The following is a 120,892-nucleotide window of genomic DNA, read 5'->3' as shown; positions in this document are numbered from 1 at the left end:
ACAGAACAAATTTTGAGGGGGGCAGGAATGCTGCCCATGCTTAAGAAGGGAACTGGAAGGGAAAAACCAGGGAGCACATGTTTCTCTGACAGTTAAGGAGCAGTTACAGTATAGTTAAGCATAAATTGAGTTTGCAATGTTTGTCCATTATTTTGTGCTAATCGGGAGTGTAAATTTAATATATATATATCTATCTCATTAAAACAAAAACATTGCCATAACCGTTTCTTATTTTAGCATAAGGAAATATAGTAGTTTCATTGTGCAATTATATTACTGGAAGCAATTTAAATGTCATCTCATTTCTCTATAGAACGTAATTAATATGTGTCTTATATACCAGGAATATTGTTGGATCTTATAATTTCATTTTCAAAACACAAGAACTTCAGACACAGAAGCCTTGAATCCCTAAGTAGTTGCTAGCTCTGTGTTAGCAGTTTTATAGAACTTTCCTTGTTTACATTGAAATGATCACTTCTCATCTCACTGCCTCTGCTATGACTGCAGTTCCCAGGAGCTCTGAACATCATATTCTAAAGCCTACGAGTGTCATTAGACAGGACTCTAAGCATTTCTTATTCCACTGTCTATGTTGATCCTGTGCCATTTCCTTCAGTTCAAACTCCTTTGTTCCATAAGAAGACACTCAGGTTCATGACTAATAGAAGTGCACAAGCCTTTGTGCATGGAGAAGGATCTACAGCAGCACAGGGCAACTTGGTATGAGTGCTTTGGTTGGGCAGCAGAGAATTAAAATGTACACAAAATGTATGCAGCTGGCATGCAACCTTGAACATAGCTGGTCAGAGGCTAAGAGATGAGGCAGCAAGGGATTCAGGTAGATGTAGACTTGTGATATTGTGATTGTGAGGAAAGGAATCTGGCTTTTTCTGTGGATTGCTTCTGTTTACTGCTTTGAGATGCCCAGGGGACTGAGCAATAGCTCTTTAGCTGCCAATGTCCCATAGCCACAGATTCCACTTCATACCTGTTGACTCCATTTCTGTGGCATACCTGCATCCCTGGCAGATGCTATTTGTAAAGCTGGACCTCCAGGGAACGATCAATAAGCAGGTCAGTAGAGCGATAGATTAGATGAGATGGTGTAGCAAGAGAGAGCTGCTCTTCCCCAGGCAGCAGCAGCAGCACTCTCCTGCCAGTCAGAGTTTTGCTGCCATGTGTGATTTGCTGCCATGTGTGACAAGTGGAGAATTGGATCCTCACTGAATACATTGAGACATTTTTCTTTCCTGTGTGTTGGGGCTGAACAAAATACCTAAAGGCTACCAGGAAAGCGTCGCATGTGTCAGCCAAATTAATTTTCTCTGTTTTCTATAGTATTTTCCAGCTGCAAAAAGAAATGAGAAAGAGTTGGCTACAAGTATTTTCAGCTACATCTATTTGATCTTCCAGATTGGAACAGTTTAGCTGGGTGCTAGAATATCAGAGCAAAATTATCCTCACCAGTCACTGCTCTGAGACCAGACGCACTGGGCTTCAGCTTGCACTAGGAGTTCCTGTAATATGTCACATGTTTTTCAAACCTGTGTTTAAATTCCTAGGGGAAAATGCACTTCTCTCACTCTTGGATGGTGCTGTGTGGCCCTGAGCCTTCTGCTCTGCATCTGTGATTCAAGAGTGCTTTTGTCAGCTGACAGCTGTAAGCAGAAGATATCTGATGCTGCGCTCCTATGCACAGGTGTACATTGGCCTTGGTTTTGCAGAGCCCCTGGTTTAAACAGCTTTAAACAATATCAGAATTAGGCCCTGAATCTTAACTAAGCATCCTTCAAAATGCATCACTTTTCTGTCTCATACACTTTATTTTCTCAAATAACCCTTAGCATATATTTAATTATTTGTGCTGTGGGTATGTGTCAAGGTCTAGGACAGAATGTCTGCTCTGCTCTGTGGGCCCACTCCCTTCTCCAGGACTTCCTGCATGCTACAAGAGTAGACAGAGGATTGTGGGGGTTTTATAAATCCAATGAGTTAGAATATCTTGAGGAGAGGGAAAAATGAGTTAGTCAGAGTACTTTTACATAAAGGAATGATATTTTTGTCACCACTGTTTGAAGTGTCTACCACTTCTAAAGTACTGAAGTTCCATAACTCACAGGAAATGTACAATTACAATAATAATATTTTCATTCAAAACCTCCTCTTTATGCAGGGACATCCTAAGTACCTACTTTAAAATATTCCAGCATCAGTCACTGAAGAACTGTGCTGCAAGATTCTCTCCATATGGCTAGACTCAAAGAAATTTTGATGGACAAAAAAAAAGGTTGATTGTTGAAGTAGTCAGGGTGAGATGGGATTTAATCCCTGGAATACTGTGGTGTTGTGCTTGATGGCAAAACTCCAGGACAACTTTCACAGCTGAAGCAAGCACCTTTTTGAAGAAAACCCAACTCTGGTTAGTAAAAAGGCAGCCCCATGTTGCAGTTGGTGGCAGAGCAGCATGTATAATATTTTCCAATAGTATTAGATGAATGTACGAGACAGCTGAAGCACAGGTAGGACTGAGTTAAGTACAGAGGGGTGCATTTTCAAAAACACACAAGTGCTACATGTGAGTACACGGAAGGAGGGGTCCACAGGGACATCTGCAGTACGTAGGTGTTCAACTGCAGTTGGCTTTGGTGCTGTTAGCAAATAGATGCCTTGAGACACACTTAGGTTCTTACCTGTGTTCTTACTGTCTCAAACACTTCTTCATAAAGCAGTCTGTGTGAGCGAGGGGATGGTGGGAAATCAGAGGGAGATAAATCTCCTGCAGTAGCTTGAAAAATGGGATGTGAATGCTTTTTTAAAAGGGCATTTGATTCTGTTTCTGCGCCCCAGTCTCCCCACTTGTAAGCAGGAGAGAGTGAGTGGTCCTGGGTGTGCTGTAGTGGTGATGTTTAGCAGTCAGGCATCGTCTGCTGCCAAGTGCTTTGCTCCTGAAGCCAGCTGTGGTTGCTAAGGGACAGCAACCTAATTGACTCCAACTTTGGCTAAGCCAAGCATTTAAAAGCAAGAGTGAAGTGCTAGGGACAATGCAGCTCCCCTGCTGTCCACATAGCAAACCAGATTTGGTACTAATGTGTTTTCTAGAGCAGACAGAGGTATTTGTTTGCTATTCTTCTCCGGTAAATTAGATGTTACTCAGTGTTCTAGAGAATTACACTAATTGCTATGGTAATCATAATAGGAAGCAATTACTTTCAGCATATAACTATTTCACCTTCACAAATTTGTTTGTGACCACATCTGGCCTCGCTCCCAGCTTTATAACAAATGTTTTGCTGGAAACCAGAAAAGAACAGTTATTGCTGTGTTCTTTGGTGGGGAGGGCTTGCGATTCTGCCTGCTGGGGTCTTCCCTCTTGCCAAACCTCCAGGACATAAACAATTATTTAAAAAAATCATGATTTTTGTATACACTCTGATCATATTGACGGGGCTGTTATAGGACTGCTTTTTATTTGTTACTGGTAGGTCCATGTAGGCAAAAATGCAAAATACCAGGACCTGGGAAAAGGCTTTAATCCACGTGAAAACATGACCAGCTTGGTTTCACTTGAGCTAATCTACTGTGGTGCTGTTACTTTCCTAAGGACTTCTGTGAAGCCACTGATGTGAATATAGATTTAAGAGAAAAAAAACACAGGACAAAACTGTTTGCAGTATTAACATACAATTGTTATTATGCAAACTGATCAAATTCTGTGGCATAAGGGTCCCAGAACAGAATGCCTCACAGATATTAAATGACACTTAAAGATGAAATTCTTTAGCACCCTGCATAATAACTTTCCTGTGTTTTGTTTTTGCAGCAAGTCCTTTTTTTTACCCAATACTGCTTGATAAACTGTTTTTTTTAACCCATCGTGTCTGACCTAGATTGAAAATTCTCTTTGATAAACAACTACAGCAGGTTATTCACAGCAGTATTCCTCAACATCGCTAATGTTCATTAGGCCTGGCAGAATGAAAAATCCCCATACTACTAATTACTAAGTTGCTGTGCTGCTCACATAAGAAAGGTGGAAAACGTCTCGTTTGGTGCTAGGAAAGATGGATGGTGTTTTCTGTTCTGTTTGCACTTTCCAGTGTGAGACCAGCACTGAAAAATACTGAGGGGTACTACTAGCATGGATACTTTCTTCTGAAGACGTAGCTAGAGGATCGATGAGAATCGAACTTGCAGGTTCCAAAAACTTCTTTAGGGACTTGAGAAGCACAATCTGTAGCTGAAGGCTTGTATCAGCACACCAGGTTAACAGAAAGTGACAGGGAGCTCCCACTAACTTTATTTAGTAAAGACTTCACTGAAGTCCTCAGCATGTAATTGGTGGCCCAGCTTCCGTTTGCCAAGACACCGTGCAAATCCAAAGCCCATAAAATGGGTTTAATCCCTCTAGCAACTGTATCGCCTCTGCAGAGCGAGCTGTACAATGCTAAATCATGCTGATGTTGTTCACTGTTAGTTATTTCTACTACAATGATTTATGGTCCTGGGCCTGATAGCCAGAACAAGTGGATTCCCAATGGGTTTGCTGGCTGAGAACATTTGCTGAGTCCTGAGTAGCACAATACATAAACAGTTTTAAGGCCAGATTTGCTATTAATTTCTGTTTTGCTCCATGTGCCAGCAATTTGCAGGAATAATTGAATTTACCTTGATATCTAGAGGTCTGCCTACACATTTTTATGAACAGACATGACCTCACTCTGTTCTTCCTAGGAAAGTACTATCTTCAAACAATAGGTTAGCAAAGCCCTGCCTCTATGCTGATATCTCCATTTGCTCAGCTTCAGGACTGTGCTATTGTGGCCGTGTGGCTTACAGCCAGCCTGAAATGCTGGCAAGAAAGCCGAGGGAAAGAGCTGGAAAAGAGAAACAAGATGGGCCAGTCTTAACAAAGCTGAAGTGAGGTTTATGAAACACACCATAGCATACTTCTTCTCCAACCCCTGCAAGTTAGGCACTGTACTGCACCTCCAGATACCTGGATGTAATTAAAAATCTCGCTTAATGTGACTTGATGCAGTTGGAGTGAGAATTCATCTTGCTAGGTGCTTTCTTTAAATGAAACCTAACCTACGTATACATACCAATTTTCAGAGAAAGTGCATTGTAACTCCCTCAGCACAATTCCAGAATATGATCCTAATGCTATAGCATTTTGGACAACAGCATACTGCACATCTGGGCGCCATGTGATTTTGAGTGATAAAAAAGTATGTGAACTGCCATTGTACACAAGTTGTCTTACAATAGCCATTTTTCAAATAGCAGTTCAGATTTCCGGTTCTGTTTATGTGGCACAGAAGGGCAGAGGACTGAAATAAAGCAGCTTTTCCAACAAAGTCATGTAATTAAAAACCGACACTCAACCACTAAAGTATTCTCCAGTGGCTGAATGAAAACTGAAGAGTGTTGAGGGATATTAGTGATGCGCTCAGTCATTTCTGACTCCCAAATTAGAAACAATTGGAGTTAGATGAGGAAAAAGATTACTTCATTCAAGTCAAATTTTAAAAGATACTGAATTATTAGAGTGAGGTAAATTCATAGGTAATGTGAAGGACATCTGGGAATGTGAATTAGCAATACAGATACGTAGATCACGAAATCCAATTTGTTCAACAAAATTCTAACTTTTTTTTTTCTTCCCAGACAATTAACGACTGAGATAATCTCTCAGAGAAAAAGCTGAGAAAATCCCATTTTGATGAGCCCAAGTACTGCAAAAAAAGGCTTCCATCCGTAAAGCCTGGGTACTGCCCTCGCCTCATGGACACCACTGACAACTGCTCTCTGGCTAACACCCCGAATACACCACACCACCGGCTCTCGGCACCTACATGCTCTAGGTTTTCTGTGATTTCCAGAAATCACAGAAATCAGCATTTCCATCATCAGATCAAAATAAACAACTTGAAGCACAAGTGATGGGTAAGATTCTGTATATACTATTACAGGAGTGGTGAGGCAGTGAGTTACTTTCTCTTTATGCCTGAATTTTTACAGTTAACTCTAATTCACAGGATTTTAATGTATCTGACAGATTATGTTACGGAGCATGTGCAGTCCTCATACAGGGCTGAAACAGAACCCTCCAAAGATAAAGACTGAGCTGTTCTAACGTTTGCTAGAAATGTGACCATTTGTAATGCTGGGCAAAAACGAAAATCTTATCTTCTGGGGGAAAGGCAAAAGAAAGCTTGTAATATTTAATGACTAGAGAATTACATCCACAGGAAATAATATCCGACTCTGATTCTTTCAGATTACCCAGAATTTTCCTGGAAGGAGCAGAAAGCTTATCATTTCAGTAGGCAAACAGTATAAATAACAATGAAGCAAATTTTCCTTTGAACAAGCTGCCGAACCTCAATGTGTATGAGAATGTTTTGGGACCATGGGAATTTAAACAATGTTTGCCGAGTGTATGTAAAGACTCCACAAGAGTGGTTTTGCCTTTATTTTATGCAATGCAAATGTAATTCACTTTTGCTATTCATATTCCCTATTCCAGTGAATAAAAAACAACTTAGACTTAAAAAAAATAATAATTGTAATAGCATGAAGAACAATAGACTTCTTTCTTTTGGCACCATGGGAAAGCTGCAATAACCATTTCTTTAAAGAAAAGACATAAATGTCATTAATTTAAATTACCAGGGAACAGAAGTGGGGGCTAGCTAACAAAGCATTTATTGTTATGAAACAAAAGCATTCTTTTATGCATGTGAGCATCAGTGATACTGAGATAGTTAAGAACTCATTAAGAGGCTTAAGAGACAGGTTTAATATTCCAGTTTCTTTAGCATGATCTCAGTGACCTTTCATTGTTTCATGATGTCATGTGGTAACTTCACTGCACAGTCCTGCTCCCAGGTTCTTCAGGGAGCCCTCCTCTTACCACCTTCCTACTTACGACACCAGGCAGGCACCAGTGACAGCACTCAGGCGGTGTGTCCTCCTTCCCTTCCAACATGGCCCATTGGTTTTTAGCACCACTTACCTGCTGTGCTCCTCCCTGATTTTAAAGCACATTTGACTATTTTTTCATACTCATAACAAGGTCGGGTAAGATGACTGCTGAATGTTTTGCCAGGGTTTGTCTCCTAGGAGCTTGCACAATAGGCTTGAGAGGAGGCTTCCCTCTACAAGAGCTACACCGACAGTCTCCAACTCAACCGTGGTTGTCCAGAGACCTGTTGATTCCAGTTTTGTAATCATTTCCACCTGTTTGCCTAGTGGAGCTTGCAGCCCCAGTATTCTTTTAATTCCCTGTAGTTCCTCTTGGAGTACTTCGAAAATCACAGTGTTTGCCATGGAGCCAGTAAAACACTTGAGCAGTTTTGATTGTCGCTGCTCTCCAGCAGAGAACAACCCTGGCATGCAAATGTGCCTGTCCCCTCCTTGTGTGCTCCCCAGCTTCCTTCAGCCAGAAAGATAAAAATACAAGTGAGAAAGTAAGATGAGATCATGCGATACTCTAGGTTAAAAGAAAAATTGCAATACTCTAGGCTAAAAGAAAAATAAGATTTTTAAAATATGAACTAGCCTAATTTTAAGTTTAAATTAGCAAAACAAAACAAAATAAAAACTCTCCCCAACCCAAACGCTGCTGTGCAAGCAAAATAGTTAAAATACAGCAAGTAAGTGTAAAGGGCGATGTTTCTCCAGCATCAGGTGTCGTCTGTAACATACGGCTTTCCATTCTGGGTTCCTCTGAGAGACCTGTAAATTAATTGCAGGTAACATCTACCGCTACAATTAGTCTCTAATTTTTAGGAGTCTATTTTTTTCTTCACTATGGTGTAATCAATAGTAATGTTGTCCGTTGATAGGGCCTCCTTCTTCTTAGTTCAGGATTGCTAAATAGAGCACTAGATAAGAATAGGATTTTGCATACGCTTCTCTTATTAAAAGCAAAAGCCAGTCAAGGGCAAAACAGCCCAACCCAAGTTGTACATTGGCTCCCTGCAGTGTGGACTGGTGGAACAGAAGATGTTTTTTCAAGATGGTAATTGAGGAAGGGCAATGAATAGACAAATATAAACTTTCCAGCAGCGTGTCTGTGCATGATTCACTATTAATTTCAAACATCATGATTGCTGAATTCAGAATTTCCACCCTTGCAAAAGTTCATTTCAATGCAGCCACTGCCTCAGAGTGCCCACAACCTGGTATTTTGCAGGAAGGAAGGGGAAAAAACAGTATTAGATGGCTAGGGAAGAAAACAATATGCCAGTGGGGGAGGAAGTTTATTTTTTAATCTTAACGACTTAGTCCTGAAAGCAAGAAACTTGCTCGTGTTTTGTAAAAACCAAGCAGATCTTTTGAAAGCAAAGCAAAACAGATACAGCAGTAAAGACTAGATTTGTCTCACCTTACTTTAGCTATCTAAAAATTAATTACCCAGTCAGCTATTCATCCATACTTCCCTAGCCCATGGAAAAAGACAGTACTCAGCACACAGCAATTCATCTTGGCCCAGGAGAGATATTTTACCCTGTAACAACATGTGTTCCTGTCATTTGCTGTTGGAAGGGACACAGATGGCTGTCTTGGAGCAGAGGCCTGCCTTTCAGATATTTATAGGTAGGTAAGATGAATCCCAAATTGCAGTACTGCAATGTGCTTACTGTTAACGATAGGGAAACACTGAAAAGCAAAGAGGTGGATTAAGATTTCGTCCATCTTTCACAGTTCCCACAAGTGTTTATGGAAGATATGTAATGCAGATCATCTCACACTTTGGCAAGCACACCATAGCGATCTTACATTACTGAAATCAGCAGAAAAAAAAAAATAAAACAAATCCCTTGGTATTGATAAGAGTAAGCAAAGATCCAGAACTACCCATCGTGAAAGCTGCTGCTACCTTTGCTATTTGACCCTCTCCTTGCTCATAATGCTTTCCAACAAAGCCATCAGACACTTGCACAGCGCCAGGAGGGAGATCTTTCTGGTACATAGCTGTACATCTAAACTGGGGCGGGGGGGCATTTGAACTGCAAGCAATGGGTTGAATGGGTGAAATGATTGCTGTCATTTAAAAAAAAAAAAAAAAAAAAAAAGCAGAACTAATACAGCAGAGAGCTTGCCATTATTCCTTCTCAGTAGAGACAGAGGATGCTCCAGAGGCCTGGCTCTGAAAGGTGGAATTAGCTCCATCAGACAGGACTACCACTGAGAAGATGGCCCTGAGACTCAGAGGAAGTCACCTCTCAGGAAATGACTAATGCCAGGAAGCACAAGTACCCAGGGCCACAGGATTAAGGTGTGTGCTAGAGGTCTTAGGTTTTACTACTGTAATAATGAAAATGCTTTTACTCAGTAAAACAGGGCCTCAGTTTGGACAATTGAAAGGCCAAATCCCTAAATTTCAGCAGGATTGCCATGTTGCAAGTCATCCACTGCAGATTCACTCTGGAAAGAAGCAGCTTTAGCTGGAGGTTGGAAAAGCAGGACAGGAGGCCCTTATGATATAGAGAGATGCAGGGAGGAGCTGCTCACACATTGGACTCAGCCATTCAGGCTAGCAGTTACTGGGGCTTAGTCCCTTAAATAAACCCTTTCTTAAATAGGTATGGGGTTTCCATGGAAGAGTGTTTCAATTCTCTGTCTGTGTAAGCAGGAGTAAAAGTCCTCTCTCCTCATCTGAAGGCCATGTCCAGAAGAATGCTATTATGAAGATGTTTCTGGAAAAGAAAAGCAAATCAGGTTTCATAGCCTGAAGTTAGTCCCATGTGTGTTTTATTACCCCAAAGGGATTTCAACTGCAAAAAAACTCTACACAAAATTTAGTGTTTCCCTTTGCACCCTCACTGCCCTACCCAGCTGGGTGCTGATGCCCAGTTGAGCAGACAGTGGCTGTGATTACTGCCCCGCAATTTTTCGATTTTCTGTCAGACTGTGATGCAATATGAAAACCCTTTTTCTGTTAGGCTATTTCAGCTTAAGTACTCGCACCATTCATGCCAGCCTTAGCTAGAAAATAACCGCATGCTACACCATGATCAATTTCTAAGTGATGGCAAGCTGTCCCAAAAGCAAACCCAAGATGTTCTGGAGAGGTGTAGAAACACAACCACCAGCTATGCTTTGGGATGGACCAAATGAGAAGACTTTCATGATATTGGGACTAAATCTAAATCCTATCAAAAAAGCTGTGGACATAATGCTTAGTCCCTCTAGAAATTGCAAGGATGGACAGGGTGGAGAGGTAAACAACCGCATGGGATTTTGAAGCAATGAAGGGTTATTTTTGATGATGACTGAGGGGAAAAAAAAAAAAAAAAAAAAGGAGAGTGTCAGCATTTAGATGAATTTGGGATAGAGGGAATATGGTGGCTGCCCCTGCACTGGGAAGGCACAGCCTGAAGGGCTCCTGGGCCTCTCCTTTTTTGAGTGGGGGGCAAAATCACACCGTGGGTCCTGCACACCTTGGCTTTGTGCTGGCACAGGTGGGAGAAGCAGAGAGCTTGCCCAACTGAGCAGAGCGTGCCACTGCTCACCTCTGCTCCTCCACCCACTGCATGATGCTATCCGCTGGGTTGTGTGTTCTGGTATTTGTTCTGGTTTTAATTTTTCTTTCTGATTTTCTTCTTCCAGTACGAGATGTTTCCCAGCACTGAGCTCCAGACCAGCTGTTGCTCTGCCTCTCTATGGCTGTCCCCTCCTACAGTGGCCACTTCTTAAACAGGAATCAAACTGAAGCAGCAGGTAGGTTTTGCACTCTAAAATATGGAAACCTCCTCAGTGATTCTTTGCAGATCTCATTTCTCGTGTGTTTTAGTGCATGTGTAGTTTGCAAACCACAGATCGTATGGAAACACACGGCGTGTTTAATTTAGAGATGTTCTCAGAGCTTCTTTGCCACAGACAGTACTTGCTCAAATGAGTAAAAAAATATATTTAATTCTGCAAAACTTAGTGGGCTGTTTTGTTAGACAGAAATCACCCACAGCAAACACTTAATTAGTGGCTATCTATCAGTAACATTTCTCACTTCCCTTACATTGAGGACAGTTAATTTCAGTGTTTATCTGATCTACTTGGGATGTACACGATGTGCTGAAGAGGAAGAGAGCAGTAATGATGTTTAGCACTGAAACAGCATTTATTCCAGTTTGCTGCATAAATATTAACTGATGAATCCTCACAAGAGCCCCAAGGAATAGATTAATATTTTTATCTTTCAATTTAGACAAATAAAAGCAGAGAGGTGAAAGTATGAAAAGGATGCAGAGGTGCACAGATGTACTTTTCTAAGCTCTTTATAGCATATGAAATAGGCCTGTAGATGTTTATAATTCTGCTTACATTTTACAGTTAGATGTAACAGGAATACAAAAACTTGTCTTCCCCTGCCTTTAGTAGGAATTTGACAAATGAGAAGTAGGAACATACTTAGAATTTAACTGGAAGGTGAGAAAGCTAAGCTATCAGGGAGGATTTTTGTTCTAACACTTGTATTTCAAAAAGCATTAAAGATAGCAGAAATTTGGAGGCAGAATGAATAAAAATCAGTTATCTCGGTTAGGCACTGCTAATAATGAGAAGAAATAATCATCCTTCTCCTCCATGCGCTGTCCTGTTGCAGTATTCTTTGGGTTGCTTCTGTGCCAGGTATGGCTCCCCACACCACAGCCCCTGAAGCTGTGTTTTAAATCCAAACTGGGCTGAGCTGGGTCCCAGCACAGTTTCCCAGCCGGGAGGCCAGTGTGGGCTGTCACACATTCAGCACAGGTTTATTCTCACAGCAGCTGCCCTACTGCTGTGCCCATTTCCCACCTGGTGTCAATGCAACATTTTGGGTTCTGCCCAGATCAGGGTGTCTGCGTGCCAGGGAATGGAAAGGGTGTTTCAGAGCTGCCAGCCCCCCTGGCTCCTACAGGTGTGCCCCCAGGCAGACAGCATGTTTCCCGTATGCTTCTGCACCCCAAGCACATTGGGTCACTGTCCTGGGGAATCAGCAGGTTGGGAGGGCTTCATTATTCCGCCAGGCTGACACTGATGTGCCAAAGTCAGCCCCAGTTACGAGCACAGCTTTAGTTTTCTGTCCAGGTTTGCCTTCAGCATAGATTTCCCCAGCTCATGCATGTTAAAAAGAACCAGTACCAGCAGCAAAGCATAAACTGAAGGCCATTTAGTCTACTTGAGGCTTATTCAAGGCTGCCAATTCACTGGTGCTTTTTGGGCATGCTAGGAGGAATAGAGAGACCTGTTTTTGGACTCCAGGTAGTCACTGGCAGTACTACCACTCTCCCTATAAAAAGCTCTCCGGTATTTCTTTAGTGACATTGAATATATTTAGTTCCAAAAAGCAGAAATGAATCCCTTCTACAATTAAGAGACCTCATTTTCTGATAGCATTACTATCCTGGAAGAAAAACTGAAATGGATTTTATAGCTCATATTCCTCAAAAGATGCATTTGTCCTTCTGACAGAGGGACATTTTGTTCTTAAAATCCATTTTAATGGAAAAGCCTCCTACTGCCTACCTCCAAGAGTGGATGTTTTCTGATTACTGCTAATCAAACTCCAGGGCTGATGTGTTCCTGTTCAAGGGAGAGCGGGATGAACTCATGTTATGGAAAGAGTGGAGGCAACGTTAGTCAGGTTTTGAAACAGATGGACTTAACTTGACTTCCATTGAGTTTGCAGTGTAAGAAAAAATTGATTTTAGATAGAGCATGTTCATCTGGGTGCAATATTTTTATAGGCCTGGTCAGAAGTACAAGTCCCCATTCCTGGGCGTGCTGTTTGCCATGGGTGTCCCCATACTAACACCACACGTGGTCCTGGGAACTTTCAGCAGGCACTGAGGGCAGCCTGTGCCCCTGCTGCTGGGGACTGCCCAGTGCATGCCAAGCGGGGGAAGCTTGGCCTTGCCCAACACACCTGCACACCCAAGGGAGCTGAGGATGCCTCCTGGCAGTTCTCTTGACTGAACACCAGTGTAAGGAGGAGTCTGGTGTGTACTGTCCAAGTTATGAGTTACAAATTTAATTGGCATATAGGAACTAAAGTTAAAGAGAGATTAAAGAAAATAGTACATCATCAGTAGTTAGTTAGTCGTGGTGTAACAGATTTTCCAGGATTTTCTTCCAAAGTTCTGCAGAATAACTTGGAGTTGAGGTGCAAATTCTAGTAACCATGCTAGGAGGACAACAATGAAATTGTTGTTTTCCCAAACAACATGTGATTGTTTTCCCAAACAACAAAGTGATGTCCCAATAAAGTTTAATTTCAGTAAAATAAATCACAAGAAATGACAAGACAAAGAGGCTGCTAATGATTCACGCTGTTTCTTTTGATTATTTATTTATTTATTTATTTATTTATTTTTACAAAGACACCTGCACAAAGCACTGGACTTCAATTGCTAGTCTGATTTCAACTGGTGTTATTCAATCTTCTGGCAATCAGAGGAACCACGAACCCCATCAATATAACTTGTTTTTCTTAAATCAACAAATGCAAGCATGTACTGGGGCAGTGTGATCAAGCTGACCTTCACTGCATCTTCAACTCACTCTGAACCATTTGCAGGGGAGAAAACAAACAAACAAACAAACAAAGCCTTAATCTTTCTCTTCCTTGCAACTCTGTGAGGTACTTTTGGAGAAGGTGCCTCCCCAGCAGGGTCTGGTAATTGCCTGTGGGTTTCCAGTAAGGGCAGATGGATGGGGCTGGTCTCTTGTATGAGCCCATCAGCTTGGAGGGAGAGGATTAAAGCAAAGACTAAAACATAAATCATGGAATCCTAGGAAGTATGAAGAACACAGTTGTCTCATCCCTCTGCTTTTTAATGAATATCACTCCCTTAAATATATACAGATGTGTTGATTTCTCTCTTGAATCAATGACAAAAAGTGTCTCTGCAGGGTCTCTTTTCATTAGGCAATGTTTGTTGCTTGAGAGCAGCTGGTGGTCGGAGATGCTCCCTAGCAGCACCGCTGCACCAGGGAGGTCCAAAGCAAGGGGTTTAGGAGTCAGGGATTCTGACAATCCTTCCTAGTGTTTGCTGGAGCTACCAAGCTAGTGCTTGGGATTTTAAACCGCAAACTCTGAGATGTGAGGGATGAAGTAATGTGCGAGTAAAGCTGTGCAAGAGGGCTTGGCTGGGGTGTAGACACAAGAGATAATAGCTAACCTAGCGAATGTGGAAAGTGGGCCAAAACTGTTGGGAGCAGGAGGGTTAGCCTTTGCTTTGAGTGTATGGGAGCTTAGGAAGAGGCAGTTTCTATTTTTCTCCACACGAATAACAGCTACTGAACAGTCTGTAAAATTATTTATTTTCATAAATGTGTTTTCTTTAGAATTTGCCGGTTCCCATGATCGTAGTGTTTAGTGCTTCAGTTCTGTTATTACATGGTCCTCACTGGGCTTCCTCCCATTCCCTTTGTCTGAAATGGGAGGTTATTAGGCTGAAAAATGATAGATTAAGCCATTTGTGCAGAGGACGATGTATTTTTCCTCTTCCATCATATCAAACAAACCCTTTTAGGCACATTTACCAGATTAGGGCTGGAAAAACAACTCAGGCTGCTTAGTCAGAGCAACAGCTTTGGCCTCTTGGCTGTGCTTCCCAGGGAGGTGACAGAGCAGGGATGTCGGTGCCAGCAATGGATGCTCTGCCATAGCCTCTCTTTTCTAGGGATCTGGACCACAGCCACTGGAGAGCATACAGTTTTTATGTAAAAGCGTTTGAAATAAAATCGGGATGTATTGCACTTTATAGCACCTTTTTCTAGAACAGAAATTGGGAGCAGTAGGTTTCCACTGTTTGCCTTTCCTCTAATCCCAGATTTTTGTCAGCTGGCTGGGATTGCTGATGAAATTTTTATTGGTAGGAAAACAACAGCATATCACATGGCAGGCAAATCTCTTTGCTTACTAATAAATAAGTAAAATAAAGCAGTTAATTCATAACATGTTATTGTAACAACAACACCAACAATAAAAATGAAGAACAGTTACTTTAATGCAGTGAGGAATAAAACTGGGCCAATCCTCATCACTAGCAAAAGTAGCTACTCCTTTATTCCACCTCTCTTTCATTGCCATGAGCTGCATTTTTACACTGACCCTTTGCTAGTTATCTCCTCTGATGCTGAGGAATCATATCTTGTCTGCACTTCCCATCATGCTGAATGAACTGTTGTTTTTCACCTGGTTGCAGACAATACCCCACTGTAATCAACTCTAAATAAATGCTTGAACTGAGTGGGACTTCCTTTAGACTCCTGCCAGAGCCCTGGCAGTGAGTGCTGCTGTTGGAACAGGGCGATTCTTGCTTGGTTGCATATTGTCCTTTTGCTGCATTCCTTCACTGTTCCATGGTGGTTGAGGAAATCATGAGTTTTCTGCTAGGAAGGCGAGTGAACACAAGAAAAGACTGCCTGCAGGGATTGTGAAGCCTCTAGTATAGGTTAGACAGGGCAGGTAGCTGTCATTTATGATAAACACAGATAATTCTGGCTTGGGACAAAGATACAGACTGCATAACCTCAAGGTGCACTCTAGCTCAATTTACCCAGGCTTCTACATAGCACACACTTTATTAATATGCATATTAGTGTCCCGGTGTGATGTGTTTTAATATCACTCATAATGCAATAAAATTTGATGTCCCCTGGAGAATATTCATGCAAAATTACCTCGTGTCATCAGCAAGAATGCGTATGACTTGTGCATCTTGTGCATACAATGATGTTTTCATGATGGAAAATGGTTCAGCAGTGGTCAAATTGCTGAAGAGCAGTGTCTAGTATGAGCGTGCACTGCTGTGCCTTGAACAAGCCTTACTTGAAAGCAAGAAACAAGACATGGTTGAAAGCATTGCCTCTTGCACAAGCTAGGAAGTGCAGAGCCTCAGGTCATGGGCTGACCAAAAAGGACCACTGGGAACTAGCACCCTTTGCAAAACCTCAGAACAGAGAGAGGCTTTGTAGAAATAAAATGGAGAGTTTATTTTGTTTAATAGGAGGATATGAGCTGTTGCAGTCTGGGCTGGTTGCTTAACTCGATAAACCTGGCTCACGAGAACCCCAGCACTTCCATGCTTTTGGATTCAAGGCAGTTCTTTAGTTGTGATTTCTAGTTGCCAAAGTGGAGGAAAACTATAGCACTTTTTGAACAGCAAGGCAATATGGCTTAATCCCTTTGGCCTCTGAAAAAGAGAGGTTTCAGACCTCACATCATCTAGCAGCTAATGCAAAGCTTAGCAAACCGTGCAGGCTTAGTAAACAAACCTGCTAATCAGCTTCTATTTTCTTGAACTATGCATGAATGGTGCAAATTCCTGGAGAACAGCTAAACCCTGAATGCAGTTCTCTTACAAATGTCTCCTGTGCTCCGCCTCACCTCTTCATGAGGGCTGTCCCAAGCTGCCTTCTCTGTCCTCTGAGACTTTCTTGCAGGCTTTCAAAGCCAGCAGCCTCGCTTGCAAAATCATTCAGCATGTGCACCAGGCACATCCCTGAATTATCAGCTTTGCTCCTATTTCCATCTGGTATAGTGACAGCAGGAAAACACAGTAAAAATACAAAAGCAGTATGGGCTTTGCATGTTGTGGCTCTCGCTTTCTCCCACTATAGGTTAGTGATGTCAATATTTGGTTGTGCTGTGCCACAGAGTTTAGTGACTGTGTATTAACCACAAGTCCTTACCAGGTTCCCAGCTATCTAATGTACAACTCTTTGCCAACTTCCCTTGTTTACTGCCTCGTCTTCTCAACTTTTGTCTGAGACCCAAAGCTTTCTGTTCATCTGCTGGACCTGTATTCTCGCTTCCTCATCTGCTCTTTCATTAGGCTGGTCTCCAGTTTCCATAGAGACTGCAAGCCTCACCTTGCCCTCTGAATTAGTGTCCCTTTGTTGCATTTCATGACTGTGGAAGGACATTAGTTTGCTCCAGGCACTTAACTAGAGAAAAAGATGTAATTGATTCCCTCAGTGTAACAGTAATTTAAATGAGAGCAGATTCAGACTATGGAGGGACTACAGAGAGCAGGTTATTGTGCAAAGGTTACTGCGCAGAGGCTGTAATGAAACGGAGGTTCATGGAGCACTTGATGGCAAATGAACACAGAGCGTTGAGGTCTCAAGAGGAGACAGGACCATTCTCATTCCTCTAATGCAAAAGCAACAATGACCTTAATACAAAAAGCAAAGATTAAGAGACACTGACTGTAGCTCCTGGGCATTAGTTTTGCCTGCTCTGACCTGTCCCTCCTGTTCGCATGGCTGTGCGTGTTATTCCTCCTGATGTACTGCAGCTGGTGATGCATGTGGCTAAAATGAAATACATCTGGTTGGAGCTGACGGTAGCATGTGATCTCAAGTGTAGAAGGGCAGAGAAGCCCAAACCTCAGTTCTTCTCTGGCAAGCACAAAAAGAGGGACCTACTGGAGCAGTATGCAGAAGGGATGAGGTGTGGGGACGAAGGCAGGCATGGATCTAGCTGGCAGCAGGGCAAAAGAAGCTCAGTAGATGAAGCGGTATCCCCTGGAGCTGCTGCCTGCCAGAAACATTTCCAGTTGCGCCCCTCTGTTCCTGCAGAAATGAAAGAAAAACAGAGAAATGTTTTCATCCTATTAGCTCTTGAGTGCCCAAATGCCAACTATTAGAGGCCAGCACTGGTAGCCAAGGGAACAGTCCTCCCACAGGAAAATAAGAAAAATACAGCTGAACAGCATGGAGAGAGGGCAGCACACAAAAGGCTTGCCAGATCATGAGAACATTTGGGTTTTGTTGTGGGGTTTAGTGTCCTTTTTTTTTTTTTTTTTAATATAGATGGATAGCTCTACTCTTTTTATCCATTCGGAGCACTTAGGCCACCTGTAAGCTAAAGTGCTGGGGCACTCTTCAGCCTTTAATGGGTTTGGGAGAGCTTCAAACTGCAATCCCATCAAATAAATGCACAGCTATGCCTGAATGAAAAAATTTGCTTTGTTTCCCACATCCAACTTGTCTGTACCCATCTATGCACCGACTCAGCCATGGCTACAGGCAGAAGGTGAAGATGTCCATGATGAAAAGCCATGTTTCTGTCCCAGCCCTCACATCTGCCAGGCAGACGTCTGAACTCTGTGCAGGGCCCTGTTCAGTAAATGCAGTGGCACATTAGCAGCAGTATGGTGGTGCTATCGGGGAATATTCCTATTGGAAATTTCACCCCCTACAGATTATAGAGGAATGAACAGATGAGATATTGAAGTTGTGAGTGAATCCAGAAACTCTGCAGTTATTTGAGAAGGAGTTTGATCTGAAGGCTTATATTCCAGGAAAGACCTGAATATGTTGTGACTTGGATCCGATTCCTTTGCTAAACTGGCAAAATGGATTTTTGGATTGTGATGGTTTACTTTAGAAACATATCTACCTTGGAGCAAGCTCTGAAAACTATCACCTGTTTTGCTGCAAAGAAGGTAGTCTAGTATCTATACGGAGTCCTAAAAAGCTTTCTGTTGCACATAGGGTTACCGTAGCTCTTGCTGCATTCTAGAAACATTAGGGAAGAAAGTGGTTTGATCTGATGCTTCCCTGGGATCAGGAGATGCTTCAAGAGCCAAATTTACTTGTCCTTTTTTCTTTTACATATTGAGCAATGAGAAAAAATAGAATTCATTTTGAATTAATCACATGTTGTTTAAGGACAAGTACATGTTTCTTAAGGACATATAAGTTCTAACTAGAAAGAATTCCTAATTCCTTGGCTATGCAATTTATTCTGGTTCATTTTTGCTGTGAGATCCTCTTCTTTTCTGCCTTTAGTATATTTTTCTGCCTTTTTAGTAAATTGATACTGTTTTTCTTCAACAGCTCTAATATGAACCAGCTTCTGGGAGTGTTTAGGCCAAGACAAGTTTCACTCCAGCAAGTCCTTTTAGACCACCATATAGGTCCCAGCTGAGAGAAAATGATGCTTGATGTGCTGCAGAAAGTGCGCAGAGTCCCTTGGCTTTAACCGTATTCATAGGCTAGGCAGTATCACACAGGGCAATTTCCAACAAGAAACAGCATTTGTTTGTCACTTATTAGTTCAAGCCTCCAAGCACAGAAAGTATTTAATCAATTCCTCTCCAGACAGTCATCTGATCAATTTGCAGTGTCATGACAAAAGCAGAGCAGAAATGTCCTATATCCCAGATTGCACACGGACCGCTCGGAAAGAAATGTTTCCAGAGCTGTTAGTATTAAGGTTCAGTACAATTAGATTTCAAGGTTGTATCTGTTTCCCAGTTGCACAGTATCTGATTCAGCCTAGTGAACAAGAATTGAATAAAAAACCTTTGTTCTTTCATTCTTAAACATCAAAAGATGTTACTTTTTCTGTCCCTTTGTGTCCCCAGGCAATGTTAATGCCTTTCAAGTGCACTAAACGAAGCGTGAGGCACCTGAAATTTTCTGCTCTTCAGCAGTGCTAGCAGTAAGCTCCTGAGCACTGGCTGTCTTCACTTACTGCTATATGCCATTTTCCCAGCTCGTGTGTCTGATGCCGTCATTGTGCTCTAATAAAGGGCTTCACCTTTGGCTCTCCAGAGGGTGACATTTTCACTGGTGCTTCTAAAATGTAAAACTTTTCCACATAGGCTTAAAGTTCTCACACAGTGTTGCAATGTATCTGCCTGTGGGATGATAACAAGTATTCTGGGCTCAGTATTATAAAACGTTGAAGCAAAATATTCATTGAAATAAAGAGGAGATTATTTATTTATTCAAATCACAGATCAAAACCTTTGCTTGAAAATGTTCCCCAAAGAATGGCAAAAATAATATGGCAAAAAATATATATATAATGTTTCTAGAAATATGCTATATGGTAAGTACAGCCTCACGTGGCAGCTTGTAACTGCATGACATCTAAAGCAAAATCACCCTGTGTTTGAAAGGCTTGAATGCTTTGCGTTCTTAGGGAGAGATCTCCAGAGACACATACAGGTGTATGCAGGGAAACATAAGGAAAGACCTTCTGGCTACAGGTCCCTGTTACAACTAATTTCACTCTATCTCAGCTTACTTCTAAAGTAAGATACTATACATTTGCTTTGTACCAATTGCAGCACAAATAAGCAAAACAATGCTATAGAGAAAAGGCACACAACTTCCCTGAAGATAACACAGCCACAAAAGGCTGCTTGCAGTGTCACAGCTTATCTCTTTTGAGCCATTATTAATAACAAACACTTGTGGTGAGGTGGTTATTGCATCTTTCTGGAATAACATTCCACAAATATTATCAGAATAACACTCAAAGGCAAATTTCCCATCTTAGTGTTTCTTGGCTTGTAAAGAATTGACAGGTCCTTGCCATGCTAAACATTGTTTGGAGAATTATCAGTTTGGGCTGTCTCTGATACTGCATGACCTTAAGTAAGTCAATAACCATTCAGTGCTTGTTCTCCTCTCACATATTATAGACATAATACAGATTTCCTTCTTGGGAGTTTGCAAAACTGGTTGTCGTAGAACAATTAGCATTTCTTGGGCAGGAAGCTCTATAGGAACATGGAGTGCTTCCAGCCTCAGGACAGCTGGAAGGAAATCAGCTCACTCCTTTTCAGTGCTTTTCCTGAGACAACGAAATGTTCTTACCAAGCCATCAAGTGTCAAAAGAGGGCTGTCAGAGTAAGGATGTTTTTACAGAAGTCGGGGTAGCCTTATCTTCAAATTAGGAAATCACATCACAGCCAAACTAGCATTTTTCTTCTACGGCTTTCCCATCCCAGCCTGGTATGTAATGGCTCCGTGAGCTGAGCAGCAATTCTGCGTTTCTTGTGATTCGTGAAATGCACTAGAATGCTTTGGGTGACAACTGCTGTATAAACATGGGGGGGGCTCATCTTTTTTCTTTCTCCTGTTTTACTAGAAGCCTCTCAGTTGCTAAGAAAAACTCTCCAGGGTATATTTAAAGCACCGTATTTCAGTTTTGCATTGACAGAATGAGATCTTAGAGAGAACTCCCACCACACTCATGATTTGAGCGGATGTGTGCGTTGCCATTATGCTGTTCACAAATCCCCATCTGAAATCGCCACACTAAAGTGGCCTTAATTTTGTAATTCCACATCACATAAATTTCTTACTAGTTGATCTAGGGAAAAAATGGATTACAAATAAGACTATATTACAAAACCAATTACCAAATTACAAAGAAGGCTGTAAAACAAAATTTGTATGTAAGAAGTATAAAATATCATATTTGGAACTTATATACCACTGGTAATTGTAACTAGTGTTACAGTAGAAGGCAATAACAACAAACTAGGAATACACGATTTAGTCTGAAATTAGTATAATTAGTGGTTATTGTGTTTGCTTCAAGAGTGGATACTGAAAATGAAAGCACTGGGAGGCTACAGATATGGAATAAGAAATGAGATATAAAAAAATAGCACAGAATTAGATCATTAAAGTCTTAGGAGTCTTGCAGAAATCTGTTTTATGCAGATTCTGGGCCATACTGTTGATACAGTGTCTGGATAATCAGAGCATGATACTAGCGTTTGACATGGAGATACGTACCAGGGACTTCACACAATCCTGACTCTTGGACTGTGGGTCTCTGGATCAGGGGTGTAATTATGGATATGTACAAATGGCCTAACCCAGACTTGAAATGGATGTTAGTTCAGAACAAGTCATTGCAGTAGCAATACAACTGGTTTATTTTCTGTTCTGTTTCTTGCTATGCCCTGACCCTTTTTCCTCCCTCTGCCTTCTTTCTGCAACCTTAAAAAAGCCCAACCCTGAGCAAAACTGTTTCAGTCTGAGGTCTAATGAATGAAATTCTGAAAAGCACAAGGGAAGGAGGAATTTTTCCTCCTCCATCTACCAAAGGAGGAGAGAAGTTACCTGGGCAAGTTCCTCTCTCTCCCTCTCATTATAATAGAAAATTGCGAAAATTGCGAAGAGTCTCCCAGACCATCCACCTGGGTGGGCATGTACAGCTCTAAGGCCCTATGCTACCTTCACACATACGCTGCAGAAAGTTGTTACTTGCAGCTGAATAAAGGTTAGCAAGCTGCAAAACTGCTTTTATTACAATTTAACGCAGAAACACAACCACCAAAACAAGTTTTTTTTCTGTTTCCACGGGGTCATGCAGCTTCTTCACCTGGCACTCTTTTGTCCAGAATGAATCCAAATGACACACACAACATGATGTGGTGCCAATGGCTTTCACATCTCAGTACAAAACCAGTGCTCCATTAGCGATCTTTTCACAGCTGCAGGAGGCATCCTGCAGTGAATGCCTTCATGACTTAAAGCCATGTATTCATAAACGTATTTAATTAATTAGAGTTAGTCACCATTCCTTTTCAAGTATATTGCTGCTTTATTAAAGGATGTTGGCTGTATGCTTACATCAATACAAACAAATAAAAGAGAAAACAGACAGTAGTTTAGGAGCTGTGAAGCTGACTTAAACTGATCTACTTTGAAAATAATCCACCGATCCTGCAGAGATCAGCCGGCCTTCCATATTTCCAGGTATGTTATTATAATTATGTATCTATCACACTTTCTTTATGACAGCAGAGGCATCGGAGGAACAATTTTCTTCCCAAGAGGACATAAAATTTAGCCTTTGTAACGTCAGGAAGACGTTCCAAAAAAAGAAAAAAAAAAAAAAAAAGATACTGGCCTTTTGATAATTCCCTTGTAATATCAGAGCAAGGTGGTTATAAACCAAGATTTGCAGTACAATTTTCACCTCATAACAGATTTCGATTACGTCTCCTGAACGCCGTTAAGAATAGATTGCTGGGAACATGGGAACATCATTAAGTACATATAACATGCCAAATGCAACAGACTGATCAGTTTTGATGTTTCATCATTATGGAATCCTATGAGACTCTGGAGTCTAATAGGAGCAGACCTTACGTACCTAATGCATCTGTTAAAGCATCATCAGCATCTGTGTAAAATAGATATAGCTGTGTACCATGCAGGCAGCAAACTGTGTAAACAGAACCTGAAAACAATTTAAACTGTTTTTTGATGATGTTTTAGTATAACAGAAGAGTAATCCTTAATTTTGGCTTGCTTTTTAACTAGCAGTACAAAATTGAATTATACTTCATAAAGTTATCTGTGCTAACACATTTGATGCCTTTAACACAAATTTCATTTCATAATATTTAAAGTCTCTAAGTTTCTGTGAGTTTTCAAGTGCTATAAAAAAAAATCCCTTCAACATGCACTTGATATGTGGCTTTAATTATCTGCAATGTGTGTCACTTTTTTTCAGGACGTTCCCAGGTGCCTGCTCACTGTGCTGTCTGGAAGTTCCCAGGGGGATCACTGCCAGTTGTTAGTCCTCTTGGAAGAAAGCCTGTACCAGCGTGGCAGGTTCCTTTGGACGGAGGATATGAACAAGCCATTTGGAGGCAGTGAGTATTATGAACTCCAAGGAAAGATCAGGGCTTAAAATTTCATCCCATACCCCAATGCCTTGAGCCACCTGTAATTGCTTACTCCTGTACACCCAACTCCAAACTACTTTTTTACTAGACTGCCACACTCTTACTGCACAAGTAACATTTACTTACACTTACCTTTCCCAAGTGTTCCTCTAGAACAACTCTGCTTTCTTGAGATGCTATAAAATGTTAACTGTCTTAACAGAAAAATTAATCTCACTTTTTTCACCACTAATTTTTTTTGCAGGCTGCTGAAAACAGAACCACAGGCCTTAAACCTAAGGTATGCAAGAATGCTTGCCATATACTGCCATCTGTCGTTCCACTGTACCCCTGTGCCTCTGTAGATTTATTCAAGCAGTAAGCATATAGAGCATTCATGTTCTAAATCAGCAGTACCTTTACAGCAAAATGTACACATGTGTATCACAAGCTTTACATGTCTGCATACACACCAAAATTGTAAAAAATTGTGATTGCATGATTTGATTTACATATACTGCCCTACATATTTAGACTGCTGTGTCAGAAGGTGTAATTTTAATTATGGTTTGTATATACATAATCTATGTGATCATGTTTAATTGGAGTCCAGCACCTAACCAGTTGGCACCTTGTTTCCTGAATCTATCAGAAAAAAAAAGTAGAACATAATGTTTCAAAAGCTGGCTGGAAACTAAAACAATTATTGTGTAATTGAGCAAGGAGGTTATCGCTGTGGAATGGAGAGCAATCCTAAAGCAGCCAGGCACACGTGGAAGTCAGATATACACTGACTAACTGGTTCACAAGATGCTGAAAACAACATTCAGGTTTTTAAAACCCAGGTGCATGTCTTATCTGAAAGGGAATCTCCTGCCTTGGATACTTACCTGTAATTCAGTATATCTAGGTCAATTCCTAGCTCTTTTACTTTTTTCTTCCACAGTCTGAAGCAGCTCTCTTAAACTCAGCCCCTTCAGCTCATCTGCCCAACAAAGTTAATTAATTTCCTTTCACTCCTGCTTCTCTCTTTCCTGCCCATTTCATTTGCAAGAGCTAAAGGCAGAGATGTCTTTATGTACACACTGCCATATAGGCTCATTTCTGTATTGGGCTTGCCATCATCTGGACATGACCAAAACGTTTCTGCCTTCAAACTAATCAGGAAAAGCTTCACACTCTAAGGACCTAAAGCAAAATTTACTCCAAACCTGGAATCACTGCAGACAGCAACAGGCACTGTCCAGGATCAACAGGAGGCATGGATGAGCCTCTCACAAAGCAAAAGACAGTATTTCTGTGTCCAAAACCTGCAAAATTAGCATGCTTTTAAAGTGAAAGCAGTTCAAGATCTGTGCTTGTTCCAGCCAGTGGTTAGCTCAGAAAATCTGTGAATTCCACGAGAGCCTCTGAAGGGCGTGAACCTTTACACAGCAACAATCAATTCAGCCTGAGCTGAGCACAGTTTTTTCTGTGCTCAGATTTTTTCTTCCTTAAAGAGGAGAGGGATCAAAACAATACACGTAAAAACATACGTATTTAAAAAAGCAGAAAGGCACAGAGTTGGTCACATTTATTGCATTCAGAAAAATATAAACTTATTTGCATATGCAAATACTTACAGGATATTTATTGAGTGAAAACCATATGCTCATATGATTTAAATAACACATTCACTTGCCATTTAAAACTGCATTCTTGGTAATTGCAACTGACAGTTTTACTCCCCAAATGTTAAAGAACTTGAAGCTTCTTTCTGTTCTTTATGCAACTGTTTTGCCCTGTTTTTCAAATCCTCTGCCTTGGCATCATTCTTCTCAATGCCATCTCCCAGTTTGTACATTCGGCTGGCATTGGCACAGGCCCATATGTGACCCAGTTCACATCCTTTCAGTGAGTACTTCAAAGCACGGTTCATGTCCTTTGGGACTCCAGGTGCTCCTTGGAGATATATTACACTGAGGTTGAAGCAGCTAGGAGCAAAATTGCCATCACAGGCCTTTGTGTAATAGTCTCTAGCAGCAACTGGGTCAGGTTTATCATCATCATTTACTCTCCCATCATGGGCCAACAGCCCAACGTTATGACAGGCATTTACTGACTTCTTCCCACCTTTCTCACATGACTTCAAAAAGGATTTGTAGGCAGCTTTCAAATCGGGGTCAAGACCGCCTGTCAATGAAGAAACCAAGATTACTTACTGTAAGGATAACTTGAAACAGATGAGAGCTCTCTACTTTGCAGCAGTGCTCTCTGCGAAAGACAACAGCACTCCCTTGAGATACAACAGTCAAAATTTAGGACTTCAGAATCACTATTGTCTCAGTTCCAAAGACTTTGCTAATTTTCAAGTTAGGAAACCCTCATCCAATTCTCAGTAATCAGAATATTTTGTGCAGACAAAACGCTTTCCACCAGCACATATATGAAGATTCACAAATAACTTACACTAGGCAAAAGTATTATTTTGCCAGTATACCTGTACAAGTGCTGAGATTGTTACTAGCTTCAAATATAGTACAAATATCATATTTCTCACTGGTACTGTTATTTAAAAGACAACCCAGTAGTTTAACTGCATGCAAGGACAATGCAATGTCAGGTGGATATGGGGCCTACTTATGTGCCTGTAAGCAGAGCTACCAGTTTTAAGTCTATTTCTGTCTTACTTTCTGTAAGAAATTACAGCCAGACATGCATATATCAAAATTTTTGGAACAGCGACATTCAGTGGTGGATATACTTACCACTTATAGGCATAATCGTAAAGAAATAATATACGGGGCAGCCTAAAATTCAGTAGGAAGCAGCTTAAGGTTTTCCCCCTTCCCTAGCTTTTATGGTATGGCTATAAAAGGGGCAGGGCGTGCAGGTGTGCAGCAGTTTGAGATTAAAAGAGAAAAATAAAAAGGATTAAAGCCGCGATTCGGGGATCGGGAGGGTCCTGGCGCGCCGAGCCCGCGGCGCCTGAGGGCGCTGAGGGGAGGCACAGGGGGCCCCGGCCGGGCCCGGAGAAGGGAAGGCGGCGAGGCCAGCGGCCGGCCCCCGGCTGTGCCCACCTTTGCCGATGGCCTGGTAGGCCCCCAGCTTGTAGCAGCTCTCGCCGTGCCCGTGAGCCTCGCAGTTGTCGCGCAGCACCCGCGCCGCCGCCTGGAAGTCCTTCTTCACGGCGTCCAGGTAGTCGGCGAGCCGCTGGCAGCCTGCAAGGCACCGCCGGTCAGCGGGCAGCCGCCGGGCCCCGCGGACCCGGGGTCGCCCTGAAGCCGCTTACCCTCCGGGTCCTTCTCCTTGAAGCACTGGTAGCTGTACTCGACGTGCAGGTTCGCCAGGTAGTCCCTCACCTCCTCCTCGTCCTCGAAATTGATGAGGCCGGCCATGCCGCCGCGCTGAAGGGGCCGCCCCCGGCACCTCCTCTTCCTCCTTCTCCTCCTCCTCTTCCTCCTCCTCCTTCTCCCTCTCCTCCCAGCACCGGTTCGCGCTGAGCCCTGTGAATCCAGCCTCAGCACGGGAGCCTTCTGCGGAGTCCCAAAATATAATAATACATCTGCAGTATTTTACCTGCCAAGGTTTGGGCCATTAGGATACGTATTGCTGAGGTTTTACCCACAGTCATCACATCTGTAACTCGAGATATTAGTGTGTGCATTAATACACGGCACAGCCAAGGAGACAGGGCTTTACTACCAACTCCATAACTTGCTGCTTGCATGTTTTGGTCTTGGATTTACGGCTGAATAATTTTTCAACTCAGTTTTAGGGCAGACGTGGTGCTGCTTTACCAGCAACTGTTCCTTTTTGTGGTACAAAAACTGACCTTGCGGATGCCTTCTGAAGGGATGGGTATCCTGCATCCCAGTATGTGTGAGCAGCAAGTGCTGGGGTTGTTGAAGGCACTAAGACTGGTAAGCAGATAACGACACATGACATGACCTAGTTCTCTAGCTATGGATGAATTTACAGTGCTAGACAGTGTGATATTAGGGTACTTGTACGAAATACGGCACAGTATCCAATTCCAGCGGTTTCCAGCACAAACAATCTTCCGAGAGTATAGCAGCACGTTAGAAATTATATGACAAGTTGCTTAGTTAAAATCATTTTCAAAGAACAGTTGCTTTGTCGCAAATGATTTTGATAGCATCACGCAGGCTTGTCAAGCTTTTAGGATAAATAAAACTCAGTTAAATCTTGTGTATAGTCTCCCATGTGAGGAAACCAGATTGTCTATTAACTGCTAGAGCTAATTGCTGGAACCATTGTGGGTCGGACTGCTGGCACCACCTGCTGGGCGTGCTGTCAAAATTCCCCTTGTAACTTCTATTCACATTATTGCTGTAGTATTTCCTTAAAACTTGTCAGGCTTTTCAGTGTTTGGGGTTATTACACATGGTCCACACGAAGCTTAAATCTCGTCTCCAAAGTGCATCAAGAAAAAGCATTGACGCGTCTCTGAGAATGCAAGTGAGAAAATACACATTTTTAGTCCATGCTGACTGCTACCTGTCAGGTCCTCTTATGTTCTGGAGATTCTCTTGGAAGATTAGCTGCTTTCTCTGAAAATCAGGCTTTGAAAAAATTCATTTTGCACAGGCTCAGTAGAAACTCTTGAGTTCAACTGGTTTAAATCCCTGAAGAGTCTGATCTCGCTGGGATTTTGTCTTTCCTTTTGTTTTCCCTTTTCCTTTTGTCCTTTCTACAGTTCCTATAATAAATTCAGATGGAATGACAAAAAGAAGGTAAAGATATACAGTGATACACAGGTTGAAGTGATTGAGTGAATTTGTCAAAATCCCAGTCTAAAGAATTGTGCCTGTAACTGACCTTTGCTGCGTAGTCCTTTAGCGGGTAAAGTTGCTTGATGTTTGCAAAATATTTTGTCATTTTTTAATGACAAATGTAAATTATTTTAGTAATTTCTCCTTAACGTTGATGTGTGTGGTGTTTTTCTGGTTTGCATACAAAGATAATGTACTAAAAATCAGTAATTCCTTAAAAGATTTAACAGTAAACTCTTTGTAATTTCATTTTAACTGGACAGAGCAATTGTATCACTGTGTATTCTGAAACAAAAAATAACTGTGTTCACTGAGTGTAAATACAGTAGTTTGTTGGAAAAGAGGCCTTCATCGCTGTTACTGTATCTGAAAGCCAAAATTAGTTTGTATAAAAGCTGATGGCAAAGCTCCTCTCCAACTCCGAAGCAGGAAGCAAACCCTTTTGTGCTGGAGCAGCTCAGCCACAGTACCCAAAGACACGATTTGGGGCAGGAAACATTTAATTGCAAGAGGCTGATCTCTGTGCAAAAGCATGGAGGTGAGGCTGAGCTCCAGCCTTGCTTTGTCCTCCGAAAACGAGCCCAGGGGAGGGTCAGGCAGGCCGGGCCAGCGCTTTTTGGCGAGTACCAGCCCCGGCCGCTGGCCCTGCCGTTCGCAGAGCCGGGCTGGGTGTCCTCTGCCCGCCGCGGCTGCTTTAAGGGAGGCGGGCCCGGAGCTGCATTCACTTCCAGGTCGGGGGGGGGAGCAAGTACCGGGAGGGGGGTGGAAAGGGAAGGAAAAAAAAAAAAAAAAAAAAAAAAAGAAGCAGCCGCAAGCTGCGGGACCCGGCTGGCTGGGCGCTCGCCTCCGGCACCCAGCGCCGCGATGGTGAGTGAGGGGCACTGAGGGGAGGGCAGCGGGGCCGCCGTCTCTCTGTGGGGCAGGCGGGCTGCCCCGGGGTGCTGGCTGCCGGCGGCGGGGCGCTGAGGTGCCGGGATGGCCGGCGAGGGGCCGGGATGGCCGCCCGGCTCCCTCAGGCGGCCGCGGCCGTTGGCCGGAGCGGGGGCGAAGCCCCGGGCGCGAGCGGCTGCAGCCCCTGTCCCGCCCCGCCGCTGAGGGGCGCCGCCGGCAGCGGCCGTGACAGGGGGACCCGCGGCCGGCTCCAGGGGTCGGGCCCGGCTCGGCCCGGCCCGGCCCGGCTCGGCCCGGCTTGGCCCGGTCCGGCTCTGCTGCAGCTGGCTGAGGGAGAAGGCAGCCCCTGTGTTACAGACAGGCCGTGCGTGGTGCTGCTCTCTGCTCAGGAGATGAGTGTGCATATTTGCTTCTGAGCCACCACCGGGAACCTCCTGGGCTGTCTGCTCTCATAGACCAGTTAATAAAAACATAACTTAAGCCCCTAAGCAAGCTTTTGATGTGTATTTTAAAAGTAGGCACCCCCTGTGTCTGTTGTTGCGTTCAGAGGACTGCGAGCCTCGTTCTTTGGGAGCTGGGTGCCCACATTTAAACCTGTGGCAAAACTCTGATTCATGGCGACTCCACGCACCTTTGTCGTCGTGCTGGCATTGTGCATCACCTGCATACCTTTGTTCCTTCCCATACCAGGCAGCTTTCATATCTTCTCGCACCTTTTGATCTGTGAGGCTAATAGGCAGGTTTTGCCTCCTCCTCCCAATATGCTTTTTTCCCCCCCAGCGTATTCTGGTAGCTGTTAGGTTCAAACTGAGGTGGTGTAGATACCTCTTAACATAAATAGCCCCACGAGATCTGCTAGTGCCTTGAAAATGGCATAGCAGTTCCGTATTTTCGCTTGATGCTTCTCCTGATACCTTCTTTGGCTGCCTCGGGTTTCCTTGCGGTTAAGCGAACCCTTCAGGTTCTCTCCAGTCATTTCTAATTGATGAACTCATATCGGAAGTTCTTTATGTTAGTTTTCGAGTACATGTTCTTGTTATGTAGCTTTAATGTGGCACTATTTAATTTTAGATGCCTTGTGGCCTCTGCCAACTTTGTATCACTAGCAACTTTAATCAGTATGATCCCACTTGTGCCAGAGTAATTAATGAAAATAATAAATTTGAGTTTTGTGCATAATCATTCGGTGAGTCTGGCTAATAAACTGCCTAATTTTGTTTCATTCTGTTAATTTAAGTAGGATAGTCCTAGAGCATTTTTTGAAGCATAAATCACTGAACCATCTGTTTATTTTTCACTGCCCTTATTAGTGCTCAGGAGAGTTCTGAGGAATGCTATTGAGCTGCTAGTATTTCTTGGTCGTTTTAAGCATGTTCCTTTTAAGAAAGTAAATCTTTAGGGCTAAAAACCAAGGCTCTGCTACCATTTATTGTCCTGCTAACATCTCGAGAGAAGTAATTGCTGCTATTTGAAAAGTCCCTTATCCTGTATGCCCAGCTCCTTCCTCGAGCTTTCAGGGAAGAAAAGCAGATGGGCCTGGCAGAGCATACAGTGACCTCTTGCACTTGAGTCTTGTCATACTGAGTCAGTAATTGGGTGCAAAAATTGGAGACTTAGAAATAGTTCTCCTGGAGCTGAAATTGTTGTCTGTCTTCCAAGGCTTTATATGGGTTTATTGAGGGAAAACTGATCAAAAGCTACCTGGGGGGCTGGGGAGAAGATTTGATTTTTAATGACTGAGACACAAAGCTAGAAAGAACTGGATCTTTCAGGCTGGAGTTGGTAGGATCATCACAATGCCTATAGTGAAAAAGGCCCACACAGCAGTGGGATTTAGTTTTCCTGCAAAGTTAGATTGCAATTACTGATGGAAAACATCAGTTAAATCTGTCTCTTTTTTGTTATCTTTGTATAAGCAGGTGATTGCATGGTGATGCTCTTCTGAAGGAACAGGATTTTGTTTGTATACTCACACTCAGTTAACTAATCTAGGCATAAAGTTGGGTTTAAGATTCTGTAATTTGTCCTAGGTACTTTAATATGTCCCTTTAAGGTCTTATTTTCTTTCTTAACTACGTTTTGAAATACAGAGGTAGATATAGTCTGGCAATAGTTAGTGTCAACACAATGAGTTTTTAAAAGAAAATATGGAGGACTGTGTTATTTGTGAGAACCTTTCCTCCTGCATTAGTGACGTACACTATAAGCTGAACTAGGTAATGCCATATTAAGGGTGGGATTGCATTTCAGTCTGCTAGTGTATTGGATTACTGCTAGATGCCAATGGCCATGTGCTTTACTCTCCTTCCTTCACCTCTTTGTTTGTTTGGTTGTTTGCCTTGGTTTGATTAAGCACTTACAAAGTTAACTTTTTTTTTTTTTTTGTATTTTAAAAGAAATTATAAAGAAATGAGCATTAAAAATCTCATCCCAAATTATTCCATTACAGATACTGTTCCATAAGCTAGTTGACTTTAGATGTGTCGCATTAGCTAAAACATATATTAATAAAAGGAATGAAGGCACCCAGCCTTGTGTCATGTAACACATCATCCTGTCTTTTGGAGACTTGTCTGGTCACTGAAGTAGTTTGATGGAATGAAAGAAACTGTTATGTATATGGGAACATCAGATGGTGAAGATAGCCATGAAAACATCAAATCTACGTAGTAGAAGTTCTACTGAAATGGTTCTGACTGATCTTTACCAAGTACAGCAATCCTGAGCTGTGGTTGACACACATTTACAGTATTCAACTGAAGTATTTGAAATCGAAATAACCAGAAAGTGAAATGAACTGAAAAACAACTGCCAGGTTTGTTTTCAAGCTGACATTCAAAAGCATAACTAAAGAATGGAAACACTGAAATCCTACCCCTGTAGGTGTTCAAATACAACCGCAGGCTTTTATTATGAGCTCTTTAACTGGGCAATATTCTCTCAAAGTAAGAAGTTAAAAAAAGGAGTGCCACTTGCTCATGGGAAGGTTTGCAGGTTGCATTCAAGCTATTCTAGTTCAGTAGCAGACAGCCTAGGAAATCACTTTTATGGTGCATGTCAAAGGACTTAATTAGGTGTAGGTAAAAATGTTTCTCCTGACTGTCCAGGTTACCTCTGGAGCCTTTGCTAGATGTGTTTGGTCAGTCTTTGTGCAACAAATTGAAGAAGTGTTATAAACATCTCCTGCAGCTGGCGGGAGGTTGATAGAAGTGGTGCTCTGCTGTTCTAAGTGTGACTGATCCCTGCTTGTGGATTTTGGCCCTTTATAGCTAGAGGGAAGTCCTTCATGGACTTTTAAAGTGATTATTTTGTTACAAAAATAAAAAAAAAAAAAACCAACAACAAAAAAACAATATCTCCAGGTTAGATTGGCTAGCTAGAGGTACAGGCTGAAAAAATAGCTTTCTGAGTCATATGCTAGCAGCCTATCTGCATGGCTAAAAATTCTCATCGGAGTTTGCTCACTGATATATGGAAGTGTTTTAGCTTTTCTGGCAGAAATTATGCAACAGTGCCAGAAGGAAAGAACAGAGCCTGTATTCTGGTTTTTGTCATGTTTAAGCATCAAATTAGAAGCATAAGAGCTAATGAGAGACAAGGCTGTCTTTGCTTAAGTGAGAATAATTCTCATTTGCTTTTGAATAAGGATTCTGATTTTTTGTTTGAATCAGCAGCTGTCTTATAAGTTCTGGCCATGTGTAGTAATTTCAGCTTAGAAAAAATATTTTCTTTATTCCTTTAAAAAAATGTATTATTTTAAAATAACCATTTTTTTTCCTCTCTAGAAGCATTTCAGGCATTATTGCACATTGTAAAGAAACAAAAGATGTTAACAACTCCAAATTCTGTCCCTCCTCTTCATATCAGTTTGTGGTAATGAGGCAGCCAAAATTGCTGTTTTCTGGTAATGAGGCAGCCAAAATTGCTGTTTTCTGGTAATGAGAGCAAGTCACATCACAAAATAACTCCTGTTTCTTCAACAATAATATTCAATAATCAAGTTGAGCAGAAGTTAAGCACTTAGTGAAATCAAATCAAAGGGGTGGAAGTTGCATGTCAAAAGCTGCAGCAAGAGCTTGTATTTGAATAATTTGGAGTTTTTAGTTCCCAAACCTGCACTTAAGTCTTCAGGAGCTATTAAACTGCAGTCTCTCTCTGTTGGCAGTTCATGATTCATTAAAGATAAGCTCCATTCCATCTGCACCCTAAATAGGTGCACCTTATTTTAGAAGATGCATTTCTGTCATTTTCTTTATATTTCTTCTACATAACCTTTTATCTATTCCTCTACTTTTGCTATGAGAATATTAGGCAAATGAAGCAACAGAAGAGAAGTTAAATGAACTAGCAAAGAAAGGTGAAATTATCCAGAATATTCAGTATAAAAGGCAAGCTACAATTCTTCCTACAGATGAGATGTGGCAAGAGTTGATGCTGTTATTTTCAAAATTATCCGGGGGAGTATGTACCAGTCACTCAGCCTTCTTTTGTGTAGCGCTGTGGATGATTCACAGGGCTGCGACTCATTCTTTATGTTGATTAATCTGGGAGACTGAAAACAGTAAGCTATTATTAGGCGCTGAATAAATAACAATAAAAAACAACCAAAACCAACCAATAACAACAAAAAAAGTTGAGATTTTCATATATCAATATGCAATCTATCTCTGAAAGAAAATGTGAAGTTTATATTCTGCCTTGTCCCCATTGTACCCAATGTTCTCTATAGGTAATTTCTAGGTCCTTACCATTTTCCCCCTTTTTATGCTATCTTTTATCAGAAAGAATACCGCAATAATTGTTACTTCATTGCAGCACAAAATTTGGATCTTTTTGAGTTCTCTTTTTTTTTTTGATTCGAAGCTTTAGCTGCACTTTTCAGTATCAGAAATTGCTCCTAACCATGCATGAGATTTATCTACATTTCTAATGTAATGATGTGGTAGACTTCTGAGGTGGGTAGGTTTAAATGGAAGATTAAAAGCAATTATATCAAGAAGTAACATTTGATTAAAGCAGTAGTTCTTTCAGTCTGTCTTGATCGATTAATTACCAGCAAATGTCAGAAATTCAAATTCTGTCTTCAGAAATTGGGAAAATACTTTTATTGCCCTGTGAACACAAGCAGGGATTAAGTACACTGGCTGTGGCTCTCAGGGTGACCGTGGGAGGAGGCTCCCCCCCAGTTTGGTAAGCTTGTTATTGTGTGACCCAACTCACGAGTTTGCTGCGGCTCCAAGGGGAACATCTCGTGTATAATATTTGCCTGTTTAAATGTGAGTCAGACTAACAAAAAATAATGATTTGCCTAAAAATAACGTTGTAGAGGAACGGTGGAGACATAGACAGCAAAAACGATTTGACTAAATCGCCTTTGTTTCATTGTGTTTTGCGTACAACAGGAGGAAGCTTCTCCCTACTCTTTGCTTGACATCTGTTTGAATTTCCTTACTGCCAACCTAGAGAAGTTCTGTACAGAAAGGCAAGATGGAACGCTGTGCCTGCAGGAGCCAGGAATGTTTCCTCAAGAAGTGGCTGATCGATTGCTGCAGACAATGGCATTTCATGGTAAAACAATTATTTGTGGGTCATCGGTGGAAAATATTTTACTGGAATGTGGCACTGTAGCTAGGGTGTGTTTTCTAGTAGAGTCTGATGTTGGAACTATTTAAAATGTGTTTCTTAATCTCTGAATAGAGAACTTCTGGTATTTTGGTTTTGCCACAGGTTCAGCTGGATGTTGCATAGCCGTATAGACGGTTCTGAATCAAAAGTCCTTTGTCTTGTATTTATGATTTTAATTGAATATTCTTTTAAGTTAACATTGTTGAACAGATACTTTTAGCGCTTTTGTTGCAGTGGAATTATTTGCTAAAAGGCAGTCAGTTTCAGGACTAGCGTAAGAAGGTATGAAAAGCACTTTGTGGTGTTCTTAGGTGTTAGTACAGGCCTAGTATATTCTGTCATGCTTTTGAAGAGAGACCTGCCATCTTGTTTGCTTGCTTTTAAACACGACAAAGGAAAACGTTAAGCAATAAAAGCTGTTAACAAAAGCTTCTTGGCATGAAGACAGTGAACATATAGAATACCCTAGAGGAGAGGCAGGAGACCCATTTCTGCAGACTTTAGAGATGAGACGTGACACTGGAAAAATTGCTTTAAGCACACCAAGAGCCCTCTTCCGTAGGAGCAGATGTGGCTGGCTGCCTTTGTGCAGATACTGGTGTTGTAGTTTTCTCCAGTTGTTGCCAGCTGTGTGTAGCAGAAGAGACTGTCCTAAATAATAATAAATGGGGTGTGGTAAAGGTAGGTCAGCAGGAGAGACTGACTTGATCCTTAATTACAAAGATTAGCAAAAATTACTAAGTAATTTAGTTATACTTGAACCAAATTATATTTATTTATTGCACTTTATTTTTTTCCTGAGTACAAATTGTCTCATATTATATGTTTGCTTTCTTTGCAAAAGATGCACGCTACCTAGTCTGCAAATCTTAATATTAATTTAACTTCATCACAGAGACAATTACTAGCTTCTGACTTAAATCTAGACAAACTGCAGTGGCAGTTATGCTTTTATTCAAATATATTGTGTTTTCAATTTCTTTACTATCTTCATTGTGCTTGAAGATGCAAGCCAGGGACATTGGCATTTTTAACTCTCTGGAGAGAAATTAGATGGACGTGTACTTCCTAATTCTTCTGTGTGTATGCTTGTGTACCCATACCCTTCTCATAGGGCTTTTTATAAATTAGTAGTCGCTCTGTTGGTAAGACACAAATAAGATATTTTGGTGTTTTGGATGTATTTCAGATAATCCTGTGCATGGAACTAAATTTTTCAGTTAGTGTTTTGTCAGTATGCAGCAGGAAAAGACTACTTACGCAGTCATCTTGCTACAGAGCAGAAGATGATTATCTCAAACAAGGCTATTGTATTTCCTTTTTTCATTGCTGTCTTTCTCTCCTTCCTACTCTTGTCCTCCTGTTTCTCCTCTTTGAAACACTTTCTAGGTTTCTTTCTCACATTTAGCTTGTTTCTGAGCAACACTCCTACCTTCTTCATGAAGGACATAAAATAACTTAATTAGCTTAGTATAGTGTATTGATCCTACTTATGAATTCAGTCGAATGCTACAGTATTCAATTGAGTTAAAGCAAGATGGAAGTGGATCATTAATTGCTGGCACTATGTTGAGGTTAACAGAACTGTGACCAGGGAAGAAAAACTTCAAGAAGATTTGAAATTCAGTTTTTAGCACGTTTCTAACCAGTTACAGTGAGAAAATCCAGCAAAATGGAAGTTGTAGCCTGAATGTTTTCAAGATTATTTTATTTTGTATGTTCTGTCTTCTGACCGTCAGTCCGTCTGAATTTAGCTGTCCTATTCTTTAACCTGAGATTATCCAAAAGTATAATCATGAAATGAAAGCTCAAAAAAAAAAGATGAGCACCATAATGATCTGAGATATATCCTATTTTGCAATTTATCTCTGTTAACACTTCTTATTTGTTTCCCTTTGGGTTCTTAATAGTGGTGTACAGCACTAGAAGCAAACACTAATGCTGTTTTCCAACAGGGCTTCTGAATGATGGAACTGTGGGCATCTTCCGAGGCAACCAGATGCGTTTGAAACGAGCTTGTATACGCAAAGCCAAAATCTCTGCCGTGGCTTTCCGGAAAGCGTTCTGCCATCACAAGCTAGTAGAACTTGATGCTACTGGGGTAAACGCAGACATAACAATCACGGACATTATAAGCGGACTTGGCAGCAATAAATGGATCCAACAGAATCTTCAATGCCTTGTGCTGAACTCACTAACTCTTTCTTTGGAAGACCCCTACGAGAGGTGCTTCAGTCAGCTGTCTGGGCTTCGTGCATTAAGTATTACCAATGTTCTGTTCTACAATGAGGACTTGGCAGATGTTGCATCACTCCCTAGGTTAGAAAGTCTGGATATATCCAACACCTCTGTTACTGACATAACAGCACTCCTCACCTGCAAAGACCGACTGAAATCTTTGACCATGCACCACCTGAAATGCTTGAAAATGACCACAACGCAGATTCTGGATGTTATAAGAGAACTAAAATATCTGAATCACCTTGATATTTCAGATGACAAACAGTTCACATCAGACATAGCACTTCGCTTACTGGAACAGAAAGATATCTTGCCTAACCTCGTGTCTCTGGACATTTCTGGAAGGAAGCATGTTACAGATAAGGCAGTAGAAGCATTTATCCAGCAACGGCCAACAATGCAGTTTGTAGGACTGCTAGCTACTGATGCCGGCTACTCAGAATTCCTAACAGGAGAAGGAAATCTAAAGGTTAAGTGGGAGAATTAATTTTGCTGAAAAATTAGAATGTTCAGGGAAAATAGACCTAATCATTTGTAATAAATACATGTAGGTGTTTCAGAAGGAGGCTGTAAGTTAGTATTTTAACCGTGAATTGTAATTAGTGACTTCATGTCAAATTCCTACTTAATTCTGGAACAGAAACTGCTAGATTTAAATAATTTATTGAGGGAAAAAAAAAAAGGCATCTATTTTCTGTGCTGTTTTGGTGATTTAAACTACCAGACCTAAGAGCTGAACTAGGTCTAGTCTGAAGTCATTTACTGAAGTAATGTTCTCGGGTTTCCAGCCCGGTGTCTAGTATAAGGCAGCAATATGTAAGAGGGAGAGTTACAATTTGCATAAACTTTGAGCAGTTCATGATTAACACAGCAGATACAATAAAACTTAATAACTGAGCTGCTGTTGTGTTCCATCATCTCTTCTATTTCCTGATTACAGTATTTCTGCCTACCTTGAAAGGTCTTTTGAAGGTCTTTAGAGGTCTTTTGAAGGTCATGAAAGGAAACTGCAGAGGGAATGAGGAAGAGTTTGCATAATGTGGCCATATGTCTCCTATGCAAGTTGATTTTTGCAATTCGATTAAAACAAAATAGAATGCCCTTGTCATATGCAAATGAAATAATACAGCAATGACAATTTTTTAATGATAATTTTTACTTGGAGCTTCTGACAATTGTTAATGGCCACTTCTCCTGAGTACCTGGTTGTCACAGCTGACAGCAGCATGTATGAATGTTGAAAGATTTGTTGGAGAAAGCAAGTTCCAACATGATCAGTGTATAGCATCAGGAAATGAAACCTCACAGTTGGTAGTAAATAGTTCAATATAATCCTTAGAAATAGATAGTAACTGTATAGAATGCGTGCTTCAGGTGACTGTGCTATGAAAAGGTACAGTCTTTTTCTTCTTTTTTACTTTGTGACCTGGAATTCGTTAGTGACTGTACGGAACTATTCAGCTGTCTAATCTTGATACTACTAAAGAATAATCAGGACATGGCCCTTGCGGAGTCAGTCGAAGTAAAATATTGTTATCTTTACAGCAGTCCTATAACATTTAGTTATAAAAAGTTCTTGAAAGATTAAACACTAGACAGACGTTGTAGTTGAAACCGTGAAGCTGAGTGGAATTCTTCATGCAGTGTATAACTGGCTGCAAAATGTGTCAGTAAATATGACTGCCCTGCTCTAGTTGGTAGGGAGCATAAACCAAAGTCCGAGATGGTATCACTTCTCTCAAGGCTGTAATATCTTCCTGGTCTAGCAAGTTATCAAAAATTTGGTTCCATACGATACAAGATGCATGAAAAGTGACACTTTCATCTGTGAATGTTTGCTTTCCCATATGTGACAAATTAGGTAGAGCAAGTTCTGTGTGCTTTCCCAAAAATGAAAACCAAAAAACAGTGTTTGCAGCAGTGATTCTAAAAGTAGTAGGACTGAGGAACAAGCCTACAGTTAGTTACACAACATGCAGATACAAAGTAGGTTGAATACAGTAAAATGGAAGATGCAGTAGGTTGGGAAAAATTTGCAGCTAGTTGCTGATTTAGTACTCTAAACTTAATCTTGTATTAGTCAACAGTCAGCAGCTTCTAATGCACTATTATAACATAAATTACTTTAGTGTTAGCAGACTTTAAATCCATGTTAAAACTTTATAAGAATGTTTTCTTTTGCAGTGCATATGAGTTAGTTCTTTAATACAGTGCTGGAAAGGTATTGCTACAGATCTATCTTGTAGCAATCCTGGTGTAGAAAATAAGTGGAAATATTTATTGGCAGAGCTAGAACCCTGAGCAAAAAATATCAGCCAAAATATATTTGTCAATGTGTTTGACAAAGCACTCAGTTTCATATACTGCTTTTAGGCATTTGCTGTTTCATAAGCAATTTTTGTTAGTCACAAAGTGCAAGTTTTACTTAGTGGTTTTATATGGATGTGCTTATAATGGTGTCTGAAACCTAATTCTGTCTTATAAAGGGGATTCCTTACAAAGAATGTTTGAAGATCACGTAGTTCTGGATTAATTTGGGCAGATAATGTAATCATTTGCTTACTGAAGGCTTTGGCTGAAATATCAACACTTTTGAAACTGCGGCTTTGCAATTTTGTGAACAAAGTTCTTAAAGTAAATGATGGTATCTTGAACTAAAGATTATTCCTCTGTTCATAGGTGTCAGGAGAAGCAAATGAGACTCAGATTTCTGAAGCACTGAAGCGTTACAGTGAACGGGCCTTCTTTGTGAGAGAAGCACTCTTTCATTTATTCAGCTTGACACATGTGATGGAAAAAACAAAGCCTGAAATTTTAAAGGTAAAATAATGTAGTCTTGATGAGAAGGTCTTGCATCCTTCCTTAAACTGATTGTAAGGAGGCCATTCCCAAAACCTTGTTAAAAAATCGTTTTAAACTTTTACACTTTCATTGTGATTTTTAACGCTAAAATTTTAATGATGGATGAAAATTAATAATGATTTAATGATGGAGATGATGCCCTAGTAGCATTTTATGTTATCTAAGATTGATCTGCACTAATTTAGTGTCTAAATTTATTAGCATCCAAATTGTTTTTCTACAATTACCTGAAGGGAAGATGCGGTGAGGAGGGTGTCAGTCCCTTTTTTTTCAGGTGACAAGTGATAGGGCATGAGGAAACGCTCTCAAGTTGCATCAGGGGAGGTTTAGGCTGGGCATGAGGAAGACTTTCTTCACAGAGAGGGTGGTTAAACATTGGAACGGGCTGCCAAGGGAAGTGGTGGTAATACCCCCATCCCTGGATGTATTTAAGAGACATGTGGACGTGGCACTAGGGGACATGGTTTAGTGATTGGACTTGGTAGGTCAGATTGATGGTGATCTTGAAGGTCTTTTCCAACTTAGATGATTCTGCAACTCTATGATCTCCTCTGAGGGGCTGCTGCAGACAGTGCAAAAGGAGTTGGAGAAATAGAAGTTGTCAGCTTTCAGTCACTGAGCAGAAGGAAATGTTCTTTCTGAAAATTAAAATCATACCAGATGAGGTTTTTGACTTAGGTAAAGAGGAGGCAGAAGTTAGTCATTGTCGTGGCCTGAAGCAACAGTGGATTGCTCTTGAGGTATGTGCACAAACGTGTATGTAAGTAATGTGAGTAAAACTCTTGCATTTCAGCTTGTCGTTATTGGAATGAGAAATCACCCCCTGAATTTACCTGTGCAGTTAGCAGCAAGTGCATGTGTCTTTAACCTAACCAAGCAAGACTTAGCAGCAGGCATGCCTGTGCGACTTCTGGCTGATGTCACTCACTTGCTCCTGAAGGCCATGGAACATTTCCCAAATCATCAACAGGTAAAAGATGAATTTTCCTTATTTTCTGTAGCTTTCTCTGTGTTGTGGATCTTAAGAGAGATTTCTCCACATCTCATGACCTCAAGAGCAGCTGTAAGCAAGTACTCATACAGCTACATTTGTGCAGGATTTAAGTAAATATTATTTCCTTTTGTGCTTCCTGCCCTATGGGACTGGATTTAGCAGAATCAATGTTACCATAATGTGGCTTCTTAAAAAGACTTTAATGAAATTAAACTTGCAAATGAAGTAGAAAATACTGTTGGGTGAGTTGGTTGCCATTAGAGGTGATCTTGCTGAGAAGAGTGAATTTTTCAGTGCATGTGGCAAAATGGAAACCAAGAGGTGGTGTTGGGTATCTGACAAAACTACGATTCTTACCCTAATGAAACCATTATCAGGCAAGATTAAGCAGAAATGCACAGTGATTATATTGTCCTATCTTAAAAACAAACATCTCTTTGGGCATGTGGATACAAATTATTTCCTTACAATTATTTAAAGGTTTTTGATGGAATCCTTTGTCTCTAGTTAATAAGCAAGGTTCTGAGTGATGTACAGTGTGGCTGGAGTTGTCTGAGAGTTTTATCGTTGATCAAGCTACTGTTAACAATAACATAGCATGCTATATTGCTAGCTTTAGGAAAAGGCTCATCTGTTTGGGCAGTGTTGAATGACATAGTGACACTTGCCCAAAAACAAAGTATTGAAAACATTAATTTTTAAGGTTAAATAATAGGAGGTAAATGAGCCTTCATTTGGTATCTTGCATGAGGTTTCCCTATATATCTACAGTTATAGCTACAGTTATATATATGTCCTACCAAATGTTCTGATCAGTGTCTAAAAGTATAATGGTTTTTGTTGTTGTTGTTGTTGTTTTTGTAGTGTTTTATTTATTTATTTTTTCCTACTTTCACATTCAACTTTAATGGGGTTTGAATATTCAGCTGGCCCTCCTTCTTCTCTATTTGAGATATAGGTCTGAAGAAAAATACAGCGTTTTCAGAACTGCTTAATTCATTTTGCTTGTGCATAAACTTATATTTAAGAGGAAAGAGATTTATTTAGGTGCAAAGTTATCAGTCTGCTGTCTGTGTTGGTATATTTGCCTGCCTTTTGATTTGTTATTGACCTAACTTGAAGGAGACATCTTTAGCAAGCCTGTACATGAGATATTAATCAACAGTAAGAAGATGGCTGTAAAGCTTTAAATCAAACTTCTTCCTTATTATTTGGTTAAAGATTAGAATCAAAGCCCAAACAGAGTTCTTTGGTATCTTCTCAGTGAGGAGGGTGTTTGCCCCATCGTGAAGGAATAATTTAACCCTAAAGTTCCTTTTTTCCTTTCTCAAACTGACTCATTTTGCTTATGGAAATATGCTTAATGATTCATAGCAAGAAGGTATTCTCAAACATGTCTCTCTGAAATCATTCTTTTTCATTTCTTATAGCTGCAAAAGAATTGCCTTCTTTCACTGTGCAGTGACAGAATACTTCAGGATGTTCCATTTAACAGGCAAGTTTTATGTCAGTTAAAATGAGCTGTAGCATTGCAGAATATATATATATATTTTTTTTAATACTAAGGTATGTTTATGATTTTTTGGTCTTTGGAAAATTATGGCTGCTCTAGAGGCTTGATGATCACAGGGTTTGTTTCTGGTCTCAGTTTGCTCAGTTTAAATCTTTCTAACATGTTAATTCATGTGGCCTGTGGTATTTTGGGCTAGTAATCCATAATAGTTTTGATTGTAGGTCAGTAATAAAAAGTTCTGGTATGCAGGTATTTTTTGCTTCACCTGGATAGGTCTACCACTAATCATGTAAGAGAAGTCAGAATTTCTCTGGGGGACTATGGAATTGCTTTTTGCAGAGACTTTTCTACTTGGATGCTTTGCTAAAAGCTTTTGAAGTATGTTGGTCTGCTGTTTCAGAATATTGTGTCAAATTTTTCTTCCTTCTTTGGAAGCAATTCCCGTGCACTTCAATGTATAATTAGAAGTAAGATATCCTAAGCAAACAGCTTGAAGCTGACTGAGGTTCATGCAATACATGTAATTTCCTGATGTATTTCAACCTTTTTGATACAAGGCACACGTCTGGTTTCTTTGGTCTTGCATGCATTTATATCTGAAGTGTCTTCTGTGTACATCTTTCTTTTGGTAAGACTTACAAGACTTGGGAAAACAAAACTTATGTTTAACTTTCAGATTTGAAGCCGCCAAACTTGTTATGCAGTGGCTGTGTAATCATGAAGATCAAAACATGCAAAGGATGGCTGTAGCCATAATTTCCATTCTTGCTGCAAAGGTACAAAATTTAGAATTTGAAATGATCAGATAGTATTTCTAAAGTATATTTTAAAAAAAGTGTTGATGATGGTTTTATTCATTTATAGCTTTCAACAGAGCAAACAGCCCAACTTGGTGCAGAGCTCTTCATTGTTAGGGTAAGTCAAATACTTTCTTGACAGTCAAAAATACCATCCTCTTGAGCTATGCATGCTGACAGTATTCCTAAAGATATAAAACAAAAATAAGTAGATAGAATTCTAAGAACACATTAACCTGTATTCATCTGCAAGTTCTTTGGAACAGAAAAGGCTAGAGAATTTGCTGGAGATGGTATCATGCGCAATGGTTATGAGACGTAATAGCATAGATGAAAAGCCAAACTGGGAAAACTTGATACAGTTGATATGAAGTAAGATAGCAATAAATTCTTGGCTTCAAATTAATTCTATAAGCCTAAAGATCCTTGAAAAGAATATTTGAAGTAAGTTGTTAGTGCTATCAATGTCCATCAGTAATCGTACTATACATGCAATTATGGTGAAAACAGGAATTACTCAACCAGGCAATCATATTCAAAAGGGGGAAAAAAGGTTTAATAGCAATTCTATTTTCTATAGTTTGGGTCTTTTTTCTGCTTATAAACGCAGTTTGCATTACCCAAGTCTGCACAGAAACAAGCAGAGGAGCCCATATGTTTTTTGATATACAGTCATAACTAGGATTTCCTTTTGTTTGTTTTTCCAGCAACTTTTACAAATAGTTAAGCAGAAAACAAATCAGAATCTTGTAGATACTACCCTCAAGTTCACACTGAGTGCACTTTGGAACCTCACGGATGAATCTCCAACAACGTGTCGGCACTTCATTGAAAATCAAGGACTAGAACTATTCATGAGAGTCTTAGAGGTGAGTAGTACAGTTCCCTGTGGATTGTCAGCCAAGGTTTATAATTAAAATTGTTTCAGTAATAAGCATAAACAGTTACATATAGTTTCTTTCTTTTTTCCACAGTCTTTTCCATCGGAATCATCCATTCAACAGAAAGTTCTTGGACTTCTGGTAAGATAAACAAAAAGTCTGAAATCTGTATTGTTAAAATTTGATCCTTTTTTCCCTCCATGTTAACCTGAAAATTTGCCTAATGTTTTTACATTCATTTAATCTTGATATTGTTCATTACTCACAATTGACATTGTTTCAGACTTCTGTCAGTTCTTCAAAAACACTGATTGTATTGAAATTGATGGTTACAGTAATCAAAAAAGCTTTTATGAAAGGGCAGTGAGCAAGGCTTCAGATATGTCTAAATGCAAAAATTAATTGGAAATGAATGGAATTCAGCATTGTGCACCTGGTGAAGTTTACTGAAATTGGCTGTGTTTGAGAAATGTTAAAAAATAGCTTTTAAATTAGTGTAATCTGAATGTTATTAGCCCAAAATTACTTATGAGAAAACTTCTGTATTTTAAGGCAAATTTGTGCATTAAACTGGAAAAGTTTTAAAAACAGAAGTAGCATCTTGGTATCTGACTGTGCCCTGAACATATGAAGATATCATCCTGGTGTTTATGTGTTTACTTACACTATGTAGTTCAAATTCATATGTTCATCTCCCTGATAATACTTTCTTTTTTTTTTTCCTTCCCCTCTCTGTTTCCCTCCCCTCCAGAACAATATAGCAGAAGTTAAAGAACTCCATTCTGAATTAATGTGGAAGGACTTTATAGACCACATCAGTAAATTATTGCACAGCGTGGAGGTGGAAGTCAGCTATTTTGCAGCAGGGATTATTGCTCATTTAATATCTCGAGGAGAGCAAGCCTGGACATTAAGTCGCAGCCAGAGGACCTCTCTCCTTGAACAACTGGTACTAAAATCACAGTGCAGTTTATCATGCTCTTCTATTTTTGTATGTTTGTATTTAACATTGACAGTTCTTTGTTCTGTACTGTGCAGCATTCTGCCATTTTGAACTGGCCGACCCCAGAGTGTGAGATGGTGGCTTACAGGTAACAATTGTCTTGATTTAGACTTTGGTAAATACAGTAGAACTGAACTAAATTTAAAACTTGTTCCTGAAGCAGAGTGAGCTGCTAGCCAGATGTGGTTTTGTCCAGCAGAAAAATGCCTATCAGCTCAAACATGCAAACATTACACAGCATGCTGGTTTTCCCTTTGTGACCAAAGAAGGATAGGGACTCCTGTGAAAGATCAATGTAATATTGTTCTGTCTGAATTTCTATTAAAGATGTTTGCATCCATGTCTAAAAGACTTAAATGCAAAGATTAACCGGTAAGATTGTATTGGCATGCACTGGGTTAGCACTGTCTGCCCTAGATAAAGGGACTTGAGGCCAAAAATTGCAATTAGATAATTACTGTCCATTTAATCATTATTTCCGCTGTTTAATCATCATTTCTGCTATCTATATTTTTGCTGGTTATTGTGTTAAACATCAAAAAGTAGTCACCTTTTGCATCTAAAACTTCAGTTTATCGAATGTCTGTCCCAGTTATATTTGTCAATGAATGAGTAGACAACGTGAGATCTATGAAGAAGTAGTATCTGGTAGCAAAGTGAGATGTTGATTGAGATGCTGCAATCTCTTTCTCTCTTTTTTTTTTTTTTTTTTAATAGGTCTTTTAATCCATTTTTTCCATTACTTGGCTGTTTCATGACACCTGGTGTCCAGTTATGGGCGGTGTGGGCCATGCAGCACGTCTGCAGCAAAAATCGTACGTATTAAGATAAAATTACCCTTAAAATTGTTATTTCCTAGTATATTAATCGCTAGCATGAAGTGGAAATAATAGGAATTCCTATGATCTTAATTCCTGATACTTTGGAGAAACTACACTGAGGCTTTTACTAAATGGGGCAGGAAAATAAAATTATAAAAGCTCTATAAATCAATTCTATTTAACAGAATTTTACTGTCAAATGTACAGTATTAATTCCAGAATGTAGACATGTTAAGATTAACTAAATTTGCAGCTTGCACAGGTATTTTTATTCAGAAATGTCATTATTAGTAATGGGCAACAAACTACTTCAAAATTACAGAACAAGGATTACAGCAGGTAGCTATCTCTTACCATGAGAACAGAAGTTTTAGGTAATCCTAGTCCCTAATGGCCTTTTTGCAATAACTTGCTGTTACATGAAGGACTGTTTCTTAATCTGCTTTTTCCATCTGCAAAATGAGAACACCAGCATCTTCTTTTTAAAATGCTTTGGTAGTAGTACATAATGAAATGCACAAGCATTGGGGAAGGAAATAAGTCCCCTGAGCATACCTAAAGGGTGTAAGGCTGGACAAACCTTCCTGACTTTTTAATGACTTTAAAAAATATATAAATGTAGATTACACGAGTATGTATATTTTCATTAACTTCTACCATGTATAAAGCAGCTTTCCTATGCAGTATTAAAAATATTTTCTGTGCCAGTGTTTTAATCTTCCTGACAGCAGTATCTCTATGCTTGTTTATCCCTGTCCCATAAATCACTGTTTCTGCAGTGAAAATGCATCTATTCAGGACCAAGCAATAATAACATGGCATGATATATAACTGCACATAAAACATGGTTTTTTTCTGCTCTTCATAGAGCTCAAAACTGTAATGAGACATTGTTCTTAGGGTATTCTGTCCTGAGGCCCATAAGGACTTTTCCTGTGTTGAAGTAGGACTGTTCTGACAAAGCTGTTCTAGTCATCAGACTTTGAATAACAATTTTTCATTATGACACCTTAATCCTGTCTTAATGAAATTAAAGCAAGCTTTCTTCCCCCCTTTGTGCCTCAGCTCTGTTAGCTTGGTACAGTCTTATTTGTTCTATTTATTTTTAGTGTTTATTTTGTGCTGCCCTAACCTCTGAGCTTTCAACATGCCACAGAGGTCTGTACTGACAGTGAGTAACTGCACTGTAGAATGCAAAGGCTGTGAATAACTGGATGACATATGCCTGATTTGAGATCAAAAAAATATAGCCCTGATATATTTATATATGTATATCCTGAAGTTTAGTTCTGATGGCAATTGGTGCCAGAAGATTCTGGAGAAAGTTGCAGAGAAACCAAATGCTTGTTAACAAATGTAATAATCTAAACTGAGGGAAAAAATATTTCATTCTGAAATATGAAGATTTATATTAGGAAAATTCTTAAGCTTGGCACCACGATGACATTTTGTCCTGGAATGGAGATGCATTTTATTTTGCTCTCCTCTTTTATGTGGGAATGAAAAGTAGTCTGGAATTAATGGCATTTTTTTTCTCCTTTCGCTGTTTCACACCTCAATGAGCTAACTTACATAAAATATTAGTAGTGCTGCAGCAAATGTGATCCCCAGTGAAAAGTTTAGTATCAGCATTTAAACAGGTCAGGTGTTGCATCACTTAGATGAACAGTGAAGGTAAGCACATCTGCTCTCATGCCCTGTGGACTGCATTACAGTCACTGTGACCTTTTTGTGACAGCTTCTGAAGCTTGTGTGTTATGTTACAGCTGTGGCTCTTTTTATAGCTGATCTCTGCATGTGATAACACTGCAATTGATGTAGACTTTTTAAAAGCAGTAACAAAAAAGGAAATAAAAGTGTAATTTTATCTTGAAAAGGCTTTCATAGCAACTTATCCTAGTTAAACTATTTTCTATACTAGTCAATGTAAGTAGCATTTGGCAAAATGTTTTCAAAGGGCCTGTTTCTTATTCACTCTACAAGACTTCAGGAAGTGTCTGAAATGCTGCCTGTCTCATAAGAGATGAAAGTGGATTTGAATCAGTGTTTACAATATCTGCTACTTCTACCCTAGATACATTTTTTTGGATTACCTTTTTTTTTATCTTATTACAGCTACCAGGTACTGCAGCATGTTAATTGAAGAAGGTGGCTTACAGCACTTATACAACATCAAGGAAAACGTCCAGACTGATCCACATGTCCAGAGGATTGCTATTGCCATCCTAGATAGTTTGGAAAAGCACATTATGCGTCACGGGAGACCACCTCCATGTAGAAAACAGCAACAAAATAAACCCAATTGAAAGCTGCAGGTATAAGAGTGTAAAGTATTGTCTCTGTAATAATCCTTTCTGATGTGTGTGTAGTTGGAGTAACTTGTAATATAGTGGTCACCATTAAAGTGATTTGCCGATAATTGTGGTACCCAGAACCATGTATGGTAACCTTTGGTGAATGTCAACTTTAATGGCAACCGCATATGCAACTTGTAAAGGGTCACTGCTTGAGCTGGTCATACCTGTAGGATTACTGCTGGCTACAAAGAGATGGGACTCAAACAGATCAATAGATCAATGTGCACATCTGGAGGAATAAAAATAAAAAAAAAAAAAAAAAGGACTTATAGGAATATCTTGTATTGCGACTTCTGGGACAGAAAGCTACTTCATCCCTATGATTGCTGTTTATAAAACTGGTTACCAGTTCGGTGTTTGAATAGAGCTGTGTGTGGTTGTGATATTCAACACTTCTACAGATTACAAAAGTACCTGCATGCAAGTTACAAATGAGACTTGTAATTAAGGCGACCAAAATGTCCACCGTCTCATAATCCTTCTAAACACAAGTGGGGACTTCAGCTTCCTTTTCCTTTTGCCTGCAAGCTGTGTTCTTTTGTTTTCCTTGCTGCTAGAACAATGCCTTTTTTGCAGTTGAGCTCTCCTGAGTCCTTTGTGCTCTCAGTAAAGCTGAGATCAGAACTGCATCAGGGAAAGTGGAAACTCACTAAAATAAAGCAATAGAAACAAGTTTGATAGGAACCACAATTCTAAAAGAATGAGCTAAGCTTGAGATTTTAAACTTGATAACATGAAGGGGATTTTGCTGTTGTTTGACTACTTTTGGTTGTGTGTGGGTTCTTTCTTTTCTTTTTGGAAGACTGGTAGAGAGAGAGAAGGCTTGTAAGAGCAAAGTACTGGCCTGCCCTCATCACGACGGGAATCGCGTGTTGAAATAGGAGGCCCAGGATATTTGGTCACCTTATTTATAAGAGACTAATGATTGCTCTGTTGTTTTCTGTAAATATTCTGTCAGTATTGTGCAGTGAATAATATTTCCAAGTCATCACAGTGCAAAATATTGCCTAATGTTCTATGTAAACCCTGTGTCAATTGCATTGTTCTGTGAAGTGTGAAATTTTACATAAAGATGCTAATTGTAACAACTTACTTCTTCCTTGGTTACCTGTGGGTTTCAAATGATGTGTTGAATGAAATGTATTGCACAGCATATGGATGCCTGATAAAATACAAGTGATGGAAGCAAACTGCATGTTGGTTCAAATTCACTTTTATTTCAAGCATTGTTTCTATTTATCTGGTTACAGTCCACATTTCCATGAGAACTGACTGACATTCTTAGACTCTGCTGTAAATATATTGGTGATTCAGTTTAAAGAGAAAACTTATGTTTGGTAGCTTACTAGGAGGGATGGCTTCTTCAGGATGACCATATTTTACTATTTTTAACTCCTTCCCTTCCTCTCCCTCCCCAATTCTCATTCTGCAAATAAAAATATCACCTCTAATCTTCAGTAATCCAGTTATTGTGTTTTTCAGCAATTTCAAAATGGACTGATCCAGTAACTTTACCAGTATCATGTTGTGTAACTGCTGTTTGTGTGAAGGTATGATTTGGCTAGCATAATTTTCCTGTGTGTACCTGGTTATGTTAGTGTTTCCTTGATTCAGAAAGAAATGAAATTGATTGTAGCTTTGAATTGTGAAGGTGGTTTAAAACATGGAAAAAAATGGTCTGCAAGCTTTTATCCACCACCCTTCTGAGGTCTCTGCTATGGGGCTTCTGCCGTGACAATTCCATTGTATGAAATGGCCCAGGCAGCCTGTCAGCACTGGTGTTAATGGAATGCGTATAAATCAGTTGGTACCACGAGAATTTAAAAAGAACATAACAGTGTTGGGAAGAAGAGCTGTCGTTTCCTAATAACAGGAGAACTTGGTGAAGCATCTTAACTAAAACGCTACTGCAATGTGCTGCACAAAATGAATGGGATGCTGGTACCGGTCCAGATGGTGAAGATCTTGTTTCATGAAATTCTGCAACCAGAGAGATTGTAGATGATTTTCCATATCCTTGTTTTGTTCCCACATGCTTCAGGCAAACAGTGAACAGAGCTTTCTTAAGCAGAAAAATATGAATGGCTACAAGGTGTAAACCTACTTAACTAACAATTTACTTGTGTGTGCCACTAGAAGAAAGGTCTCTTCACATTGCTGGGCAGCTTCAGCAGTTCCTGCTAAGATACAATAATTCTGGAAGCAACTTCTAAACTCCTGTATTTCACCAGTGGCATTTGTCAACCTTTTTTTAAGGCTGAAGATAATGACTCTGCTTTACCTTTGCAGACCTTTACATAGGAAACCTGTACATGTGTGATCTGGTAAGGCTCCTTCATGTACAGTATTAAGGTTTTGGCACTAGTGAAGTTGTGATTTGATTCAAGACCATCGTGTTACAAAGTGGTGCCTGATCCTGATAGGGTAAGCTGCATTTTGCAAATATATGTTGATAACCTCTAATGTATTTGCTAAAAGCTTATTTCACTGTTAATTCACTCTTGCTTGAAGGCTGCAGTCCAGGAAAGTTGGAAGCTGTAGAGCTAAATTTTATGGCATCTCTGAGTGCTGGAGAGCCTCTAAGAACATGGAGAAGGAAGCTTCATCTTCCAGTTGGGCAACAGAGAGGAAAAAAGCGATGGGAGAGAGGTAACATGCCTGAGATGTTTGGCATACACTAGCTGGTGGCCATGTGTACGTGCACATTCAGACTTTGCATGCTGATGTTTTGTGTGTTCTCAAGCATTGATACCAAACGGGTTCAGCTGAGTGGAGTAATAGCAGTGTTTTGCACTGATCATGACAGACTGGGGTTAAACACCATGCTTCTGTGGTAAGACTGCTTGCTCTGTCTGATTACTTGGAAGAGCATTGCTATGTGGTGGTTTTTACATCATTCTGTTGATGTTTAGATGCAGCATGTTTATGGGCATCTGAAGCCAGTTTCTTTCCTGTACAGAAAGTACCAACAAAAAACTGCAGTATAATTTGAAAACGAGGCTTTTATCTGCATGGTGAGTCCATGGCTGCTTTATTGTCTCTTAGTTCACAGAAGACTGAACAGAAAGAGGTTTTTTTTTTGAACTCAGAGGAACAGGTCCTTCTATCTTTAAATCAGGCCCTGTAGATGAGACTTATACAGTGATAGGTGAATTAGAATGGCTACTGCATTAATTTTTGCTTTCTTGAGCTTTTGCTGCCACAGCAGACTTAAATTTATGTTTCAACAGAGATACTGAATGATGGAACTGAAGGAAGGAAGGAAATGTGCAGAGATAATAAAAACAGTTCAGAAAGGGCAATCAAAAGTGGCTGGGAATTCCTTAAAATAAACTTCTCCAATTTTTCACCTCAGCTGCTAGGTAAAGTAATATTTCCAGGAAAGGTGAATTGCAGCACTTACATAATATGAGGGAAAGGCCAGAGAGCTGCTGATGGGGAGAGAACCCCTGCTTATCTACTAAGTTAGATTCATATACTTCATGCTATGGAGACTTAAATGTTCCACAAAACAAACTAAATGGATAGCTGCAGGTATAAATACATGTATGGTTGTTAGAGCCATTCACAAACTGTTATGGAAATACTGGGCTGCTGTCAGGGTCTCATCTTAAAGGCCAGTGGTGCTAGCCCTGATGAAAGCACAGCTCATGAGTTCTCTACAAAGAGAAATTGAACCCTTATATTCAGAGAAGGAAGCTAGGTTCAAATGTTTAGACTTTAAATGCCTTTCTGTACTGTTAGGAACAAAGTTTAGAAATAGTTTCTATACCCTTTCAGTTGCAGTAAACACCAGACTACTGTTTGTAATTCAGCATTCCTCAGAGCTGGCTGGCTGAAAAGAATCCATCAAAAGTTACATTGATCAGGCTATGCTGCCTCTGAAAACAGCAGTTCTGCTCCCCATCCTAGCCCACACACATCATTCTGCAGTCATCAACTCAACCACAAAAGGGGAACTGAGCAGCATGCATGAGAATTGGGTTAAAAGCTAGATCCGTGAATTCAACCTATAAATCAGAGGCTCCTAGGGACAGTCTATCCTGATATTAATAATTAGTTAACAAGCTACGACCCTGTACTGCCTTATTGCCACCTTGTTTCAGAACAAAGAAAGGAAAGGTATATGTTCTTTAAGAAGATCAGATGTACAAATTTAAATCTTTATTTGAGAAGAGCAAATGATCCAGTGGACTTTTCAAAAATGCAGTCCAGGGCAAGGAGCCAAGTATACAGAGTGGAGTCATAAAAATAATCCCAAGAAATTAGCGTGTCCCTCTTCATGCCTACTTTTTTTTTTTTTTTTTTTTTAATTGGGGTTGGGGAGGTAGGAAGGGAGAAGCCAGGAAGCATTATTTGCCAATGAACCGAGGTGGTCGTTTCTCCTTGAAGGCAGCCATCCCTTCCTGACGGTCTCTTGTGGGAATATTCTGTGTTTAAAAAAAAAAAAAAAAAAGCATTTATTTGACAAATTTAGTATCATTTTTAAGTACCAATTAATTTGGAAGTAGTGGTCTCAGACCTTTTGCAGATTGCAAGATGTACCATTGAAGCAAAAGCCATTAGGCAAATAAAGAGACAGGGTTGTAGTAAAAATCACAGCGTCCAAGACAAAGACCAGAAATCAAGAAAATTACATAAAGTTTTCCATTCATTTAGTAGTCCTGAGAGGCACAGTAGTTAAATGGTTAATTAAGAAAGGTACCTGCTCTCAAAACCTGTCAGAAAGAATGACTATGGGAGGAATCTCAGTTTAAGATGAAAACTGTTAGTAAAACTCACACTGTAATTAATGTATTGCTGAAACTGCAGGATTATACAGTAACTTCCCACTGAAGGTTATTTATTTAAGGATGGACTTTGGTCTCAGGCAAGCTGAGAGAGGCAGCTATGCATGAACAGTTAACGCTATAATACAGACATCTGGAACTGCACTTGAATTATGTTTCGAAGCTTCAGATTTAGTTGTTCAGCTGTCTTCTGTTATAGAGGAGAAAGTACAGTAGGATGCTGGGAGTATCTGGCTTTAGAAAATGTGCAGTAATTACTCTTTTTGGGAACGTAGGCTGAAGGTAACCTACCTGGGCATAACACATGCCTTCAATGGCCATCCCTGATGCAATATCAACCTGCAGATGAGAGGAAAGAAAAGAGACACACCCTCAAAACAAACATTCATATTTAGTGACCGGCATAAAACTTCACTGCTGTATTAGAACTGGAGTGCTACAATCTGTAGAACAAAATCCTGTATTAATTTTGTCTTTAAAGCAAGTCTTTAAAAGAACCTGAAAAGTGTCTAAATGCCTTGTTTCAACAAGGATTACAGTTTATCTGTTATAAACGTTTTTATTGTAGTAATTTCAAAGAGCTGCTTATCTGCTTCCTTTACCTCAGTATTTTTTAAAAAATTACCTCAATTCCTCTGTTTATTGCCAGTTTTCCCATTTTCACAGCAATTGGAGCCTTTATTAAAAACAAAACAAAAAAAAAAAGCAACAAATTTTAAAATAATTGAAGCCACACTGGTTCACAATACAACAGTTATAGTAGTAGCACTACCCTACCTCCAATTGAGTTTTAATCTATAGAAATTTGCACTAAGTTAACTTATAGAATTTGGCATTATCTACAGTGAGTAAGAGATGTACACAGTGCAAGCTGTCAATGTGTCTTGCAGGTCTGGGAGGAAAACTGTCCTATGGGTTAAGCAACTGGATGCTAAGTTCCTACAGAAGCTGCATTCACAAGCAAGGTCAGAATTAGACTTTTTCAGATACCAAGACTTTAGTATTTCACAAAATGGAATTTCAGTTGTTTGTTCTTTCTTAAGGGAACCAGAAATTACTTCTTTGCATTGACAATACAAATAACATACTGACCTGAGGAAGGATTTCTTTGGCTAAAGTTAATGCTCTCTGGTAAGCTGCATCTCCCTCCTCATTTTGGGGTACTGCGTGATTTACTAATCCCATTGAGAAGGCTTCTTGTCCATCAATTTGTCTACCCGTGAAAATGAGTTCCTTTGCAAGACCTACTCCAACACATCTGGGCAGGCGCTGGGTTCCACCTTATGACAAGAGCAAGAACATTGTTTACCATTTCTAGAAGTGCTAAAGGAAGCAACAGAATTTTGTCTCTTTACGTAAAAGGAAGCCTGAAAAATGAAGGGATCGTGTATTTCTTTTAACAACTACTTGCTGAACATGTCAACATTTGCAAAGCATCTGAAAGTCTTCAGCATCCCTGTGAATATTTTGATAAAGTGGAAAAAGAGTAAAGGGACTTTCCTAGACTGACAGCAAGTCAGAGACAGTTCTCAATTCAGAGATCTCCTGGGTCACTAGAAGATGTTATTTAAACTCAAAACCAAAACAGAACACACTTCAGGTGCTCTAATAGTAAAATATTTGCTGTACAGCTGAGTAAGTAAGAGACTGAGTATATAATGAAGGTACCTGCTCCTGGAAGAAGCCCTCTTGTGGTCTCAATAAGGCCCATTTTAGCTGATGAGGCTATTTAATAACAACAGAAAAGAAAGTATGCAGTTTAGTTCAGTTTATATTTTTCTCCAGGTTACTAGAAATTGCTTAATCAATGTCCATCTCAAGTCAGATGAGGGATATATAATATGGCTGCTTACCCCTAATGGAGCATTTTTATATAGAAAAATGAACCTTGGGTACCACAGTAGATGAACTGTAATGGGTGGAAGAATGGAAATGAAAGAATCGAGGCTTTTGTTCCAAGCTAATTTAAGCAGGAAAAGTTAGATCTAACTAGAGTGCTGATGCAATACTTCATAAGAACTATTGAATCCCATTAATAGTTTTCTAGAGGAATTGTCTAATATTGTCTAAAAATAGGCTGTATTTTTTTAATGTAAGGAAATTACTTCCCCAATAGAAACCAAATGTCACAGTATCTGGACAAATGCCTACTCATTTCCTGAACTGTGTAAGTTCCTCTTCTAGCCTACTGGCTTCTAGTAAGTCAGCTATCACAAGGATACGCTCTCTTTAAAATATAGTCGCTGATTACAAGAAGAACCCTACATTAAGCAACACACAAACCTGCTACTCGAAGGTCACAAGCTAACGCCATTTCTAGTCCACCGCCCAATGCGTAGCCATCTATTGCAGCAATTGTGGGTACAGGCAGGGCAGCTGGAAAAGACAATACAGATTATAAACTTTTGTTCCCAGAATTCTGTTGCACTCACTTCTGGAAATTTTAAATGCCTACATTCTAAAGTATTTAGTAGTTCTTTGTTATGACTGTCCTGCTGTTCTGACTGGTATCTCAATCAGATTTGACTTTGGTATCTCTCTAGTGAGACCTAAAAAAAGAGGGGTGGGAAGTATCAGATATATAAAAAAAAAAAAAAAAAAAAAAAACACCACCACAACCCTGACACTCAGCAAATACATTCAGAGGTCTAAGTCCCTTGTTCTTGGGTCAGCACCATGTCAGGAACACTTTTGAGTATATATTAAAAGCAAGACAACCAACATCACTCATTTTTTCTAGCATTGTTTCCCAAGGATTACATGAAATTTTATATAGAATGCTTTGTTAAAAGCAGATACTTTTATGTATGTCTGTGCACTGCTCTTCATCTTAGAGAAGTCAGTACTGAAATGTAATCTTGTCCTTGGAATGGCAGCAGTATAGTTGGTATTTAGCTCTCATCAGATCTTTGTATCAGGCTTAAGCTGGAGCCACCTGAGGAGCCAGTCGGAGACAAATTTTCCAATTGAGATAATCATTTACCTATTTCATCCATGAGATTTCTCAGCCTTTTAACAAAATGTCCAACTTCTGCATCATCCATCTGTGCACGCTCCTTTAAGTCCGCACCTAAATTGCACGAGACAAAACAGTAAGAATTCAGGGAAAGAGACATCTCAACTGTATTCCCTTCTGCCACACCTCAGGACAGACCACTTCAGAAGTCTTGAAATGCAGTATTCTGGCTAAATAAGGTCATGGGAAGCTCTGGAATGTAGACATTTGGGTTGGAGCAGTGGCTAGAGTATACCCTGTGAACAGTTTTCAGAGGAGCACCAATCTATGATCCTAATCCATAAAACTGGAAACCAAGGACTCCAAAACCAGAGGCACCTGGGCTTGAAGGTGGTTATATACGGAAAACAAAGGATAGCACAGAGAAGAAAGTGTGTGAGCCACAGAGCCTGCGTGGCTCACTGTCACACGTCTTCATCACTACAGCAGAGAGACATACAAGCAAAAGAGAGAACATGTTATTTGCTACTCAAAAGCCAACCTGTTTCTCTTTTAGCACACATTTCCAACTGCTTTTCTACACAATCTGATCAGCACACAACCCTAGCAGCCAGTGATTTTTTTTTTAACAATAGTTTGCAGACCTTGTTACCTACCAGCACAAAATACGCCCTTCACTTCGCTCTTGAACACCACCACACGAACTTTCTCATCAAAGCGGAGCTGTTCCAGAGCGCTAAAAAGCTGTAAGAGTACACATAAAAGAAGAAAATCTTTAAGCATATAGATGTATATACCAAAGTTATAGCAAACTCCTAATCTATGCCTTTTTAATTCCGCCCCCCCTTTTTACTCCTGTGAAGGTGCCAGGAATTTCCTGGAAATCACATATGTGGACCTAGCAGGATTCTTGCATGACAGCCTCAGAACAACAGCTTTCCCCATCTATTTTTTACTGCCAGTCCAACATGAACCCTTGCTGTCCCTTAAACCCTCCTGCCTGACAAAGAATAAGCCAGACGCTTGCTGGAAAGTATCAACCTTGAGCAGAGCACCAAACCTCTGCTATGGTGTGACAACGAGTATGACTTTGTTGTAATTACTCAAGTGATGATATTAACTTGAATCTGAGTTAGCTGACTTAAATAATGGCAATGTGTCTGCTCCCCCTCTGAAGCTACTGCAATATTGACACACAACAATCTGCCTCTTCCAAACGCAGCCTCCGCTGACTTTCAGCAAGAGATTAAGACTTTGTTTCTGATTTCCCATTTATTCTCGTCACACTTAATTATCGATCTGGATCCCAAACACATTTACAGGTCAGGGCCATACTCACTTCATTTACAAATACTTTTCCCAATGAATTTCTTGCATGGGGTCGGTTCATTAGGATTTCAGCAATACCTTAGTAATAGGAGACAATTTCAGTTACACTTCATTAAATACACTGACACGGTAATTCAACTGGGAACAATATCTGCAAATGCAGCATCTTCTCTTCCCTGAAAACGCATGTAAGTACATTCTGAAGCCATCCATTATTTTAAAAGTGGAGGTGCCACGAAATCCAGGAAAATTAGTGCCAGGAAATTGCCTATGACATCCAGTGTTGCAGGACGGACAAGATTCGACAGCATTACAGATAAAACAAATAAGCAGGTGTTTAAAAACCAAGCATGACATCCAGGAATGTGTCTTAGAAACACTGCAGGAATGGGAAAAAATCTGTGTTAGGTTTCTGGTTTAAGTGCTACTTATCTCAGGTTTTAATGCACGGTGTTACTGTGTTCAACTATGTCCCATCATGAAAAAAAAACACCTTTAATTGCACGTGGGCAGCACGAACTCCCAGTTCACGCTCCAGAACTGCTTGGGAATTGCAGCCCCGATTCACTCACAGCTAAGGAGCCCCTCAGCGGGCAGGACTTCACCCAACACCGCCAGGTCCAGGCGGCAACACGCGACCACAGCCACCTCTGCCCCCTTTGTGCTCTGCAAACCGGGCTCTGGGCGCTCCGGGGCTGCTTTCCAGGGCTGCGACCATTTCGTGAAGGCGACCGCCTCCTTCCTCACCCGCTGCCGCCCGCCGGCTCCGCGGCTCACGGCCACCCAGGAGGGCACGGGGGGACCCCTGGGGGACCTCGCTGCCGGTCGCCCGGCCCAGCCCCGCTTCCCCCCGCACTCACCGCCGCCCTCCCCGCCGACCAGCACCTCCGCACCCCGCCGCGGGGCGGCCGCGGGGGCCCCTCCGCGGGCCCAGCGCAGCAGCAGCCGCCCCCCAGCCCGGCCCGGCCCCAGCAGTAACATGGCGCCGCGCGGCCCCAGCCGGAGGCGGGAGCAGGGCGCTGAGGGGACGAGGCCTCGGCGCTGCGCCGTGAGGAGGAAGGGGTGGGAAGGGGGCGGTGGCGGTGTCACGCCTCTTCGCTCGGTTCAGCTGCTGCCGCTATCAGGGGGTCTGTGAGGGAAGCCGGGGCCCGTGCTGCCGCCAGGATGAAGCGCCGGGTGTTCGTGGTCGGCGTTGGCATGACCAAGGTACGGCGCTGCCCGCCCGGCATCGGCCCCAGCACCGGCACCGCACCGCGGGGCCTGGCTCGGCGGCGGCTCCCCCCGGAGCGTGCCTGAGGGGAGCTCGGAGCCGGTGCCCCTGGCGCCCTTCAAAGCCGAGCAGCTGCTTCAGGGGCTTTCCTAAAACCCAGCTCGGCGGGTGGAGCTGGACCGCTGGTGCTTGCTGGGGTAGTCAGCAGAAAGGACAGCTTTCAGAGCTTTATTTTGTTGCTGTGTGGGTAGGAGTGATGGTGTGGAAGAGGAGGGTAAAACTTGTCAGACTGTTACACCTGAGGCATTTTATTATGAAGGGTTTTAGGATCGTATCCTTTCTCTAGTGTTAAACCTAAGAATGATGTGCTAAAAAACGAGCAAAACAATGTGGTGCTGCGTGTGCAGCTGTCAGGCACCCAGGCCATGCCCTTCGGTTTTGGAAATGGGTCACAGCAGCTGGGGGCATCTGAGAGGTTGCCAGTGCTCTGTTTTACCTCTTTATTAGCTCCAGTAACATCATTAAAACAGGTCTTGTTCAGACTTTGCAAGTCACTGACTGACGTTTCTCACGACCTTCGGCATGAAGGTTCTCAGCCAGAGTTCAGGAAAGGCAGCGCAGCAGAAGGTACGGCTAAGTGTTGCTGGGGAGGAAAGCGTAAGGAGACAGCATATTTCAATTTAATGACTGTGAACATCAAATAATTCGTAGAGCTGGAAGCAGAGAGATGATTTTTTTGAGCAGTGACGCTTTTGTAAATGACATAGAAAAGAAAACAAATGTGTTGGTGGACTCCAGCCGTGAGGGGCAAAGTCCGACGTTCCAATTCGTAGCAAAGTGGAGTAAGGCTTGGAAGGGAGGCTTGTGAGGAATTAAGTTCAGTGCAAAGAAAAAGTATTGTGAATAGGCGTAGAACAAAATAAAGTAGAATGGAAGTATTTATCAATGCATTTGAGAAGATAAAGTCATGGATTGTAATGCTTCAGTGAAGATGGCAGTTGTCCTCTGTCCCATCCACAGGCTTTGGCCAACATTACTGTCCATTGACGTACAAGTCTGAATCTTCTTTAAGACTGAGCAAAAATGGTCTTCTGCTTCCATAAACTTGGACTATGATTTTTTTTGAAGTCACGGCAGGGTCTTGGCAGTCACACCTGGGGATTGTGCAGGTTTTGTGTATGCACTTTTGGGTCAGTTAAATTGTTTGCATTTTTTTTAACCTGATTGTTCACAAACCTATTCCTGAGTCATCTATGTAGCTTTTAAGCATACCAGTTGGAGCAAAGGATGTATTGAATTTCACTGTGTTTTCTTTTTTTTTTTCTTGTCAGTTTGTAAAGCCTAATGAGAAGAGCCCTGATTACCCTGACCTGGCTAAGGAGGCAGGTAATTTAATAATAATAATTAAAACACAACACATTTAGTTTGACTGCTGGCACATATTTTAAGTCTTAAACTTAATCTTCTTATTATACGTATGAAGGAACATCTGTTTAGTAAGTAGATACATATAAAAAGCAAATCTAAAACTGGTAAGAAGGAAAACTTTCACAAAATCTGTAGCTGACCTCTTAAAATCACTGTCTTCCAGTACTAAAGTTAAAAGGATAGCTTAAGATTGAATTGGACACTTAGATCATTTCATATCTGTCTGTACTACGGAAACGTATTTTTGTTGGGACCAGGTAAATACAGAATGGATTAGATAGCATTTTCTGGTAAAGGAACTTGCTTGAAACTCAAAATACTGCAAGACTGTCCTAAAGAGAGTTAAGATGCAGGACTTTTTTAACCATTCACATGATACAGTAAGGCATTTTTACACTTTTGGTGTTTATGCAGATGCATAAATTGTGCATACTAGACATAACAAGCAAGCCTAATTTGTGATAGCTGCTTTTTTTCCAACTCTTTTTTTTTTTTTTTTCTTCCCTTCTAACTTTTTTTTCCTTCCCTTTCCAACTTCTAAACTTTTTTAGGCCAGAAGGCTTTAGCTGATGCTGGGATTCCCTATTCAGCAGTGAAGCAGGCATGTGTGGGTTATGTTTATGGTGAGTAACATCTTTTGGTTGTGATACGGCCTCTGTAAGACTTACAGACATATGGATAAATGTTATCTACATCTGTGTGGATAAAGTATGGGGGATCCCATCAATTTCAGATAATAATATTTAATCACATCAATTTGTAGAACTGTATGAAACGTGTTTTTTTGGTAATTATTGTTATTTTTAATAAGCGTGGATCTATGTCTGTTTATTTGCGGACTTTACAGTTCTAGTTGCTGGTCATAAGAACTCCAAAAAACTGTCTTGCAAATATATTTTATACAAGTAGCTCTTTCCGCAAGGTCAGGTGGTATATTTATTCAACTGATGAAAAAAATTGCTTATTTTACTGTTCATGGCAATAGACTTGAAAACTGTAATATAGTTTTAATTCTTCTTTGAGCATTGAGGCTGTACACTAGAGTGGGTATGTTTGTTTATCCAGTGCTCTTGAGTTTAAGAGTTATTTTGGGGATCAGCTGTGTCATTGTACTTTCAGCCCAAGAGCGTAGAAGATGATGAGGCTTAATTCTTAAGTGATATAGCTAAGTTCTGCTCTGTCAGATTCATAACTGTTTTAATCCCAGGGATACATTAAAAACATAACCATGAGTTAATGTATCATGTTAGCCTGTTGAGAGTATATACATTAGTATGGCTACAAATTAATGCTTCACAGCTGATGTAGACAAAACTGGGGTGTCCACATATCTATACAGGAGAGTTTTCCATTTAAGTACAGAACTATGAAATCCGATAATCTATGCAGAAGTACGGGTGAGAAATGTTAAATTAAACAACTAATTGAAATGAGTCAGAGTTAACCTTAACGTGCTTTATAGAAGTTCATCTAAGATCCGATTGAAAATGAAATACTAATTTTATGACACCTGCAACAGCTTCCAAGTTGTGCTTCTGCAACCCTTCTGTCCAGTCCCATTACTTCCAATTGATTCACAAGTGGTTTCTGCAGAAGCAGGACAAACTTCTGTTTTTAAGGTCTGATTTTCATCTTGTTCCTAAGGCTCTTGTACTGTGCATACTTGGGAGAGGCTCGAGATGATGGTTCAAAATTTCAAGTTTACAGTTTAACCAGTAGCATTGTATACATGTAGTGGGATTTCTTTTAGCTAATGAAGCTTGAGTATGTACCTTACTTTATGTTATGTCTCTGTGTAAAGGTGACTCAACCTGTGGACAACGCGCCATCTACCACGCTTTGGGTTTAACTGGCATTCCTATCATTAATGTTAACAACAACTGTGCCACTGGATCTACCGCCTTGTTCATGGCCAGACAACTGGTAGAGGGAGGTGAGTTATTCTGCTCTACAGCCCAGTAATTCATACTTTTTACTTGTACAAATACAAGTTGTTCCTTCTGTTTCTGTAGTTCCTTTGTTGATTTTGATACTTTCTTGCACTTAATTCCTTATGCTTCTATAACAAAAACTGCAGTAACATGTGGAGTGATTATTCTAGTATTTGTGACAGAGGCATAAGTGCTTGATCATGTAAGGTAAATGCTCTTAAACTGTGGAGAACTGTTCAAACATAATCCCAGACCCTCTAGTGATCTCTTAATCTTCAGTATCAATGTTTTTGTATCAATGCCATTCCTAATCCAACTTGACTTGGTTTTAAAAATTAAGAAAGGAGGAAGAACAGCTGGTAGATGTTTATGGATATTTATTGTAACAAGATAACTGATAGGACATATTGTCATTTATATCTAAGTTTTGTTTCAAATAGCCAAAAATTTTATTTTAAGGTTTGGCAGATTGTGTTCTGGCACTTGGCTTTGAGAAAATGGGAAAAGGATCCATTTCTACAGGTGTAAGTGTCTGAAAACTTTATACATTTCACTGCAGCAGTAGATGGAAAACACCTCTTAATTCTCTGTGACATCCTTATAAATACCAGCGACTTTAACGTGTTCCTGTAGGTAATTAGAAGAAACCTTTTTTCTTTTGAATCACAGAAACTTGTAATGAGTTTTATGACTCTGATTACAGCTCAGATATGCAAATGTTGTATGTTTTAGAACTGATTGTATGTAGTCTGTCAGGCTTTTAGTACTTCACAAAGATATTTTTCAGTTGGGGTTAATAGGAAGTAATGAAAATACCAGGTAGAATACTGAAGCGTTGAGCATTTGATTCATCTTTCTCAAAATGACAGAGCAAATTAAAGAAAGAATCTGGGACTTTTGGCTTGATGCTTACTCGATTGACTAGTTAACATGCTTCCTCCAAAACTTAGGGCTTCAGTAAACCTTTCTTTCTGTCCCTTTCTAGTTTTTATTGGAGAAGTATGGGGTTTGTGTTTTGCTGTATGGCAAGTCTGTATCTCATTTAAGTACAGAACTATGAAATCCGATAATCTATGCAGAAGTATGGGTGAGAAATGTTGAATTAAACAACTAATTGAAATGAGTCAGAGTTAACCTTAACGTGCTTTATAGAAGTTCATCTAAGATCCGATTGAAAATGAAGTACTAATTTTATAATTTAGGATTATATTAACTATAGAGTTTTAAGTTGAGGTGAAAAATACCCAAAGTCCTCTTCTGAAAGCAGTGATAGAAATCAGATAGTGGTGGTCCTTGCCACAAATCAGTGTCATGATGACAATGCTAATCGTTTTCTGCTTGTTCACGCTCACAGTTGGGATATCATGAAAGCTTCAAAACATGTTGCTGAAATGCAACAAACATACAGTCTAGTGGAATTGTTAAAATACCAAAAAAAAAAACACCTCTATTTTGCTTGAAATCCATGGCACTTTTGTGGGGATGTTGTAAACATGAGGAAATTATGACTTGCTTTTAAACTATTTTTCTTCTTTTTAGTTTATGGACAGAACTAATCCACTGGACAAACACTTGGAAATTATGATAGATAAATATGGCTTAGCAAGTGCTCCAGTAGCACCTCAGATGTTTGCAAGTGCTGGCAAAGAACATATGGAGAAATACGGTATTGTCAAAATATATTTTGCCATTATCATCTTTTAGTGAAGTGATTTAAAATATATACACTACAATTTCATTTAAAAAAAAAGTATTCAGTGTTGTGTCTTTTACATGAGTGCTACAACTGCATAGTTGTACTGGGTGTAGGGTTGTCTCCAGAAAAGTAGGTGAGGGGTAGGCAAACAATACTATTGGGAAATAAAATTAAGCCTGTGATAGAGAGTCTGCTAGTTACCTTAATGGTATTGCTTGTGCTTCTGGAAGGTCTGTGCAATATGATTGCATAACTTTCTGCATTCTGTCCTTTTGTCTTAGGATGGGTAGGTAGGCTTGTGACTGAATTTTGTTACAAAAATTTTTGAGTGTTTGATTAAATATATAGGATTAGGCTGTTGCCACTGTCGTCTCTCATACTTTCACGAGATAAGGGAATTGCCTCCCAGGTAGCATTCCCAGTCTGTTAAGCATGTTTTATTTACATGTATGTTTAGGCTAGTATATGGAAAAAAATAAGGAGTCCAATATTTCACCACAAATGTTTTGTTCTGCTATGAAAACGAGTGTTCAAGTTCCAGCAATATAGTAATACCTCAAATAAAACATGCTTATTTTCTCTATGTTATGTTACTGAGTGTTAAATGTCCAAGCATGATGTTCTGTTAGCTAAAACTTAATCAGTATGAGTAGTCTTTATCTAGTTTTTACACCTATGGTGAGTTCTAAAGAAAGTTTCAAAACAATGAGTCTCTTGTAGAAATGCTTGTGAAGGTCAACTTCTTATGACACTAATACAATATTTTAAAAGTTATGATAGCACTGTCTGTGTAAACCAGGTATTTTAACACAGCTTGCTTTCTCCTTCCAGGGACAAATCCAGAATACTTCGCAAAAATTGCATGGAAGAATCACAGTCATTCAACCAACAACCCGTGAGTAAAGCATTCCATCTCAGTATTAAACATCTGTTGCTGCTACAAAATTCATGCAAAATTGGATATTATTTTAGAAGTACCTAGCAGAATATATTCTTTATTATGAAATGGGAATTATACCCAGAATAAATTCTTTATCATATATCTTGTATTTAGTAAAAACAGCTATACAGTTCCCTGATGATATATTGATAAGGGTTATAACTGAAACTAAAAATAGCATCTTTTTTTTTTTTTTTTTTTTTTTTTTTAGGTATTCCCAGTTCCAAGAGGAGTATACGTTAGATGAAGTTCTGAATTCTCGCAAAGTTTTTGATTACTTGACTGTCTTACAGTGTTGGTAAGGAAGTGACTTAGCATCGTGAAATAAATCTTGATACTCTGACAAATGTGGTAGCAAACCTATTTAAATAAGCCTGTTTACTTCTAAATTAAAAGTTACAGATCATTTTAAATATTTTCTGCTTTTTAGATGTCACAGTGTTCAATTGTTGTATAAATATTACTGAAGCATTAAAAATTGAACGTTTCCTCCAAACACTCCTGAAATCCTTAGTTTCAGTGGTATCAGCCAAAACATTTTTTTTCTTTGTTTTCAAATGTACTTCTATGGAAGACTGACATTAATAATTTAGAATGATGACATTATTTTCCTTTCAATTAGTCCAACAACAAATGGTGCTGCAGCTGCAGTTCTGGCTAATGAGGAGTTTGTGAAAGAGCATCATTTACAGTCTCAAGCTGTGGAAATTCTAGCCCAGGTGATGGCTACTGATTATCCAAGCACATTTGAAGAGAAAAGTTGTTTGAAGATGGTAGGTATACCATCCTGTATTCTGTGATGTTTGGAATTTCCTTTATAATACTTGAGAGTCCTAATGATCCTGTAGACTTTTCTATGTCAGTAAGCAAACAAGTTATAATTAATGTAAAAAGACTCATTTGGACAGGTGGAGTGGACAAACAGTACAGTTATGCAATAACAGTAAGAAATCTATAAGTATTTAAAATCTAGTTTTCAACAAATTATTTAGAGGCTACCTATTAACAGTTTGAACAGAAAGAAACATAGTTTATCTCGTGTGAACCTATTTTACTTATGTCTGTGCTGTATTGGAACTGAAATACTATGTCATGTATAGTCATGATTACTTAAGCAGAATGAACAGAAAGACTTGAACTGCAAAATTTAAATCCCACTGCAAACTGACCAAAATAATTGGATTAAAGTTAAACCATTAGAATACCCACTAGAGACAAAGCCACGCAAAGGAGCAATTTGGCTAGTAAGCGAGGTTGAGAAAATAAAGGAAATGCTCCAGAAAAGTTTCTGCATGCTAAGAACTGGTTTAGAATGTATTATTTCTTTCTATATAATTCATACTATGCGGAAATTAAAGGCTATGATATAAGATGCATTGAAGTACATTAGAATGCCACCTGTGACAGGTTATTTTCACTTACAGGATAAAGAGAGGCACATTAAAAATTAAGCATAGAAATGAAATCAATTACTTCTTTAATGATATTTTAACTTGTGATTTGTTCTTCTTACAGGTTGGTTATGATATGACTAAAAGAGCTGCAGAAAAATGTTTTGAACAAGCAGGTCTACAACCTACTGATGTTGATGTGATTGAACTCCATGACTGTTTCTCAGTTAATGAGTTTATTACCTATGAAGCTCTTGGACTCTGTCCAGAAGGTAATAGCATCAGTGAAGATCATTGTTTTAATAAAATGGGCAGTGTTAAAAATATCTTTTTAGCCTCTTCCTATAATTAGAACGTTGAGTTGTACGTTAGACATCTTATATATTTGAATATCTTACTGCTAACCTCCTAAGAGGAAAAAGCAAGCTAGCAATGTAGTAACATAAAGAAGACCAATAAACTGTAGAGTTCATTTAACAAGTTACTGTGACTTCTAGAGAAGTACACGAGGCAGATTAAAGTGTTGGGCAGCTATACAAAATCATATGGCTAACTTGTGCAGGAGTAGCTCTTCTAAGCAAGCAGGACAAGGAGATTAAGAACTCTAATCTTTCTCAGAATTACAACCTTTTTCAGGGATATGTTCTTATTTACCCTGAGATTTCCACCCATCTTTGTATTTCCTTTTGAGGAAGATAAAAATAAACAAGAATTACCCATAGAGGGCCTAAACAAGTTATCTGACTTTGTGTCTTTTAAAAATCTTGAAACATCTTTGTCTTTAAAAATAGAGAGAATTTTTTGCAGAGGTTCTAAAATGAATTATATAACAATGCTCATCTGTCTAAATTAGTGTAATGGAAATTAATTTTATGCATATAAGTCAAACTAATGAAGTTTTCAGTATAAGAGGTTTTAGTTTGATTTCAAATAATTAATTGAACTGCTACTTCAGTATTTAATCTATTCAAATGCCAAATTATTCATCTGTTGCATAGATAATCATCTGATACAGTCTTTCTTCAATTTGTTTTTAAGCATTTTGAGAAAATATCATATACTGTCACTAGATGGTGTGTTGTATTAAGTCTGAGTATTCTCAGTGAAACAACTTAATAGGTCTTCAGGAAAGTTTCTTTTATGTGTTTGAAGGTCTTCTAATGCTTGCGGTTGAATGCTTACTCTTTACTGCCTTTGCTGTATTTTTATGATATCTTCAGTAATATGGAAAATTATTGACATTATTTAATATACTTTAAGCATTTTAGCTTAATTCCTTTAATAAAAAATGCAGTATAATTCTAATGGTTCTTGTCTATTTGACTAATGATTTTTGTATATGGTAAATTGGTAACTATTTAATTGTGCAGTTCTCTCCAACTTTTAGTCTGACCTCAAAGTATGTGAAACTTACCTTGGAAGCTTGGAAGGACAGACTAATTAAGACTTAGAGATTAATGGAATGGTGTACATTTGTAGATTTAGATGTGCAAGACTAACCTGACATTCTCATTTAAGGGCAGAAGTATGTTGTAAATACAGGAAATGCAGCAATTTGTTTCTTGTTTTTTTTTTTTTTTTTTTTTTTGGTTTTTATTTTTATACTGACATTAGTCAAATAGGTTGAAGAAGCTGGTACAAGAATAAGAGACCAAGGAACTAGTTAAGGGGAGAACTGTCTGCTGGAGGATTGGGAACTAATAGGCTGGATGCTAAGTAATCCTAAGCATTAGTCATATGAGTGATTATTTTATTTGGTATATTAATGTTTTAATGCAGCCCAAGATACAGTTAGCCTTCATTGTGGCAAGGGCATGTTGTTGGGTCATGTTCAGCGTTGTGCCCAGCAGGACACTTGTGTGACAGAGTTGTCAGTTCGCTCCCTGCTTCTGCAGGGATATGCTTTATTTATTTATTGATTGATTTATTGATTTATTGATTTTGCAAATTAAAATCTCGCACTTAATGTTTTGAGAAGTGTGATGGTACCCAGATGAAGCTTCGTAAGCATGAGCTCTTCAGTGTTGATAATCTTGCAAGTAATCTCTATTGGAGATAAATAAAAATATATTAACAGCAGTTGCAAATTACAATTAGCCTTTCTTTTACAAAAACATAATGTTCATTGTAGTTTCATTAATAAAGCAATGAATAGCTTCATTGTGTTGATTCTATCATACTACTGTATAACAGTAAAACAGTTGAACTGCTAATTAAAAAAAGCCATCAGATACTAGCCATTTTGCTTCTTTTTCACATTACTGTGGAATCCACATTCTTTCTCCAGAAGCATCAACAAGTCTCGTTAATGTTTAGCAAATTTCAGTCTACCCTTTGTAAAATGTGTGGTATCTGTATTTCTTATTGACTGCGAGGAAGTATTTGCAGCATCTTTGCTTAGTGCCAGTCGAAATGAAAAACAATTTTTATAAAATAACGAACACTTTTCTTTTATAAATACTGTTCTCTAGGAAAAGCATGTGAACTGATTGACAGAGGAGACAATACTTACGGAGGAAAATGGGTTGTGAATCCTAGTGGTGGCTTGATTTCAAAGGGACATCCACTTGGTGCTACAGGTAATGCAAAAATATTTTATTTAGTCATGCACTAAGATATGAGATACTGTTCTTGACCAGACAGAAGCTTCCCACTTGTATTTGTGTGAAAGAAATGAGGATTTCAGGAAATTAGGAGGAGCTCTGGAGTTGATTCTCATTTCTGACTAATGCAAGTATTAGGGCAAGTTGACCATGCAGAGTTGCTCAAACCAAAAGACTTGGAGTGTGAGTTAGATCATTAATACTTGTTTAATTTGATAGAGCTGTTTTTCTGTTGATATTAAAGCAACCTACGAAACAGCTTTTTTTTTTTTTCCCTCTTAATAATTGCTTAATGATACAACTTCTGATGATTATAGTTTCAATAACTATTTTCATATGTAGTCATACTTCAAAATTCAGATTTTGGAGATAGTTATCACATTTGAATAGCTTGTACCATTGTTAGCTGTAATAAAGCTATTTCTGTGAAGTCTTGGATGTCAAAATATTTATCTGATGTTATTACAACAGAAGTTCACTGTTAGTCGCTGTTTCCCAGCAACATAAGTTTTCCTATTTTTTTTCTTTTTTTTTTTTTTTTTTTCCCTATCTATGCTTTTTTAAGCTATCTGTGCTTGCTTCCATGAAATGCCTCTTGAATAACATGTTTGAATTTGTGAGGATAATTCACCTTCTTTGCTTGCAAAAGATTACATGGCAGAAAGCTGGAGACGAAACCTTGAAAAACAACAAACCTTGACCTAAATAGCTGTAATATCTAGATAATCCCCAGTTAATTTGGGGGGGGAGTATTAGAAAACGTTGGAAGAAGAACATTCTCATGTTCTCATTTAACTGGAATCTGTGACTAGATATAAGAATTCCATTCCTAGGTATGTGTTAATTTTTTGTCATTTCTACAGTGATAAATGTAGAGGCAATTACTGGTATTTGTGCTTCTCTCTATTTCAGTGGATTGAGGGGGAAAGCCATTAAAATGCAGAAAATTACATGTCTACAGGCAGTCAGGTTAATTTCACTATAAATCAGTCTTGAGGATAGCTATATGCTAATTAGAGGTCATATAAGTCATCTTAATTTTCCAAACCACTCCAGGACAGGTTGTCCCATGGTACATGTTCTCTCCTTGAAGCTAAGAGTGTGCGTATGGAACCTGCTAACTCTCATAAATGACTGGAATTATAAAACTTCTGACTCATCCCTTCCTTAATGTATAGCTTGGCAATGTGTAAAATTCAGTGCATAAAATGCAGGTTCTGCCTGTCTTGCCCAAAGGACTGTGTAGCTGCCTATGGCAAGGGACAGGGTTCTGTGGATAGTAAGGGGGAAGAAATGTGAACTGGACGAGAATTGCAGAAATGGCTGATGGAGTGGTAGGGGGAGGGAAAAGGTAAATGTAACCTTGAAATCAAGACTAGTGAAAAGGAATTCATGTTTGTTTTCAGCCTCCCAAAATAATCTTTCTGGTTAGCTGAGCTCTAAAGACTTCACATTCTCAAATCATACTGCATGCATTCATGTAATATCTTATTAGGGAAGGAAGTTCATGGAATATACCTGTTAGCGTTACTTCCTTACATTAATGACCTTGGTCCAGCAGTAGTTTTAAATCACAGTTGTGTATTCTAGGACTCTTCTACAGTATACTATGTTCTGATGTATCTAGTATATATACTATATACTAGATATAGTATAGTGTAGATATAGTATATATACTAGAGTATAGATATAGTATATATATACACTATATATATACTATAGTATATACTCTAGTATATATACTATATCTACACTATACTATATCTAGTATATAATATATATCTATAGATATCTATATATATCTATAGATATAGATATCTATATATATAGTATATAGTTATATATATCTATAGATATATATACTATATAGATACAGTATATATACTAGAGTATAGATATAGTGTATATATATACTATATATATACTATAGTATATACTCTAGTATATATACTATATCTACACTATACTATATCTAGTATATACTATACTATAGATATAGTATATATACTATGTACTAGATAGTATAGATATATATATAGTATATCTATATATAGTATAGATATAGTATACTACTATATCTAGTGTTGTAGTATAGTGCTAACTTGTTATGGGCATTTTGAATAGTAGGCATTTGTAGTGTGGAAGAAAAAAAAAAAGTTTTCAGAAGATTATCACAGTTTTCTGTTAGATTTAGCACGTGAATTCAAATTTCTACTCAGAGATGCATGCCACGATGGCGAGGTGAGCTTAATGCATGCTTCTGAGGTACTTGGGGTAGATGTTAGAGCATTGCTGTAAGGATGTGGTAGCAGATGTGTCTGCCTTGAAACAGGAATGGTTGTCATGAGTTTATGTCTTGGAGATTCAGAAGTCAGTGCTGAGTTGTGTTTGATAATTATTTTTAAGACAGCGCGCACTGACAGCCCAGAAGATACTCTCCTGTGAGGGATGGAGGTCTGGTAGCAAAGTGTGAGGTGCATAACCTGAGCGTTACACTGGAGCCCACCCAGCTGCATTGTTCGTGTGTGTGTGCGTGTAAACACCATAAACACCACTTTTCCCCACAGCCCCACCGGAGCCGCCCCGAGTCGGTCAGCGCTCCCCTCAGGGGCCGCTCCCCGGCGGGAAGATGGCGGCGGGGCGGCGACGCGCTCTGTGCTCCATCTTTCAGGCCTGGCGCAGTGCGCCGAACTCTGCTGGCAGCTGCGCGGCCTGGCCGGCGGGAGGCAGGTGCCGGGGGCGAAGGTGGCGCTGCAGCACAACCTGGGCCTGGGCGGCGCGGCGGTGGTGACGCTGTACGGCATGGGCTTCCCCCCGGCCCGCAGGTGAGACCCGGCCCCGGACCCCTGCGCCGCCCCCGGGGAGGGGGGGGACAAGCGAGGCCCGGCCGAGCTGAGGGGGTCGGGGCTGGCCTCGGAGCCGAGGCCTCCTTTGGGGTGAGAGGCGGCGTCGCCTTTCTGCCCCGAGGTCTCCAAATGTGCCTTTTTCTACCTCAAATTTAAGGGTTGTCGTTGCGCTCCCCGTTGGGAAGAGCTGTGGCGGAAAGCTGTGCCCTCACGGTGTTGGGGACCCGCAGCTGTAGGCGGAGGTTGTGAGTTAGAGCCGGGCAAACAATGCGCAGGGGGAGCTTCGTGGGCTAAAAAGAGCGAAATGGCCCGTTTCTGGCCCGCGTGATTCCCTCCGCCTTATATTGAGGACAAATCTAGTGTTTGGAGGAAAAAGTAAAAAGCAAAAATCAACCCTCAAACCACCTTTCCACGAACAAAACAGGATTTGAAGAAATTAATTGAATCTAGGGCCTTGTCAAAAAAAAAAAAAAAAAAGAAAAAAAAAAGAAAAGTGCAGTATCTGTCAGAATAGAGTGATCAATGCTTTCACTGCTAAAATTGTTACTGGTGTGACTTCATGACAAATTGGGTCTCCCCTGTATGTGTTACGTGGGGTAGTCTAAGTACCTGCTAAAATGCAGGCATGTTATTGATTTAGTTCTGGCAAAAATATTTTTATTTGGAATTATATCCTGATTCAGAGCAAGAAGAGAATGCTGCTATGAAGCGCTCTCAGTCTGCTCTAATTGTAAGCTAAGATGGACAGGAATTGAGAGAAAATACAAAATTTTTTAATTATATCAACATCTCAGAAGAGGCTTTTTTAATCTAGTTTCCTTTGCATTTTCACTTTGCACCTTGTTTAGAAAAATGGAGCTACTATTTGTGGATGTTTTGTTTGGGGGTTTTAAAGCTTAACACCGATATTTTACACTTTTTCTAAAAAACATTGAGTGCTAAAATGTGTCATGGTGGGATTCCAGAAAGAAATATTCCCCTCCCAACTCACATTTTTAAATGTCTGTTTTAGCTGGACAGTTCCTGGGGCATGACAATAATCTGTGGAGTGGGTAATGAGAGCAGCAATTGAATTTTGAGGGGCTTCAGCAAGTAGCTTTTTGTAGTGTAGTGTCAGAAGCTGTAATCCTGACACTTCCTTAGTCTGCAAGGAAGAAGGACAGGCCATGTGAGAAAATGTGTGTGATAGGGGAAAACTTGGGTCTTCTCACGGGATTTCTTCAAACGTGCTTACAAAATGTGAGTGGGTGTTGGTATACAGTTTTAAGTCAGAAGGGAGATTTGTAGTTAATACACTTTTTCCATTGCATTGAGGTTTATCTTTAAAAAAAAAAACAATTTTAAAAAAGCTTGTAACTTTACAGAACAGGGAATCTGTTGCTATATTTACATCATTAACCTTGAGATGCTGAAAGTAGTAGTGCCTTCCTGTCAGTCAGGAAAAGCTTTGCTTGTATAGATGATGCTTCTCTTGAAGAAATTGTCTTACTTACTACAGGTGATTTGACCTTCATCAGTATTGAGAATTTTCTTAACTCTTTCTTCAGTGCAGAGAAATCTTAGCAATAATAACGTCTCTTACATTATGAGGCTTAGAAACCTTCACTTCTCCCAAAGGCTTTGTATGTGGGAAATACCTGGCACAGGGAGTTGCACTAATGCACAAAAGACTTTGGAATGAAACAGTGCAGCTGATCTGTTCATACCCCACTTATGTAACTGAACGTTGGGCATTGCATAAGTAAGGCAAAGGTGGTGGCATTTTATGGTTATGAAGATATTTCATACAATTTTTTTCTACAACAGTGCTCGGGGACCTAATCATTAGATTGAGATCTAGCCTGTAATTAGTGGCTTTAGTAGGAGTTGCCAAGAATTTATATCACGGTAAATGATAGCAGAACTTGATTCATTTTGGGTCAGTTCTTAAAACAAATCTGCTTTTTTGTTGATACCTTACAGTTTTACATCCTGTTACTACAACCTTAGTTTATTAGCAAAATTGTGCATTGTCTTCAAATGACACAGTCCCTACTATTGTGGACATAGCAAACCCCTACAGGGATACTTCCCTCTTAGTACCACACAGATAAGTGCTAGCAACGTTTTATAAGTGATTCTGTCACTTGAACTTTTTTTAATAAGACTTTGAAATAATTTGACCAGAAGTAGTTACTAAGTAAGATGGCAGAAAGGAGGACCACTTCAGGAAATACGACAGCAAAACTTCTGGATTAATTTCCTAAAGGACTTTGTTTTATAAAAAAAAAAAAAAAAATAGTTCTTGAGATGATGCATACGCTGTTTGTGCCTTCACACACAGCGTGGCAATGGAGTTGGCTGATAGTTGAAGGGATTGTAATGCAGACTGTCTAGCCCATAAGAAAGTAAGCTTCGCTTAGATAAGAAGTAGTTGCTCTGTATTGCTTGAACTGTTGCAGTGTGGCTGTTCACAGTGGTTTTAGGCCTATTCACAATAATTTGAAGGTGTTGAAAATATGATTAAAGATATATTAATTATTTTTTTTTGCATTTCAGCACTGGTCGTGTTGCAGCTGTGCCTCTAAGTGCAGCTGTTGATGGATTTAAGTCACATTTGGTCTTCAAAGAGATTGAAAAGAAGCTCGAAGAGGTATTTGACTACTACTTTTGCCTGTAATGCCTTTTTAATTTATGACAGAACATGTGCAAAACCTGAAGGAAATAAAATAGCATAAGTCACTTTCTTAGCACTTCTTGTTGAAACAAATATTACAACTTTAATCTTCACTGTCCAAAATCTTTATCTTCTGTACCATCATTGTAAAGGATTTCTTTTTATATAAGAATATTTCAGTGAAGGCAAGTTTAGGTCATATGCGAGGAGGTTGCTAACTAACACAAGTTTGGTGTCTGTTGCATGCTTTGTAAATGTAATTAAAAGAAGAAAGAACATTTTGTGAGACCTACAGCAAGACAAGATTTAAGATAGTTGTTTGTTTGTTTGACAGATTTTAATAGAGATAATGTTTTTTTTTTCTTAAATGTTCAAATTAAGCTTAGTAGAGGGAAACAAATATGTTAGTAGAAAAAGATGTTTTTAAGAAGTATTCTCTGTTTCTATTTTAAAATTCCTTTAAAGAAAATGAATAATGTGCACATTACGTGGTCATTACAGGAAGGAGAGCAATTTGTCAAGAAAATTGGTGGTGTCTTTGCCTTCAAAATAAAAGATGGTCCTGGTGGGAAAGAAGCAACTTGGGTAGTAGACGTGAAAAATGGAAAAGGCTCTGTGGCGATTAATTCAGGTCAGTGTTACTATATCACTGCAGAAAATATATGAAACGAATGTAAAGATTATCAATTCATACTCTGCTAAAGCAGAGTAGTGACCTTGAACAAAACTGGGGTTAGAGCTACCTTAATTTTTAAGTTTTCTTATTTCCAATACTTTAATCCATGACCTTTAAGATAAAGATTTAAATCTGTTCTACTGTAAATTTTGTTTGATTAGTTGCATATTTTCTTAGAGGCTCCAGACAGATGTGTCACATGACTCCTGCAAGAACTAGAATACAAAACCAAAACTTTTTTTTCTAGTCCAGTTACTTCTCTTCTGCAGCTAGTTAAGCAATAAAATGACAGATTTCAATACTGCACTAGCTGACATAAACTTCAAGGTCCATCTTAAAAAAGGCAGATATATATATATAAGACCCAAGGACTGGTGGGTTTCAATTAAAAGTATTGGAAACAAATGATTTGAACACTTGCTATAAAAGTGTCTTGTTTAATACCTGCATCCTATTACTGTAAATACAAAGACAAAGACAACAGTCTGTCCTCAGAATCTTACATATCTATGAACATGCATCATAAAGCTTATAAAGCTTTTAATTAAAAATGTGAAAGGAGATTTTAGATTTCATTTGAATTCATTTATTTAAGATACTATAGAAAGAAAAGTACTGTTCCCTGTTGTTCATACAACATGTTGTCATAATGTGATGACTGTAGGAAAAAATGGGTGCAGATTTTAACCCATTGTTACATGTATTAATACTTACATCTGAGCTTCCAAAAGTATCTTTCAAAGCTCATTTCTGGGAAGAAGATGCCAGAAGCTTCTGAATTTGAATTAATTCAGATAAGAACTTCTAGAAGGCACATGTTCCCACTGAAGAACGGGGCAGGAAATGCATGAAATGTCAGTAATAAATATCTTCACTGTGTCACAGGGGAAGATGGGTTTATTCTGAGTTGGTCTTAATACTAGAAAATTTAAGCTTGATAAAACTTAAGATGACTGTGAATACCTGAAATTAACATTATCTGATTACAAGGTTTTTATTTTTTATTTGTAATGAATAAACTCGTTTAGCACCTTTCAGAAAGGCCCATCTTTCTTCAGTGCTGGGATGGTCTGTGCTACAAGGTGCCACAGGTTCCTGTTGGCTATTAGGTGATCTCTTGCTGATACTTTTTAATGGCCCTTACCTTGTAGGTACTTGAGGTACCTTAGTGCTGAACTGTAGTATCAACAGATTGTTCAGGGAGTTGTAGTTTGTGTTACTGTTCTGTTTCTCAGTTTAAATCTTCGTTGTCGACTCCGTCTTACAGATAAGAAGGCGGATTGTACAATTACAATGGCTGATGCTGATCTGTTAGCTCTGATGACTGGCAAAATGAATCCTCAGACAGTAAGTACAGTGAAGATAAAAGGATAATAGTACTGATATTTTGGGGGCTTTTTTGAGCATATTTAAGGTTTTTGATTGTTTGCTTGTTTGTTTTTTTAATAAATCCACTCTTCCAAAACTGCCATGGCTGATCTGAAAAAGGGAGAGTTCTTAACTCTCTGAATAAGTCAGTCTTTGCTTCTCTCAATAAACCTGACTTCAGCAGTTTCTACTCTTCTGAACAAGTATTGTCTCAGACATCCTTTGCATAATCCAGAAGCGGATATAATAATGTTTGGTCTGCAGAGAAAGGGGGAAGCTACTGTTTGCCATGTGACTTCAGATAGGAGGAATGTCAGCCCTCTGTTTGGACTGCTTTCTGATAATGCAAGAAAAATGCTATTATCAAATTTATTCTCTCTAGGTCTCACAAATATAAACTTTCTGAGGTTATTATTCGATCTTTCAGTGTCAGAAGATAGAATTATACAATAATGTGAGGTGTCTGCTAGAACTACTAGAATTATAATACTGCAGACCAAGACCTGCACATATATAATAGCCTATAACTTTGGGGAGGGGTATGTTTGGGGTAATGTGTTGTATTGCATTTCATACAGTTTTTTTCTTTTGTTTTTTTAGGCTTTCTTTCAAGGTAAATTGAAGGTTTCTGGGAACATGGGCATGGCAATGAAACTTCAGAACCTACAACTTCAGCCAGGCAAAGCTAAACTTTGAGCTTGCTAAAGTAAACAGTCAGTACTTGATACTCTTGACAACAGATTAGAATGAAACTAGACATTGACAATATGGCAAAGGCTGGGCTTGATTGGACCTCTCTCACCTAAATTCTTTGGTTAGAGACCTTAATTCTCTTAATCAATTCCGTCGGTTTGTATATGGCAAAGATTTTTAGGCTAAGCTTGAGGCACTAACTCTTGCAAATGGTATATGGTGGGTATCATGGAAACAACATTTTTGTTTTAATCTGTAAAAAAAATAAATTATAAAACTTAGAGTTGAATGAGGCTGCTTACTATTGTTCAGGTTAGTTGGGAAGAGAGTGAGGAAGGTTACAGATAGTTTGACAAATCAATTAAAGTTGCATTTTTAAAAGACTAATAGCAGGTCATGCAAATGCTTTCAGACTCACATTCTAACAAATTTGCTGCTGCTTAAATTAAAATGGTCTTATAAAGGGGATCTCCAACAACATTTTTTTTAGAATAGGCTTTATGAATTTGCTATAAAATACTTTTCTTATTATGACTTTGGAATTAAAACAAAACTACCCAAAATTAGGTAGCAACTAAAATGTTGCTTTAAGATTTGTAGCATTTGATTATACTTAGCCCTCAGTAAAGATATGGTTTGCTAGGAGAGCAGAGAGGGAATGTAACCAATATTTACCTGTTTTCTCATGAGAAAATCTGGTGTTGATCATTATGAATTTCTTATCAGTAATGTAAAAGCTTTAACTTCTGTTTTGGGAAAATGTATTCTGGTTGGAAGTTTAATAGAAAATTAAATATACTTTTCCTGTTCTCCTGTGTATCTCTTCCTTGGATTTATATGCAGATGTCATGTTCATGTATTGAGCATTTGGTGCGGATCATCACTAAGGGCTCCCAGTTACACCTTTGTTTTTTTTTTCTTCTTCAGCTACTCTCCATAGGTACTCCCTAAACTGTAAACTGTCCATTACGTGCACCTCACACCCACTACGTGGGACAGAACTGAGAAACTTTTACTTCCCTCATAATAAAAATGAGATGACTCAAGCCAGTCTTTCTGCTTATCTGGTGTGGATGGTTAACAGTCAGATTCCTGGACAGTAAGAATGGCTATACCAAATTAGACCAAAATCCATCTAGCCCGTTATATTTTCTGCCTGTTGATGCCTTGGAAAGAACATTAAGATGGCCAAAACATCTGTTTACCCAGAATACACTGCTCACTGCCATTAATTATTTTTCAGCTCACAGATCTGAGCCAGAAGTGGTGTGTCAGTACGTAAAGTCCTTGGTGGGTGGCTCTTTCATTGATTCATCCAGTCTCTTAAAATCCTTGACAGCTTCTTAGCATGTGTCAAGAATTTCAGTAGCTTGCCTACAGGTTATCCCAAGTCAAATTTATTCATTCATTCATTTATTTTACCTTTCACATTGTGGTTTTATTTTACAACTCTAAGTGGTTGTTTTTTTTTGTTGTTGTTTTCCTGGAAGAAACAGTGAATGACTTGGTGACACTCCTGGTTTTTAGCCTTTCCCTGCCCCTTTCAGGCTTCACAGCTTAAAGAAGATAACAGTCTATTTAACTGTGCCTTGTGGAGAGCCCCTTGTAAACTTCTGGCCACCCACGTATCCTTTCCCTACATCACATTCTAATTGTCTCATGTTAAAGTGCTTTCCAGATACAAGAGCAATGATGCTCTTTCTCCTTTTATGTTTCTTCCCTAATTCTTGTCATTTGCTTTTCTGACCACGACTAGTTTTTGAGCTGACTTTTTCATAGATCCTTTATAACTAAGGTCTCTCATTTTCTTCATTGCTTCTGCACTGTGAAGCTGGGACTTTTTTTTTTTTTTTTTTTTTTTTTCCATTCCATGTGCATTGCTTTATTTATCTTGAATTTCAACTTTTTTTTCCTGTCAGTGTTCAGACCTGTCTGGAGCTCTTGTACTTGTTCCTTGCCTTTAACATATGGATGAATCAGCTTGTATCACCTCACTATTCATCTCCTTTTCAGAGGCATTAGCTTGGTACTGAATAGGACAGATGTATCCTTTCTCCACAGAAAACTTTTTAAAATCAGGTCATATGAATCAAGTTTCTTGTTGTACACTTCTTTATTGACTTACCTTAAGGATTGTAGTAGGTAGGAGGAGTCAAGCCTCAAACCAGCTTTTCACAATGTAACATTTATTAAAGCATCCACTACTGTTCCTAAATTTTAGCCATTTATCTCGTAGGCTAAAACGAAGAGGCGTTACAGGATTGCAGTGTAATCCAGTTTGTTCTCTGCAGAGTTACATATACAGCCTTTCATCAGCAAGCTTTGCTGTCCTTTTGACATCTGTTCAGCTTGCATTGTTATGCAAGCTAAGAACCAACTTCTACAAGAATTTTGAGCACAGACATGACTTTCTCTTGTCACTGTTTAATTAATAAAGCCATCTCAACTATTCTGGTTTAAGACACTGCTTCTCCATGCAAAACACTGAAGTGAATATCATGGTAAAAAAAGTATTATTCAATATATTGCCTTTTAAATGTTTCTTATTTTATATTGCATATTGTTTATGATTCTTGGTGAATCATCTTTCATCTCCTTGAGCTGATCAAAGTCAGTAATTACCTGATGCTGTGGTGAGCCAGTTGATGAAGCTATACAGACAGAAACAAGTTTACAGGATTTCGATGAGTTCCTGATGGTCTAGCTCCCTTTGGAATGGGATGAGAGCAAATTCACCTGCAAGTTGCGATAGCTTTTTTAGGGGGGCGGGAGGGAGGCAGTGCAGAAATAACTTTGGGGTTTATTTGATACCAAGAGAAAGAACATCCAAGTCCGAGATCCCAACCTTCAGAGAAATCTCTAGGTTTGTACAGGCTCAGGATCTTCAGGTTTAATCGCTTGCAGATACAATGTTGTTATAACAAAACGTGCATAAATCAGCTTTACATATTTAGTTCACTTACTATATAAGCTAGATGGACTAATGCAGAGGTGAGCACAGCCTACTTTCTCTGCTTGGGAGTAAGATTCTGTATTTCCCTCTGTTCCTCCGAACATCTAACCTAAATTTCACCTCTTTTAATTTAAAACCATTCTCCCTTGTCCTGTCATTATCTAACTGAGCAAAAAGTTGATCTCCATTTTTTTTATAACCCTCTGGTAAGTATTGAAAAGCTGCAGTAAGGTCACCCCTGAGCCTTCTCTTCTTTAGGCTGAACAGCTCCAGCTCTTTCAGCCTTTTTTCATAGGAGAGGTTATTTTCAGTATGCTGTATTTTCTAACTTTCTTTGTGTGTTTCTTTTCTAAAGATCTTATATCCCTTATTTATATTCTGCAGTCTTAGACTCTGATTACTTTGAATAAAAATTTTTCAAGTGAATGGAAATTGTTTGCCCTGTTTGTAATGATGAGGAAGTAGGCACAGCCCTGTGATACAGAGCAACTTTTGACATTTCTTTAAATTCTGTTACTTATTTGTTGTCTAACTCAGATAAAGCATTACCTAAGTGTGTACCAATATAGAAATCTCTTTATGAAAGTTTTTTCTACCTCCATAATGCTCTCTTGACTAAGCAGCTTAAGCACCTCTTCTCCAGCTGAAATACTCTGTAACGTTAGATCAACCTTTCTTACAAAATTCACGTGCTACTGCAATTCTGTTATGTTACCTTGATTTCTTGAGGGCAGAATTAGAAAGGTACCTAAGAGGTTATGAGTCACTGAACGTAGCAAAGGCCTGGGGTAAAGAAAACAAACAAAATAGTCCTCTGGTCAGAGGGTTCAGTGCTTTCAGGTTCCCAGTTCACATAAGGGGAAATTTCAGCTTTAGACATTAAAGCTCAGGAGGGTTGTTAACCCTTCATGGACTCTGGTGAATGCCCTTTTGGTTAGGACTTTGGTGAATACCCTATGGTGTATACCTGTTTGTTTCTTTTTTTTTTTTTTTTTTTTTTTTTTTACCCAAGAGTGATTGATGTATTAATCATTAAATAACCAGGGGTGGTGTCCAGTTGACAGGTATACATCATCTTTACATTCTTTTGTAAAATTCATGGAATTCTTTCAGATACCAATTTTCATAGTAAAGAAAGTAAAACAGATGCTTCGTTGTTACAAGAGAATCAAATGGATTTGTCAGAACTGGAGCCAGAGAACAGAGCAACGCCTGACTCAGCAGATCTGGCTTGCAGGAATGTGAGTGTATGCTTCACTTTTGGAGTACAGGTTTTATTTTTAGACATCTACTGTTGCTTTGTCTAGTCAGAAATGGGTACAACGGAGTAAATGAATTTATGCATGTTGTACCATATGTGTTTTTAAAATGATTGCTGTTTGTTTTATAATGAATTTTAGTAGTTACAACAGTAGCTGGTGTTCAGAAATGGCACCTTTCCTTAAGAAAACTCTGCTTTGTTAAGTAATCTCAGTTCCCATGTTGCTCAGGCTAACAAAAAGGATTTTCTTACAGATCTGGGAGATTTGCAAGAGAGCTGTCTGTGGATAAATGAGGGCGTATCTCTGGGCACATTAGGTGGTCTGAAGGGGAAAAGAAGTTTCTGCAGCTGGATGTTATTGGATGGGGCTTACATTATCATGGGGGTGTGTGGCAGAGTAACTAATACAGGTGTTCATACCTGTGCTGCTTTTAAGAGGTGAACAGAGAACCTGGCAGGTGGCTTCTTGTGGCTTTATTTGCACAAAGAAAGCCCTCCCTAGTAAGAGGTGACCTGTGGTCCCTTTGGCAAACAGCAGAGAGACCAGTTTGCTCGAGCGAGGAGGCTGTGAGTAGCTGAGAATGGCTTGTGGCAGCTGGGTTAAGGGGCTACTCTTTGGGAGATGGATCATGTTGGGATGCAGGAGGATGGGGCAAAGGAGCTTGATCACATCTTCCCTCTCACAACAAAAAAAATCAGATAATCACAAGGCTGGATTTGTCCATTCCCCTTACACCCAATTTATCTGAGGTCAGTTTAAACTGTTACCTCCTTGGAACAGGAACTACATCCCTTCCTGTTTTACAGAGCGCTGAGCTGAATGTCAGCTCTCGTTAAACAGAAAGAAATAAGAAGGCAATTAGCCTGGTGGATAAAAGGCAGGAAAAAGTCTCACAGCTATGAAAAATCAACACTTAAGGAAGCAAACCACATGTGGAGAGCAAATGCTGGGGAGGTGTGGGGGGGAACTAACCCACAACTGGAACAAATTCCTTTATTACTTAAATAAACAGCAGCATAATTTGTTGGAGCGACAGTGTGAGCTGTTCTGTACCGTGTATCTGTAAGAAGAATTCATTGCAAAGATAAAAGCAGATGGCTTTATATGGCCCTGGCTGGGTTCTCTGGGAAATGTTAGTTATTTACTGTAGATAGAGGAACAGAAATATCCTAATAATGCTGCAGCAAGCTAAGAGGAAAACATATAGTATAAAGCAAGTACAAAATATGCTGTGTCTGTGTCCCATATTTCAGGTAGATTAAAAGCAGTCATGGATTTTGTTTATTTATTTATTTATCTTTAATTTTGAACAGTACACATCCTCTGGGAGAACAGACATCTTAAAATTCATTTGGATCAACACACAGATGCCAATAGGCTCATGGCCAGGCTCTGTTGTGCATACTTAGGTTTGAAAAATACTTCCCTTCCTGCCTTGGAGACAAAAAAGCCTTTTACTCTCAGTGTTTTGATTATTCATTTTTTAAAGCGAATGACAGCAAGTTACTTAAAAGATTTTTAATAGGCTTTGTTCTCTCCTTTCAAATAAAAGCATAGTATCAGCATATAACAACAGACCCATGAGGAATGTCATTGCAGTCTTTTTTTAAATCAGATAAGAAAAGGTGAAAATAAAGAACACTTTATTACATATTAAGATGCAACTAAAACCTCCTGAATGCCTTATGCCTCGCTCCATGCTTATCAGAAGTGAGCTGATGCAAAACCGCCTGCTAAACCAGCATTCTTGCATCTCTCCAAATATGCTTCAATAGATGTGTTTATACCTTTTGTTCTCTTTATTACTGTTGCTTGACTGGGATGGGCTTTATTTGAGTTCAGCATATCCCATCTAAATTTAGTCTGCAATCTCTTTAGGACAGTGACAGTAGTTGCAGAGTCAGAGCTGAGCAGGTCTTATGGATTTGAGCTCCCTTTGTGCTTCCTGATCCTCCATGGTTCCAAGAGGCAGATGCAGCTTTAGTGTAACTTCAGTAAGTCATAATTCTCAGTTACTACTCCTGGATAATAATCAGTAATAATCCTCAGTAATAATTATGTGCCATGTACAGCAGCTTGGCCCTGGACATGTCCTGATGCAGAGGTCTATGAGAGAGACCTTATTTGAAAAACAAGAGTTCAGGTTAGCAAAGGCTCTTTCACCACCACTGTTTTTTTGTTTGGTTGGTTTGGTTTGGTGTTTTTTTTCTGCTGGAGCCAGGGCAGAAGGTAGGTCTTGCCCAGTGCTCTGGATGTCAGGACCACTGCAAAGGCCCCGTGAACTGCTGTAGTGCAGGCAGCTGTGATAGCTGCCAGTTGTTCACCGCAGTACCCCAGCAGTTTGTCCAAGGACTTGTTTTTGTGCCATCTGTGTAACCTAAAGAAGTGATTGTACCAAAATTTAAACTGAATTTTCAGCTCCAGGTTTTGAACCTGAATGTCTCTTTGTTTAGACTGCAGCTACCACAGTCACTTGTCAGCAGGGAACAGCAAGGGTACCCAGGGTGGTTTGACCAGGAATGTGTCATGCAACTAATCCTGAGTTGTGAGTCCTGCAATGGGATGGCTTTCCTCTGAAAGCACCTGAATGCTGTCGTAAGAGAAACTGGTTGCCTGAGACCTTACACCATGCTAGGGCAGAGTCCTTGGCTTGGTGGTGGGTAAGAACACCTCTGGGTAGGTTTGAATCCAGTTCGTTTCCCTGTTAGGTAATTTGTAGCATAGTGTAAGGGTGTAACCTTCACACATGGGATGTCTGATTTCTCATACCAGCTCTAGGGTGCTGGGTAATCCTGAGCTGGCCATGGCACTTCTCTTTGCGTCTGTCTCCCCATCACTGAAGGGGACATAATGCCCCTCTTTTTGTAATGTCTTGCAGTACCTCTAGATGCAATGGGGTAGCTAAGTACTATACTTCCACAATAAAAACACAGAGAAAAATACACTTTTAGATAAGAGTGAATCTGATCTCTACCTCGCCTTCTTGGGCTGCTCTGGCATTAGTAGTGAGCTGGGTAATCACCCGACTCTTCTCTGTTTGCAGACTGGGATAAGATAGGTGGTTTCCCAACATAAACACACTTTTTTCTCCTTCCTGAAAACATGGTGTTAATTTTGGTCTGTGGCTTCAGGATGCTGTAATGAAGAAAGGGTAGCAGGCAAATACATTCTGGATCTCTGAATCAGTAAGAATAAGCAGCCAGCTTTGCTTTGTTTTTATTTTTGTTTCAGTAGAAACACGCTTCCCACAATAACTTTTGAAACTTACACGTGGCACAGACAGGGATCAGTTCCAGTTGATATGAGCCTGGAAGAAGAGAGGGAGGAAATAACTTAATTGCTTTAGACTTTGGTTCAGCTGGAGTCGAGAGGAAAGAATCAGTGTGGGGATTTTTTTTGGGGGGGTAGGGAGAGGAATACAGCAAGAAGGTCGTGGTCTTGGTGAGGAGAGCTCCTCTGCGGATTTTGTGAAGGTACTGTACAGCATGCTGCAGGGCATTCACAAAACAGGTGGCTTTATTCTAAAAAAAATACAGCACAAAACCTAACTCTGCTGCCAGTGATAAACAGCTGTGTTGCTTTCTTGGAAGTATTGCTGCACTTAGAGCATACCGTGTTATAAACAGCATGTTCCTCTCTTTTTTTACCAAGAGGGGAAAAATAGGAAATGTGAGACTTTGGGCTAAACGTGACCGGAGAGGTTTGAGGGGTGGGGGATAGTTTTTTGGTGTTTAGTACTGTAATATGGGGCTTAGAAAATATAGAAGACATTGGGTAGATTGGGTGTTAATGTCAAATGCTGTGACTTTGCCTCTAAGACTTTTGTAATTTCACAGCCTATCTATCCCAGGTCCCTGAAGATCAGTTAATGTGTTAAAAAAAAAAATATGGGGGGGAGTTAAAGGGCAAAAAAGATGAAATACAGGAAAAACTGTTGATCTCTCTGTTCCTGGCTAATCTGAAACAGGCCCCCAGGGAGTGGGAGAACATTCCCACCTGGAATTCAGATTTTGTGTTGAATGCAGCTAAAATTCAAGATCTAGTATCAGACAGTGCAGCTCCAGTGTCCTGCAATGAAATGCTAAAGCACACACCGCCTCTGCGTCTGTCAATTCCAGCATGCTTGCTTTTGGCACCTCTCAAAGATCTCACAAACTGTGTTGACAAAAAGCAATGGGAGATTGTTTCTTGCCCAGGTCTTTATATTCGGACTATAGCTGCTTCCTCTTTCCTACTCACATTTTCCCATATGGTGACTTTGGAAAATTCCTCTCTGATTTCGTTGGAAAGTGCAGGAAACTCGTTGGTAGAGGGTTGCCTATTACTCTCTCTAATTCTGCTGCTCACATCTGGAAAGGATCTGGCTTGGAAAGGGGAGACTTGCTCTGAGCTCAGCGCATGTAACTGACATGGCATGAGCTGAGGGAGCCTGTGGGGGCAAGAGAAATGTTCTTCTCCATTCATCTGATCTCTGACAGCAAAGGTGAGTTTCTCAGCACTTTATTTTTTTTAAAAGCTGTATTGCCAGACATCATCCAGCAGCCTGCCTTTCAGCTATAGCTTTCAGAATAGATATCAAATGTAAGCTACAAATTTACTTAACCTGTTGATATTGAAGGAGAGGATGTTTTTTCAAGTGTGCATGTGTCCTGTAAGAAATGTGTGTGGAGAACAACAGATGCAGAGATGAGATATTTTGAACATGAGCCTGCTGTTCTTTGAGGTAGTTGGAATTGCTGAAAACCTACACTAACTCCTGAAACTTCAGCTTACTTCTGGAGACTGTGCCTTTTGGTGCACCCTGCCCCTGGGGCTGTGCTGCAGCAAAGTGCAGAAATCCGTGGTGCCTCTGTCTGAACTCAGAAAGATGCAACCACAGAGAGCCCTGATCTTGCTTTCAGTGTAACTTCAGTCTCTGAGTGGAAGAGTCTGATCCAAACCCCTCTGACAGTGAGGGAAGAGTGCTCTTTTTAGTGGGTTTCGAGCTACCCCTTTAATAAGATTTCTTAATAATGCTTTGGATCAGGCCTATGGGAATGAATTTAAAAGGAGTGAGTTACTTCAGGCTTTCTTTGAACTAAAAGAAAATCAAACTCATGCCTGGTTTTACTGCCTGCTCTCCAGATGCAAGCAGATGTTTCTGTATCTGAAGTGTCTCCCTGTGGCACCAGAGCAGCATGCCCTTCAGAGGCATTGTAGCAGAATCATACCTATTGATGACAGTAGGGTGAGACTGTCTAGGAAATTCTAGTATATAATGGATGCACTATTTCATGCTATTTTTTTAACATCTTTTTTTGCTATAGATGTGGAAAAATCAGCATGTTGCAAATATATAGAGCCCAATACCAGTCATGATGTAACTGCTATCGAAACGGTGTTGGCATTGTTACAGCAAGGCTGCTCTTGACCTGTATTTAATTTTTTTCTTCAGTTTTGCTTGTAAATATCTGTAACAGTAAGCTGATATATAGGAAAAAAATAACTTTGTTAGAGATCTGATTCATTGTACTTTCTGAGATTATTTTCTCTAAGATTTCTGAAATATTTTCTGAGGTTAGGTCACCAAATACTAAGGATTTTACTAATCCCTTGTTGGCATGTTCATATGGCCAATTTTGATCTCACTGTTAATATCTAGCTATATTGCCATATAAGGAACACCATCTGATCTCTGGAATGCTTTATAAAGGAGATTAATTTCATTATATTCAGCTTTTACAGATATGGAAGCTGTGGAATAGTGGAGCAGGGGGAAGAGGGATCAAGCAAACAATGTTAAATTCTTAAAATCACCCAGCAAGTTGGTAGCAAAGACCAGGACCAAAACAAACCAAACCCATCCATATCTCAGGCCAGTGCTCTGTCCTCTAGTGCCACCCTTCTCCCATTTCTTCAAGTGTAAGTCAGTGTTTAAAGAAATTATTTAACATTGTGATGACTGGGACTCAGAGCAGGATCTCTCCAATGCTTCCCAAGCACCCAAAGTCTGCGAGAGCCGCTGAGTTCAGCTGGTGCAAAGCGGCAAATCCCAGGGATGCAAACAGAGCTGTGCTGCTCTGACAGGTGCCAGCCGGGCTCTGGTCGGTTCTTGTTTCTCATGCCTGGAGTAGTTCTCTACCTGGAGTGGTAGGAGTATTTATTTCACAAGATCAAAAATCTGTTGTGCTTGTTGTCCTTAAAAGATGAGCCTAAATAAGAATTTCTCATCACTGCTGAATACAAAGGATAGTAGAAGGGGAAAAAAAGGAAAGCCATCCCCGGCTGCTACTGCAAATTGTTGTGTATAAAATCTGAGCAGGGCAACAAACGAGATGGGGGGGGGCTGGATGAGGGCCAGCTAGCTGATCTGGTAGATACCCAACTGCTGTTTGCATTATTTTAACCTGCTGCCAGAAAGATAAAAGCTGAGCGTTAGCCAGGCCTCTAAGGGTCGGATCAGCACCGTCCAAAACCAATAGGCAGCCCGTGATGTTTTCAGTAGCGGGGCGGTTTTGTTCCCCTGTTAGCCAGGGCTCCAGAGCAGCCCCTGAGAGGCGTCCTGGCTGGCGGCTGGGCCAGTTTTCCAGCGCACCTCCTTTCCATCCATTCTCGCTTCCCTGGGCCGGCGTGACCAGCAGCTACACACGAATAACATTGCAAAACCTCCTCTATAAACCTCCGGGATCAGCTGGCGTTTCTCAATATAAAAACACGCAATAAATAACGTGGGCGGGCAGGGGGGCGGCAGCTGGGGACCCACGGGGGGTTTCAGAAGGGACCGGACCCCCCGGGGAAGGCCTCATGGGGCTGACCCCGAGCTCTTTCGGCTTCCAGGGGCGATGCCGGCCGGCGGCCGGGCGCTGCTGGCGCTGGGGCTCCTGGCTCTGGGCTGCGCCGCCGCCACCGCCGCCGATTTCCCCGAGGGCTCCCCCGAGAGGCGGCGCCGACCCCCGGCCCCGGCCCCCGGCTGCCCCCGGGACTGCGGCTGCACCCAGGAGGGCGTCGTGGACTGCGGCGGCATCGACCTGAAGGAGTTCCCGCTGCTGCTGCCCGAGCTCACCAACCACCTCTCGCTGCAGGTACGGGCCCGGCTCCCCCCCGGCCCCCTCAGGAGCCCCGCTCCCCAGCCCCACACAGCCCAGAGAGCGGTGACCCGCTGCTCAGCACAGCCCTTTGGAAAGGCTTGGGCTGCTGCCCAGAGTCAAGGGGGACATTTCACCCAAACTCTCCACACATCAAAGGAGGAAAAAAGATTGGATTTCTTCCCTCTTTATCCTCTCCCCAGCTCCAAGAGAAGAATTTTTGTCCAAAGCAATATACATATATATATATATATATATATATATTTTTTTTTTTTTTTCTGGCTAAGGCCTTCAATTCTGAGGTGTCTTTGAAAAGTATGGACTAAACTGCTTCATTAATATAGTCTTTGGCAGCTCTACTTAGCTAAAGTATTGTAAGCACAGCACACTGGTCCTGACACAGAGCCAACCAGTGGCTCCCAGTGTCTCGTCTCCTCCAAGCCCCCTCCCTGCAGCCTGTGCACGCAGCAAGGAGTGCTTGAAGTGTGGCTGAAATCATCCCTCATGGGCCTAGAAGCAGCACCAGAGGGATGGATGGCCTCAACACAGGGTGACAGCCGGTGCTATGCTTGCTGGGCTGAGTGCAGTGAGGAGATTTTGGGGTCATTTTACCCAGGAAGCTGTAACACCACAACCGCAGCCATTGGTTACACTGTGGAGCCTTCATGTCTTTTCAAGACAAAGGCACACAATAGGAGACTCAAACTTCAGGTAGGAGCCTGTCCTGGACTGTCCACAACATGCTTTGCTGTTAGGGTCCTAGATCCCCATGACCAGCATTTTGGCAGGCATACTTCCCTGCCCTTGCTCTGACACCTCAGGACGTGAGCAGGGCTGGTGTGTGGCAGCGCCGTGGCTGTTCCTCCAAGGTTTGGTCATGGCTCCAGACTTCACAGTGCTTCTTTGGCTCTTAAGCAATTGCTTGTTGTTTACTGCTCCTGTTTGCCAATTCTGATCAATGGTTAAAATGCCGTTTTTGTTCAAAGCTTTCCATCCAAATGCTGTGTAGTTAGAAAAACCGTAATGTAAGCTGGCACCTTCCTCAGCAGATCTGTTCCAGGCATGTGCTAGCCATGGCTCCCACCTCTACTGCCAAAAGCAGAGAAGCTACTTCGAAGCAGCAGCTGTCACTTTCTGTGTATTAGCTTGGCTTCCAGCTCAGTGGGTCCTTGACTTTTTTAGTCCCCTAGATGCTAAAATGCTAGAATCACTCGTTAATGGTCTAAATGCTAGTAAGCCTGTTAATGAAAATCTGATGGCAGTCACTTCCGACAGTAAAGTCAGTGAAACTGAACTCAGTTTGACTCTCCCTGCTCATGACAAGTTTGCAATGGGACAAAAATTCTTCATTTTAAAAACAACATTTAAATAACAGAATAAACCTGAAACTCTACGGTGCCAACCTCGTAGCAAATGCTTTGCTGCAGCTACATGTTTGGCTGTGGCAGATGGATTATAAACCTTGCCAGGCATGATTGCACTCTGTGTGCTACCAGTCCATAAGCTGGATATTTACGGAGATGAACACAGAACTTGTTTCAGGCCTTCAAATGCTGCTGGGTTTGGATGTCTTGGTTTTGAGATCCAAGTTTGGCTCATTATGAAGAGAAGGCTGTTGACAGTGATTTGACATGGTGGGTTCATTTCCAAGTTTTACTGGAGTTCATAGTCTGGGTTTTATTGGGATCCTTCTTGGATTACTTTGCTGATGATTAATCCTCTCCTTTTTCTTAGAATAACCAGATAGAGGAAATCTTTCCAGAAGAGCTTGCTCGTCTTCACAGGCTAGAAACTCTCAATTTGCAAAACAACAGGCTGACTTCAAAAGGTAAGCCAGAAGAGCCAGGAAGTGCACAGAGACAGAGCCTCAGCAACACCAGCTTGTGCAGTGGGCCCAGTGGCAGCTGATAAGGAAGCTGTGAGGAGTGATGGACTCACTTGACTGGAGTGGTTGGCTGTAAGCATCACTCCTTTAGCCATCACACAGATTGTGGAGGCACTTTATCATCTGAAACATAATACTCAGTGTATAAGAATGCAGCCTTACTGAACCAGTGGAGGAGACCTGGCAGCAGCACTATGTACTGTGGCGTGAGATCTTCTCATCCAGGAAACTCCCTCCAGTCCCTCAGGCACATCAGTGCAATGCACTTGAGAACCAGAAATGTCTACATGCTGAATGATTTCCTTCTGACTGACCTCGTTTCTTAATTCACTTGTTTAGTTCAGTCAGTCAATCCAGTTTGGTTCTCATTGAATTAAATATAAATATATATAACATATATTGCAAATATTGCAACTTCTCCCCTTCTAAAAGCATTTTCATTCTTGTAGGCAGGCTTTGTTTGCTAAGCCTAGTGTTTATTAGAGAAACTTGATAACTGGTTGGTGAAGAAAGTAGAAGAATTTTGAGTAAATAATAAGACAGTAGGATATGCAATACAAAGGATGCAATTGTTCTTAACATGTGTGTTCAGTTGCTCTGATTTTTCTTACTATTCTTGTTGCAATGATAGCAAACAGCTTTTATTGAGAATGTGGGCACATTATGCATGGGACCCAAACCATATCACTCTTACGTAACACAAGGAGGACTGCTTAATAGATTCAGACCTTGATATTAGTACCTTTTGGGTGTGATGTTTCTTTCACAAGCCTTGGTGCAGCTCTAAGTTTTACATAAGTTTTGACATGGGAAATAACTTTGCCTTTGACTTTCAGTTTTCTAAGTGCCAGGTCAAAGTGTTATTTGCATCCTTTCCATTGTGACTGCAGTAGTGCTTGTGTGCTCAGCTGGATGTGGGGTGATTCAGCTGAAAATTAAAAATTATTGGAGGACGATTAGCTCTGAGCTGGATCAACTCTAAGCTGGTTACTGCATAGCTGTACGGGATTGTGGGGAAGCAGCACAAGAGAAGAGTTACAACATGCAGCTACTGGTGTTACTTTGGCAACCTCATGGTCATAGATCAGATTGATCTGATCATTAAACGACCTCAGATTATGTCCTGCCAAGAAAAGTTTTCTGCAGATTCATGAAAAAACTACAAAAGAAACTTCTCAGATAGCATGGTTGCTGCAAGCACTGATAATCAGCTGTACAGCAAATCTATGCCAGCTCTGTACTTGACCTCTGTCAGCGGGTTGGGCCACAACCATGTATGCTTATAATTTTTAACAGTCTGCCATTGTTCTTAACAGTCTGTGTTGGCTTGATTTGGTTTGGTTTTTATAAAAAAGCAACAATAGGTCTGAATCAGATTGTATCAGTGCCAATGAACGATATCTAAATCTTCTGTTAAAATATTCTCTGAGAGAGAGAAAAATACCCTCTGGTATTTTCAGTCAGAGAGGCAATAGGGTGCCAGTGTTACTGATCAGAGCTATTCCTGTTTCTAAGGGCTGCCAGAGGAAGCATTTGAGCATCTGGAGAACCTGAATTACCTATACCTGGCAAACAATAAGGTAAGAGGCTCATAAGGCTTTCAGAGTTCTTTTCTAATTGGGCTCTGAAAGTTAAACAAGCAAGTTTTCAATTCTTTTTAAAATAGATATCCTATGGATGTAAAATTGTCCAAAAGTGATATTTTAACAAAGGTTCATTTAAGGTCAAGACAACCAGTTAGAGCCCGAAAAACTTAGAGGCTACACATGCTGGTATATTTTGAATGCTTATTTCTTTGTGTGGTTGGTGGAAGCTTTCCCTTGTGTGTGCAGGGAGATATGGAGAGCCTCTGCACCTATAAATTACCCCTGTATGCAAATAAGCTGTGGGGGAATGGTGTAAAATGCTGCATATCTCAATTGGATGAGGCTGGGTTGAAATACCAGTGAATAAACGCATCCTAGAACCTGTGTATGAGCTCTCAAGATCTGCAAAATACCATCCAGTTTTCTCAGATCCCCATTCGCAGTAGGTTTGTTCAGGGGGGATATCCACACACAAGTGAAACTGAGCAGATAATGAATTTATTCTTTTTGCTGCAGTGGTAGGAGTTGAATTTCTTTTTTAATGGAAAAGATCCCATTTGGAGGATCCAAGGTGATTGTCATGACAGAAGCACATTTTCCTTCCTGCCAAAGCAAGGAAGTGAAATGTCTACTCATATACCCTTACAATACCACCATACCCACCCTTAATGGTGGTTCCCATTATGGCTTTTTCTCTGGTCATCTCCCACAAGTATTTGCAAAGAAATGAGATGCCACAGAAAAAAGTTAAAAATCAGGCAGAGCTTCTTTCGTCTACAAATACCCTTCCCTTTCTTCCTTTGCTCTCTCTCTACATATCTATATGTGTGTCCATATATACATATTTTTATTATCCTTTTATAATCTGTGACCCTTTGATGTTTCATTTATATACATGTGGCCACACTGAGGTTTCAGTCATGCCAAGACATTTCCAGAATCACTCCATGGATTTCTGTGTGGAGTGATTGAAAATAGAACCCATTCTTTAGTACAGTAACATTGTGTTCTTTTCTCTCTTTCAAGCACCATTTCCATATAACAATCTTGGCAGTTAATAACTCCATAAAGAGGAACAAGCCAGACTGTGACTAATATTCCAGAACTTCGCACTCCAGTTTTCCCTGTGTGACAAAACAAAATGTTTGGTTTTTCTGGCTTCACTGCAGAGAGAAAAGGATCCCAAAAGAAAATGCAACCATCAGCGAATGTCAGAACTAGTTATGGTGAGAAGTTGTGGACCCACAAAAATAACACATTTCTTTATAAATCACAAGCCAGGACAAACCAGATTGGCTTCAAACTGCATCCACTCTGCAGTGGGAAATGATGCAGATCAAGTAACTGTGGTGTCTGGAGGAGAGCAGGGATTTGCTGGTAGTTTGCTCCTTGTTTTATTTAATATTTTTTATGCTTTATCTTCACTTGTGATCCCACCAGATATTATCTTTCATTAAACAAGCTTAGCTAGTTGGAGAAAAAAAATATTGTAATGGACTAAAATCCTGCAATGGCTTATGATTAAAAAGTGCTTTAAGTAAAGAATGGTTGCTGTAGTTTCCTTTAGAATTTTTTATCACACTCATGATATGTATTAATTAAATAGCAGCTACAATAAGCATTGTTAATAACTGAAATCTCTCCCATCAAACTGTAGATCTTGTCCTGAGCTAGTATATTCATCTAGTATACTGAGACAGTATATTAGATGAAGCTGTTCAGTCACCTTTGATTTTGCTGAATTACAACAATCCAGCAGTAATCCTTCAAGCAGTCAACCAGTGGAGATCAATTAGCCTCATGACTAAGTGCTGAAATGCCAAAGCAAAGTCCTAAGCAAGCGAATGCTCTTTTTGGATGAAACTTCTCTTTCTCTTTCCTGTGGTTCTGATGTTTTTCATTTCATATATCTTAGACATTCACTTTGTTTTGTATGAAAGTTATGACCCAATAGACAGTGTTTCAGGAAAAAAGCTTTAATGTGCCACTGTGTATGAAAGTGATTAAGTTTATTTCCTGTGTCTGTTATCTCAGAATTATGTTGTGGTAGAGACTTAGTTCTGTCAGCCCTTCCTAATCAGAGCTGAGTGTCTTTATGCACTTCCATGAGATCGTATCTCCCAGGTCAGGAGGTGAGAGACTACCAACAAAGTCAAGGGCAGTGCCGTGGCAACAGTGGTATTACACAAACACCTCTTATTTCCACTGCTTAGGTACTCTCTGTACATATAGATAGGAGGGACTGAGAGATCTTTCCACTTGTGTTTGTGATCATTAACTACTTAAGACAGTTTAAGGATTGCACAGATGAGGATTAGAAATAGTATATAATGTACTTTCACCCTTTAAAAAAATACAACTGTATTTTGAGTCCAGTAAGTTACAAGTTCATGGCTATACACATCAATACACACTTGACAAACTAGCACAGAGGTTTTACTTTAGGTAAATACATAGTATAAGTGTTGCGTTAGATCTTCAGTAAAGTGTCTGTTCTCTCATACATTATTCATCTTCCAAATAGTTCTGTTCTTACACTATTATTAACAACCGATTGCTCTTTCACATAACAGTGCTGTGAGGAAGAAGCTTTACAAATTCAAATAATTTCAAGCTAGAAGGTACATTCCTACCAGTTCCCAGAGTTTTCAGTCATGATCTCAAAGCCCTAGAGGACAAAAAATACAGTGTCTCCTTAGAAAAGAGTCCTTCAGAGTATACATAAAATATTTTATCAGTTGTCTCACTGCTGCTATAGTTAATATATGTAACCACAGTGGTAGCACGTGCCTACTGCAATTCAGTAGTCTTCTGTTTATGTACTGAAGGATCATATCTAGCACAGCATCATGTTGAGAATTTGTTTCCCAGGGAATTTGTTTTCCATCTTGATGCAGAAGTCTGCTGGGTTCATGCTTTCCACAAAATTGTCCTTCTGTATTTGGTTTCTGATGCATCACTTCATCAGAACAAGGTACCCCCATACAATAGATCTTTGCTTTGAAGTTCCATTTGATATCCCATCATTGAACTCGGAAACATCCCTGCCCTTTGGGAACCTGTGTCCTTTGTTGAAGAGATCATTGTAAATGCACACAGTACTGGAACAAACACACGAAGTGACACTTCCTCTCGCAACCAACATACTTTCATTTGGGAGTAAACAGTAGGCCAGTGTGAGGTGGGTTGGATTTTTTTGGCACAGCAGACTGAGGAATAATGAACAATAACAAGCAATGCATTTGCTTTCAGAATAATAACTTCTTGACTTCTTCCACCAAAAAGAGGCAGGATTCTTCCAACCAAAACAAATATTCACATATCTTGGAGCAAAAGTCTGTCTCCTTCCTGGAGAGATTAGTGAGTGAGGACAATTTGTTTTTGTTCATACAATCTGCATTCTGTTTCATTTACTTTTGCCTGTTCAGAGAAAATAAATTTGCAAGTGTTTTGTTGATGGCTTTATACTTGGTCAAAACATTTGTTGCATTTAATTGGAATTGCCCCATATATTTCTTTTTCAGCTAACGGTGGCTCCAAAATTCCTCCCGAATACCTTGATCAGTGCAGATTTTGCAGCCAATTATCTCACTAAGATATATGGACTCACATTTGGACAGAAACCAAACTTGAGGTAAGGGATCAGAAAGTGAAACAAGAATAGTGTGCTGCTGCTGCTTGGAGGTAGCTGGTGAGTTAAAGAAACAATCTGGCTAAGCCATTTTATTGCCTGCTCATACTTTTTTGAAAGAAGCTGACTACTTGTTAATTTCACCATCAAGGATCAAATAACCTCTCAGACAAATACATTCCGAGGTCTTTTACTAGCTGCCAGACACTTTTGCATAGATAAAAAATTATTTGTCTCCATTTTGGCTATGCTTCAATTTAAAAGGAAGAGCTTCAGTTTCTCAAAATGGGGATTTATGGCTAGAAATTGCCAGATATTTATAATCCATTCATTAAAAAGAAGAGTCACACTGAATGTACAGTACTCAATACAGTTGAGTGTAACTCAACTATGTTGAACTTAAGCATAGTTACCTTCCTCTGGTGTCTGAGGTCCCTCTGCTAGTTTCAGGTTGTGATTTTCTCAGCTGGATACAGTGCAACACATTAGTCCATCTCAAATTCATCTGTGTGTAGACACATCTCCTGTGAGATACAGTCTTTTCCAAAGGCCTTTTGGGTAGCCTCTTTATATGGACACTACAGTGTCTAAATCCTGCAGAGACATCTCAGGCTCCTTTGGTAGCAATTTATGAATCCAAGTTTGGAAACACTTAATAATCGCTGACCCAGTTGAGCTCCAAGAGCCCAATCATGTGATGAATTGAGGAACTCTCAGTTCCCTCTGATTTCACTGAGAGCAGAAACACTCTGCTTATTAGGCCTTCAGTCTCATAGGCTCTTGGTAGCTGAAAAGGCAGAATTGGACACTGATTTCTGGCAATATCTCATCATAAAAGAAGCAGGATTTATATGTGTTCTTCCTAAATTTGAGTTACATAAGGTGCCATATTCCGATTTTATATTAAAATACTTACACTTCTTCTGAAGCGATTTTTACAAACTCTCCCACACCAGTATTCATTTTAATCAGAATGATAACTCATTGATTTCTGAAATTGCTGATATCACATTCTAATTCAGTTGTTTCATTTGGTTTATTTGCTCCCAGCGGAGTTCATGGTCTCGCACTGATTATTTGGAAAACAGCATTTTCTGAAAGGCAAATATTTGTAAGTTAAAAGTACACCTGACCATGAAGGGTGAGCTCTATTTTCATGTGACTCTGGACCTCCTGGAGTGTGTGATCACACTATTGTGTTTCCATTCTGAGCCTTTCCTTCCTTTCAGAAAGATGTTGCCAAGTTCTCTGGAACTGGTAGAGAGTCCAAGTCCACTTTTACACTGTGCTCTTTTTTGCAGCTTTAATCTGTCTCCATGATTTTAGCTGCCTGCTGCATCGCAGGGTACACACAGGGAATGAAGGGGTAGTAGTGATCAGTAAAGTCCTGTAATTTCTTTTGTTAAAAAGAAGTGAAATTATTTTATTTAGCAGTTAAACCAGTAATAACTTCATAGTTACTTCATAACTTTGTAACAACTTCAGTTGCTTTATACAGAATTGCAACCCGTGCAAGGAAGATTAAATCTTTTTGTTTGTTTGTTTTAACCTGATTGGGGAAACTCTTTGGTGAATATTAAAGTTTAAATGCAAGAAAATAAGGAACTCTCTTTTTCTAGATCCCAAAGGGTCATTAGAAAATCAAAACTTCTACAGATAAAAGTTTTAACCCTCTCGAGTAAACCCACAACACTGATGTGTTTTGTCCCTCTTAGCCAAGTACAAAGCTAGATCCAAATGACAGAACTGATATTTAGATTTCAAAGCATTGTGCAATCCCAGATTTGCATTCTGTTACTTGTTAAGAAGGTGAGGCTGCTTATGAAATTCATATTCACATCCAGGTTTGGAATTAAATAGACCTACATTTTGGAGAGTATTTGGATTAAGCATTTGGTTGTGCATTTGGTTATGCCTCCCTAAATTAAAGGGCATGCTTTGAAAACAACTCTAATTATCTCAAGGAAAGGAGAATAGACTGAACCACAATTTTTCAACAGCTTTCTCTCAGTAAAACAAACAAAAATAGGTCTAAGTGTCTGTTTATCTATCTTCTTCTTCTGGCAGATCTGTGTATCTTCATAACAACAAACTTTCAGATGCTGGGTTACCCGATAGCATGTTCAATGGCTCTGATAATGTGGAGATACTCATCATGTCCAGCAATTTCCTGAAATATGTTCCAAAGAATCTCCCTCCAGCCTTATACAAATTGCATTTAAAGGTAACGACACCAAGCTTCCGTATTCCTTTACAGTTGTGACAAAAGTACTGTGTTTGTATGGGATTCAAACTGCACAGCCAAGTGATTTCAGTTCACTTGAACTTTCCCAGGCCCACTGTAAGTCTTGTAGCTATCTCCTTACTTTTTTCTAAGTAATAGTGTGTTTTTGCAAAACATGAAAATGCTCACAGGGGATAAAAGTGCTTTTCAGTGTTTTCAGGAGAATGAAAGGCAAATGCCCATGTGGTAGCACTGTTGGACCCTGCTTGAGTATAATCATATTAATGCCTGGTAGTACAAGAAGGTAGATAGATCATTCTTCATGGCCATTCACTAATTGGCCTACTGGTTAAGTTTGCCACTGATGATGGTGTTTTTCCTGACAGCTGCTTACCCCCTAGATGTTGGCTTTGCTCACTAATTCCTATCACATAGACTGCTGTTCCCTATCATCAGTGATTTTTGTTTGCTACCGAACTGGCAATTCAGTCAACACAGAGAAAGTTTGGATCGGTGATTCTTCACTGCTACAACTTCTCCATCAGTAGTGTAACAGCAGAAGTTGTGGTATTATCTACTCTCCAGCATTTTTAATTCCATGTCATCTGATTTCAATAAAAACATTTCATGATGTCTGCGCTAAAGTTCTTAGCTTTTTTAGCAATGGGAGAGCTGCAGTGGTGGGGAATCCTGGTTCCGTTTGTTTCTCGTGTTGACAGCTCCTTGGACGTGTGTAGACTGAAGTCTGTTATCAGCCCCTGGTCTTATGCAGTTCTGTGTTGCCTCCAAGCTTTCTTTTCCCTTGAAGATTTCGCTGCTAAATCCCATTAAAGTCTTCTAGAAAATGGGCTTCTGTAGCTTGAAGAAGGCAAAGGGTCTGATCCTTTAAATTTCTTGAATTTCTCTGCAAAGTGTGAAGTTACTAAACCCCTGGGTTTTATTGGCTTTTTTAATAACTGTTATCTTCCAAGGGAAGGCTCAACTTTGAAGACTGCTAGAACTTTTATACTTCCCTGCTGTTGCCAACTGTGTTAAGGGCAGAGAAGTGGGAGAGAGAATCAGGCATTTTGTTTTAAAGTGCACTGCCTGTCAATAGTGACATTAAAATTGATGTTTTGAATGGGGAAAAAAAACAAAAACAAAAACATAACATTGAGAAATGGGAAATAGCAAATAGTGGGCCAAAACTGATTAAAAGTACTGTAGGTGTGACAGGTCTTTCCTTTTCTTTCGCTGTTCATTGAGATACCCAGCTGAATCAGTCTGTGGTGGTATCCACTTTATATTAGTTGGGACGTGTATCTCATTTAGCCTGCCAATCATATTATTGCATATACCTTAACAATGGAAAGTTTAACATTCAGAGTTTTATATATCCTTTTATAATTCCTACTGTACCTGTATGGAATTCCTAAATGGAATTTAGTTTTATATTTTGTTCATATCTGCCTGCTGGCTACTCCAAAGCCACACTAAGCAATAATTATTTTGGAAGGAGTAATTATTTTGGAATGTACATTGCAGAAATACTAAAAGAATGTCTGGTTCACAGCTTCCAACCAAGCATTAGTTGCCTAAATTACATTGTAGATTTTCACATAGGTGCAAGGACTACGAATACAAAATAATTCCTCCTGGGGTCCCAAATTCTAACTCAACCTAAAAATTCCATGGGAAATCAATAAAAAGAAGTTGTAATATTTTAAGCTATTATTTGTATGTATTTCTTAGGCAGAATTATAACATCCCCTGAAACAACTCATGTCTGCCTGGTATTAGCTGAGTAGAACTCGAATGTCTCATGTTGTTTCATGCTAAATAATGTGCTGTGTGTTTCTGGTGACTCTAGAACAACAAGCTAGAGAAGATTCCCAAAGGAGCCTTCAGTGAACTTACAGGCCTGAGGGAGTTGTATTTACAGAATAATTACTTGACTAATGAAGGAATGGACAACGAAACTTTCTGGTGAGAATCACATCTGTAGGTTGAACCTGTGTTTGTGAATGTCTGCCTCGTCTAGTATAGTAGTTCATCTACTTAAAAGTACATTTATTAAAAACGGCACTATGTTATGCATTTCTCTGCTAGCTCTAGATGAAAAGGTGTAGATTTAGATGCTGCCATTGAAAAGCAAAGGTTGTGGTGAGCAGTGTGAATTCACACTCCAGAGTACTTGTATACGAAAAATAGAACACTGCACATCAGACTGCACCACTCCTGATGGCCACAGACCCAATCATGTGAGGTGCTATCTGCTGTCTGAGAACAGGCAACCCAGAGCGATGGTGCAGGCTGGTCTCTGTTCTTCCAAACAAGTCAGAAGTGAGGCTACTCAAAACTTCTCAGTATCAAGGGCAGTTAACTGGAAGTTAAGGCCAGACATTCATCTTTGTTAAACCACTTCTGTGTTTCTGTGACCCGAAATCAGCAGCCACAGATACACAGTTGTGAATTCATCTGGCACAGCTGTACCCCAGTGCAGAGAGACTGCTGGAGTAAGGGGGGATGTAATGGTGCTGCTCAATAGCCAGATGGCTGCAAAAGCTTTTCTAGAAACTGGTGCGACTGAAAAAGCCTTTGGCTGTCCTAAATTTAGCCTGGGACTTAGCGCTTCAAAATGTTAACCTTTGTCTCTGCTTGCACTGAGTGCTGCCCTTGTTTTACCTGAAAATCCAGGCCTGCCTATAGCTTGGTGTGAGTTATCTAAACTTTTCTGATCTCCAGCAATGAAAAATTTCTTTCCTTTTCCACATCCCACTCCCAGAAACCTCCTGTAGTATTTTACTTTAGCTCTGTTGTGTCACCCTTCAGGTAATGTTGGACGTATCATTTCTGTTAAGATTTTGATGAACAGAGTACAGTGGCTACATCTAAGGCACCAGTCACAGTCAGCAGAGGGGGTGGATATTATGCTGCTGTTGTGATATTAGCTGTACAGCACAGCGTAATCCTATTGGAGATGTACCCAACTGGGGAGGCATTACAACTTGCAGCAGTGAAGTGCTTTACCCAGAAAGTGTATTTGTTCATTCAGAACATACTTGGATAGCTCTGAACAACAGCGTAGTAACCAGTGAGTAATGTCTGCAATGCATTAGTTCTTGTATTTCCTGAAAACTTTCTAGTCATCTGCAGCGGGTTATGTAGTGCCATGCAGATTAGTCTCTTCATAGGAGCTTCTCAGTCCTGGCATATAATACCACTGATCCACATCCAGTTGGTGTAAGTGGCTGGTCTGAGGATTTATTTTAGCTTCAACTGAGTCCATGGAATCCAGATTCAGTAGCTTACACAAAGCAGATCTAGCCCTGACTCACTTCCATAATGCTGGAGGGTCAGGAGAAGTTCAGTATCTTAGTCTAGGACACTGAATTAGCATTTCTACTTTCCATAAGAGCAATATTTCATCATCTCAAAAGCAGGCTTGCTTTTCAGTTTAAATATACAGTTTCAGAGACAAAAATACTCTTACTTGGACTACATTTCTGTGAAATTGAGAGCTAAATTATGTTTTAATGGTGATCCCATTGCAGCTTTTTTGTGAGGCACTGAAATTGTTCACATTGCTATTTGTACTGGCAAATGAGAGAACATTAGACTGCAAAACTGATCTCAGGTCTCATCCAGGTGGCAGGGTTTGGGTGTTTGTGTAGTCTAGCAAGGTTCTCTGCTAGTTTGGCCATGGAGCAATGACAGTGCCTAGTCCTTAACGGCAGTGTGGGAGCTCCCTGTTTTGCTGTCTCCATCAGTCATTTTGTGAGACAAAAAAGGGCAGTAACAGGAGAGCTGTGCCGGGGAGAAAGACTCTCAAGCACAATTGTAAAGACTGTAAAATCCTAGGGGAAGTTGATTATCATTTCACCTTGCAGAATCTAAACAGAGAGTGTTTTCTTTCCTGCTTTCCCAAGGAAACTGTCTAGTCTCGAATATCTGGATTTGTCCAGCAATAACCTCTCACAAATCCCAAGTGGTTTACCTCGAAACATCGTCCTCCTTCACCTGGAGAAGAATGCAATTAAGGTGATTGGCAGAGATGTCTTGACCCAAATTAAGAACCTTGAGTACCTTCTGCTCCACAATAACAAACTAAAAGCCCGAGGTATTCACCCATTAGCCTTTCAGGGCTTAAAGAAACTGCACACTGTCCACCTGTACAACAACATGCTGGAAAGGATTCCCAGTGGTCTGCCCCGACGAGTGAAAACCCTTATGATCCTTCATAACCAGATCTCTGAGATTAACAGGAATGACTTTGCTACCACTTACTTCCTTGAAGAGCTGAACCTGAGCTACAACAAGCTCAAAAGCCCCCAGATCCATCGGGAGGCCTTCCGTAAATTGAGGCAACTAAAGTCCTTGGATCTTTCTGGAAATCATCTCAGCACAGTGCCTTTTGGCTTCCCAAAGAACTTGCAGATTCTGAAACTGAAGGAAAATGAGATAAGCATCATTCCAAAAGGGACTTTGTCTGGGATGACAAAACTGCGGGAACTGTATTTGAGCAACAATAAACTGAAAGTCAATTCCATTTATTCAAGAGCATGGAGAGAACTCAGCAGTCTCCAGGTAGAAACATCACCTTCTCTAATTGTGTTAGTAATGCTGATGTCCTCATCTGTCTGCCTAAGCCAATTTATGTAGCACCAGTACTAGCTTTGCTCGGTACTCATGTTTTAGGCTTGCATTGTAAGTGCTGCATGCTCTGTTTGTAGCAGTAGAAATGGTGTGCTGTTGTGCCAGAGGTAAGTACCTCCCACTGCTGACCAAAGTGGTGGTCTGCCATGTACTGCTAATTCTGGGAAATGTGAAGACATTTTTGTTTCTGAACCCTAACAGTGTCCTGTATATTCAGCTAAACATTAACAAATGTTGTCATTAAAACTGAAAGTATGTGTTTCAAATAACTTGTATCCCAAAAGATCTAAAATCAGCACTGAAGAGAGAGCAGAAGGAAGGAATGCATAAACAAAAACACTCTTAATACTCAAAGCCCCCACATCAGCTTATAGGCAGTCAGGCCAAGCTGCAGGATTTAGCAGCTCAGCTGGTTAAGGCACCTGGATAGCAGTTAGGAGGTCTGGATTCAATCAGCAGTCTTGTCATTTGCTTAATTGTTGGAGAAAGTTAAACACAAACCATAAGGCAGGCAGGAACAATCACATTTGCGCTGTGCAAAATGACCTTTCAAAATTGTTACACTGGCTAAAGGATTTGTCTGCATTTCCTTTTAGGCAGCAGCCTGTGTCCTGCAGTAAGAGGTTTTACCTGTGTCATATGGCAGCCATCGAGGGTGCATATGGGTAGGGCACTGTACAAGCAAACTTTGTACATCTGAGAGCAAAGCAGGGATAAAGAATGTGGAGTATATGTCCTACTGGTCCCCAGTGTGTTTTCAGACATTCCAGGCATTTATCTGTGTGAACATTGCTCTTTTTGTTGTCTCTGGAAATAAATGAGCATGATTTTCAGGTAACGTAAATGAGCAGTGCAGGAACAGTATCTGTAGCGCTGTTGGTTTGCATCAGCCATAGATTTGGTTGGTGACTTTAGTGATACATTTTGCATTTGTTTGGTGCCTCGGTGATGTGTGTGTGCATGCGTGTGTGTGCAAATATATCTGAGATGGAATGTAGTTTGGAAGGAAGCTGGTGATGAGAATTACAGACACTGGAAATGTTTCACTGCAGTAACTTGATGAAATGTAGCCATTGTCACCTGCCTTTTTTCAAATCCCCCAAACAAAAATGGGTCATTAGGCAGCTATAGCTACTGGTTGGAATTACAAAATTTCAAGTTTGACTTTATTGAAAGGCCTGATTCATTGCAGTTTCATGATACTTTTATGCTGTGGTCACTCCCCTGTAGTCACTGTCAAGCCAGAGTAATGCATTGCTGAATGAAACATGGGCCCTTCAGCTGTACATACCCCACAGTAAACACTGTTCATTTTAAACAACGTTAAGGTAGTAGCACATATTGCTAGACTAATGGCCATTTTTGGCTGTGGCTTTTTCTTAAACAGTCTTACTACTTGTTAGATATTTCCATAGTAGTATACATGAATCTGATTTTTTAACATTGAGGGCTTAACTCTGCACTTGGCTAATGAGTTAGTGCACTGGAGATTGGACAGATAACAATCCCATAAGATCCTGATTGTGCAAGTACTTAGCATACAGTGCAGTCCACACTGTTTCCATGGAAATCACTGAAGACTATCTATTTGCAATTGCAAAGCTAGGCATTTGCATAATTGTTTGCCAGACTGGGATTATGTGGAGAATAAAAACACCAAAATCACAACAATCATCCGCAGAACTGTAACTCTGAAAAATGTGTAACTAGTATGTTGGCTTGGTGCTATGAAAATGCTACAATACAGGATGACAAAACACTTATTTTGATCCATTTCCTTGCTTAAGCTCATCTAAGAAAGTATCACAGACTTTAGTCCTGAATGTCTTTGTTCATTGATCTATGTGAGAATATTTTCAGGTGTTTTTATGTGTAAATTTATCTAATGTAACCTTAGCTAGGGAAGCATTTGCAATGACAGCTTCCAAAGAATATTCTCAAGCATATCTGAAACCCAGTCTGTTTTAACTCACTGTAAATAGCCATGGGCTAAAGCTTGGGGACAGACATAAAGAAATGTTCAGCTGTGTAACAAAACAACATGGTATGGCATGTGAAATTATGATGTTGAATAGTAATGTAATAGAGCAGAATTGTCACGGCCGCACTTACCTTGACGAGAATTAGTAGTAGATTAAATCAGTTTATGCTACAGTTAATATCATTTCAGTTTTCCAGCATGAAATCAAACTCAATCTTTGTGCATGGCTGACAATTTACAATTTCCACTCTACACAGAGCATTTGTTGTTTTCCTGACCTCACCAGAAGGTAAAGGTGCTGAAGCAGACTCACCAAAGTACCATCTGAAAAATAAAGCATGCTTCCAGATGAATTTCAAACCCAAATTGTGGATAAGCTTTGCATAAACATCTTATTTCTGTGCTGCTACCATACTAATTTTTTTGTAAATGCACAGGGGCAACCTTATCGCTCTCTATGGGTACCTCAAGGGAGGCTGTAGCGAGGTGGGGGTTGGTCTGTTCTCCCACGTGCCTGGTGACAGGACGAGGGGGAATGGGCTTAAGTTGAGCCAGGGGAGTTTTAGGTTGGATGTTAGGAAGAACTTCTTTACTGAAAGGGTTGTGAGGCATTGGAACAGGCTGCCCAGGGAAGTGGTGGAGTCACCATCCCTGGAAGTCTTCAAAAGACGTTTACATGTAGAGCTTAGGGAAATGGTTTAGTAGGGACTGTTAGTGTTAGGTCAGAGGTTGGACTCGATGATCTTGAGGTCTCTTCCAACCTAGAAAATTCTGTGATTCTGTGATATGCATGCATTATATCCTTGTGTATGTATGTATATATGCACATAAAAGCAGTGGATAAAATTTTAAAGGAGAGCAGTATGTGTATATAGCCAACCTTTAAAAGCTCTTTTGTTGTTAAGCTCACTCCTCTTTTTGAATTGCTGCTAATATTTACGTTCAATTATTTATTTAACCCTTGTTGTCTCTTCCTTTCAGTCACTAGACATGGCTGGCAACCAGTTGCTTTCTATTCCATCAGGCCTGCCAGAATCTCTAGAATATTTGTATCTTCAGAACAACAAGATCACAACCATTTCAGAGAATGCTTTTGAATCCACACCGAAAATAAAGGGAATTTACCTCAGGTAGGGTCAAGTTTCTACTTCAATGTGCAAGGTTTTTCTTCTTTATCCACTTTATAATTGCTTGGTTTTCAGAAAGTATTTAAAATACTAACTTCTAAATAAGCATTTTTGTTTTGTAGAAATGTGATGAAGCTATGTTAATCTGCTCAGAAAAGACATAGGTACACATAACATGCCTTTTCTCTTGACATTGTCCATGCCTTATTAGAACGGATTAGGCACCTTAGAAATTCTGGGAAATTAATGTTTAACAACACTATGTCATATTCCAATATTTAGCTGTGAACTAAAAGTTTACAGTCCAGTTATAGGACTTCAGCATTGCCTTTGTCTGTTAGCCCTGGATTTTGGTACTGTACAAAAAAAAATCTGTCATGGGGCTTCTATGACTAATCTTGACGTGCACATTTCTTTGATAGTTTTGTTAGAAACAGATGACAACGTAATCAACTGTCACAAATGTGGCAGTTATGTAACTAAGTTTAGAAAGCTTTTCTGTTTTTTGCTTTTTTTTTTTTTCCTACTCTGTCATTTGGATGAGGACCTTGTTTATTAAATTGTGTTTTACGGGTGGCAGATACTGACCTTTTTTACACATAATGTAAAGTCACAATGAAGTAGCTGATTTAAGCAGAGTTACTAAGGATTTAAACCACAAGAAGTGAAGCCCGAATCTGGCACAGTAATATATTCAGTTTTAATGTAACAACATACTATTGAAGATATAGCTTAGAAGTAAAATACAAAATCTTCCAGAATATGCGATTAAGCTGATCCCATGTTCAGGAATGCCTGCTGTCCAACATTAAATATGGCCTTGTTTTGTCTGTGTGCAACAATACTGCCCTACAGTTCTGAATCATACCTTTTTGGATGAATGATTCCATACCAAGCAAATAAAATTAAAATGTCTGGTGTAAATTAGAGCAGTCTGTCTATTCAGCTGCTCATATTTATGAGATTTTTGTGAATGCTTGGATGCAAACCAGAAACCACATACCACATTCTATATTCCTGTATAAAGAGAAAAAAAGAAATTTGCAGAACAGTTTTGCTGACATATTTAGGAGGCAACTCCACCCACGTTAAGCTGTATTTCTTAATGGGAGGCAATTAATCCATGTAATAGTGTGAAACAATAATATACATCTGGAATATTAGACAGAATACAATTTTAAGCATGTTCAAGAGTAAGGAACGAAGCAGGAAATGTGATGGGTTCTGAAACTTCGTATTATTTTATTTACATTCTTAGAAACCAAAATAACATGAAAAATTATTGTATGTTGCCATGTTTCTAAAGAGATACTTTGTGCCAGTATTTCATGTATTGTGGGAGAAGAATTAAACTGTCAAGGGATGACATGGAATCTCATGGAAAAGCAAGTTGCACTTTGAAATATTGGCAATGGAGCAGATGCCTTTCCTGTCTGGGAAGGAGAAAACAGAACGCCAAGAGAAAGAATTTGTGGGGGAGGAATTTCAATATGATTTTTTTTTCCTTGTAGAATACCTTTATAGAGGGGGGAACAGGGGCTGGGTAGAGAAAAGTAGGAGTTTTTTTGAGAGTGTGACCAGTGGACTAGAGATCAGTGGGAGATACTTAATGTTTCCCAGTATTTTCCTGCAGGGTCCTTTGCAATGATATGCAGTGCTGTCAACAAGCTTTGCTCAGTCACTTTGCTTGCTTGCTTGCTAATCTGTACCTGCTTTCCCTTTCTTTTTATGGCCAGAGGAGTCAGTACTCTGCAACCTAATGTGTCCAGAGTTGGGGGGGAGGGGGGAACAAAAAGTGAGGGGTCTGGAGGGGGGAAGATTGATTTTGAGCTTCAACTTTTTATTGTCAGCCAGAACCTTTGTACACTGTTCAGACACTTGAAAGATAATCATCTTTCCCTATTCCTCATTTCAAAATTCAGTTCTGCATGAGGAGAAATCAACACTAGCATTTTTGGCGGTTCTGCTTTCTTTACAAGGGCTGGCATCTCTGCAGTGCTGTTGTGGGTCAGAGTAAAGTCATAGTAACTCTGCAGAAAGATTTTCTTGTAGTCTCCTTTCATTTCTGTGTTGGATATAAAAATGGGCTTATTTTAACAGTAAGGTCTTTTGTTTGTTTGTTTAAAGGTTTAATAAGATTGCAGTTGGAGCACTGAAGGAGAATCTCTTCCAAAGCCTAAAGTACTTACAAGTACTGGATATTGAAGGCAACCTTGAATTCAGCAACACTTCAAAGAATAAGGATGACTCAGAAGAGGAAATGGAAGATGAGGAAGAGGAAGAAAACTGAGATAAAATGTGAACTCACACAAGTACATCATGTTGGAGGTAACAATTGAAGTTTAGTTAAATCAGAGAGTGCAGTTCTTACACTCTCACTAGATATTTCCCCTCTGTAAATAATTCCAATTACAAATACAATTGAAACATAACAAGTAGATGTCTGAGCCCTAGATTCAAAGACTTGCTAAAACATGACCAGGAATTGCAGAATTAAAAAAGATTAAAAATACTTTTTTTTTTTTTTTTTTTTTTTTTTTTTTAATTGAAACAGGCAGTATATGCCTTTACTTTGTCAGATGCAGTGGACTTTTCATAATGCCTCCGGCTTAGAGCCACAGCAGAGACAGTAGATAAATATGGAAGATAAATATGAGGTCATTATTTACCAGTTCTGTTTTTTTGTTTGTTTGTTTGGTTTTTTTAAGAAAGGTGTTTGATGATATTTTTAAGTAACCAGTTCAAAAGTAAAACAAAGAACAAACTCCAGTTTACTGATGCAGAAGACCACGTGAGCTGAAAGTGGATTAAAAAAAATCAGACAAATTAAAGGGAGGTAGTCCCAGCAGTAACTTGTAAACATGGCATTAAGATGCAACCTCTGTCTCGGGCAATCTCTAAACCACTGACCGCTGAAGTGGGTTGGAAGATAATACTGTACTTGAGATATTTCTTATGGAGAGTATATCCACTTCAGGTCACTTTTGGAAATGTTATGAAGAACTGGACTGACTCTTGGTCCAGGTTAGCCATGCCTAAGTTCTTAGAACAACCTATGCTTTTGCTACTGATAAGTCTTGACAAGGGTTCATTGCTCACTTTACCCAGATTCACTGAAAAGCCTCTTGCCAGATACAGGTAATAATTGCTGCTGACTTTGATTCCAGACTGGTGATACTAAAATCTCAGCATTCCACAACCAGTCTGACCAGCCACTTGAACCTCTTTTCTTTTAAAATGCAGAGGAAAAGATGAAAGGAAAATTATATTTTAAAAGTATGTATTTTTATTCCATAAGAATATGTATCTGTTTTATGCATATCTTAAGCCTTTTATATTCAAAAGGGATGATGAGGTTCAAGACACAGCCCTCTACTTTTGGAGAGCTAAACACCAAGACTTTGAAAGAAATGTTTAGTTTTGTCCCAAATCACATTTTGTCATGGGAAATGGCACAAGGAATTGCTAGGAATAGTGCTAATTCACTGAAATGATGAAGGAGGTTGGAAAGGACAGAAGTTACTTGGAAAGTTAAACATTAGACCTTCAGGCTATGCTGTGTCAAATCTTTGTGGGAAAATAAATAATTATGTTTAAAAACTTAGAGTATATATAACTTCTTTATCAGCACATTGCCGGTTTGGTTTGGGGCATGTGCAACTTGTCAGCAGGCACTAAATTTAGCCTATTCTGTATTCTGTTATGTAACTTATTTTGTTTTTCTGATGTTTTGCAGGAAAGCATATGGAAAATTACATATATGTCTATGTGTATATATCTATATAGATATATAGAGAACACTTAGCAAAACGTGCAATGAATTACGCAGAAACTGTTATGGCACTGGGCCAGGCTTATGGAAGACAGTGTGTTACAGTGCCTTATTCAGGGAGAGACCCTGAATGCCTTTCCAAAGCTTCCAAATCATCTTATACAAGACCCAGGATCATAAGGGATTGCTCTGGAACTCACAAAAGCTGGCTTTTGTTTCTTCTGTTTTTCTTCCTTCACTGTTTCCATCTGTAATAACAATATGGGACTGTTTTGAACACATGCCTTCAAATGCTGTTTTTGTCACTGCATTTTAAGTGAACCATGTTGTATATGCTTCTTTTCTTTTCTGCCACCCCAAAGAAGCTGTTGTTGATCAGGCAAGATGAGTATTTGCAGTAGTTTCATGTGTGGAGCAGTATATGAGGCATTTGGGTCATCAAGCAGCAATAATATGTCTGGATTAAACTATTCCTCTGTTAGAACAATGTGTATATTTGGATGAGAAAAACAAATTAAGGCTGGATCCCAAAATATTTTATCTCTACTGCCAAAGCCTGCAGTATATGCCTGTTTTAGAAAGGTTTTAAAATAAAACAATTGCTCTTGTGAATATATATAAAAAACTATGTCTACCTTCCAGAGGTTTGGTATAGTTTGTGTCTTGCTGTTATTTGTCCATGTGGCAGTTGTGTGAATGTCTTGGAAGATATGTCCAGAAGACTGAGTAGTGGTATGCAGTATGTATGATATATGTGGCAGAATTTATCATATATTGTATATCATTACATTAGAAGTGAGACTAATGAAGCAAAAGAGGTGAGTGAGTGTGAGGGTATCTTAAGAAGAAACTGTTAAGCGTCAAGTGAAATTTCTTTGTTTAGTTCAAGTCTTGAGACAGTACCTGCTATCGTACTCTCTTAAAGCCTCACCTGTTTTATGATGTTGAATATTCTCAGCTCCTGTTCAAATTACAGAAAATGAAGAAATCAAGGAAAAGAAGACTTACAAAGGTACCTGGATGGCAAGGTTCCCTTCTGATTATAATGTCCTTCATCTGAGGTAGCTAATCTGCTTGAGGAAATGGTCTTTTCTTTTGAGGATTTCTGATTTAACACGTGTTGTTTTGCACACTGTATTCCAGGATTTACTTGGAAACACAGTTGGCCTGATTCTTTACCAGCTGTTTTTCCTGATGGAGAAGATCTAGTTCCACACTCCCTTTGGGTTCTTGTAGCACAACAGCAATTTTGAGCTGATACTTTCTAATTTACATGATTCAAGATGGTCAGGAATCATAGAAGGAAAGATTGCTTCCTGAAAAAAAAACGAACAACTTGGCCCTAAACAATTACAAAAAAAACCCACAAAACAACAAACCTAAAACCTTTTTAAATACCAGCTATACAGCTAAGCAATAAAATAGCCTTCCAACTAACTTTTGGGACAGATTTCTATGTGAAATATTTGCAGAATATATCTTAAATTACTGAGGTATCTCTAGTAACAAACCCTAGTGACCAGTTTTGCTAGTCTTTGGTGAAATAGACTTATTTACTATACTCCTGAACAAGCTGAGAATTTGCACACTTGTACAGTTTTGTGTAGAAGTGTTTATCTTTAAACTTCAATGCCTTACACTGTGATTCTGTGAGAATCATGGTGCCCCCAAGCAACTTTGAATTCCTTGAGAGTCTGGTGGGGAGAATGCAGTGGTGAAAGCACCTTGAAGCACCTTTATGCACTTTTTTAGAATCAGGTCCAAAATTTCAAGATGATGAAAGTTTAATACTTAAGCGAGAGTCAACCTCTGCCAAAAGAGACCCACTGACAGTCAAAGGGGCTCATACTATAGACTGGTACAGTTAAGAAACCCTTTTCCAAGTTTTTAGTTTTGTTTTATTTATTTTATTTTATTTTGTTTTGTTTTGTTTTGTTTTTAATACCAGCACACTGAACTGTCCTTTGGAGGGGACAATTTTTCACAGCAACACCAACAATGCCCACCCACACCTAGCCCAGTACAAACCAAACCAACTGGTATTTGTTTCATGCCTTCAAAGGGATAAGAGGCTCCAGGAGAGGTGATGAGGAAGAGTCAAGACCACAGGACTATGCCCACATATTTGTCTTGTCTGCAGATGGAACCTGTAATTCCAAAATCCAAGCCAGAACAGGATGCAAGAACAAAGTCTTGCTTTCTTATGGCCTTCACTGAAAATGAGGAGAGCTAGGAAGTTGGCATCTCCCTAGGCTGCAAATTTGGGCCAGAAAAGGACAACATAACCACTGTTTTCATGTGACTTTCTTCCTGTGAACTGCTTGGATTTAGGAAAGAGAGGAATAGCAAGTATTTAATGCTGACATAGATGTTATGGAAAGTGAAATGTTAAAGTATAAAACATTCAGTTGGCAACTTTATTCCTAAGTATGCATTTGGACATGCTTGGTATTATGTGTGGTCTGTATGTAAACTGAGATCTGGGTTTATTTGCTGTTTTTCTTTTAAAGGCCATGTTTCCTCATTACAGAGGGTACTGCCCAAAACGGGGAAAATGGTATTTTTCTGAGACAGGATATGAATTTTCCCAGCAAGAAGAGTGCAAATGCAGCACATAAGCTATAAAGATTTCAATGTGTGCCAAAAATAGCCCCTGGATAATGAGCTTTTATTTCAGATGGTGGGCACATAGCCCAGCCGTGCCTGCAAAATGGACAGGGCACTGCAGCCATTCTCTCCCTTGTTGCCCTTCCTTCAGGCTCCTCGCCTCTGTGGCCGTCCCCTTCTGAAGACTGGGGTGCCCAGTGCCTGCTCCCCATTCTGCAGCCCTCCCCTCACTCTTACCCTGCACTGTTCCCCTCAGGGTAACCCTAAGGGTTTGTTACTGGGGGGCAGTTCTTGGAAAAAAAGGCCAAGGGTAATGGTATCATCCCCACAGGTTTTGTCTCCCCCTTTTCCCTTCTGGGGTGCTGGGAGGGGCCACAGGGCCCACACTGAGGTGCCAGGGCTCAGAGTGGATGCAGGGAGCCCATCTCCCTCCACTCTCAACATTCACAGCAGTGAAGGGCTCAGCCCCAAACACCAAAAAGACCCCCACAGCCTCTGGCACTATCCCGTGTGCTGTGAGGGGTGGGGAGATCCTGCCACCGGTGGCTCCGCTGCGGTGAAGGAGGAGGCGCAACGCTGAGGTGAGTTGTGAGGGGAACCGGCGGCCATTTTGGGAAATGTTTGATGAAACTTTTGCCCCTTGGAACATGGATGTGGGGGGGCAGGATGGAGGCAGCGAGGCACTCCTCAGAGGAGCGGTGGCAGCCCATAATAAGCTTCTGGTCACTGGCAGTGGCAGCATTGCTGCAGGGCCGTTTCCCCTGAGGGTCACCAAACACCCTTGGCCTCCAGGTCAGCCAGCCATGGCGGGGTGAAGATCTTCTGGATCTTCTGTGGAAGACAATAGCTGCTTTGGGGACTTGGAGATTATTTTCCTTAGCTCCCTCCCATAAATATTGCCGGATTGTCCATTAAAAGGGCAGTTGGGGAAAGGATCCTCCAACTCCTGCAGGTGTTGAAGAGCCGGGCTGGCAGCCCTACTCGTGAGGCGCCTGTGGTACGAACCCCTCTACTGCTGTTGCTGTGCAAGAGGGATAGAGGGAATTTTTCCTGAAAAGGATGAGGATCTGGAGTAGCAGAAGGTATGTGTGTGTAGGAGGGAGGCTATGGATTTAAATTAACAAAATGGGTGAGAACAGTGAGTGTCATCCCTGGGACCCAGCTGCCTTTTCTCCTGCCCCTCAGTGGTCCATGCAGAGGGGTTTGGCAGGAGGGGTCTGCAAACAGCTGCCCTTCCTTATGTTTCTCAGCTCTTCCTTTGTGCCATAACTGCAGCTGAGCTGTCTTGAATTTATAGTGTTTGCCTGCAGCTATCCCTGCCTGCATGGACTGAATAGCAGTGAATGGAGCTGGGCTGGAAGTTGTATTTCACTGTCAGCTAGGTCGTACTCTACTTCTTCAGAGGTGGCAGAAAGAAATGTTACGGATAGCTCATTAAACTGCCTTTGCACTCCATTGCTTCTGGTGTCAGCCTTGCTAGATAAAGACAAAGAAGAGCATACTTTGTCTGCACTTCTGTGAAGAGAGACAATCTGCTCTTCTTTATGCACATTTGGTGGCTTAAGCCAGCTGGCAGTGTCTGACTGAAGTTTCACAATTGTTGTCTTTTGACAGTGATTCCTGATGGTGAACAAGAGTCTTGTTCACGATCTGTTTGTCAGTGTGTTGACCCAGCCCACTAATTCTGCTTACAACAAAGTAATAAGAATAGAGACATATTTTTCAAATAATATTTTTGATGGGATGCAGTCTCTTGGAAAACTTCTGCGTCCAGTATCCTATTAACTGATTTCACTCTGTTATTGGTAAATCTTTCTCACTGGTCTTGGGAATAGTTATCCTAAAAACTTATATAAAATTCTAAATATGTTTAATATGAATTAAGCCTCATTTATTCACGATATTTCTTTCTCTAATGGGTTTAATCTATGGAGATCATTGTAATTGCTTTATTATGTTGCTAATGTAAAAACAGTGAGTAAATTCCCTAAAGAACTCCATTTCCTTTAGTGAGGAAAATATTGGTGTGCCCTGTACCTCTGATTCATACTGCTATTGTAGTCAGCCAGCTGTGAGATGTATGTGGAGGCAGTGGATGATAAATGTGTTCTAATAATGCAGTATACAGTGTTTCCATAAAAATTCTTCAGTAGTATCCAAGGACATTAAACAGTCCATCAATAAAGTCCTTCTTTAAATGGTTTTGAATCAGGCTAAGGCTGTTTTAATACACAGTTGTACAGGCTATCTCAAGTTTTCCCCATGGTAGTTCCAGAATCTGTTTTTAGCATATGATCATCATATTGTTAAGAATGTTGGTTCTGATAAAAAATCAGATTGATTCACAGTATTCTCAGCTCTAATTGCAGGCGAGAAATGAGAGAGTGTTGTGCTTTTTTTTTAGTTAGGATATGATTGTGCGTTTGTTGACAGTCATCAAAGTAGTTAGCTTTAATAAATTTTACTTTTGGTATATCTTTTCTGTGGGATTAAAATGAACTTTAATTACTTATGTAGCACTCTAGATATTTTCCCATCTTTGTGGTGGATCTCTCTGTCGGGGCTGTTTAACTCAAATGCAGCAGCAGGATAACACCCAAAGCACTTCACTGGCATGCTGAAGACAACAGAGTTGCCACACACTGACGTGCCCTCATCATCCACAGCTTCAAAGATTTGTCATTGTAAGAATTGCTTTGTTTGTTCCTACCCTCTCTGTAAAGCAGATAGGAACAAGCAAAGCGAGTTTGCCAATGCCAGACCAAGTAGGAACAACCAAAGTGAGTCCTTCAGGTTGTTCCCACCTGCTTTATATACAAGGGAGGAACAACACATCTGGGATGCAGATAATCTGTCACACCTTCTGTGAAATTTCCTCTGGAGAGCTGCAGATTACTTGCACAAAAGGTATCATACAGAGCCGTACTTTAGTCCTGTGGACAGAACCAGTGAAAAAACATTTGAGAATGTGCAGTCACAGTAGAAAGCTTCTCCATCGAAGGAGAGCTTTGAGACTTCCTTTCTGGATTTTCTGCTACAGCTTAGTTCAACCGCAGTGCTGGACTTGATGCCCTCCTGTCCATTCTGACTCCTCTCTCCCCAGATACTTGGTTAGGAAGGATTAAATGTCAGAGAAATGCTTTCTTCAATTAGGAGAGAGAGAGAGAGAAGATTGGATGATATATTCTAAATAAAGAATATACATTTACTGAGTAAACTATCAATAAAATACAGACTGCCCAATCTCAGCATATTGAGTTTGTTTTCCAGAAAACTAATGAAAGATAAAAGAACTATTTAAAGTATTCAAATGGAAAAGAAGATGGAAGATTAGAGTTGAAAATACACTGTTTAACTTAGTTCTGTATAATTTCCACATGTTTTTAATAGCCTAGTGGTAAAATCCAATAAAACCACTAGAAGCAATGAAATCATAATGAAACATCTTAAGGTCAGTCTTGTTTTTCTTTTGGTTTTACCATCTAGCCCATACAGTATTTGTAGCAGATGTAATGTGAGATATCTGTGAACATAAAACACTTCTTGTTTTGCCTCCCCTATTTTTCCATCTTATTAAAATACCCTTCTTTGGGGGAAAAAAAGTACAACTAGAGATATTATATCCTTAGCAGGAAAGTTCAAAAACAATAATTAAGTACAGTAAGTTTCATGTGGTGTGTCAAATTCTGGCTTTCAGCTAGTGTTGTGTGCAGACGCATACAACATATGTTTAATTTCTAAATGAAATGCAGATACCTCTTTGTGATGAAAGACGACTGCTTTTAAAGAAACATATGCAGAATTTAAAGAAGAAAAGCTCCTATGGTGGAACCTGAAGAGCAAAATTCAGACCTTTCCTGAGCACATCTGTAATTCCCAGTGGCATGGGAAGTCCGGAGTCTTGTAATGATTTTTAACTGAAAAGACTTTTAACTTCAGCAACAGTACTCGCTTGTTCTTGTGCTGGACTGAATGCTTGATGCCAGTTTGGAAGGAAGGACAGAATGCCCTACCACAAAACGTCCTTGTGGGAATACAAATAACTTTTCATGTTATCACACATATGAGAAGAAAAAGAGTTGTTCCATTAACTGTATAATCTGTTCCAGTAGTTTTCAGTGAGTGAGAAGTAGCAAAGAATTAGCTGTGACAGGGTGACCAGCGTGTCCCAGCTGTTTGTGGATGCCTGTAAATCTCTCTGCTTTGTCTTTACTGGCTCTCCACAAGCAGAAGCTCTGTGAGAAGAAGGGTGGCTTGCTCCATCCCTGTATCTCCAGCTGTTGGTACCCTCTCACCTTGGAGCCAGCAAAGAAGAGGTCTGATACTATTGCAGGGGAAGAAACACTTAAACACTCTTTCTCTTCACCTAGCAATACTCAGCATCTTGTCTTCCTGAAGGCTTCTTTATTCCTTCCCTAAAATACCTCTTTCGGTAACAGACTGCTCTGTTTTCACTTTGACAGCCTGTAAAATATCTGAAATATCCTGTGACACAAATCTGCCAAAAGTGTCTGCTATGCCAAATCCATTCCCATGCATCATCTTCTAGGGTATGGAGATGCAACTGTTAATGATTTATAAATGATGGATTCTGAGGTTTTGTCACTTACTACGGGGGCCTGGTAATTCCTGTGAATGTTCTAGACAGTGATTCTGTGTTTCCTGAGAGAGAGAAGTGGCTAGTCCAAGGTAATCAGATGAGTCCTCTTTAAAGAGTCATGCAACTGTCTCAGTGGTCAACTGATTTATCCTTGCTGTGCAACACCCTGTTGAATTAAAAAACCTGCTTTTTCTTGGTTTATAGATGGGAAGCAAACCCTGCATTCTTGTGGTCATTTGACCATGGATCACATGAGGAGTCTGAGGTAGTGAATAATGAACTGAACTACAGCAATGACCACCCTTCCTGGTCTGTTCCTCTCTTCCATTTGGGGTTATGTGGGACAAACTCATAAATTCCACAAGTGTCATTTGGTGTGCTCCAAAGTAGTTGGTAGGGGGTGTAATTTTGAGCATATGCTGCCTCTTTATTGCTTCTTCAGTTGTATATGAAATCATAGGCTAAAGTGGGAAACGTGATACCTGCACTTCATTTGCAACTCAGCCCTTAGCAAATGGATGCATTAAATTCGCCTGTTCTCTGGCCTCTTCTTGTGAGTGCTGCAGTCAGATATTTTCCAGCCATTATTACTATGGAAAGATGCCCTCCTGCACTGTAAGATAAGTACAAGAAGCATCCCCTTGGAAAAAACATTGCTTTGTGTCCTCAGCTGGAAGGCTGTGATCTCAGCCAGCTTAGTGCCTGGAGGGGAAAACCAGCAATTCCTCCTCGCCACTGTGGCTGTACTGAAAGATAGCTGTCCTGATGTCAAAATGCACCTGGGCTTTCTGTGGAGATGCAGCCACAGGAGTGCTTAGAATTGTGCAAGATCAAAGGCAGCCTGAGTTTTCCACATAGGTTACACATTCTGCTTGCACGGAGCGACCACCTTCTGTTAGTAGTTACCTCATTTTTATGGAAAGCACAAGAAAGGCTGAGGTCATTTTTCAAGGCTATCCATCTGGCTTGAAGACTTAGCTTTCTGTCTGCTCTGAAAATATGACAAATCACTTGTGCAGTTGTTAAAGACGGACTAAAATCAATGTTAATGTTTGTTGTATTGAAAGAGAGAGTTCTTCAAATGTGGTGATGTTACAGAGCTACTGTGTTTTCTAAGCACTTTAGAATTGCTAGTGTAGCATGGAGAGAGTCTATACGATTTAATGTTTCAGCTAGTTATTTAGCTCATCTTCTTTGTATGTTGGGATACCTGTGCAGGTGACACAAATAGGCTTAGCTGCAATTAAGACTAGGTGAGAATGAGGTAACTGCATTTGTTTCATAAGCAGCTATTTGGGTTGGCACCCAGAAGCTCCTGGGAGTTCGTGGGATGCAGAAGTGCCCTAGTTGTGGCTCCTTCTCCCCGTTCTAATTTTTGCACAAGGATTCATTACAGCAATTCAGCACTTCACAACTTCCTTGGCATTAGCAAAATCCTCAAGGGCCTGTTTTAAGATACCGTTAATGATGCTTTATGCCACAACAGTCTGCAGCAGCTTCTTTCTTCTTGGTACTGTCTCTGGAGTAATGAGGTTGCAAATGAACTAGCATAAAACTGGTGTCTCTGATACGTATGTGTTAATTTGGGTAATTTCTCCAATTATTTCTTCTACAGCTATATACAACGCATTATCCTTTTGAATTGTTTTTATTTCCTTCCAACACACTGTTCTATGATGTAGTGAGTATACTCTAAATGGCTAAGCTCCCTTTCCTCTCAGGAGGGGGAGGCAACTTCAGAATATGACTGAATGTTGCCAGTTAGGAAATATGTTCTTCCCACGTACACTTGAACGTATTCCATGCAAACTGTTGTAATTAGTGATTGATGGATTTTTCTATAAATGTTTTGAGTCTGTAAGGGTCACATGCTTGCTTAAATGCTCTGACAGTAGGAGAAACATATTTACCAACACAGAGCTTGCACTCTAACTTAACAGTCAACAGCTTCATTATTTTTGTTGTACAGAAGCGTGATTATAGCTGGAAAATGTGAACAGATCCATACGTGCAAATATGTTATGGAACCTACTGCTAGCCTAACTGCAGCACGTGTCAAGATGTTTGACAACAAGCACCACGAGATGCAGAAAAAAAGCTAAGATGGAGGAAAGCTTATAGTAAAACCTCAGTGGCTCTCTACAGTGAGCAGTGGTGTCTTATGTTCATAATATAGCATGGCTATAGTAGCAGTCAGATGCTCCAGTCAAGGGCACACTACACTGAACTACCTATGTTTACCAAAACAATGCCCTAGAGTGCCATAGTCCTCTGGTTAGCAGCATCTGTTGCCACAAAGGTCAGGTGAGAAACTGGCCCACAGCCTTCCTCCCAGTGGGTTCATGTTGCTACTGCTTTGGTGTAATGCCTTAGAGAGCATCAACAGAAAATAAACCCGCCCCAAAAGGAGTATGTAAAAGCAAAATGCAAGAAACCAAGCTGTGGCTCCAAACTACAGGAGAGAGTGTCTCGCCAAAAATAACAGTGAGTTAAGATTGGTGCAATTTTTAGGGTGAATGGGAGGCAAATATTGGTATAAAACACAAATTTTAAGAAAATAAAATATAAAATATACAATAACACATTAATATATAACACATTAAAATAACACATTTCAAATTTGCAAAGCAGAACTTGACAGTCTATGAATAGGGTTTGAATGCAGGCTAATTTTAAAATAGCCTGTTGATTCTACAAACACATGAGACTTCCCATCCCCTACTTGCCAAATAGAGTGTAAAGGGCAAAATTGCAGCTTTCATTATTGTGTAGGAATTGTGTAGCGCAACCAGCTCCTTCTGGTCTTTGCTGATGTATCCCATCCAAAGTTCACCTTGTAGAAGTCACATAGTTTCTTCGCACTGGTGTTGGCTTAGATCTCTTGAGACATCGCTAAGCCGAAGAGTGTCAGACTGGGTTAGCTGGCTCAGGCAAGCAGGCAAAAGGGTTTGCACTTTGTAGTTAGCCAAAAGCTATATGTGGCTGGAGAAGAAGGTGTGAAGGTGCTAAGGATGGCAGCACTTTCTGCTTGGCACACCAAGTACCTTGGCATGGTGCGTGGGCAGACTCCTCCAAAACCTTCCAGGTCGGAGCTAGTTATTTTAACTCTTGCATCTGCACAGCCTCTTTCTTCATCATCTGCGTCTATTCAGTGACTGCAAAATGCTGGATGACTGGCAGGATTTTACTATCACTTCACGTAGCTGTAAATGACCGTGTGAAGGTGAAACTTTATGTTACGTTCTCTGCTGGCAAAGTCATGTGCAGAGATCCTGCCCTCTCCGCGTGAGCTCACACTGTTTCATCCCTGGATGCTTGTTCTTGTCCCCGTGTCACCCCTTCACTTGTGTTGACACAACTGTTTGTTAGGACTGCGCTAAAAACATATGTGAACTGGTTTGAATTAAAACTACTCATCTGATTATTTGTTTGGTCTCATAAATAATTGGGTCTGTACAGCTGGGAGAGGAGGGGAGGCAGTACAGGGAGCAAAGTATCAGATGTTTGTTGCCTAAGGCTTCTGCCCCTTCAGAGAGCCATGGAGCAGCCTCAGCCCTCCAAAATCGTACATTTTAATGGCACTCTGTAGAGCAACTACGTTATATGACTCGTGGAATTAGACAAGAGACCTCTTGCAAAGTGTCTGCACAACAATAACAATTGTATCAGTGCATTTAAGATATCTACAAATCTTCCCCTATGTGATAAGAAGCTGCTGACTCTTGACATAAACCATTACGAAATGGAGAAAAGAAAAGCTAGTCATAAGGTCAGACCTCTATTGCATGGAAGCAGAATCACTTGGACTTGGACCTGGACTTCTGGAATTACAGGCAAATAAAATGCATTTGTTCATTCTGGCTTTGCCATTGGAAATTTAAGCTACCTATGCTACAGCCTTCAGAGGCAACTCATGACAGCATAATAAAAGAATGGTCTGAACAGGAACCCTTAAAAAAGAGGTGAATATGCACATCACAGGGAAACTGTTAATCATGTGCATGAATCACTTCTCCTTCTGGCAAGTGTAGAAATTGTCCATTTTGACTGTTTTTTTTTTTTTTTTTTTTTTTTTTCCCATGAAAGGGAGCAGCATATTAGAATACCAGGCACATGTTATCTGAAACTGATATGTCATAAGTAGCTAAATATAATGTGTCAACAGTATTGGCATGAAGTAGTATGCAATCCCTGGATCAAATCCCAACTTTTGAAAAGGTCTCCTCACTTCCGCTATCCTTTTTGGCAGAGAAATAAGTCACTAATAGTAGAAGTGCACAGACAGCCTGTTTTTGAAATGGCAGGTTTATTAAAAATGTTTTCTATCACAAACATTGGAAACACACTCAGCAGGTTTTATGGGAACTGAAAGATCCAGTAGATTATGGAAAGGGCAAAACCTTCAACATATTTCAACCACTGAATTATGAAAAATAGCAATCCAGTTTCCTCAGCAGACTCCCCACAGAACCCCAATATTACTCAACATCAGCAGGTTCCAGTTGGTGTTCCATCTGCCCTCAGGATGAAGTGCATGGTTCAAGAGCTCGAGCTTCAAATGGGTACATATTTACAGTAGAAGAGCCGACAGACTACAGGGGAGGACACATTAGCACCAGTGCTCATGGATTGGGGCTCACGCTGCCTCTGCCACTGCGTGTGCATGGAACTGACTCTACCAAAGAGAGAGGTTAAAAAAAGGTTCATAAATCTGGCACTTGGAAGGCAAACTGTGCTCTGCAGTGACCTAGGATTGTTTGCATTACATATCACACCTGAGTGCCTGTCCCTGAAGGCTGCCCATCAGAATTACCTTGATGTGCTCTCTTGCAAAATCACACGCTTTGCTTCACCTCTGCT

General features: G+C 39.9%; 5 protein-coding genes across 9 annotated transcripts; 3 read left to right on the top strand and 2 right to left on the bottom strand.

The window, feature by feature from the left end:
• Positions 1-24,987: 24,987 nt before the first annotated feature.
• On the bottom strand, positions 24,988-26,829 carry LOC116492237 (cytochrome c oxidase assembly factor 7). Its single transcript, XM_032192814.1, has 3 exons — positions 26,704-26,829; positions 26,492-26,632; positions 24,988-25,604 (listed from the first exon to the last, which is right to left on the bottom strand). Exons 1-3 carry the CDS (start codon positions 26,807-26,809, stop codon positions 25,153-25,155), a joined length of 699 nt encoding a protein of 232 aa, XP_032048705.1. The 5' UTR covers positions 26,810-26,829; the 3' UTR covers positions 24,988-25,152.
• A 2,177-nt stretch (positions 26,830-29,006) lies between these two features.
• On the top strand, positions 29,007-49,377 carry LOC116491771 (protein zyg-11 homolog B). Its single transcript, XM_032192041.1, has 14 exons — positions 29,007-29,074; positions 34,501-34,666; positions 36,679-37,433; positions 39,644-39,784; positions 40,620-40,796; positions 42,251-42,315; positions 43,010-43,109; positions 43,198-43,248; positions 43,838-43,999; positions 44,105-44,152; positions 44,763-44,960; positions 45,050-45,102; positions 45,732-45,829; positions 47,951-49,377. The coding sequence occupies exons 1-14, from the start codon at positions 29,072-29,074 to the stop codon at positions 48,139-48,141; spliced, it is 2,208 nt and encodes a 735-aa protein (XP_032047932.1). The 5' UTR covers positions 29,007-29,071; the 3' UTR covers positions 48,142-49,377.
• A 2,942-nt stretch (positions 49,378-52,319) lies between these two features.
• Positions 52,320-58,191, bottom strand: ECHDC2 (enoyl-CoA hydratase domain containing 2). Its single transcript, XM_032192042.1, has 10 exons — positions 58,128-58,191; positions 57,278-57,345; positions 56,595-56,682; positions 55,966-56,052; positions 55,266-55,358; positions 54,651-54,707; positions 54,075-54,262; positions 53,608-53,658; positions 53,274-53,321; positions 52,320-52,622 (listed from the first exon to the last, which is right to left on the bottom strand). Exons 2-10 carry the CDS (start codon positions 57,326-57,328, stop codon positions 52,545-52,547), a joined length of 741 nt encoding a protein of 246 aa, XP_032047933.1. The 5' UTR covers positions 57,329-57,345; positions 58,128-58,191; the 3' UTR covers positions 52,320-52,544.
• A 158-nt stretch (positions 58,192-58,349) lies between these two features.
• On the top strand, positions 58,350-77,515 carry SCP2 (sterol carrier protein 2). The gene is made up of 16 exons (XM_032192392.1): positions 58,350-58,473; positions 59,809-59,863; positions 60,457-60,528; positions 61,707-61,838; positions 62,296-62,360; positions 63,376-63,502; positions 64,364-64,427; positions 64,684-64,770; positions 65,095-65,245; positions 65,988-66,135; positions 68,335-68,442; positions 71,138-71,291; positions 73,851-73,944; positions 74,470-74,599; positions 75,912-75,991; positions 76,613-77,515. The coding sequence occupies exons 1-16, from the start codon at positions 58,432-58,434 to the stop codon at positions 76,706-76,708; spliced, it is 1,605 nt and encodes a 534-aa protein (XP_032048283.1). The 5' UTR covers positions 58,350-58,431; the 3' UTR covers positions 76,709-77,515.
• Positions 77,516-84,092: 6,577 nt separating this feature from the next.
• PODN (podocan) lies at positions 84,093-109,653 on the top strand. Of its 5 annotated transcripts, none has more exons than XM_032192479.1 (12): positions 84,093-84,393; positions 85,278-85,403; positions 87,737-87,981; positions 89,719-89,812; positions 91,385-91,449; positions 94,980-95,089; positions 97,154-97,310; positions 99,160-99,275; positions 101,219-101,876; positions 104,908-105,056; positions 107,181-107,381; positions 108,790-109,653. In XM_032192479.1, the coding sequence occupies exons 2-11, from the start codon at positions 85,367-85,369 to the stop codon at positions 107,341-107,343; spliced, it is 1,794 nt and encodes a 597-aa protein (XP_032048370.1). In that variant the 5' UTR covers positions 84,093-84,393; positions 85,278-85,366; the 3' UTR covers positions 107,344-107,381; positions 108,790-109,653. The 5 variants fall into 5 exon arrangements, with proteins under 5 accessions (XP_032048370.1, XP_032048369.1, XP_032048368.1 ...); XM_032192478.1 differs by having other exon boundaries at positions 85,216-85,403; XM_032192477.1 differs by having other exon boundaries at positions 85,211-85,403.
• The last annotated feature ends 11,239 nt before the right edge of the window (positions 109,654-120,892 follow it).

This window comes from Aythya fuligula, chromosome 8 (assembly GCF_009819795.1).
Source record: "Aythya fuligula isolate bAytFul2 chromosome 8, bAytFul2.pri, whole genome shotgun sequence".
Classification (NCBI taxonomy): Eukaryota; Metazoa; Chordata; class Aves; order Anseriformes; family Anatidae; genus Aythya; species Aythya fuligula.
This window is presented reverse-complemented; position numbering and strand designations above follow the sequence as displayed.

Coding starts and splice junctions, on each gene's coding strand:
- ECHDC2 (XM_032192042.1), bottom strand. CDS start 57,328: ATGAACCGACCCCATGCAAGAAATTCATTGGGAAAAGTATTTGTAAAT. Junction 54,263..54,650: donor AGGGCTTCTTCCAGGAGCAG/GTACCTTCATTA, acceptor TCTTGTCATAAG/GTGGAACCCAGCGCCTGCCC. Junction 53,659..54,074: donor CCAAAGAAATCCTTCCTCAG/GTCAGTATGTTA, acceptor TTTTTAATAAAG/GCTCCAATTGCTGTGAAAAT.
- PODN (XM_032192479.1), top strand. CDS start 85,367: ATGTTCTTCTCCATTCATCTGATCTCTGACAGCAAAG. Junction 85,404..87,736: donor TCTGATCTCTGACAGCAAAG/GTGAGTTTCTCA, acceptor TTCGGCTTCCAG/GGGCGATGCCGGCCGGCGGC. Junction 99,276..101,218: donor ATGGACAACGAAACTTTCTG/GTGAGAATCACA, acceptor TGCTTTCCCAAG/GAAACTGTCTAGTCTCGAAT.
- SCP2 (XM_032192392.1), top strand. CDS start 58,432: ATGAAGCGCCGGGTGTTCGTGGTCGGCGTTGGCATGACCAAG. Junction 60,529..61,706: donor ATGTGTGGGTTATGTTTATG/GTGAGTAACATC, acceptor CTCTGTGTAAAG/GTGACTCAACCTGTGGACAA. Junction 61,839..62,295: donor CAGACAACTGGTAGAGGGAG/GTGAGTTATTCT, acceptor TTTTATTTTAAG/GTTTGGCAGATTGTGTTCTG.
- LOC116491771 (XM_032192041.1), top strand. Junction 40,797..42,250: donor ATTTCCCAAATCATCAACAG/GTAAAAGATGAA, acceptor CATTTCTTATAG/CTGCAAAAGAATTGCCTTCT. Junction 44,961..45,049: donor CCTCTCTCCTTGAACAACTG/GTACTAAAATCA, acceptor TGTACTGTGCAG/CATTCTGCCATTTTGAACTG.
- LOC116492237 (XM_032192814.1), bottom strand. CDS start 26,809: ATGGCCGGCCTCATCAATTTCGAGGACGAGGAGGAGGTGAGGGACTAC. Junction 26,633..26,703: donor CAAGGAGAAGGACCCGGAGG/GTAAGCGGCTTC, acceptor GGTGCCTTGCAG/GCTGCCAGCGGCTCGCCGAC. Junction 25,605..26,491: donor CTACCAGGCCATCGGCAAAG/GTGGGCACAGCC, acceptor CTTCATTGACAG/GCGGTCTTGACCCCGATTTG.